The 144,179-nt window shown below is 37.4% G+C and overlaps 1 protein-coding gene, 1 long non-coding RNA gene, 1 other non-coding gene and 2 pseudogenes across 5 annotated transcripts; 4 read left to right on the plus strand and 1 right to left on the minus strand.

Annotated features, from left to right (window-relative positions):
* The first annotated feature begins 11,338 nt into the window (after window positions 1-11,338).
* LOC112205578 (uncharacterized) lies at window positions 11,339-92,687 on the plus strand. Its single transcript, XR_008538629.2, has 5 exons — window positions 11,339-11,513; window positions 51,445-51,540; window positions 61,406-61,522; window positions 76,440-76,735; window positions 92,564-92,687. It is a non-coding gene; the product is annotated as an uncharacterized LOC112205578 (long non-coding RNA).
* LOC112207475 (sorting nexin-19-like) lies at window positions 20,823-23,969 on the plus strand (annotated as a pseudogene).
* On the minus strand, window positions 39,537-40,580 carry LOC100615354 (olfactory receptor 4K15-like; annotated as a pseudogene).
* A 6,458-nt stretch (window positions 92,688-99,145) lies between the features above and the next one.
* On the plus strand, window positions 99,146-143,847 carry LOC112205576 (POTE ankyrin domain family member B3). Of its 3 annotated transcripts, none has more exons than XR_010150350.1 (12): window positions 99,146-104,388; window positions 108,766-108,880; window positions 109,040-109,213; window positions 112,031-112,137; window positions 113,472-113,609; window positions 116,117-116,187; window positions 121,646-121,716; window positions 123,125-123,169; window positions 124,212-124,378; window positions 132,813-132,936; window positions 134,571-136,593; window positions 138,145-143,845. XR_010150350.1 is itself a non-coding variant. In XM_063791908.1 (11 exons), exons 1-11 carry the CDS (start codon window positions 103,868-103,870, stop codon window positions 134,790-134,792), a joined length of 1,755 nt encoding a protein of 584 aa, XP_063647978.1. In that variant the 5' UTR covers window positions 99,146-103,867; the 3' UTR covers window positions 134,793-143,847. The 3 variants fall into 3 exon arrangements, 1 of the variants encoding a protein (XP_063647978.1); XR_010150351.1 differs by having other exon boundaries at window positions 134,571-135,824; window positions 138,114-143,845; XM_063791908.1 differs by having other exon boundaries at window positions 134,571-143,847.
* LOC112205824 (U6 spliceosomal RNA) lies at window positions 114,888-114,994 on the plus strand. The gene has a single exon (XR_002939907.1). It is a non-coding gene; the product is annotated as a U6 spliceosomal RNA (small nuclear RNA).
* Window positions 143,848-144,179: the final 332 nt, after the last annotated feature.

The following is a 144,179-nucleotide window of genomic DNA, read 5'->3' on the forward strand; positions in this document are numbered from 1 at the left end:
CCCTACTACCACACTTCCTTTCAAGTCCCCAAAGTCCATTATATCATTCTTAGGATTTTGTGTCCTCAAAGCTTAGCTCCCATTTATAAGAAAGAATATGCAATGTTTGATTTTCCACTCCTGAGTTACTTCACTTAGAATAATAATCTCCAAGTCCATTCAGGTTGCTGCAAATGTCATTATTTCACGTTCTTTTCTTTTCTTCTCTTTCTCTCTTCTCTTCTCTTCTCTTCTTTTCTTTTCTTGAGCCAAAGTTTCACTCTTGTTGCCCAGGCTGGAGCACAATAGCACGATCTTGGCTCACTGCAACCTCTGCCTCCCAGGTTCAAGCAATTCTCCTGCCTCAGCCTCCCAAGTAGCTGGTCTTACACGTGTCTGCCACCACACCCAGCTAATTTTTGTATATTCAGTAGAGATGGGGTTTCACCATGTTGACCGGGCTGGTCTTTAACTCCTGACCTTAGATGATCTGCCTGCTTCGGTCTCCCAAAGTGCTGGGATTACAGGCATAAGCTACCGTGCCCGGCCTATTATTTTATTTCTTTTTATGGCTGGGTAGTATTCCATGCCACATTTTATCTATTCATTGGTTGATGGGTATTTAGACTGGTTCCATATTTTTACAATTGCAAACTGTGCTGCTATAAACATGCATGTGCATGTCTTCTTCATATAATGAAATATTTTCCTCTAGGTAGATACCCAGTAGTGGGATTGCTGAATCAAATGGAGGTTCTACTTTTAGTTCTCTAAGCAATCTCCATACTGTTTTCCACAGTGGTTATAGTAGTTTACATTCCCACCATTAATGCAAGTGTTCCCTTTTCACCACATCCATGTCAGTATCTATTATATTTTGAAAGTATGGCCATTCTTGCAAGAATAAGGTGATATCTCAGTGTGTTTTTACTTTGCATTTCCCTGATAATTAGTGATGCTGAGCATTTTTTTCATATATTTGTTGGCCATTTGTATATCTTCTTTTAAGAATTTTCTATTCATGTCCTTAGCCCACTTTTTGATGGACTTTTTTTTTTTGTCTTGCTGATTTGTTTGAGTTCCTTGTGGATTCTGGATATGAGTTTTTGTCGGATGTATAGATTGCAAAGGTTTTCTCCTACTCTATGTGTTGTCTGTTTGCTGATTATTTCCTTTTGCTGTGCAGAAGCTTTTTAGTCTAATTATGTTCAATCTATTTATCTTTGTTTTTGTTGTGTTTGATTTTGGTTTCTTGGTCATGAAGAACCAAGCCGATGTTTTTAATGTTTTTTCCAATCTTATCTTGTAGAATTTTTATGGTTTATGATATTAAAGTCTTTGATCCATCTTGAGTTGATTTTTGTATAAGATGAGAGATGAGAATTCAGTTTCATTCTTCTTCATGTGGCTTTCCAAATATTCCATTCCCATTTGTTGAATAGGGTGTCTTTTCCAAACTTTATGTTTTCATTTGCTTTGATGAAGATCAGTTGGCTCTAAGTGTTTGGTTTCATTTCTGGGTTCTCTATTCTGTTTCATTGGTCTATGTACCTATTTTTATACCAGTACCATGTTGTTTCAGTAAGGATAGCCTTGTAATATAGTTTGAAGTTGGGTAATGTGATACATCCAAATTTATTATTTTTGTTTGGTCTTGCTTTGGCTAGGCAGGCTCTTGTTTTGGTTCTATATGAATTTTAGGATTGTTTTTTCTAGTTTTGTGAAGAATGATGATGGTATTTTGATGAGAATTGCACTGAATCTGTATATTGCTTTGGAGAGTATGGTCATTTTCACAATACTGATTCTACCCATCCATTAGCATGAGATGTGTTATCTATTTGTTTCTGTGGTCAATGATATCTTTCAGCAGTGTTTTGCCGTTTTCCTTGAAGAGATCTTTCACCTCCTTGGCTTTGGATGCTCCTAAGAGATACATATGTATATAATATGTATATATGTATAATACATATACTTACGTACGTATGTATAATACATATACATGTGTATATAATATGTATATTATAATACATATACATGTATATATGTATATTATAATACATATACGTATGTATATTATAATACATATACGTATGTATATTATAATACATATACGTATGTATATTATAATACATATACGTATGTATATTATAATACATATACGTATGTATATTATAATACATATACGTATGTATATTATAATACATATACGTATGTATATTATAATACATATACGTATGTATATTATAATACATATACGTATGTATATAATATGTATAATACATATACATATATGTATATCATATACATATACACATGTATATAATATGTATATCATATACATATACACATGTATATAATATGTATATCATATGCATATACACATGTATATAATATGTATATCATATGCATATACACATGTATATAATATGTATATCATATGCATATACACATGTATATAATATGTATATCATATGCATAGACACATGTATATAATATGTATATCATATGCATATACATATGTATATAATATGTATATCATATGCATATACATATGTATATAATATGTATATCATATGCATATACATATGTATATAATATGTATATCATATGCATATACATATATTTATGTGTGTGTTTATATACATATATATGTATATTGCAGTTGTTGTAAAAGGGATTAAGTTCTTGATTTGATTCTCAGCTTGATTGTTGTTGGTGTATAGCAGTGCTAATGATTTGTATATATTGATGTTTTGTGTCCTGAAACTTAAGTGAATTTATCAGATCTAGGAGCTCTTTAGATGAGTCTTTAGAGTTATCTAGATACACAATTATATCATTGGAAATCAGTGACAGTTTGACCTCCTCTTTACTGACTTGCATGCCCTTTCTTTCTTTCATCTGACTGCTCTGGCTAGGACTTCCAGAACTATGGTTAATAGATGTGGTGAGTGGGCATCATATTCTCAGGGGGAATGCTTTTCAACTTTTCCCTGTTCAGTCTGATGTTGTCTGTGGGTTTGTTATAGATGGCTTGTATCATATGCCCCTTCTATGCCAATTTTGCTGAAGATTTTAACCATAAAGGGATTCTGAATTTTGCCAAATGCTTTTTCTGTGTCTATTGAGATGATCATATAATTTTTGTTTTTAATTATGTTTACATGATGTATCACATTTATGACTTGTATATGTTAACCCTTCCCTGCATACCTGGTATAAACCCCACTTGAAATCTTTAGATTATGAATTTGGCTGTTCATTTTTAGCTATGTAAAATTTTACTTTATATAATTTGAAGTTATATTATTAAGAGCATATGCATTTCAAATTGTTTTGTCTTTTAAATGAATCAATTATTTTATCATTATAAAATGTTTCTCTTTCACTTTTGTACTGTTTTTCCTGTGAAGTCTACTTTGGCTGGTATTCACATTAGAATTCATATGTTTTTATAACACTGGAACTTATTCCGGACACATGGCATAATAAGAACTAGGTTTGTACTCTTGCCTTAAATAAACTAAGAAAATTTTGATAAAATATACATATCAATGGTCTTCAGACAGTGAACATCAGATACTATAGGACAGTGACCTTCAGACAGGGAAAATGAAGGTATGAACTAAATCATCCATCCATCTTATTGCCTTTATTGAAAACAGAATAATTTTTCTGAGATTGGATCAATAGAACTATAATCGCAAATACAAGCAAATGGATATAGCACATTAAAGAGGTATTAAATTTTTTATGCACAAGAAACAGTATCAAAATGAGTTAAATTTACATTCAAGTCTTTAATTCATCCTGAGTCAATTTTTTGTATATGATGTAAAGAAGGGGTCAGTTTCAATTTTCTATATGGCTAGCCTCTTATCCCAGCATCAATTACTTAATAGGGAGTCCTTTCCCCATTGCTTGATTTTGTCTGGTTTGTCAAAGATCAGACGTTTGTAGATGTATGGTCTTATTTCCGAGTTCTCTGTTCTGTTCCACTGGTTTATGTGTCTGTTCTTGTACAAATACCATGCTGTTTGGCTTACTGTAGTCCTGTAGTATAGTTTGAAGTTGGGCAGTGTGATACCTCCAGCTTTGCTCTTTTTGCTTAGGATTGCCTTGGCTATTTGGGCTCTTTTATGGTTCCATATGAATTTTAAAACAGATTTTTCTAGTTCTGCAAAGAATGTCAGTAGTAGTATAATGGGAATAGCATTTAGTCTATAAATTGTTTTGGGCAGTACAGCCATTTTAACAATATTGATTCTTCTTATCCATGAACAGGGAATGTTTTTCATACTTGTTTGTGTCATCTCTGATTTCCTTGGGCAGTGGTTTGTTGACTGTAAAAACATCGGAAGACCACCTAGGCTATACCATTCAGAACATAGGCACAGGCAAACATTTCATGGTGAAGACACCAAAAGCAATTGCGACAAAAGCAAAAATTGACAAATGGGATCTAATCAAATTAAAGAGCTTCTGCACAGCAAAAAGAAAAAAATAAACTAACATGAGAACTAACAGACACCTACAGAATGGGATAAAATTTTGGCAAAATATGCATCTGACAAAAGTCTAACATCCAGCATCTACAAGGAACTTAACCAAATTTACAAGAAAAAAACAAGGCCATTAAAAAACAGGCAAAGGACGTGAACAGACACTTCTCAAAAGATGACATACATGTGGTCAACAAGCATATTAAAAAAGTTCAACATCGCTGATCATTAGAGAAATGCAAATCAAAACCACAATAAGATACCAACTCATGCCAGTAAGAAGGACCATTACTAAAAAGTTAAAAAGCAGATGCTGGTGAGATTGTGGGGAAAAGGGAACATTTTACACGGTTGGTGGGAGTGTAAATTAGTTCAACCATTGTGGAAGACAATGTGGTAATTCCTCAGAGACCTAAGGACAGAATTACCATTCGACACAGCAATCCCATTAATGTGTATATGCCTAAAGGATTATAAATTGTTCCATTGCAAAAAGACATGCATGCATATGTTCCTTGCAGCACTATTCACAATAGCAAATACGTGGAATTAATCCAAATGCCCATCAATGATAGACTGGATAAAGAAAATGTGGCACATATACACCATGGAATACCATGCAGCCACAAAAAAAAAATGAGATAATGTCCTTTGCAGGGACATGGATGCAGTTGGAGGTCATTATTCTAAGCAAACTAAAGCAGGAACAGAAAACCAAATACTGCATGTTCTCACTTTTAAGTGGAAGCTAAATGATGAGAACACGGACACATAGAGAGGAACAACACGCACTGGGGCCTATCAGAGAGTGGAGGGTTGGGGGAGGGAGAGAAGCTGGAAACATAACTAACAGATACTAGGCTTAATACCTGCGTGATGCAATAATCTGTACAATCAGCCCCCATAATGCACGTTTACTTATGTAACAAACCTGCGTATCTTACACATGTACCCCAGTCAAAAAATAGAAGTTTAAAAAAGAACAAAATGAGTTAAATTATTGGAAAATTATTTCAAATCAAATTACATATAGCAACGTGTTAAGATCTGCTCACTGTAAAGAGCTCTTTTACTCATCTGACAAGCATTTAGTGTAAGTATTCTATTCGCTAGGCAATAGGAACTAGAGGCTGGAAAAACAATGGTGAAGAAAATGCCCATGCCATTAAGAAATCTGTGTGTGTGTATATATATATATATGTATGTATTTATTAGAACAAATTAAGACATCATTGAACAATGGTGCAAACAGCAATTAACAATAACAAAAGGCTAAAATACAAAATTATTAAAATAATAATAACCCAACAATTTTTAAATTGGGAGTCAATATAAAAAGATATTGAAGAGATCCAAATGTCAAAATGTGTGTGTGTGTTAGGGGGGATAGAGTTACAGGGTAATAAATGTTTATAGCTTTTTGTTTCTCTCCTTTTTGTTCTTTGCAATCAAACTTAAGTTTTCCTCAGTTTAAAACCACTGGTTACAATGATATTCTTTAGCCTCATGGTAACTAGAAAACAAAATTCAGTAACAGACACCGTAAAAATAATAGACACCTAAAAAGCAAAGAATTAAATCACACTCCCAGAGAAAATTACCTCACTATAAATACAGACAGGAAGAAAGGGAAGGAGGGAGGAAAGGAAAGGAATAAAGAAGGAAGGAGAGAGAGAAGAGAAAGAGGAAGAAATGAGGAGAGAAATAACAAAAGAAAAAAGAGAGTAGCAAAACGACCAGAAAACAAGTAAAAGTGGCAGTAGTATGTTTTTACTTGTTAGTAATAACCTTGAATATAAATGAATTAAATTCTCCAATTAAGACAGAGTGGCTGAATGGATTTAAAGACAAGATCCAACTATATACTGCCTACAAGAAACTCAGTTCATCTATAAAGACATACATAGACTGAAAATGAAGGGATGGTAAAAGATATCCCATACAAATGGAAACAAAAAAGCAAGAGTAGCTATACTTATATTAGATAAAATACAAAGATAATTATATAATGAGAAAGAAATCAATACAGCAGTATCACAATTATAAGTGCAAATGCAACCAACACTGAAGCACCTAAACACAGAAGCAAATATTAACAGACCTTAAAGGACAGATGGACTGCAATACAATAATAGAGTACCTCAACACTCAACTATAAGCAACACCCCACTATCATCAATGAACAGATCACCCAAACGACAAAAAATCATCAGTTAAACTGTAATCTCTACTGAATGGACCTAACATTTACACAGCTTTCCACTCTGCAACTGCACAATGCACATTCTACTGAGTAGCACATGGATTATTCTCCAGGACAGACTATGTGTTAGGCCAAATAACAAGTCACAGCCCATTTTTAAACACTGAATTCATATCAAGCATCTTTTCTGATCACAGTGGAATAGTATGAGAAATCAGTAACAGGAGGACCTTTAAAAACTGTACAAACATATGGAAATTAAAATACATGTTCATGAACAATGAATAAAGAAATAAAAAAATTAAAAATTTATTGAAATAAATAAAAATAGAAACACAACATAACAAAACCTGTGGGATGCAGCAAAAGCAGTTGTAAGAGGAAAAGTGCATAGCTATAAATGCCTACATCAGAAAAGTAAAAAGATCTCAAATAGCCAACCTAACAGTACACCTCAAGTAATGAGAAAAACAAAAATATCAAATGTTAAAATTAGTAGAAAGAATATCAGAAAGATTAGAACAGAAATTTTACAAATAGAAACAAAAAATATAAAATACAAAAAAATACAAAGAGCCAATGGAACAAAGAGCTGGGGGGGGGGTTGAAAAAAAAATCAAAATTGACAAGCTTTAACTAGACTAAGGGAAAGAGAAAGAAAGCCAAAATAAAATCATAGATAAGGCTAGGCATGGTGGCTCACACCTGGCATCCTAGCACTTTGGGAGGCCGAGGCTGTTTGGATCACTCGAGGTCAGGAGTTTGAAACGAGCCTGGCCAACATGGTGAACTCTCTCTACTAAAAACACAAAAAATTACCTGGCTGTAGTGGGAGGTACCTGTAATCCAGCTACTGAGGAGGCTGAGGGGAGAGAATAGCTTGAACCCGGGAGGTGGAGGTTGCAGTGAGTCAAGATCATGCCACTGCACTCCAACCCGGATGACAGAGGGAGACTCTCTATGACATGCTTGAACTTTATGACTTGTCCTATCTTTCCCTATTTCCTAAATAATTAGTCATTCTACTTTAGGACAAGAATTTGCCATACCAGCTCCTCTCTCATGTAACATTTCTTCATAACATTTCTAACCATAAACACATCTTCATATCCACAATTTTCTTTGTATCTCTCCTCCCTACTAATTTCTTATGCTCACCCAAATCAAACAAGATCAGGTAATGCAAGGCAAAACAATAGAGCCTTAGATTTTGAGAGGGACCTGTCTGCCTACAGTTCTTAGGATTCCATGAGGAAAAGAGAGGTTTCTCCTAAAAGGGGGTCTGTGGCACCTTCTGTTTTTCCCATGGATTCTCAGGCTGTCAGAAATTATCTCAGGTCCTCTCATGTGGGCGTCGAGAGTGGCAACAAGACAGACTAGGAAAGTAATTCAGACAACTAAGAAGAAAAAGAAAAACTTAGTACTACTTTCATTGTAAAGACAGATAAACTGAGGCACCATGAAGTTTAAAATTTTATGTTCACATAGTGTTAGACTCCACAGCTCTCTCTTTTAACCATCCTGTAATTCTGCTAACTCTATGTCCGTCACTAATTCACTTGTATGGTAGCTCGTGGGCCCCTTAGAGCTTGGAACCTGGGTTTCATTTCCTGCTCTACAGCTATATAATTTAACAATTTTCCTCTGGATTTGTTGGATTCTAATGCTATATATCCCAAATTTTATTAATATTACTGAATATTAACGGAGGCTGTGATATCTTTAGTCTGTAGAAATATTAAACAACCTACGAAGGACTATATGAGGTTAAATAGTATTAATATTTCTATATGCCTTAAAACATTGAGGCAATATATTGAGAAACACACCTAAGAAACAGCAACCAATCCATTCTGGACCAAAATTTAGACACTATCTCTTCAATATAAGCTATCTAGTGGCATTTTTACATATCCTTACACATATCAACAGTATTTTACATGCTCATAACCTTAAAAATAAAAAGTGTCAAAATTATAGACCTTACGCATTTCTGTGGGCTTGAAAAATGATGCAATATAGATTGTTTCTTTAAAGTAGTCAATAAAATGCATAAACTTCTAGAGTACTCACTAAAAAAAGATTTCATACCAAAGGTAATAATACCAGAAATAAAAAAGGGCTCAACACTGCAGGTTCTTGAAGGCAAAAGTTAATAAAGACTTTGTTTTGGTTGTGAATCTTGGCCTTAAAACATTATACACATGATCCTCCCTTCCTTTTCCTGTTGCAAAGATGTGATGAACCAGATTTGCTCATGCAGATGACAATACTCTTGAAAATGGTGGCAGAGAAATAAAATGAAAGGAATACAGTTCACTTAATGATCTCATAAATTGGAACTAATTACCCCCCTGACTCTTGCATAGCTCCAACTATGTGAGAGAGATGAAATGGCTGTTTGCTAGCAATATTTTATTTGATGCTTCATTTTTGATTCCTTGAATAACTACTTACAACACATTAACAGGATCATGAAAAGCATAGCTATTCAAGTAACCAAATAATTATGCAATCAATGTTTTTCCTCATCTCTAAAGCATAGTAATGGACTGATTATTTTAAGAATACAACTCGGTGACAAGTAGTTTATGTTTAACTCAGTTTTGGTTTGTTGTTTGTTAAGGCCATTGCTTAGGATAATGAAAACAAGAGGAGGAGAAACAAGAATATAAACAAGAAACAGAAGCAGCAGCATAAGAAAATGAAGAGGAACAAGAAGATGATGATTAGAAGAAGAAAAAACAGACTGAAAGAAAGGAAGAAGAACAGGTGTGGGAATTAGAAAGCCTATTATGATACCTTATTTCCCCTCCTGATTTATGAAATTTGAAAAAATTTCAAGACTTTTCACAACAAAACCAAGCTAAAAGATACACCAATAGTCACCCCCTAAATTTTGTTAAGAATAAGACAATGTTGCCACTCACACCTGGCCCAGGCACCAGCAGGAAGAGGGCACCTCCAGATTCTGCAAGAGAAGGAGGAGGACTCCTCCTTGCCCTGGGTGGGCCTCCACTACTGCCACCTCGGCCCATGGTACAGCACCCGCAGCTGCCTCCCCACTTCAGGCCAGGCTGGGCCCGGTGGGCTCCACAGCATTCCCACTCCCACTTCTCGGATCCCAGACTTGCTGCTGCTGCCACCACTAACACCAACACCAACATGACCACTGCTGCTGTTGCCCTCAATGCATGGGCCCACCCTACAAGCCTCCTACCACCTGGCCCCCGCAGACACTCTCCTACCACTCCACCACTCCGGTCAAGCTGCAGTCTCTGTCTCTGCCACCAACTGCAGCGAGGGGAGCCACAGAACCATGCCATCTGCAGGCTCCAGCCTCCAGCATGCAACAGATGACTCCTCCAGCTCCTGGCTCGAAGCATCTGGGTGGTAAAAGCCAGATGTGCCTAGAACAGGATGGAAGGAGAGGTAGTGTTAGAGGCTCACCTTGTCATGCTGGTCACTGGGTGGCAGGGGCTGGTTTTGGCAAAGGCACAACTGGGACCTGGGGTGGGTGTGACTGCCTTTGCTGAAACTGGCCTCTGGCTAGGTCCAGCTGGCCAGGAACTGCTGGGCCCACCCTGGCTGCACTCCTTGGTGAGCAGGAGAAGCAGAAACTCAGACCCAGCCAGCTCTCTCCAACCAAGTGCCAGTTCCTGTTTCTGATGCCTCCACCCACAGGGCCCTGTTCCCCCGTGATGCCCGCTACTCCGTGCCCAGGAGTCTCAGATTGTCTCTGCAACACAGTGAGAGGGTGCAGGCCCAGGAACCATGGCGGGTGTGGGGGCCTTACCGTGCTCGGGATTCCCAAGGAAACATTGTGCACCTGCCACGCTCCAGCACGAGCAAACAGAGGTTGCCCTCTAGAATCTAGAGTCTGGGAAGAGGAGGACGGCCCCTTCCTTGGAGGCCACAGCTATCGCTGCCACCTCCATAGCCCATTGCCAGAAGCAGCAGTGCAGTGCAAACCCCAATAGTGCCCCCCCACTGGCATGCCACAGGGCATGTAAACCTGATAGCGCCCCCAAACTGCCCCACTGCCTCCAGCAGTGCAGCCAGGGATAGTGCCCCCAACCAGCCCTTGCTGGGGGTAGTGACAGCCCAGATAGTGCCCCCAACCTGCCCCCCTGTCATGACAGTGCAGGAGCTGATAGCACCCCTAACCCTCCCCCCAGCTGGCGGTCAGCCCCCTGTAGCACACACAACCACCCTCACCACCAGGCAGTATAGCCCCCACCAACTCTGCCAACCCACGCCCCTGATACCCTTACCGGCAATGTGACCTTGATAGTGCTCCTATCCAGGGTAGTGCATCCCTGGATAGCTCACCTACCCTGCCACCTTTCTACCATGCTGGCCAAGCTGCAACCTCCATCACCTCCACCAACCACAGTGAGGCGAGCCTAGATGCCACAGGCTCAAGCCTCCAGCTCGGGGTATGTGGCTCCCACTTCCTGTTCTCTAAGCTGAGCTCCAAGCTTCGATTCTGATTGGATGAGAGCAAGTCTTAGACCAACCAATCACAGCATGAAAATAAAGTCCAATCAGAATAGGCCTAGAAGTTTTCTCTCATCCAATCAGAATATGTAGTCCAGGAACCTCATTTGCATAACCTCACATATAAAGGATGCAGAAGGGGAGTCAGGCCATTCCAGACTCGTGTGTGGCTGCTTGCGCAGCTGCTCCGTGCCAGGCTTGGAGGACCAGGAGAAGGGGTAGTCACTTGCCACAGCTGGAGGCTGGAGCATGTGGCACCACAGCTCTCCTCGCTGTGGCGGGTGCTGGCAACAGAGACGGCAGCTCGGCTGGACTGCTAGGAGGGGGTAAATAGTTTTTGGGTAGATGGAGGGATAAAGAGGGTGGTTAGCGGCAAAGGGAAAAGAGGATGGCAAACAGGAGAAGGCATTGCAAAAAGACGGTGGGGAAAAGATGGTTGAAAAAAAGTTTTTGGGTAGCTGGGGGGTAAAAAAGGGTGGCATGTAGAAGGAGGAAAGAGAGGGTGGTGGGGGGGGGAAACGGACAAATAGGAAGGAGAGAAGGTTTACAAAAAGACGGTGGGGAGAAACACGGTGAAGAGAACAGAAAGACATTGGGGAAAGAAAAGATGTGTAAAAAGAGGTGGTGAGTAGGAGGAAGGAGAAGGTTTTGCAAAAAGACGGTGGGAAGAAAAGACAGTGGGGAGAGAAAACTGTGGGAGAAGTTTTTGGGTAGATGGAGGAGAGAAAGGGTGGCAAGCGGGAGAGTGGAAGGACGATTGGGAAAATGACGATGGAAAAATAGTTTTGGGGTAAATGGAGGGCGACAGGAAGGTGGCATGTAAGAGGAGGGGCAGGAATGGGGAAAAGAGGGTGGTGAGCAGAAGGCTTTGCGAAGAGATGGTGAGGGGGGAAGACAGTGAGGAAGAAAGTTTTTGGGTAGATGGAGGGGGTAAAGAGGGTGGTGAGCAGGAGGGACAAAAGAGGGTGGCAAGTAGAGGGAGACAAGGTTTTGCCAAAAGACCGTAAGGAAAAGACAGTGGGGAGAGAAAAGTTTTTCGGTACGGGGAGGGGGAAAAGAGGGTGGCAAGCAGGAGAGGGGAAGAGAGGGTGGCAAGCGGGAGAACAAAAAAGAGGATGGCGAGTGGGAGGGAGACAAGGTTTTGTGAAAAAGATGGGTAGAAAAGACAGATGATGGGGAAAGAAAAGATAGACGGTGGGTAAAATGTGGGTAGATGCAGCGGGAAAAGAGGGTGGCAATTGGGAGGATAAAAGAGGGTGGCGAGAGGGAGGAGGGAAAGAGTTGGGAAAAAGACGGTGGGGAAAATAGTTTTGGGGTAGATGGAGGGCAAAAGGAGGATGGTAAGGATAGAGGAAAGAAGAGGGCGTTTTTGGGTAGATGGAGGTTGGAAAAGCGGGTGGCGAGCAGCAGGAATGGGGAGAAGGCTTTGGGAAAATATGAGGGAAAAGTTTTTGGGTAGATGGAGGAACAAAAGGGGAATGAGAGCAGAAGGGAGAAAAAGAGGGTATCCAGTGAGGGGGGAAAAGTTTTTGGGTAGATGGTTGGCGAAAAGGGTGGTGAGCAGGAGAGTAGAGAAGGCTTTGCGAAATGACAGTGGGGAAAAATAGTGGGAAAAATGTTTTGGGGTAGATGAAGAAAAAGGGTGTCGAGAGGGAGGGGGCCAAAGGTGGTTGAGAAAAGAAGGTTAGGGACAAAGTTTTTGGGTAGAACTTTTTCTGAGTTTTAAATCAAATTATTTGTATTTTTGCTTTGAGTAGTTTTAGTTTTTTATATATTTTTTGTTGTATTAACCCCTTGCCTGATGCATAGTTTGCAAATACTTTCTTCGGTTCTCTGGATTGTTTTTTCATTCTATTGATTGCTTTCGCTACTTTGCAGAAGCGTTTAAGTTTAATGCAACTGCATTTTGTCTATTTTTGCTTTTTATTGCTTGTGTTTTTGATGTGTATTTGAAAATCCCTTGTAACCAATTTCACGAGGCATTTTCCTATGTTTTCTTCTCTAGTAGTTTAATAGTTTCATGTCCTACATTTAAATCTTTATTTTCAGTAGATGATAAGATAACAGCCTACATGTATTGTGGGTGTTGGGTTTTCCTAGCACAGTTTATTGAAGAGATTGTCCTTCCCGAATGTGTGTTTTTGGTGCCTTTGTTAAAAGAGTTGACTGTAAAAGCTTGAATTTATTTTTGAGTTCTCTATTCTGTTTGATTTGTCTATGTCTGTCAGTCATTGGTCTGTGTATCTCTGTCTCTCTCTCGCTCTGTCTGTCCCCTACCTATTTTTTTTCTTTTGCCACTACCATGCTGTTTTGGTTACTAGGTTTGTGGTATATTTTGAAATCAGGTAGTGTGATGCCGCCAGCTTTTTTCTTTTTATTCAAGATTCTTTTGTCTCTCTGACGTATTTTGCATTTCCATGTGAATTTTAGGATTTTTTTTTTTTTTTTTTTGAGACAGAGTCTCGTTCTGTCGCCCAGGCTGGAGTGCATTGGCGTGATCTAGGCTCACTGAAGGCACTGCTTCCTGAGTTCAGGCAATTCTCCTGCCTCAGCCTCCTGAGTAGCTGGGATTACAGGCGTGCGCCACCACGCCCGGCTAATTTTTGTGTGTGTAGTAGAAACGGGGTTACACCATGTTGTTCAGGCTGGTCTCAAATTCCTGACCACGTGATCCAGGCACTTTGGCCTCCCAAAGTGCTGGGATTACAAGCGTGAGCCACCATGCCTGGCCGTTTTTTTTTTTTTTCCTATATCTATGAAGAATCTTTTTCCTAATTTAACATGGATTCCATTTATTCTGTAGATCACATAGGGTGATACAGATATTTTAACGATATTCTTCTAGTGCTTGGACATGGGATATCTTTACATTTACTTGTGTCTGCTTTAATATCTTTCGTCTATGTTTTATAATTTTAATTGTGGGATCTTTTGCCTTTTTGTTAAGCTTATCTCTAGGTATCTTTTTTGGGGGGCATTGGGTAACTACTGCAATAAAATAGCTTTCTTGATTTCTTTCTTAGGTGTTTCACTATTGGTACATGGGTGTGCTACTCATTTTTATATATTGATATTGTATCTTGCAACTTTATGAAATGTGTTTATTATTTCTAGTAGGTTTTTTTGTGGAATCTTTAGGGTTCTGCATATGTGTATGATTATGTCACCTGCAAACAGAGACAATTTGACTCCCTTTATTTCCATTTTGGATGCCTTTTATTGCATTCTCCTATCTAATTCCTCTAGCTAGGACTTCTAGTACTGTGATGAATGAAAGTGGTAAAAGCAGCCACACTTGTTCCAGATCTTAGAAGAAGAACTTTTAACTTTTCCCCATTGATTATGATGTTAGCTGTGGATTTCTCATATATGAACTTTATTGTGCTGAGATTAGTTCTACTGTTGAGGCCCTCTCATGCATTTTTCTGTTCATCAGTTGCATTTTTCAGCTTTGAGGTTTCTGTCATCTTCTTAAATTACTTCTATCTCTTTGTTAAATTTCTTTGATAAGTTTCTGAATTACTTCTCTATATTTGAATTTCATTGAGTATCCTCAAAACAGCCATTTTTACTCCCCTGTCTGGAGAGTCTCACATCTTTTTTTTTTTTTTTTTTAATTTTTTTATTTTATTATACTTTAAGTTTTAGGGTACATGTGCACATTGTGCAGGTTAGTTACATATGTATACATGTGCCATGCTGGTGCGCTGCACCCACTAACTCGTGAGATGGAGTCTTATTCCATCACCCAGCCTGGAGTACAGAGGCACAATCTTGGCTCACTGCAACCTCTGCCTCCCACGTTCAAGAAATTATCCTGTCTCAGCCTCCCAAATAACTGGGACTACAGGCACCTGCCACCACACCCAGCTAATTTTTGTATTTTTAGTAAAGACAGTGTTTCACCTTGTTGGTCAGGCTGGTTTCGAACTCCTGACCTCAGGTAATCCACCCACCTCAGCCTCCCAAAGTTCTGGGATTACAGGTGTGAGCCACCACACCCAGTCGAGTCTCACATCTTTAGCTCTGGTCACTGGTGACTTATTTATTGTTGTTATTTATTTCCTTGAATGTTCTTAACGCTTTTGAGCATATGTTCATGCCGGGGAGTTGAATAAGTGTGTATTTATTCCACTTTTTGCAGTCTGTTCTTGTGTGTGCTTGTCCTTCTTCAGTCTTCCAGAAGTTCCAAGAAATTCAAGACTGTTGAGTTCCCCAAGCCTGTGGTCTCTGCAGCTGTTACAGCAACAGAGGGCACCTTAAGCTCAGGTTCACCATGACTTGCAGACTGAGGTCCCTGGTGGCCGTGACACACTTGGAGAAGATAAGGGAGGGGTTCCCTGGGTTCCCAGAGAAAGTTCTTCTTTCACGTCCATCTTCTTCCCCTTGCAAGGAATCTGGGCACCAAGCTTTGTGAATCTGGGCACTCTCATGTGATTTGGGCACTCTCGTGGCCACTGCAGCTGGCGCAACACACCTGAAGCCCACAGCCTCCCAGACCAGAGCAGCACTGGGGTTTATCTGAGTCCTGTGGCCACTATATTGCCTGACTGCTGCTGACTTATTTAGGTTTCTAAGCCAGGTTAGTCTGCTGGTGATGAAGCTGGCCTGGGTTTGGGTCCATCCAGCCAGGGTGGCAGAATCCCTTCTCCCTGCAGGGGGGTCTGTAGGTGTCTGGGAGCTCCTGCCTGGGATCAGGGCCACAGTATTCTGCCTGACACTGTGTCCACTGTAGTAGGGCTGATACTGGGTTCTCCTCTTTCTCGCATAGGGAAGGAATTCTCTCTGCACTGCACTGCCTGGAGTTGGGATTGGGGTAACACAGGCAGCCCTCTGGCCGCTGCAGCTGATGTCACATAGGAAGCCCACAGCCTCCCAGACCAGCACATCGTTGGTTGTTGGAGCTCACCCAAGGACCAAAGTGACTCTGGCCTGCCTGCTACTTAAATTTATTTGGGGCCTGAGGCCACTTGAATCAGCTGGTGGTGAAGCAAGACAGGACTCAGGTTTGTCCCACCAGGGTAGTGGATTCCCTTTTAGACCAGGTCATGTCTAAATGCTCTATCTATGGGCACTGGCCTGGAACCAAAGGCCATGGGGTTCTGCCCAGTGCTGTCCTTTACTATAGCAGAGCTGGCACTGGGCTCCAAGGCAAAGTCCCACGGACCCTTCCTTGTCCCTCCTGCAAGAGGTGGACACATTCTCTGCACTGCACTGCCTGGGGTTGAGGGAAGGGCAGTGCAGTCACTGCAAGACGGTCTTTTCACCCTCTTTAATGTGTTTTCTCTTGTTTTTAAGCTAAAACCAGGTTCTGTGATCTGTCACCTGCTTTCTTTAGCTCTTGTGAAGGTATTATCTTGCTTGGATTGTTGGACGGTGGTTCAGTTTAATATTCCTGCAGAGACAGAGTCACTGAGATTCTATCCTCCATCTCGCTCCACCTCTTCTCATTTATTTAGTTCTTCTTCAGTTTATTTCAACAATGTTTTGGAGGTTTCGGAGTATTCGTTTTGAGCTGCTCTTGTTAATTTCTAAATTTATTACTTGTTTTGTTGCTATTATAAATGGGATTGTTTCTTTTATATCATTTTAAGGCAGTTCATTGACAGTATATAGAAATAAAATTAATTTTTAGTATTACATTTATATCTGGAAACCATGCCAAATTTATTATTTTGAATACTGTTTTACTGAATTTCTTAGAATTACATATATATGAGATCATGCCATCTGTAAATATAAATAATTTTATTTTTTTTTCAATCAGGATGTTTTCAATTTTCTATTCTTTACTAAATACACCTCGCTAGAATCCACAGTATAATGTTGAGTAGAATTTGCAAGAGTGGACATTCTTGGAACTAACCCTGCCAGAAAAGGATTCACCCTTTCATTGCAGAGTGTAATGATAGCTGTGGGTTTCATAGGTAACTACCACTAGTTTCAGGAAGTTATCTTACTGTCCATAACTGGAGTGTTTTCATGATGAAAATGTGTAATATTTTCTCAAATGCTTTCTGTCTATTGAGATGCTCATATATTTTGGTCTTTTATTCTGTTAATATGGTGTTTGCATTCACTGATTTTTCAAATATTAAATCAATGGGGCATTCCTGGGGTCAATCACATCTGCACACAGTGCATAATCTATTTTATAAGTTGGTGGGTTCAGCTTGGCGTATTTTGTTGAAGATTTTTGATTTTATAAAACAATTAAAGGTACTGGTCTATATTGTTTTGTGATTCAGTTTTGGTGTCAGAGTAATCCTGTTTGTAAAATGAATTGGGAAGTGTTCTCTGCCCTTTTATTTTCTGCAAGGGTTGGTGAACAATTGATATTAATTTCTCAGAGTGTTTGATTCACCTGGGAAGCTAGCTGAGATGAGATTTTTATTGTAAGGTTTTAAAATTGCAATCCAATGTTTTAACCTTCCATAGATCTGCTTATATTTTCAATTTCTCCTTTAGACTGTTTTAGTTTCTGTCATTCTAGGACTTCATTCTGTCTAGGCTATCTTACTTTTTCGGCATAAGATTTTTCATTGCATTCTCTTTTAATCATATTTATTTTGTAATACTGCCAGTGATGTGTTCTCTTTTATTGCTGATTTTAATAATTTGAGTTTCTTCTCTTTTTTTCTTGCTTAGCCTAAGTAAACATTTGGGAATTCTTTTATCTTTCCAAACATTTCATTTTGGTTTATTGATTTTTTCTGTTTCGTATTCCTTATCTTTCTGTTATCCTAACTCTATTTTCCCCCCATCTTTATTTTTTTATTTTTTTTTGAGATGGAGTCTGGCTCTGTCACCAGGCTGGAGTGCAGTGGCGTGATCTTGGCTCACTGCAACTTCCCACTCCCTGGTTCAAGTGATTCTCCTGCGTCAGTCTCCCTAGTAGCTGGTATTACAGGCACACACCACTAGGTCCAGATAATTTTTCTATTTTTAGTAGAGACAGGGTTTCTCTGTGTTGGCAAGGTTGGTCTCAAACTCCTGACCTCAAGCAGTCCGCCCGCCTCGACCTCCCAAAGTGGTGGGATTACAGGCATGAGCCACCTTGCCTGGCCGGCTTAACTCTAAGGAAATATTTATCTTTAGGAACATTGTATTTGGTTAATTAAAATTTTAGATTCTGGAGCATCAACTGTTCTCTTACATGAAAATAAAAGCATGAATTGGGAAATAATGGGTTCCCCAATTTTTTTGTGGGGGGAACAAAACAACTATCCATGTACATACAGTTTTTGGTTCCCCAGATCATTGAGCCAACTTGGCCAAAATAAGTAATCCCTCATTCCTTATCTCAAGAAGGTGGTCTTGCCTTGCTTGGAGATGTTAAAATGAATTCACTGGATGTAGTCACTTTTAAGACTATTAGTTTACTTCATGTCCCATTTTCAAGCAGTTACTGTACCTGGAATAATAGAATCAAATTGTGTCATGCACAGGTAAATAAGTAAATTCTGTCATTTAATATCTAAATTATGTATATATATTTACATACCTATATTTTACTTGTAATTCGATGAAGATAAGGCTTTGTATGTATGCTCTGTGTAAAATATGCTGTCTATATTCTCATGATTACAAAGAATAGTTTGAGTAATGGAATGTATTTGAATTTTACATATGTCTTTCATTTACTAGCAGAAATAAAATCTTAGCACTTGATTTAGTAAATTCCTCCATTTAAAATAAGATGTTACTTTAGCAGAAACAAAATTTATCTTAATGGGATAATAATTCACTAGTTTACCTCTGATGAGCATCAGCTAATATTTAATCCATTGTGAAATTACACAGCATCAAAATAAAATATAATACAGTTAGTTAAAATAGAAAAATTATCTTATTGATTAATTTAGACACCAGAAGTTAGATTATAAAATCAAGGTATTTTTTGTGTTTGTTTTGTTTTTAGTATATTAGCATATACTACCAAACGTGAACCATAGTAAAAGCTGTTCAGTAACACTTACCATTCCATTTTCAAATAACCCGAGTTTATGTGTCAGGTTGAAAAGCTTTTAGATGAGTGGTTTATGTTACTGTATGTATCCAAATATTTGTATATCATGTAGACAGCCCAAGAACATATGCACGTATGTTAGCTATTGCATAGAATGGTAAAGAATACATTCTTAAAAGAAAGAAGAGAGTAAGATACATTCACTTAATGTTCCAAATAGGTCTCTAGTATCTCAAGTGTACTATTCACCCATTACTTTCAAACATTATATCAGGGCCAGGCACCATGGCTCATGCCTGTAATCTCAGCCCTTTGGGAAATTGATGTGGGTGGATCACTTGAGGCCAAGAGTTCCAGGCCAGCCTGGCCAACATGGCAAACACCTGTCTTGACTAAAAAAAAAAAAAAAAAACTAGGCACGGTGGCACCCCCCTGTAATACCAGTTACTTGGGATGTTGAGGCACCGGAATCATTTGAACCTGGGAGGCAGGGGTTGCAGTGAGCTGAGATCATATTACTGACTCCAGCCTGGGCAACAGAGCAAGACTCTGTCTCAAAAAAACAAAACCAAAAACATTATATCATGGTATGTGATTAGTCTGAATTCAAAACATCTTAACATAAACTAAAGGAAAATTATACAAAATTTTGCTTGTTTTATTGCATTCTCCTAATTCCTCTAGCATCTATTTAATTCTATTTGTTTTGAATTTACCAACAATTCAAATCTTGCTGAGAATATTTGCACTGTAAATATTTTTGTGATTATTGATTATATTCAAATGCACTCTCATTTTCAAAGCAACGTGTATAAAATTATTATTAAAATTGTACATAGCTTGAAATAATGTAATTGTCATGGGATACATTTATATATCATAATTAAAAGCACATTACAACGCTCGTACCTGATCTTAATATTACTTAACCTTAGAAATATAGAATAAATGATAGGAATAATATGGGAGACAAAAGACTGTGTGAAAAGCCACATATTGTATATCTCTATTGTTTTTATTAAACTTTTTTTCCCACTGCACTTACAAGTAAATTTGTCATGGACCATGGTAATTTTTATTGTAATCTTACTGTAGGTACATTCTGTTAGCAGGTTAAATAAAATACATGATCAAAGTCCAAAATATATGCAAGGAAAATATAGAAAATTTAAGTTATAAAAAGCTACTGTTGGTCGCCGGTGGCCGGCAGGCTGGCAGCCCTAACACAGGCAGGGCTGCGAGTGCAGTCACCCAGGTCTGCAGGAGCAGCAGGCCGAGGCCAGCAGAGATGACCCCGATGAGCCCACTTCAGGTCGGGGCTGAGTGTGGGCACATGGTTCCCGGCAGCGTGTGACCCAGTCCTGGCCAGCCGCTGCCCTCTGCGGGCCCCAGGGCTGCAAAGAGGCCTTCTGCCTGGGGCAGTATCAAGGCTGCAGAGTTTTCCTCCAAAGCCACACCTCCACTGGAAGGGGCGAGTTCGAGGACTCTGTGGGTGGTAGCCATGGGCAAATGCAGAGCTGCTGCTGTCGCTTTGCAGTGCCTGTAGGACTTAGAGGGTCTGGAGCATCAGTTCCCTGAACAGCACCCAGATCACCCTGTATTGGGGACACAGTTCATTCCCCCCTTCCCTAACTCTGCAGTAAAATCTTGAGGCTGTCATCTGGGGAAGCCACCTTGTCCGTTCAGCCATGAAGACAGAAACAGTGCCATCGTTCCAGGAGACTCCAGCTGGATCCAGCTGTCACCTCAATAACCTGTTGAGTAGGCGGAAGGTGATGGCTGTGGGGGTCTTGCTTGCTGGCTCCTGGTCATACACCTTCTGGTCAGCATGTGGCTGCTGTGCCTTCTGTCTGCATTGCTAGTGGTGCTGGGAAGATGGCTGGGCTCCAGTGTCTCTGGAGTGGCTTCAAGTCCACTGCTCCTGGAAGGCTTCATCCCATTGGCCACCTGTCCTCTATGCCCTGAGGCAGAAAGACAGCTGGAACAGGAGATCAACTGCACCATCCAGATGTGATTATTTGAGATTTTATATTATTCTGAGAGCCAGGAGCCAGCCTTTGCAGAGGAAATGGAGGCAGCCATGAAAGAGTTGGTCCAGGAGCTTCAGAGGACTATGAGCATGATGGACCATCATGCTCTTGCTCAGAGTGTTCTGACTCTCTGTCGTTTTTCACCTGCAGAGCTACATTCAGGCAAAGGAGGCCACTACAGGGAAGAATGGTCCAGTTGAGCCTTCCCACCTCTGGGAGGCTTACTGCCGGGCTACTGCCCCACATCCTGCTGTGCACAGCCCCAATGCTGAAGCCACCTATACATGTGATATTGCGAATTTGTTGCTTCAAGGGCTGGTGCCCAAGTCCCACTTGGAGACTCATACTGGATGCCATGTAGTGGTTGAACTCATCATATGCAGTGTAGTCTTACCACTGATCAGCAGGCTGTCAGATCCTGACTGGATCCACCTTGTCCTCATGGGTATCTTTTCCAAGGCCAGAGATCCAACACCCTGCCCAGCCAGTGGCCCTGAACAGCCCTCAGTGCCCACGTCTCTGCCACTTATTGCTGAGGTACAGCAGCTTCCAGAAGGGAGAGCTCCTTCTCCAGTAGCAGCCCCAGGGTTCCTAAGTAAACAGTGAGCCAGAGATTCCTGCAGGCCCCTCCTCAGAGGTTGAAGGTGGCCAGGAAGCTGTAGAGGGAGATTTGGGTGGAATGTCTGAAAGAAGAAAAGTAGGAAACAACTCATCTCATTTCCTAAAATACTTGAGGCCCCCTGTTCTTATGTGAAGACTCAGAGCTGGAGTCTCCGCTGTCTGAAGTAGGCTAAGAAACCATCATGCTCATGACTCCAGGCCACTTTCTGACTGACAGGATTCAGGATGCCCTGTGTGCCCTAGAGGGTTCCCAGGCTCTGGAACCCAAAGGTGGTGAGGGATCTGAAGGAGCAGAGGCTGAGGAGGGTCCAGGGACAGAAACAGAGACAGTCCTGCCTGTCTCCACACTGAACTTCTGCCCAGAGATCCAGATTGACATAGCAGACAAGGAGCTAGAACAAGGAGAAGTTACCACCTCTGTTACAGCTTTGCTGGAGGGGCTGGAAAAGACCTGCTCCTCACGGCCCTCATGCTTAGAGAAGGATCTCACCAATGATATGACCTACCTTGATCCTAGTCTGCCACCAGTTCTGCTTTCCTCCTCTTCACCTGGTCCTCTCAGCTCAGCCACCTTCAGCTTTAAGCCCCTAAGCAGTCCAGATGGCCCAGTTGTCATCCAGAACCTTCATATCACTGGCACCATTACAGCCCAAGAGCACAGTGGCACCAGATTGCACCCATGCACACGCTATACTGTGAAGTGTGAGACATCCCTTGACGGTGAAAACAGCAGCCTGCAGCAGCTGGCCTACCACACTGTGAATCACCGCTATTGGGAGTTCTTGAATCTGCAGGCCATCAGGAGAAGAAACCAGATCTATGAAAGTTCATTAAAAATGTGAAGGGTTCTAAAAAGCTCTTTCCAGATCTTCCATTTGGAAAACATAGACAGTGACAGAGTAGAAGCCCGAAAGAGCCTCCTATAATAATTCCTGAAGCAACTGTGTGCCATTCCAGAGATTGCTAACAACAGTGAGGAGGTGCAGGAGTTTCTTGCTGTGAACACAGATGCTCGCATTTCCTTTGTCAAGAAACCATTTATGGTCTCTAGAATAGAGAAGATGGTGGTGAGTGCCATTGTGGACAACTTGAAGACAGCATTTCCTTGCTCCGAATCCCAGAGCCCCACAGAGGAGCTGAGTGAGGCCGAGACTGAAAGCAGGTCCCATACAGAAGGTAAGAAGGCTAGGAAGTCCAGGCTGAGGTTCTCATCCAGTAAAATTTCTCCAGCACTAAGTGTGACTGAAGCACAAGACAAGATTCTTTATTGTCTCCAGGAAGGCAATATGGAGTCCAAGACCCTATCCATGTCTGGGATGGAATCTTTTATTGAAAAACAGACAAAGTTACTGGAGATGGAGGCAACAGAAGCCCCAGAAAAAGATCCTGAACAACTTCCCAAAGGACATGTGGACAGTTGCTTGTCAGATGCAGCTGTGCCAGCCCAAGATCCCAGCAACAGCGATTCAGGAACAGAGACAGAGTTAGCTGACACAGCCCTGAATCTGCTTCTCTTGCTACTAACAGAACAGTGGAAATGGCTGTGTACTGAAAACATGCAGAAGTTTCTTCGTCTTATCTTTGCTACCCTAGTTCAAAGGTGGCTAGAGGTGCAGGTAGCTAATTTAACAAGTCCACAGTGCTGGGTGCAGTACCTCTGGCTTCCTCAGGAGTCTATCTGGCCTGGTGGAGTTTTGCCTAAGTTTCCACGGCCTGTAAGGACCCAGGAGCAGAAACTGGCTGCTGAGAAACAGGCTTTGCAGAGCCTAATGGGAGTCTTCCCAGATCTCATAGTAGAAATTCTTGGGGTGAACAAATGCCAGCTGAGTGTTTAGTCTTGGAGTCACTACAACAACCACTCATCAACAGGCATTTGATTTACTGCCTTGGGGACATTATCCTGGAATTCTTGGATCTCAGTGCCTCTGTTGAGGAGTCTGCTGCTACCACCTCTGCTTAAGATACCCCAGGCAGCCCTAAGAGGATGGGTGTCTCCTCATAGCTGGTTATTCCCGCATCCTTCCCAGGTCAGGGAAGTAGAGTTACTCAGCCACCCAGAGACCAGTGAGGAAGTCTGCATCCTCTGGAAGTAGGCTACAGCTCAGAAGGCCTAGGCTCCCAGTGGCTCAATTCTCTCCCACTTCTCCATTTGTAGCAGGTGACACAGGGTATGTGTCCCAGTTGCATGCACATTTATTTCCATGTCCCTTTTGTGGTGTTGGGATTGTTGTTGGTGAGTAGATTCTGTTTCCTTTGGGAAAAGAAGATGTGAGGTAGAGGAACAATCCCCTTTTGCTTCTCCTTTTGCTGTCCTCCCTGAGATTGTCTGCCAGAACCCGGCCCTGTGCACAGATGTACTTAATCCACCAGCACGCAAGCTCTGGATAGAACAGGAAAAAAGCTATGGCCAGATTTCCTTGGAGGAAAGAACAACCTTCTGAGCTCTCTCTTCCTACCCGGAAACTAAAAATTCATTGCGGGCCATTCTCAAAAACCAGACTCCTGGGTCTTACCTAGTTTCCCAACAGTTCCAGAAGAAGAAGGAGGGAAGAAAATTTTTCAAGGGACTTGTTGCTCATGTGTTGCTATTTCCCAACACATCAGCCTTATGGAAGATGTCATCAGGCTGCTTCCCTGGAAGGCTACACTTTTCCTTTCCAGAAGACTTCAAAGCTGATTGCAAAAGCTTCTGGTAAATCCACCGCACCCTTCACACCCTTTCCTGAAAGGCATTTATACCACACCTTTTATTTATTGGCTCTCCTCCCAACCCCCTGCCCTAGAGCAACTGGGTTTTTGAATTTGTGACCCTCTCATTATCTTCAGCAAATTTGCATGACAACTTGCATATTCAGCCTCAGCTTTTCCCAGGAGAAGGTAAAGCACTTGCCTCCTGTCTTAAGAATGCAAAAAGAGTAGGAATAGCAAGCTGGGGGAATGAAATCTCCCTTCATAAGTCTTTGATGGGGAACTTTTATTGCTCTGAACAGATAAGATTAGCAAACTTACAAGGAATAGCTTCTTATTTCCTGTTCCTTATGGTTATAATTAGCCTTTAAAGAACTCCAGCAAAAGGTGTTCTGTTAGGCCACATCTATTAGAAAGGCAAAGAAATTAGGAATTGCTGGAGGAGAAGGATAAATCAGGAGGAATTGCTGGTAGAAGAGGATGCAGACAGTCACAGGGAAGTGGTATATATTAAATACACACGAATAGCTGGCAAAAAGGTGTCAGAGATGTTACTCGGAGCCATTTGGCTTCACACTTGCCTGTTAGTGCCTTGCTTTCACTGAATTACCAGAGCCTACCACTTGGAGGAAGGTCTTGGAGTTAGACTGATGAGAAGGCAATGGGGTGCCAAAAACAGGTGTCAGAGTTCTCTTAGATTCTGAAGTAGGTGGTGAGCACACAACTAAAGTGGTTTGTGGAAGAAAAAAATGCTTCTCTTACTGAATCTCTTGATTATAGTTTATAACCAAAATTATTGTAAAACTTTTCTCCATTTGTAAGTAATTACACATATAAAGTATCTCCCTCATTAGGTAGATTTCATATTTCAGAAATGTATATCAAGTATAAAACGTTTTGAATTCTAAATTGCACTTAAAATTATTCATTGTTGGTTATATAATTATAACCAAGTACATTAATGACTACATACTGTAAACTTTCTTTGCCATGTGGCACAAATAGTTAATTTACCTTTTCTTTCTCTGTTTATCTATCTTCTATGTCCTAGTCTATTTCAGTTTTCTCACAAGTAGTGGTTTTCATTGAACTACCAAAAAGTTGCAAGGGCAACCACACTTGAAGAAAAACGTGTTAGTAACATATAGTTTAAAGCTTTTTTTATTTATAAAATTATATTCCAAATTGTTAAATTAATTTTATTATGCAGACTTGATGTCTTAAAACTTCTTAAAATAGAGAAGTTCACAATATTAGATACTGTGTCTTTCTTCATATAATGACAAGACTTCAGTTCTGAACTTTTAGGAAAAGTTTTGCTTTAAGATTAATTAAAACATAAGATTGCATAAGCAGAGAGCATGTAGGTACAGCTATTCTATGGAAAATTTATTTTGTTATTAGAACTGTTAGGAACATCTTTTGAGAATATTCAGGCTATATATGATGCTGCAAATTTATTTTCATAATTGCTATAACTGGCAGGGCAAGCAGATGATATGTTTGTAGCTATCTCGTTGTAAGCACATCTCCAGGAATAAAAAAGGGCCTTAAGAAGAGGGAGGCAGGTGGCACAGTAATCACATCATGAACACAGATGCGGTGGCCCCTGAGAAAGAGTCATGATGACAGCTGCATTCTTTGTTTCTATCTCATATGTAGTCTAATTTCAAGGAAGTATCAAAGTGTCGGGGTGGAGAGAGGATAAGAATCACTAGCATGAAATCTAAAGTGCAGTCATCCGGTTGCCTGATGTCTTCTGAGGTGGTTCACCCAGATTCACAATACAGATAATTAAATTCAGAGCTGCAGAGATAGGGAAAATAAGATGTGGAAATAGGCTTCTTCTGAAGTATTATTCAGGTCTCCTTTTCTTCCAAATGCCATCCCCATCAGTATACTCAAGGCATCTGATGGCATTGATGAGCAACTGAAAAATCATTTAATTAATCATCAGGTTCTTTATTCTTAGTTAAAAATGTAGAGGCACAAAAGTCATGTGTCAAAATATGCTCTTTTTTAGTAGAGTATGGTCCACTACCCACTGTGTGTCCTCTTAGCCTTTCCAGAGTAGGTGTCCTTACAGCATAAATTTAGCATAAAATTAGACACGTTCCAGTATAAAATAAAATGAAGACATAATAAGCCAATACTGAATTCTTTAGTGAATCTAGAAAATTCACTTTAATTTTTTTTCTAGAAAATGGATTTATTTTAGTGTATTTATTTGTTTTTGCATTTGCCTCATGGTTCTGCATGGCTAACTTGTTAAAGTCACAAGATATCGTATATTGGGTGGATTTGCAAGCGATGTTTAGTGTTTTCTTCCCTGATGAACCAACATAACCATCATTCTGCTATGAGTCTATGTTATGAAATATGTCTATGTCCTGCTATTCTCAGGCTTCATTTTTGCCTCTAAATCTTCCAGGTACTGTTGTTTTTGACAATGTAATGGATATTATTTCTTTCTGTGCCTTCAAAATTTCAGTAAGGAAATAAACTGGTTACCAAAAACACCTGTTTGTTAAAATTGGAGTCAAACTTTTTAAAGAAGAGATGTACTTTGTTTTCTTTCAAAAACACCTGTTTGTTAAAATTGGAGTCAAACTTTTTAAAGAAGAGATGTACTTTGTTTTCTTTCCTAAATATTTAAAAATTAATAGGATTTATCCATAGTATAACATGGTTTTAAAAAGTAATTTAACTTTAGTTTTATTGAATACCTATTTGTGTAGTATATTACATTTATTTTTGTTAATATTAAATTTTTTAAAATTTAGGTATAAATTGTGCATTTTATATGATATTTATACCATTATTTTACTTTGGGTTCTCTCATTTAAAGTTATAACCAAAGTTACACTGTTACTCATTTTTTGTTCTATGCATTTAATATTTTCATGGATTCCTTTTTTTTCTATTTTCAGCTAGTATATATTGCATTATATTTAAAACCACCACAACAGGTAGGAAATGGGGAGTTGTTACTTGATGGCTATAGAGTTACAGTTTTGTGAGATGGAAAATTTCTGCAGCTCTGTTGCACAGAAATGTGAATATAGTTAATACTTATGATATCTACACTTAACATGATTAAGATAGTCAATTTTATGTGTATATTTTTGCTGTAATTAAAAAATACCATCACAAGTTTGAATGATAAATAACTTATTTTGTATAATATTGAGTGTGTTCACATCAATAAGAAAAGCCTAATATACCAATAAGAAAGAGTTAATTGGACCAGGCATGGTGGCACACACCTGTAATCCCAGCACTTTGGGAGGCCGGGGCAGGTGGATCAACTGAGGTCAACAGTTCAAGACCAGCCTGGGCAACATGATGAAATCCCATCTCTACTAAAAATACAAAAATTAGCTGGGCACTGTGGCCTGTGCCTGTAATCCCAGCTACTCTGGAGGCTGGGGCAGGAGAATCGCTTGAGCCTGGGATGCAGAGTTTGCAGTGTACAGAGATTGTGCCATTGCACTCCAGCCTGGGCAACAGAACGAGACTCTGTCTCAAATGCATACATACATACATACATACATACATACATACATACATCTATCTGTCCTTTACAATATTTTAGAGATGTGAAAAAAAGTTGCATAACTGGTGACTTGAATATCTTATGTTTTTTGTAAGCTCTACTAATACATTGAGAGTAGTTATTCAAGGAATAAAACAATGAAGAGTTAATGCTAATTTTATGTTCACATAGAAAGTATTAGTAGCAGAAAGCAATTTCATCTCAGAGAAAAAGGAAATTCTTACATAACATAATGAATGATGCAACCAGGATACAAGAAATTATAACATTATTTTTGTATTTGTCCAAACGTTATTTGAAAATCCTCAGTGCACATACTTTAAGAATTAGGGTTAAGGCCGGGCTTAGTGGCTCACGCCTGTAATCCCAGCACTTTGAGAGACTGAGGTGGGTGGATCACTTTACTTTGAGCCTATTGGTGTCATTACATGTGTGATGGGTCTTTTGAAGGCAACAGAAGGTTGTATCTTGTTTTCTTTCCAATTTGCCACTCTATCTTTTAAATGGAGCAATTAAGCTGTTTACATTCAAGGTTAATATTTATATGTAAGAGTTTGTTCTGTTGTAGTGTCATTAGGTAGTTTCTTTGTAATCTTGATTGTGTAGTTGCTTTATAGGGTCTGTTAGCTTTATATTTATGTGTGCTTTTATGATAACAAGTATCATTCTTTCATTTCCATTTTTAGAACTCTTTTAAAAATTTTCGTAGGACTGATTTGGTGGTAACAAATTCCCTTAGCATTTGCTTGTCTAGAAAAGACATTAGTTCTTCTTTGTTTATAAAGCTTAGTTTGGTGGGATGTATAATTCTTTGTTGGCATTTATGTTTTCTTTCAAAATGCTAAAAATAGACCCCCAATCTCTTCTGGCTTATAAGGTTTCTGCTGAGATGTCCACCATTAGTCTGATGGTATTCCCTTTATGGGTAATTTGGCCCTTTTCTCTAGCTTCCTTTGAGATTTTTTTTATTTCACATTAATCATGAATAGTCTGATGACTATTTGCCTTGGGAATGGTCATATTGTTTAGTATCTCTCAGTAGTTTTCTTAATTTCATATATCTGGATGGCAATGTCTCTAACAAGATTGGGGAAATTTTATTTAATTATTTCCTGAAATATGTTTTCCAATTTGCTTACTCTTTCTTCTTCTTTCTCAGGAATGCCAGTAAGCCATAGGTTTTTATTGTTTAACATAATATCATATAATATTTCTTGAAGACTTTGTTCATTTTTTAAATTCTTTCCCTCTCTTTTTGTCTGACTGAGTTAATTTGAAACGTGGTCTTTGAGCTCTGGCATTCTCTATTCTGCTTGTCTAGTCTGCAGTTAAGTCTTCTGATTGTATTTTGAAATTCCTGTAGTAAATTTTTCAATTTCAGAAATTCTGTTTGGGTTTTCATTAATGTACCTATGTCATCTTTCATATCCTGAATCATTTTCCTGTTTTTTTTTTCTATTGGATTTCAACATCCTCTTGAATATTGAGTTTCCTTACAACCCATACTTAGAAATTTTTAATTTGTCATTTCAGACATTTCAATCTGGCTAGGTTTCAGTGCTAAAGAGCTAGTGCAATCCTTTGGAGATGTTGAAACACTGTGATTTTTTGTACTGCTGGAGTTCTTATGCTGATTTTTCTCATCTAAGGAAAGTGTTGTTTCTTATTTTTGAATTTGTATTGTTTGGATGGGGCTCTTTATTTTTTTTCCCTTGAGGGTGTAACTGTGGTGGATGTTATGTATTATCTTTTGGCTTAGTTTCTGAATGCTTTTGGTGGGCGACAAGGCTCTACATGTTGGTTGTGGATATGTGGATACGTTTTGTGTGGTGGCTTTATCAGATATTGTTTGGTATAGCCATGTATTTTTTATTTGATGGTGCATTTCAGGCTGTAGTCCAGTATATAGCACTTAGGAGTATGATATGGCAGGTAAGCTGCTGCCCTTTGGATGAATTTGCACTGATGAGCATGGTGGGAAGAGATCATGATGGAGTGCCCTGAAGCCTCCAGGAAAGAGATGGAGGGGTGCACCAGCTCTTCATCCTGAACTAGAAGAAATGCAGTCTACTTCCCTATCATATCCCTGTCACAGGTCTCATGACCTTGTTTGTAAAATCTTCATCCTTTAGTTCCCAGCACAGTGCCTTTGTGGGCCATGGATCTGCCTCTCTGATGGCTACCACTATAACGAGGGTCAGGGTAGAACCTCTTCCTCCAGTACAGGACAGACAACTTTGTAGTCTATTCTCTGTTGTCAGGGTGCTGCCACTCTGTGTTGGAAGGGGGAGTTGGACCCCACCCCTTGTGAAAGCCAGAGCAGGCACAGTCTCATTTTCAGCAGGGATGGATCCACCACCCCTGCTGAAAGCACAAAGAATCACTTTCTTTCAGTGCACACTCACCAGCTCTTGCAGGAAGAACTGCTACTGCATTCATAACAGTGTACGGTGGATGAAAGGTGGGAGAGATCCTCTTCTTCATAATTATTCCTGGATATTGATGCTGTCTCATTCCTCAGTTGGTGCCACATCTGTATTTCCTTTGTCCCAGGGAGTACTTTCGCAGGCTGTGCTCCCCAGCTCCTTAAAGGGTGGCTCCATGCTGAGAGTAAGATCTCCAGAGAACCTACAATACCCCAGGCACCCACTGGTCCCCTGTGCTTGCCAAAGTCAGAGCAGGTTGTGGAGTATATTTGCAGGTGGTCTGGTGGTGCAATGACTTAAGGGCAGAGGATCCTTGGGAAGGAAAGTGACACACTGGTGCACAACCAGTATGGTGCCCACCATCTCAGTTCAGGTCCAAGGGGAGAGTGGGTATGGCTGTGCGAGCTGGCCACTGGTTCTGTGTTCTCAGGAAATTCTCTAATCATCACTGATTGTGTTGCCCTGGCTAGCAAGCGCAAAGGGGCTCCCCAGCCGTTTAGCACTCGGCAGGTCGTCAGAGGGGTGTAGAAAGAAGCAACTTCTACCTACCATTTTGGCTGAGCTCTGAGTTGCTCAGAGGTTGATATCAGCCAGAGTCTTGCTGCATTCTTCTTCTGGGCTTCAACTTCTTCGCGTGGTTACTCCAACAGGTCCTCACTTCTCTATATTTTCCATTCAAAACTTGTTCATTCACTGGTAACTTTGATCTTTCTGAGAAGAGCTGGCATGTAATTTCCCCAGTCAGCTTGAAAAAAAAAAACTTTTTGTTTTCAGAATGTATACATTTATCACTATAAATTTTCTCCTTAGTACTGCTTTTGCTGTATCCCATTAGTTTTGGTATGCTGTGTTGTCATTTTCATTAGTCTGTAAATATTTTCTAATTTCTACTGTGGTTTCTTCTTTAATCAACTGATGGTGTAAGAGTGTGTTTAATTTCCACGATTTTGTCAGTTTTCCAGTTTTACTTCTGTTATTGATTTCTCACTTTAATTCATTGTGTTCAGAAAAGATATTTTGTGTGATAGCTATCTTTTAATTCTCCTGAGACCTAATTTGGGCCTAACATATTTTCTGTCTTGGAAAATATCCCATATACACTTGAGAAGGATGTGTATGCTGTTGTTGGGTAAATATTCTGTATATGTTAGAACAATTTGGTTTATTCTAAGTCCTCTATTTTCCTTACCTATCTTCTGTCTGGTTGTTTTATCCATATTGAAAGTAGGGTATTGAAGTCTTAAACTGTTATTGTAGAATTGCTTATTTCTCCCTTCCATTATGTCAGTTTTTGCTTCAAATATTTTGATGGTTTGTAAGCGTTTATGATTGTTATATCTTCTTACTATATTTAACCCTTCATCAGTATATAATGTCCTTTTATGTCTCTTGTAAACATTTTTATTTAAATCCGATTTTTTCTGATATTAGTATAGCCACCCCTGTTGTCTTTTGACACAACACCCTACTCTCTTGACTTACCTAGCCAGGTTTTAGTGAAAAATCCTGTTAAGTCAGTTTGGTAAGAATCCCTGCAACCTTGAAATCAAATTCGTTTTTTTACTGCCAACCTTTGATAGCTAAGTTCTTGGCCAGCCTTTAACAAGAATCCTTCTAAGCCAACCAGTGATCTCTGACTGCTGTTCAGAAGAAACGAGGGATGGATAATGTAAAAATCTGAATCAATATTTATAATTCTGGGCACATATTGGAATTGGCTAGTAATCTCATATTGGCTTGGTTCCAACAACTGCCCAGCTCACGGAAAGCCTTCTAATTTAGTTTACTTCAGATATTTTTACTTACTTTGCTCTACTCTTGTGGAATATATTGCTGTTGTACTCTCTGTGTAGGAACGTAGGATAAACTTATTCAATGTTTCCTTAAATTAAACACTTACTAATGTCCCAGATATCACCTTTTGTCAGAACTCAGAGTTAGGAATGGCCTTCACCATACTGATGCTTTCTGACTGAGCTCCTCTCTACCCCAAATACAGGGGACCCTAATAATTAGGCAGGAATATCATTACCCCTATTCAGCCTGAAGAAGTTTCAGAAGATGGATCTTCATCCCTTTGCAGCCCTTGGTATTAAGGATTCTCTTATAAAAGTGAGGGGGAAATGTCAGAGGTGTTTGAACCAGAGCAACTCCATCTTAAACAGGAGCTAGGTAAAATAAGGCTGAGATCTACTGGACTGCATTTCTAGAAGGTTAAGGCATTCTAAGTCACAGGATGAGATAGGAAGTCGGCACAAGATACAAGTCCCTGATGAAACAGGTTGCAGCAAAGAAGTCAGCCAAAACCCACCAAAATCAAGATGGTGACAAGAGTGACCTCTGGTTGTCCTCACTACTACACTTCTGCCAGCGCCATGACACTTTACAAATGCCATGGCAACATCAGGAGTTTACCTTATATGGTCTAAAAAGGGGAGGCATGAATAATCCACTCCTTGTTTAGCATATACTCAAGAAATAACCATAAAAAATGGGCAACCAGCATCCGTAGGGACGACTCTTGTCTATGGAGTAGCCATTCTTTTATTCCTCTACTTTATTAATAAACTTGCTTTCTCTTTACTCTGTGTACTCACTCTGAATTCTCTCTTGCTTGAGATCCAAGAACCCTCTCTTGGAGTCTGGATCCAGACACCTTTCCTGTAATGACCATGTATGAATTGAAAAAATGATTAGACAGAGTGAAAAACAGATTAAAAAATTAGTTCTTAGTGTATGATTTCAATTTTCTAAAACTCTACAAAATTCAAACTAATCTAAAGTGACAAAAAGTAGGCCAGTGGTTCTCTGGGGGGAGGAGAGTGGACAGGATCTCCATAGTATTACAAGGGATCCCTTGGGAGTGATTTATATGTTATAGGTAGTGATGTTTTCTTGTTAGTTTAGCACTTACTTATTGTTTGTTTGCTTGTTTACTTGCTTTCTGTGTCCCCTACTATAATTGATTATCTGTAGCCAGGGTTGGCAAATTATGGCTCCATGGGCCAAATCTCACTCATAGTCTGTTTATGTATGGCCCACAAGCTAAGAAGTGTTTTTATATTTTTGAAGGGATGTAAAAAAGAAAAAAATGCAACAGTAAGGAACAATATGCAACAGAGACTATGCACCTCATAAAGTCTAAATATTTAATATCTGGCCTGTTACAGAAGAAATTTGCCAATCTCTGCTCTATATGATCAATTATCTCCTATTCTATTCACATATACATGGTAGCCTGTATATTACAAAATAGCTAGAAGAGAGTGTTGGAAATAAATTTTTGGTGCCGCAAAAGAAATAGCACTCGAACATGAATTTTCTCAGCAAGGCAATTTTACTTCTATAGAAGCGTGTGTCTCATGGATGGAGCAACGGTGAGAGCACACCCGAACAAGGGAGGGGAAGGGGTTCTTATCCCTCACCACCCCTACTGCTGTGTCATTCCCCTATTGGCTAGGGTCAGACCGCACATCTAAGCTAATTCAGATTGGCTATTTTAAAGAGAACAGAGGTACGAGCCAGAGTGGCAGGATGAGTAGTTTGGTGGGAAGGACAGTTACAGAAAAGGTGACTCAGGATGACTAAGAACAGAGCAGGTGACCAAGGATGACTAAGAACAGAGCAGGTGACCAAGGATGACCAAGATCAGAGCAGGTGAACAAGGGTGACTAAGATCAGAGCAGGTGATAGAGGGTAGGAGGAGGTTGTTTACTGAAACTAGGGGCAAGGAGACATAAAGAACAAGGAAATTCAACTTTAAAATGAAGAGCAAAGAACAGGGAGCCAAACATACTGATACATTGGTTCTTTGGAGAGGATCTCAGAACTCATTGTATTTAACAATTTACAGGCTAAAACTTTTGAGGAGGAATTTATGATATCCTACAATTTTCTTCCTTTCAATTTTCATAGTATTTCCTCTTCAAACTTTTTTTAACACATCTTGGCTTTGCTGCTCAACTTAATCCTCTAAAAGAAAAAGCTGATCTGAATAAGGTGAAGGAGAGCTAAGGGAGGTTTTAGTAAATGCTGCATCTATAAGTCTTTGCACTAGCCCGTAGATGCATGGTATGACACAACACTGGACAAGAATGAGTACACCTACTACAGCTGCAAGAGAAGTAAGAATTGAGGCTATGATTCCTTTCCATTTAATGAGCCGTTTTTCTAGCCACCCTGTGAAGGGGTCATTCACTCTTGAGTTTTTGGCTAACTCATTGGACAGGGCAGTTAGACCTTGCAATGCCTTTGTTGTACTTCCATCAGGGGGCGGTGTTGTTTGGGATGAAGGTACAACATTGAGTTTTAATCATGATGCAGACTCCTCATCTTTCTGCTAATATTATGTCTAAGGCTATTCTATTTCCCCAAGCCATCTGGCTAGTAGGCCCTAATTGCTCAGCTATTCCTTTAACAGCATCTCTAGTGTAGTTAATAAACCGCTGTTGGTTGTAATAAATGTAATTTATCCAATCTATGTTTTTATTCATTGTCACCTACCAAAATATTGACTCAAATCCTGCAGCTATTTGATCTCTGGCTTTAAATTTATCTGGTACTCCTCATGGGACCCCAATTACGTCTAAATAAATGCGAGAGTCAGAAGACACATAAAGGGCTTCCCTTGTTTTATGATGTTGTATTTTTCCTTTCTCTGGTTGGTGAAATGCCAGGGTGAAAGGGATAGCCTACTGGGCTAGAGTACAAGTGCCACTCCAGTTACTTGGCAGAGAGTCCAGTAAAGGTCCACCACAATACCACCATACATCTGCTCAGGGATGAACAAGGGCTGACTGATTGGTAAGCTCTTGGAAAGTCTTAAGCTCATTGCATCCTTTCAGGTCTCCAAGAAACACCAAGTTTCCTCCCTGTCATGAGAGACAAGAAGTGAAATTAATGTGGGGAGATGGAAGCTGGATGGCCTTCAGGGGCTGACCTGCAGGGTGTTGAACTTCGAGATATAGCAGAGAGAGAACTTGACATGACTTGTTACCCCAGGCTGTGTAATCCTGGAAAAGAGCTACCATGCAGCCCATGCCTGGTCGACTGGAGGACCACCCTAGTGGAAAGGGGTCAATCTGGGCCTCTGGCCTGCCATGCACTCAAGCATAACAATTGCTTTTGTTTCACCTGCAGATGGAATATTTGATCCATTCCAACCAGGCATTTGCATCTTGATATCCTGTCTCTATTGCTAAAGTTTGTTTTAAATCATTTACTTCTACAGTGTCTACTTTGGTCCTATCATTAGATGGAGGAGTAACAACTGTTTCATTGTGAGAGGTTTTGGAAGAAGGCTTAGGGGAAGGTGTAGGTGGTGGGGGATCAATGAAACATATTTCAAAGTATCTGATAGGGTCTGTTCCTGAAACCTCATCCCCCATACCATAAAAACCAGCTTAAAGAAGGGAACCAGCTTAGAGGAGGGGAAGACCTTTGAGGGTTTGGGGTAATAACCTGTATTGGATTGCACTGGTTTAGCTGACAGCTAAGTGAAGCTGTTCCTTTAGTAAAATGAATGTATGGCTTTAGGAGATTACAACTACTGGTTGAGGCAGTCCATCCTTGCTCTTTAGTGGTCCACAGAACGTTGGACCAACTGCAGCATAAAAGCTCTATGGGGGACAAGACTCCCAGCTGATGCCGGGGTCCTCATTGAAATCTTCCCAGACTAAATGATCCCAATTCAATAATGTCCAGTCTGCGAAGAGCCAGGAAGGACAGAGGTACTTTTCTGAAGTGGAGAGCTGTCTTTGACTTAAAAAGTCTCCATAGGATCTAACAAGGCAAGCATCAAATTTAATAGTTTGAGGTGAAATTGACTTGGTTACATTAATAACTAGGTGGTCAGCAATAGAGTGAGGAAAGAAGAAGGAGTAACAGAATAGATGAAAGGAAGTTAAATTTTTCTTGGCTTTAGTTTGGTAGGGTTTTCCCCTGGGACTATGGCCCATGACTCTGGAGGGGGTGGCGCTTTCTTGACTCAGGTGTAACAGGTCCATCCTTTTTCTGCTATTCGGACTGCGGTTTCAGTAGTTAGGAGCATTAGGTAAGGTCCTTCCCAGGCCAGTTCCAGCTTTTCCTTCTCTCCAAATTTTGATGGGGACGTGGTCCCCAGGCTGATGTTGGTGTACTGGAAACTCTAGAGGTGGCACCTGTGCTAAAAGACCTTTAGTTCTGAGGGAAGATAAAATGGAAGATAAACCAAGTATATAATTTCTGAGAAACTGATCTTTTGTTTCAAATGTAGGAAGATCAGTAGTAGAATGTAGATAAGGTGATCCATAAAGCATCTCTTAAGGGGATAGGCCTGTGTCTTTTGGGGGAGCAGTTCAGACTCTTAACAGGGTAATAGGCCTTTCTACTTTCCCTAATGAAGATGAGTGCCAGGGAGTATGATAATCCCATGTTACATCCAGTACCTGGGATAATTTCTTAATGACATGTGCCGTGAAATGAGTCCTATTATCTGAATTAATGTTTTCTATTAATCTAAACCTGGGTATAATATTTTCAACTAATGCCTTGACTACATTATTAGCAGTTGTACTTGAAAAGGGAATAGCTTCTACCCAATGAGTAAGGTGATCTACTATTACTAATAAATATTTCAGATGACCAATTTGGAGGCATCTGTATGTAATCAATCTGGATACTTTGGAATGGCCTTAAGCCTGGACTCCTTCCCCCAAAGGGTAATCTTTTACTAAGCAACTGTCTGTAACCTGCTTGGCCAGAGTATAAATTCCTATGCACCCATAAACTCTGAGGACTGCATCACACATGGCTTGGGACCCACAATCGGTCCCTTGATGCAGTTGGAACAAGAACTCCCTTATAAGGGGCTTGGATAACATTTCTCTCTGGTCTAGCAATATCCATTTTCCTTCTAAATTCTCTTTAGCACCTATTTTTATTAGTTTTTAGACCAAAGAAAGCCAAACACCATTTTATATTTGACAATGCTTCCTGTGTGATTTTATACCAGATAAGCTAAATTTCACCTTTATATTAGTGTGCCATTAATGTTAAACTCAATTTTAATAAAACCTTGTAGGCATATTTATCCAATTTTAATGTCTGACCGTAAGGTAAGATTTTTATAGACTCTTTTTAAGCCTTTATAATTTTTGTTAAAGAACAGGTTAGTGCTTTAAGAAAAACCCGTCGTGCTTTTATTTTAATGTCCAGTTTACAGAAAAACTGTACCAGTCAGCCGGAGCTCTTGTTATTTGAGTAACTTTGCAAGGAACTTGGGTACCCTCTTTAGTGAAAAACATAATATTCGGAGACATTTTTGCATACTAGGAATAGGAAAAAGTGTGTGAGAGGATAACCAGAGAATCATATTTTCTGGACAAGGCACACTGTACTCCAACTATAATACACAGTAAATGTACTACTATAAGCAGTAATACATTTAAAAAGTGTGCCATCTGGGTCAAAGAAACCAAAAAAACAAAACACCACAAAACCTGCGTAGGAAATCCATTCTGCTATTTTCTAGCTTTATAATATTGCACCGTATTCTTAATGCTTCTTTATCTTATTTTTATCATATGTAAAATGAAAGGAATGAATATATCCTAGAGATATTTTAAAGCTTAAAAAGATGTAAAACTACTACTACATTTCTTGTTGTTCAATGTCAACTCAGTTGTAATTAGTACTAGTACCACAAGATATCATTTGTTTTATGCATAAAATTAGAATATGCAAAAATATTGTAAAATTTTGGAAGTGTTGTATTATTGTAAAAAGTTTTACTATGTTTTTATACTTACTTTTTTTACTTATACTTTTTTGTATTTAATTTTTTTCTTAAATGCTAATGCACATTTGTTTTCTTTTTATTTTGTTATTTCTTAAATAACTCGGAATGCTTTGGCTCAGAAACATGTTTTTCCCTTCACTAATAGGAATTATTGAATCCCTTTAGGAGACTCTAAAGACTGAGTCTGGAAAACAATTGGTTAACATTATACCAGACTGTGACTAGAACCCAGTAAAAAAATATAGAAATAGCCTTGAATGCTATAAAAGAGGAAAAGCCTAAAATAGCCTGTAGTGGTGAATCCCCAAAAGTCTTGGCCTTGTAAGTGATCAAGGAGGGGTAAATTTATGATGAAATCTAAGGTCTTGAAATAGGGTTTTGTCATTTTCAGAGCTTACTTGGGCAATTTAAAAATGAAACGTCAACTGAATTAAAAAGTCCACATAGAAAAAATTATAATATCTACCAAGTACTAATATAAAAATACTCTAAGAAGATCATAAAAATCTAGGGGGAAAATATTTTATACTAAGATTCAGACTCCTACTATCATGAAGATAGGCGGTAGAGAATTATAACTCATCTCTGGTTCCCCAGATTATTTTATCAGTATTAAACAGAAGTTAACATAGGCCAATACATAACACACCAGTAAATAATTTGTTCAGGTGGTTGTTTTTCATGAACAACATATATTAAGCAGCCACTGTGACGAAGGGTTTGTGAAAGTGTTGAATGTAAATGCCTTCTGCTGGTTAGTCATGCCCTTTTACATTTTACTGTATCTTTCACACCATTCATAGACGTGTCTTCATGTGCTGTCAGATATATAGTGCAGTATAAAATGCATTCGTATCTAGATCTATCACATGCCGTATATCACGTATCATATACTTATAAATAGATCTGTTATCTCTGTGGCTTGGAGATATGCACCTATCATTACTCCAAAGTTGGTGTGAGTAGTACTGTTTTCAAAGGGAGAGAGAATAGTATATTAACCATTTATTTATAAGGCAATGTCATTTTCTCAATGTCATCAAAGTCTATATCTTAAGTTTTAAAATAAAGAATACAAAGTAGGAAATTAAAAAAATATACAATGGGGAAAGAATACTTAAAATCACTAAAGTTTATTTCATGAGTTTTTATTATCATTACAGTTTGCTTCGAATCAATCAACTGACCTTTCCCACAGGCCAAGTTGATTTGCTTTAAGATTACAGTGAATCCACTTGTAAGTGTATGGAGACAGGGCTAAAGTGGTAACAGTCTCATAAGTTTACTTTGTTTCTAGGAAAAGAACATTTCTTATGACTACAGAAACCTGACCAGGCTTCTGATACCGACTCTTCAGTTTTGACATAGCTGCCTTCACTTCTTTGTTTCTTAGCATGTAGATTACAGGGTTTAAAATAGATGTGAAGATGGTGTAGAATACAGCAAGAACCAACTGGGTAACTGCTGAAGGGCCACACATAGATGAAAATGCACGGTCCAAAGAATAAAGTGACCACAGTGATGTGAGCAGTCAATGTGGAGCGGGTCTTCACCATGCTTGCAGAGGAGCGATTCCTAACTGTAACAAGTATTACAGTGTAGGAGACAACCAAGAGGAGAAAGGAACTCAGAGAAAGAAAGCCACTACCTGCAACTATTAGTAGGCTGACAACATAAGTGTCTATGCAGGCTAACTTGGTCACTAGAGGAAGGTCACAGAAAAAAACTATCTACCTTATTAGGACCACAAAATAGCAGATTAACAGTGAATGCCAACTGGCTGGTGGTATGGATGAAGCCCACAAACCAGGAAATGAGGACGAGCACAACACATACACAGCAGCTCATGATTGTCATGTAGTGGGGAGGTTTGCATATAGCAACATAACGGTCATAGGCCATGGAAACTAGGAGCACCATTTCACTGCCAGTGAAGAGATGAACAAAGAAAATCTGGGCCAGGCGGGCATCAAAAGAAATAGTCTTGTGCTCAACCAGAAAGTCTGCAATCATTTTAGGGGTAGCAGAAGAGGCAACACATACGTCTATAAATGACAGGTTTGCAAGCAGAAAGTACATGGGGGTGTGAAGGCGGGAATCTGAGGTCACAGTGAGGATGATGAGAAAGTTGCCCAACAGAATTGCTAGATAAAGTAGTGAAAATATAAGAAACAAGAAAGGTTGGAGCTCCCTTGAACTAGACAGTCCCAGCAACACAAATTCTGTCACCCAAGAATGATTTGTCTCATTCATTGAATTTTGGAAGGGACTTAATTTCAGCTACATGAATAGGAGAGAAACAGAGATCAGTTAATGAAGTGAGCATGGGTTTGGTTTTCCAATTACACTTAAACTTTTCAGAATTCCAATTCCTATTCCTATGTATGTGTCTGGGTTTTCATGAGTTATTACAAGTTATACAGCTAAGTGTGGAAGATTGGGTTAAAGGGGAGAGTTGTCAAGGAGATGTTCAACCAACTGGGATATCTAAATACATTAATTTAAGAAATAAAATCGACAATTTAAAAATGAATTTGAGCATCTGAAGTTTTTGTGACACTACAGAAATCCAGTCTAAAAGTCTACAGAGACAAAATCTAAACCAATTTTTCTAAAGTAAATGATAGTAAAAATTTTTTGAACATCTGCCACAGAGGAAGATAATTTCACAAACTTGATGACTAAAAAAGTTAGACACAAAAGAGTATACACCGTATTGGTCTATTTAAATGAAGTTCAAAAATGGCAAAACTAAGGTGTAGAAAAACCTCATAGCAGTTATCCTTAAGGGACAGGAAGTGGTCATGGGAGGGGTTTCTGAAGTGCTGGTAATATTCTTTCTTGATGTGGTTGATAGTTACATGGGAGTGTCTACTTTATGAAAACTTACTGAAATATGAACTTTTGCTTTTTTCTCTTTTCTATACATAAGTTGCATAATTATGAAAATTAGAGAGAAAGAGAGACAGCATTAGATTTGTGTAAGAGAGCTCACAGGAGAAATCATTGCCTTAAGTGATTATATCTTATTTCTTCTCTACAGTTAAACATTATGTAAACTAAAGTACAGAACCCTGGCAAAATTGAAAGGCCCCAATATTATTGGAACTCTTTTATGATTCAGCTTTTCATGGAGTTCTACTTTATCATGAAATCTAGCACACTGGTTCCTTTCAATTAATGCCTGAAGGTATGAAGCGTCTTTAAACTTAGCCATTGGTGTTACTAACCATAGACAGTTTATTGAGCTATGATTGATATTTCATTTGATGTGATGTGGCTTAAAAACTTATAAGTTATATTGCTTACTATAAATACTAATATAACTAATGAGTTATATTACTTATTACTAAGGAAATCAGAGCAGGAAAAAAAGATTTTTCTTTTCTACTCAGTTACTCTATATTCTATGTTATCAGAACTTTCTTCCTTTTATGTCATTTTTATTTGTAGAAGCTATTTAGAACTTAGAAAAGTTTTATGGTAAATAAGAAAAAATAAAATGTGAATTTTAAAGGAGCATTACATTATCTGATTTTGAAGAATCTTTCTCTACATCTTAATCAGCTCTTGGGAGAGGATGTCTTTTATTTTACTCATTTCTAACCACTTGCAATTTTTGATATTAATGTCTTCTTAGATCATAGCTGCAAATTGCTAAGTCTCTCTTTGGGTTAGACTGGAGGGTTTATTTATAAGAACAGAACGTGTGATAAATAATTTTAACTCCCAGAAACCAAATTTAGACTCACTTCTGTATTTCAAATCTCCAATTCTCCCAAAAAAATACAAATTTTCTCCCTTATTTGCAAATGATGTGTTCCAAGACCTCCAGTGGATGCTTGAAACCACTGATAGTACTGATTCCTATATAAGCTATATTTTTCCTATACATGCATACCTAAGATAAAGTTTAATTTATAAATCGGGCACAGTGAGAGATGAACAGTAATAACTAACAATAAAATAAGTATAACAAGATACTGAAATAGCATTTATGTGAATGTGTTTCTTTTTTTCCTCTGTCTCGCTCTCAAAATAGGTTAATATTTTTGGACCACAGTTGACCTGAGGTAACTGAAACTGCTGAAAACAAAATCATGGATAAGGGAGGACTCTTGTATTATCACAGATTATCACATATCAAAACTATGGCTCTAGGCTTTTTAGAAGAGTTTAACAAGTGGAGCTTGAAGGTAAAGCAGGCTACCGAAAAAAATTATACAAATCTCTCTTCTCACTTCCCAGAAGTCCTGACCCTTCAATCCTGTGACGTAAATACTGCATTGAATCCCTAAGGCATGAATAGAAGTAAAATCTAACAAAATCAGCGAATAGGAGTTCATAGGTACTCCATCAGAAAGAGCAAAGCCACAAGCACAAGGAATGAGTGTCCTATGGAGACCCTCCGGGTGCTGCAGCAGAGAGGGGCATCAGGAGGCATTTATGAGCACAGAAACTTCCTGGTGTCTTTAGGCTAAGACACACAATCCAACTGTGTGAAAGACAGTCATAAGAATCATCCTCCCGATAGCTTTTCTGACTCTTCTGCAGAGCTCTATTGTTCCATTTTCATTGGCTTCTTCAGGTGCTCAGAAAAAGAAAAGACCCTGTTTTTCATGGAGAAAACATTGGGCAAATTGATTCAATCAAGAACTTTCTTAGTATATAAGATGAAAGTGGTGGAACACATGAACTCTGAACCTGTTTCTTACCTAAATCCATTCTTTTTTGGTTCATTTACTTTATATAAATTTAAATGCCTGCTTTTCCCCAGGCACTGTGCTATGCACTGGTGATGAGGCAGTTGTTTATAACTTGTCTCCCTAAAAATTATTTGCTAATATTAATAACCCTTTCCTTATTTAGACAAGCTGATGAATTCACTTCCCTTTACCCCTAGTACATTCCCTATTAGATAAAATGGACTGTATTTTTGTTCCCAATAAAATCGCTGTACTGTAGTCAAAACAAAGCTATTATTTTAAAATGTTCTATGTTGTATCATTGGGTAACTGTGTGACGCTGAGCAGTTCCTTTAGCCATTCAGGGATTATTATCATCAAATATTAAATCTTGAGACTATTAACCTCAAAGAGACACTAAAAATATTTCTTAAAAGATATATAAATGAAAATTCTTTAACCAACTGCAGTGACTAAGTATATGTATGCATTCTTAATAATGTATTATTTTAGATCAGAAGAAGTATTTTCTCATAATTTTACATTATGTGGTCTGACTCACACAAGAATGAGTTTCCAATAAGTAGATGTTTTATGTAAAGACGTTTTTTAAAAAAAATTCTTGAAAATTTGAAGATGGATTAATGTATGTATACAGGGCTGTGCTCAGCAAATCTCAGTTCCCTCCTATTTTAAATTCTGTCAAATGAATCTTGCCTCAATATTTCTATCTCAGATATTATGACTGATAGATGAAGTGAAATAAATAGGTATCGTTTACAGGGGCCACCAAACTCTACAAGTTCAAATAGGTATCTTTCACAAACTTGCCAATATTGCTGTTCCCCTGACCCCCCTCCCACTCCAAATGCAGATCAGAGAAATAGCAGTCTCTCTATTATAGACTATATTGGAGACAGATGCTGGTGCATGGTCTTCGGAAGGATGCTGACAAAACACTTTTACTTACCTAAGATGAAATGGAAAGTGTGGAGCTATCCTATAATCTATAGTCATTAATGCTTGGGAAGAATTTCGTTGTTACTTCCACATCTCCTAAGAAAACAGAACAATCCCTCAGGAGATAAGTCATAAAGAATTTACTTCTAAACAAGACAGAAGTGGATTCAGGGTGTCTGTAGCTGAGTTGTTTTCAAGGAGGTGAGACAGGTCTGGATGCTGTATCTTAATCTAAGTCTTAGGCAACTAGAGGAGCATTTGGAGCAGTCGGGAATCTGAAAGGAGAAAAAGAGTAGACTGAAAAGAAGAAATGCTGAAAACAAAATCTTCTGCTTCACAATTTTGCAAAGGATTCAGCCTCACTGGATCTATAAAACTGGAGAATGTTTTAGGAAGTACCATCAATAATAGTGATTTTTATATGATTTGGGATCTGTAAAGACTCTGAAGTAGTAAGATATTGCATTATTTTATCAAAAATTTCATCAGGGAAGATTTAGGGTTTTCTTCCTTTCATCTGACTTTCCCTTGATTCAAAGTGTAGGTGACTTTTTACTTGCTTCTGACAGATATATATAATCATTATATAACTAAATCAAACATCTTGTGCAGTAGTGATATAATGAATTTACCATAATAGTAATATTTTAAAATATATTTTAAGGAATTATATATGGGATATGCTTTTGTTCACAAATAGAATATATATCCAGCAAGAAATGTTAAATTTCATTAGTGGTTTATATTACTACTTTCTAGTCATAGATTAACAAGGACCATTCTAAACTATAAGCTTTAAAAACCTGAAGTTCAAATCAATGGATGCTGGCCAAAGACATTATGGACTATCAAAAATGTATTAGCCATCTTGAGTACAATGTACACTACTTGTGTTTGTGGGTGATAGGTGAACTAAAAATCTTATACTTCACTACTATATAATTTAACAGTGTAACCAAAAACTGCTTGTATCCTAAAAGTTATTGAGATAAAAGAATATATTAATTTTTAAAAATTAAATACATGTATTAGCCTAGGATATAGAAAATATATTTTCCAATTCTATCTTTCACTCAATAACTTTATAGTTGTAAGCAAATTACATACCCTCCCAGGTGCTCTGTGTTTCCTCAAAAAAAGAGTAGAATTCCCTCTCCCAAATGCAGTCTCCGGTTTTTGAAAAACATGATCCAAAATGAGTAAGTCAATTCAAAGATAAGAATAATTATAAAATATTATATTGAAATTAAGGTATATCCAATCAAAAGCGTAAAACACCTGGTTTTAGTAAAGTGATGGCAGCAGTCACTCTTCAGAGTTAGGTATTGGGACAGTGGTAAATAGGTAAAATGGGCATAGAATATTCAAAGATTAATTTAAAACAATACGGAGGATAATTGACTGTCTCCGGTCTCTGTTCTGTTCTGACTCAGTCTCTGTCCCTGGCCTTAAAATATCAGCACCTACCCAGGAAAACAAAATTCACCAGGAGCCATTGGATGAGGGACAAAGATAGAGAACCCATGTCTTTCCAGACTTCAGTCTTCACCTTTTACACTCTGCAGTATCAGTATATTCAGCACACTGATATAAGAAAAGCCATCACGATTATTACAAGCTCATTAGGAATTTGACGTCACTGGACTGTAGTGACCAAGAGACCCAGAGGAGAGTTGTGATAGCAGAAATACCTTAATCAGGGATAATTACGTGAGACAATTTGTTTGCCCACAATAATTATGGTGCATCACCTTGAGGATTTCACAAATGGAAGAAGCAGCAGGCCTAATGGAAATGCTTTGTTCTGTAAGAGATGTAACACTTTTTTTAAAAAGCAATGAGTAATTTTGTTAGCTAATTCTTTATGCTTCCGAAGAGCTTTAGAAAAGCACTATTGGGAGTGTCAAAAATTGATGGGGAGTCATCATGTGACTGTGCATATTACACGGCAAACACCTTGGCATTTTGACAGCTTCACAAGAGCCATGTGCTTGGTTTCTAGGGCAAGGATTTTAGAGTAAAAAAGTGAAAGCTGCTTTATTAATACAATAGAGATACTGTATCCTACAGAGTAGATTCTAGTAAAGAGACTCCAAATAATTTTGCAAACATTTATACTTCTGAGTTCAAATAAAGAATTTGAGCATTAATGGGACTCTAGGTTCATAATACAAAACTCAAGACTCTAGTACCATACAGTCTAGATGTGTCATGATCAAAACTCCCCTGTGCACCCCTTTACAGATAACCACTTCCCCTCCTCAAACACCTGGAAACCATTCTTCTGTTTTCCATGCCCACAGATGTGCCTTTTCCAGAACATGACACAAATGAAATTGTACAAAGTGTAGCCTTTTCAACTGTCTTCTTTCATTTAGCAATATACATTCAAGATTCATTCTTGTTGTTGCATGGATTAATAGCTCTTTCTTTGTTATATGGAATAGTATCCCATTGTATTTCCACCACAGTTGGTGTATCCATTTGTATATTGAAGGACTTCTTGGTTGCTTTATCTCTGTTTTTGGTGATTATGAATAAAACTGCTATAAACATTTTTTGTAGGTTTTTATGTTTATGTTATTTTTCAAGTCAGGTGGAGGATTTGATTTGATAAGAAATATTTGATTCTATCTATTTTAAACTCTGAAATTAGGTGCAAACAGATTAGGATTGGTGTGTCTTCATGATTGATTAAGCCCCTTATCATATGACATGCTTCTCTTTACTTTTGATTATATTTTTTCTTCTGAAATCTACAGAGTCAGATATTGATGTGACTGCTTTAGCTCCTTTATAATTACTATTTGCATTGTATTGTATATCTTTGTTCATCTTTTTATGTTTTAAGTAGTCTGTGTCTTTATATTTAAAGTGGATTCAAGGTAGGCAGCAAATAGTTGGCTCTTGCTTGTATTGTTCATTCTAGCAATGTCTGCCTTTTAGTAGACTTCTTATACTATTTACATATAATGTAAATGATATGTTGGGTTTATATCTACTACCTTGCTACTTTTTTTTAATTTGGGACTTCCTTTACTTTCCGTTTTTGTGGTAGAATAATATCAACCATGATATGTCTTGCTTTTGTTTGACTTACAAAGTCTTCATTTCACTTTCATTTTGAAGGATATTTTTCATACTTAAATGATTGTGTTAACTCTGTTGTTTTCATTCAGTTTTTTTAACAATTCGAATCCTGTTTTATAATAAGTATTCAGTTATTCAAATCCTGGTTTTTCAGTATATGGTTGTTCTTTTATCCATGGCTACTGTAAGATATTTTCTGTATGACAAGTTTCCCATATGAATTGTGATATGTCTTCTTGTGATTTTCTTTTGATTTATCTCGCTTGAGGTTGGTAGAACTTCTTGACTTTTTTTATTATAACTTTCAATCAAATTCAGAACATTTTGGTCCCCATTTTATCCTTTCCTCTGGAACTCCAGTTACATATGTGTTAGGCCAGTTGGCATTCTCTTGCATATTGCTGTGACTCTGTTCAGTTTTTCCTTTCATATTTTTGTCTCTGTACTTTGGTTTAGAGATTTTCTATTGCTGTGTCTTCTAGTTTACTGATAATTTCCTTTGTGGTGTCTAACATTTTTCACCTCACAAAATCTTGATGTTGTTAATATATTCCATTCCTCTCTTCATTCTGTTTATATATTTGATTTATATACTTGAGCATATTTATGACAGCTCTCTTAAAGTTATTTTATTCTAATTTCCACATCTTGGTAATTTCTGAGCTTATTTGAATCAGTTTCCAATTCTACTCATTACGATGTATATTTTTATGCTTTATTACATTTATCAATGGTGGACACTAAAAATATTTCTGAGTGCTGGATTCTTTTTTTATTCAAAAGTAGTAGTCTTTGTTCAGTCGCAAATTTACTTGTGGTCTAGGCTAATTATGTCATTTTATTTTTAAATATTTTAGGATGGGTTTAGAGTAGGCTTCTCTAAGCTACTTTAACCTTAGTATTAAGGAAGTATCTGGTATTTAAGGAATTGCCCAGGGTCGACTAGGGTCTTGGGTATTTTTATTTTATTTTATTTTATATTTTATTTTATATTTTATTTTACTTTATATTTTATTTTATTTTATATGTTATGTTATGTTATGTTATGTTATGTTATGTTATGTTATGTTATGCTATGTTATGTTATTTTTTATTGAGATGGAGTTTTCACTCTTGTTGCCCAGGCTGGAGTGCAATGGCATGATCTCGGCTCACCGCAACCTCCACCTCCCAGGTTGAACCCATTCTCGGGCCTCAGCCTCCCAAGTAGCTGGGATTACAGGCATCCGCCACCAAGCCTGGCTAATTTTGTATTTTTAGTAGAGACGGGGTTTCTTTATGTTGGTCATGCTGGTCTCGAACTCCCGATCTCAGGTAATCCACCCGCCTCGGCCTCCCAAAGTGCTAGGATTATAGGCATGAGCCACCGCACCCATCCAGTCTTGGGTATTTTTAAAAGACTGTCTTCTCTGGCTGATCAGACATCATACGTCTCCTGAGTAAACTCACACAGTTCAGCTTATAGCTCTACAAAATTTTTCCTTGATTTTAGAAGATTTAGCCTTTGTGTATTCATCTTACTATTCAATAACAACTCGAGTGGGCCCCATAGAAACTTCTGGAGAGTTTTTCTGGTTTTTTTTTTTTTTTTGTTGTTGTTGTTGTTGTTGTCGTCCTGGATGTAGATTTTGGCCATCGCCAGCTCTCTGAACTCCATTTTCTGTTTCTAACTCATCAGGTCAACTGTACTCTGCTTTGAATTGCCTTTGCTGCCCTGAAATGTAGAAAGTACCTCCAAGGAGGAAACTAGGTTGATCATAATATTAATCTTATATTTTATTCCCTCAAGGATCTTAGTCTTGTGTTGCATGTAGACTAATGCTTAAACACAATGTAGTGGTATATTTTATCCAGTTTTCTTGTTGATTATGAAGGGAAATTAAATCCAGTAGTACCTCATGGCTGGAAGTGGAAGTTCATACTGTTTTCTTTTAAAGAAAAAAATCATGAATATTGTTTACTTCTCTTTTAAAATGATTTATAATTCATTTGCCATGAAATTTATCCTTTTAAAGTGTACAATTCAGTAAATTTTATCATGTTAACAAGGTTATGCAGCTATCACTACTGTCTAACTCTAAAACATTTTCCACAACCCCAAAAGAAACCCTGCAACCATTAGCATTTACTTCCCATTCTCCCTAAATGCAGCCTTTGGATACCATTAAACTATTTTCTGACTCTTTGGAATTGCCTATTCTGCACATTTCTAATAAGTGATATGACATAATAATAATGTGTCTGGCTTCCTTAACTTGGCATATTGTTTTTAAGTTTCATCCATGTTATGGCATGTATGAATACTGTATTCCCTCTTATAGCTATGTAATATTTCATTGTAAGGATATAGAAATTTTGTTTATTCATTCATCAGTTGATGGGAATTTAGGTTATTTTCAGTTTTGATTGTCGATAGTACTGCTGCTATGAATACTTGTGTACAAGTTTTTGGATAAACATCTTATTTCTCTGAAATGAAATAAAAACCTATGAACTCTGACTAGAATTGGAATTTCTGGGGCATATGTTTCACTTTTTGGGGAACTATCAAACAGATTTCCAGAGTGGCTATACCAATTTACATTCTTACAAGCAATAGATGAGGAATTTAATTTCTTGACAATTTTGACAGCATTTGTTATCTTCCATTTTTTAAATTACTTACAGCTATCCTAATGGTTGTGAATTGGTATATCATTGTAGTTTAAATTTGCATTTTATTAATGACTAATGGTGTTGAGCAATATTATGTGGTTAAGGTTATGTGCATGTCTTGTTTGGAGAAAAGTTTATTCAAATCCATTGCCCATTTTTAAGTAGGTTATTTGTCTTTAGTTATTATTTTTGAGAGTTCTTTATATATTCTGGATACAAGACCCATGTCAGATATAACTTCACAATTTTTTTTTTCATTTGGTGAGTTTTCTTTGAACTTTCTAGATTGTGTCATTTAAACCTCAACAGTTTTTAATTTTGATAAAATTAAATATCTATTTTTCTTTGGTTACTTGTGTTTCAGGTGTCAAATCAGAGAAATTATTGCCTAATCCAAAGTCACAAAGATTTACATATGTTTTGGTATGCTGTGTTTTCATTTTCATTTTAAAGCATTTTATAATTTGCCTTGTAATTCTTTCTTTGGTCCAATGGATATTAGGAATATGTTGTTGAACTTCCACTATTTGTTAATTTTTCAAGTTTTATTGTGTTATTGATCTCTAATTTGATTCCATTGTAATCAGAAAACATAGTTTGCATGATTCTAATCCTTTTAAATTTAGTGAGACTTGGTTTAGGGCCTAATACATGGTCTATCCTGGAGAATGTTCTATGTGCACTTGAGGAAATTGTATTCTACTGTTGTTTGGTGGAGTGTTTTATAAATACATTAAGTCTAGGTGACTTACAAAGTTTTTCAAGTCTTTTATTTCCTTGCTGATCTTCTATCTTAGTGTTCTACTTAAAAGTATTAAAATTTTTGTCTATTATTGTGAAACTGTCTATTTCTCCCTTGAATTACGTAAGTTTTTTCTTTATGTATTTTAGGACTCTGTTGCCATTTAATGAAATAAATAAACACATACACACATGTGTACAAAATTGTTTAATCTTCTTGATGGGTTTATGCTTGTATCATTACACAATGTCCTTCTCTCCCTATTAAACTATCACAAGGACGAAAAACCAAATACCGCATGTTCTCACTCATAGGTGGGAATTGAACAATGAGAACACATGGACACAGGAAGGGGAACATCACACACTGGGGCCTGTTGTGGGGTGGGGGGAGGGGGGAGGGATAGCATTAGGAGATATACCTAATGTTAAATGATGAGTTAATGGGTGCCAACATGGCACATGTATACATATTTAACCTGCACGTTGTGCACATGTACCCTAAAACTGAAAGTATTATATATATATATGTATATATATATATATATATGTAAAGATGTTTTGTTATAAAGTCCATTTTATCTGATGTTGATATATCCACTCCAACTCTCTTTTGCTTATGGCTGTTGGCATACTGTATATTTTTTTCATGAATCTTCTGTCAACTTATTTGTATGTTTGAATCAAAAGTGAGTTTTTTATAGGCGTCATATAGATAAGTCATGTTTTCAATCCATTCTGCTTATATCTGCCTTTTAATTGAAGTATTTAATCTAGTTACATTTAGTCATTAATAATAAGGTAGGGCATCCGCTACTCTGTTATTTGTTTCTATATGTCTTGTATCTTTTCTGTTTTTCTTTCTTATTATAGTCTTCTTTCATGTTAAACATATGTTTGCTAGTATATCGTTTTAATTATCTTGTATTAGTGGTTTCCCTGGGGCTTAGAATTATCACCTTAACTTATAACAATCAAGTTTGGATTAATATCTATTTAATTTCAATAATATTTTTAAAACTTTGCTTCCATATAGCTCTGTTTTTACCCTTTCTCCAGGCTGTTATTGTCATACAAATTACATCTTTATACATGTTGCGCTGAACAACAAGTGGATTTGTAGGTGTTTCTTTGTGAAGTTATCTTCTAAATCAGGTAGGAGAAAAAAGTATTACAAATAAAATACATATTTATGTATTTTACATTTACATATGCATTTACCTTTATTAGTCCTCTTTATTTCTTCATATGTATTCAAGTTACTGTCTAGGACTTTTACTTCAACCTAACGGGCTCTTTTTAGTATTTACTGTTAAGAACCAAACTACTTTTCTTTAATAAATGTTCCCTGGGTTGCTGTAAGCCTTTCCTTAATCTCCGGGATATGGAAACAGTGGCTCTGTAAATTTTTGTCAATTTTTCATTTCTTTATGGAAGAGGGATTTTAGATTAGCTCCTTACTTTATCATTTTTGGTGGCATAACACTCTATTTTGTAGGGTGTTTTTTCTTTTACCATTTTTACTGGATATATATTCAGTAGAAAATAAATCATTCTACCAAAAACACACATGGACTTGTATGCTCATTACTGCACTATTCACAATAGCAAAGACATGGAATCAACCCAGATGTCCATCAGTGGTATAATAGTTTGGATTTATAAAAATGGTAAATATACACCATGGAATACTATGCAGCTATAAAAAAGAATAAAATAATGTTGTTTGCAGCAACATGGGTAGAGCTGAAGGCCATAATCCTAAGCAAATTAACTCAGGAACAGAAAACCAAGTACTGCATGTTCTTACTTATAACTAGGAGTTAAACATTGAGCTCATACAAATATGAATATGGTAACAATAGACACTGTGGACTACTAGAGGGTGAAAAGGGAGCTTGGTTTAAAAACCACCTATCAGGTACTATGCTCACTACCTGTGAGATCCATACTCAGTATGTGAGGTTTAGAGTATGGATCCCATCGCATGTGTGAGCATCACACAAGATTCCCCTGTAACAAATCTACACATTTATCCCCTGTATCTAAAATAAAAGTTGAAAAGGAAAAAAAATTTCTAGGGATTTTGATGATCAGATGAATCTGATAACCACTCAACTAGTTGGCCTCTAAAGTCCTTTTGAATTAGATGTGCTGTAAACCTCACCTCCTCACCTCATGTGCTGTGAACCTCACCTCCTTCTACTTTATGTTTACATTTTTGGCTTTTTTGTTAAAATTATTTTTACCTTCAGTGTTGATATTTCAAATAAGTGGAGTAGATAACAGTGTCATTCCTAGATAGCATTGTGTGCTTATGGCTGATATTAAACTTTTCAGCCATATATACTTTTTATATTCTTTATGAAAGTTTTCTTAACAACAATAATTATTATTTTTAAACAGTTTTTGCACCTATTGAAGTAACTATATATATATTATATATACAGTTTTTCTTTTATTCTGTTAATACAGTGAATTGTATTAAATTATTATCAAATGTTCATTCAGTTCATCATCAACATTGCATTGCTGTGTGATCTCAAATGGATACTATTTTATTATTCTATTTTCCTGAATTTGTATTGCTCTGTGTTTAAAGGAATTTTGTATTTTTGTTTTTGAGCGAGATTGGCCTATAATTTTTCCTTCTTATATGACCCTATTCAAATTTTGAAATCAGAATCATTCTAGCTCATTATGTGAGTGGAGCAACGTTTTCTCAGAACGAGGAAACAATGTCAGTCTGTTTCAGATGACACTTTATTAATTTTTTAATTTTAATTTTCAGTTTTTGTGGGTATAGTAGGTGTTCAGATGACACTCTTGCACTGAGAAAATCAAGTTTATTTTCTCCTTATGACTTGCTTTACCCATTTCTTCATGAGGCTATATTTTCTACAGTTCATTTATAATGTACATATATATATATATGCATTTAATTTTATGTTACAGAATTAGGGAAGAAATTGTTCAAGATAGACTCCTAGAAATACAATTATCAGCTCATGAATATGGACATAATTTGATAAATACAGCAAATTGCTTTCTAAAAGTTGTTCAGAAATTTTTGACCAAATAGAGCTTCCATGTTTTCAAATTTTCTGTCTTATTTAGTAATATCCTTTTGTTTTACTCTTTATTAATCTAATAGGGGTCCATTTTTATTATCTATTAGATCAATTTTTTTGCTACGTTTGTTTTCTATTTGTATATCTTTAGAAAATATTCTCATTATATTTGACTCACAAAACTTTATAGGTAATAAAATAAGTCTGACAGAGAGGGTTAAGTTCTAAAAACATGTATAATGGATAAGAGAACATATGCGAATGCATGATGAGATTGATTTAGTTATCTTGCAGTGATATGTAACCAGTAATTACCTTATTATCCTTACAATACTATAAAGTAGATATTATTATAATCCTAACTTTGTGTTAGAAGCAGCTAAAATTTAGTGCTAAAGTTAGCGTCACAAGGCACACTGGTAGTCTGAAGGTTTGAATGCACAAAGAACATACGTTTAACTGCTATATATTGCTTAAATAAGGATCTGATTGCAGAAAACCTCTATCTAAGGATGTCTACCTGGTCTTTAAAATAAATTTTTATTAGTATTATTACTATTTTAAGAGACAGGGTCTTGCTCTATCACTCAGGCTGTAGTGCAACTATGTGATCATGGCCCACGGCAGCCTTGACCTCCTGGCCTCAAGTGATCCTCCTACCTCTAAAATAACAAAGTTGTGCCCAATTATATTCTCTGCTCTTTCTGAACTATACATCAGCATGCTCACTTTTATCTTGCTACTTCAATCCCATGCTTGTGTTAGCAGTAACAATAATCAGCAATAATTCACTATTTTGTTTTATATTAGGCTCTCACACCCAAACCCCAAGTCCTCATGCTCAAAAACCCAGGTTGCCTTGATTTGGTAATAACTTTAGCCCAGAATCCCTTTATCTCTCTGAATGGCAACATGTATAGTAGCTTTTAAGCTTGATGCGATTAAATTCCACATACCAATTTTGAGATAAATCTCAGGAAAGTAACAAAAGGGTGAAGAGGAGAAGCTTCCAAAACTTTTTAAAAAATAATTTAAAAAAGGGAATCACAGGAGCCTATAAAGGAACTATTTAAATATCATGATACTCCCCAAAGTCTCAGATAGCCAATCTCATGAATTGCAAAAGCCAATTAAAAAACAAACTTCGTTAAGTGAATTCATCTTGCTATGGTAGTTATTAACACTATTTTGGTTGCTTCTCCCCCATATCAAGATGGTAAGAACTTTTAAATTGTTTGCCCATAATTGCAAATGAGAACATGTCATGAGACAGAAATGTAGTGACCTCAAAGTTTGCAGCAACTACATTTACCCTCATTTAATGTTCTGCCTCTATGCTTTCTTTGTCCTTATCTAAAGTGACTGTGCCAGTAAGCACTAGCACACATGCACAGGGCCTGAAGAAAACTAGATCCAAAGAAATATAAATCCAGCAATGGGTCTAAGAATTTTGTTTTCTCTAATCTTGCACTTCTTCCTTTTCTTGAAAATTTTTATGTCAAGGTTTTCGAATTCCATACAACACAATATTTTGCCAAAATTATCCAATATTTTAATTATCACTACACAGTACTTGACCATACAACAGACATAAGTGGGTAAAACTGCCCAGATATAAAAATAGCTTGCTTTGGGATGGTATGGAAACATATCCCATTAGAGCTGTAGAAAGACTTAGGAAATCTACAGAGAAGAGCAGGCGACAAAGACAAAAGTAAATGTTGTGGCACAGAGTGAGTGCCCAGGAAATTTGATGAGCTTAATTGAGGAAAGGATCCCAATCGTTAGCCCAGACTGATAGACCACGTTTCTTCTTCACATCTTCTGTTTAATTTTCACAGGCATTTTGGTTCTTCTGTTTCCAAATCTAGTCCTCCTTTAGTCTCCCTTAACCCAGGTAACGGCATTTGTATTCCCGCAGTGGCTTCAGCCAGAAACTTCGCTCCTTCCATTTTCTCACTCCCACTTCCATCAAAGCTTTCTATTACAATTTCCCTTGTCTAAACCTTCCCTTTCTTTCTCCTTAAATGTTTCGAAGGGCTTCTAGTAATCTCCAACTCTCTGCACTGATTTTTTTTCCAGTCAATTTCTCCTGAATGCTCAGAGCAGTCTTTAAAAATAAGATAAATCTTTAAAAATAAGATAAATAAGTCAAACAACTTTAAAATGATAAACATGCAGTCATTCCTCTGTATACATGGGTTCTGTGTCTATGGATTCAATCAATCACAGATCAAAAGAATTTAGAAAAAAACAATTCCACAAATCTTCAAAATCAAAACTGAAATTTGCAACACACCAAGTACTACATTGAATTCACTTAAATGAAGTGATATGTAGACATTGTATTAGATATTATAAGTAATTTAGAGATGATTTAAAAGTATACGGGAGAATGTGCATAGGTTATATGCAAATGCTACACCACTTTATACCAGGGACTGAAGCATCCATGGGTTTTGGTATCTGCGGGGATCTTGGAACCAATTCCCCATAGACACCAAGGGACCGTCATAGTCCCCATTGCTCTAGAAATATAATCCAGTCTCCATAATGAGCCCTTGATATCCTGTATTTTACATATTAACCTTCAGCTTCATCTCTTCTCACTCATTGGTCATTCACTAAATTCCTGCTTTCATTTTCTGAAACACATAATCCATTTCCACTTCAGGGAGTTTCCATTTCTCTCTTGCCTGCCTGAATATTGTTTCCTTCGGCTCTTCTATTGTGTATCCTTCTCACTGGAATTAAATAAAAGATTATTCATTACACAGAGCAGACAGAGGCTTTTTCTGAGCACCATTCCCCCCTCTTCACTCCTTTGTTTTTTCTCATCTCACATTATTTACTACCTTCGTAACACTCATTAAACTTTTAATTTGCTCATTTGATTTTCTTACATGTTTTTGTTTCTCTCTCCTTCCTGCATCTCCACTCCAAGACTGTGGGACTCATGTGGGGAAAAACTGAGTGTCTTAGGATCACTATCATCACCCCAACACCTGGCCCAGAACCTAGCAAATAGTAGATGCCCACAGAATATTATTGATTCACTGAATAAATGAGTGTACAAGCGGCTGCGAGGTGGTTACTTTTTACCTTTCAAAAATACCATAAAACTCTTTTTTTAAAAAATGAGAATGTTATAATGGGGTCATACATATGTTTTTACTGACACTGGCTTCTTTTACTCAACATAATGCCTTTGAGATTCACCCCAGTTACTCTGTGAATCAATAGTTGGTTCTTTTAAATTGATGAGTGGTATTCTGCACTGACTCTGGACTTGGCCATGTGTCTTGTTCTGCCGAAAGGAATAATAGCACAAGAGAGTTTTGCATTGGGACTGCCCTCTATTGTTACTATTGGAATACTGAGGCCACCGTGGAATTGAGCCTAAGCCAGTCTTTTGGAAGACAAGAAGCAATGATGTCCTGGTAAATGTTTAGGAGCTGTTTCTTGGGGTAAAGGGGACAGAGAAGGCTCTGATATGTAGTATTTTCCAATGTCTGTGGTACAAATACTCCCACTATGGCAGATTTCAAGCCACCAAGTGTATAATAACTACCTCACAAAACCCCTGATAATGTAAAACAAGCTCTCATTCAGGTATAAGTCAGCTCCAGCTGACGGCAGATGAGAGACCATGTGAAGAGAATTTGGGGCCTGGCTGACAGTAAACCAGCTCATGTTGCTAACCTGGAGGCTACCAGACATATGAGGGTGGTCAGTATAGATTGTCCAGCTCACCCCGACTTACCAGATATCCTAGTAGAGATCAAACATCTTGGCCCAGACCAGAAAAGGTACTCATCTGGTTTGTGAACAAATATAAAATGGTTCCTAGTTTAATTCAATAAATTTTGAGGTGGCTTAATATGGAGCAAAATCTAATGAATACAATTGGCTATCATTTCATTCCATATCACCTATGGGTATCTTGAATATTATAAATAAACATGATAAGTAATTTCTGAAAAAAATGAATCTGCAAGGCACCACCAAAAGTAGTAAAATTTTTGTTTTATTGAGATAAGTGGCTACGTTGTTGTCATATTGTTAGTGTACTGCTAGGTTCATGTGGAACTTGAATTATTTTTTTTAAACAGTGAAAATATAGGTTGTAATACCAGGAGTAAAAATAAACTGTCGACGCTAGCATCCCATCCTAATTGATGTTACATTTTTTTCTTTTCATTATATGTTGTTGTGACTATTGTTATAGAAATAAACTGTATGTTAATACTAGTGGTCAGTGTTGAGAACCAGACCCAAAACTGAAACCAAATATTTGAAATGCAAAGATTTAGAGATGTTCTGCTCCTTTTCTTTTAAGAAAAAACAGAATTTAAATCATCCTGGTGGCACAATAGGAGCTGAGCTAATTTTTTAAATTGAATTTTAATGCCGGATAATTTGCATAGAAATGAACCGAAATAGACCACTCAGAATTAGGTCTCTTCTTGTACAGTTGGACAGTAAGGAGATTTAGCCATTATGGACCTATGTAATGATAAGGGGAAGGAAGCACAGAAAACAGTCTTGATGATCATTCTCACACCCTAGAACAAGATATTTGGATTTTCTTCTTTACATGGGCTCTTAGGATATGTATATATGTACTGTATAAATTCATTTCTTACTTTGTAAAACCAAACCCATTCCCATTAGTATGAATTCCTTCAACTTTCTCTCTTAAGTATCTAACTTTCTTAACACATCGTCTCCCAACTATAAATTCATCTCTTCCCATTTATACCCTAAATTCTTGAAATCAACTATTACATCATGTCAGTTGTCCCCAGGTCATCATTTCCCATTGATTTCTCTTGAAGTTTTCTTTAGTTGTTTGTTTCATTCTCCACCCTTTTCTATTCTAGGCCCCTGTTGGCTCATTATCATGGCTACATTATCTGGGCTTTTTTGCCTCTAGCCTTTATTGAGATTGGAGAATGAAAGGAGCTGGCAGGAGATTAGAGGGAAAAAGGAGAGAAAGGTCTGGGTTTTACTCAGTTTCTCCTCCCTGCCACTTCACTAGAATTCTTCTAGTAATCTATCCTTGAGTATTTATACCTTGTAGGTCCCTTTATGGCTCTAGCTCTCAACAATTTCTAACCCTCTACTTGTCTCTCCAGGCCAAGAGTAATAAAGCTTCCTGCTGGTTCTGGTGGTAGGATGACTCATTTAATCCTGCCAAGATTTTTATAGATAGTTGATTCTCATATTATATTGAAAACCTTTGCCAAATAGGTTTTATGTTTTCTTCTGTGGCCTTGACTAGTACATTTCTTGACCCATTGTAATCGGTCTGCTTTTTGCTCAACACTTACAAAAATGTGACCCACCAAGCTATTTCACTAAATAAATGGCTTCTGGTTTTAGGGGGAGTTTTGTCATTTTCCTGTGAGAAGGTGTTAAAGGTACTTTTTTTTTTAATAGCATGCTTTTTTTTTCTGTATATTTTTCTATATATTCAATTACCTACTGAGCATCTCCACTTGTTTTCATATGCACACTTCAAATTCATTATGGACAATATTCAACTTATCTTTCCCTTATGTAACAATTCATAAAGACATTTTTTAAATGAATGAACTCCTGGAGTTGTGTATTGTCTTGCTAGCTCCTCAAGCAAGAAAATTTTGCACCAGTTTTGTTTCTCCCTTACCGTCAAATGTAGTCAAGTAATAGGCATTATCTATATAAACTTTACTTCTGAGTCTGTTCAATTCTATTTTACTATGATCCTCAACTAGTCCAAATTCATTACACACTGGATTGATGCAATAGGTGTCAACTTATCTCATTATCTTTATGATTTTTTATTTGTAATACATTTTCTGTAATCAATCAAATTGCTTAGTCTAAATATATAACATTAAACCTCCTAAAATACCTCAATCTTTCCATTGTCCTTTTAGCAAAGTTGAGATTTCTTAGTAAGACTTAACAACATCATTCTAAAATTGATTATTCTACCCAGGCTTATATCTCACTCTCTTTGTTATTAGTGTGAGTAATTCTAGCTAATGTAACAAAATATCATAAAATTTTAGGTACTTAGCCACATGAAATGATATATCTGCTCATGTACCTATGCTCAGTAGTGTTATGGTTGGTGACTGGTCACCCGTCAGAGATTGAGCAACCCAGGTTTCTTCCATCTTTATTTTTGAAAAGTTTTATTTTGCTTTTAATTGTCACATAATAATTGCACATATTTATGGGGCACAGTGTGATGTTTCAATACATGCATATATTCAGTAATGATAGAATCAGGTTATTCAGCATATTCATTATCTAAAACATTGATCATTAGTTTGTGGTAAGGACTTTTAAAATCCTTTCCTCTAATTATTTTGAAATATGCAATATTAACTATAGTCACCCTGCAGCCAATAGAACAAATAAGTACTTGGGTGATGAAATTATTTTGTGCAACAAACTCCCATGACCCAAGTTTACCTATGTAACAAACCCGCACATGTACCTCTGAACTTAAAATAAAAGTTATTTAAAAAAAGAAATGCTACTGATATTTTTGGTTGATGCTGTATCCTGCAACTTTACTGAATTTATTTATCACTTCTTAGAGCTTTTTGGTTGAACCTTTATATAAAATCTATGTATAAAATCATGAAATAAACAATTTGACTTCCTTCTTTCCAAATAGATCCTTTTTATTTATTTTTCTTGCCTAATTTCTCTGGCTAGAACTTTAGTACTATGTTGAATAAAAGTGGTGAAAATTGGCATCTGTGTCTTGTTTCAGATCTTAGAGGAAAAGCTTTCAACTTTTCTCCAGTTAGCTGTAGTTTATCATTTTTGGCCTTTATTGTGTTGAGGTACATTTTGTTTTAATCAAACAGTATTGTTGAATATTGTCAAATACTTTTTCTGTTTATCAAAGTGATAGATTAGCTTGTGTCCTTGATCCTGCTAATGTGCTATATCACATTTATTGTATTATGTAGGTTGTATTATCTAGAATGAATCCCATTTGATCATGGTGAATGATCTTTTTAATGTGCTGTTGAATTTGGTTTGCTAGTATTTTCTTAAAGATTTTTGCATCTATTTTTATCAGAGATATTGTCCTGTCGTTTCATATTTTGTTGTGTCCTTGACTGTTTTTTTTATCAGTTATGCCAGCATTGTAGAATGAGTTTGGACGAATTCTCTTATCTTCAATTATTTTGAAATAGTTTGAAAAGTATTGATAACATCTTTTAAATGTTTGGTAGATTTCAGTAGTGAAGCCATCATATCTGGAGCTTTTCTTTGATGGGAGACTTTTTATTATAGATTCTATGTTGTTGCTCACTATTGATCTCTTCAGATTTTCTACTTTTTCATAATTCAATTTTGGTAGGTTGTATATGTATATGTTGGCATGTAGTTGTTCATAATAGTCTCTTATAATCCTTTGTATTGCTGTTACATCAGTTGTAATGTATACTTTTTTTATTTCTGATTTTATTTGAACCTTCCATCTACTTTTCTAAGTTAATCTAACCAAAGGTTTGTTTCTGTTCAAGGATTTCTGTATTGTTTTAGTCACTATTCCACTTATATCCACTCTCATTTATTTCTTTTTTCTACTAATTTTGTGTTTGTTCTTGTTGTTCTAGTTCCTTGAGGTATGAGGTTAGACTGTTTATTTGAGACTTTTTGTCTTTTATGGTGTAGGAGTTTATTGCTGTAAACTTCCCTCTTGGAACTGCTTTTGCTGTATTCCATAAGTTTTCATATACTGTGTTTCCAATTTCATTTGTCTCATGAAGTGTTTGAATTTTCTTTTTAACTTATCCATTAATCCATTTGTTATAGAGGAGTATGTTGTTAAATTTACATGTATTTAAATGGTTTCTAAAGTTTTTACTGTTAGTGATTTCTAGTTTTATTCCATCGTGGTCAAAAGAGATACTTGATTTTGATTTTTACAGATTTGCTGAGATTTGTTTTGTGGCCTAACATCTGATCTACCCTGAAGACACTTCCATGTGCTGATGAGGAGAATGCATACTCTTCAGCTGTTGAGTGGGATGTTCTGTGAATATCTGGTAGGTCCACATGTTCTAGAGTGCGCTTTATATTTGTTGTTTTTTTTTTTTGCTGAATTTTTGTCTAGATGATCTGTGCTTTGCCAAAAGTGAGATATCGAAGTCCTCTATTATTATTGCGTTAGAGTCTATCTCTCCCTTTACAAATAATATTTGCTTTATATGCCTGGGTGTTTTGGTTTGAGATTCATATATATTTGTAGTTGTTATATCCCCTTACTGAATTGACCTGTTCATCATATCATGACCATCTTTGTCTCTTTTTACAGTTTTTGACTTAAAGTCTATTTTATCTGATCTAAGTATAGCTACTTTTGCTCTCTTTTGATTTCCATTTGCATGGCATATAGTTTTCTCTTCTTTATTTTTAGTCAATATGTGTCCTTACAGGTGAAGTAAGTCTCCTGTAAGCAGTATATAGTTGTATGTTTTTAAAATGCATTCAGCCATATTTTAATTACAGAATTTAATACACTTATATTGAAGGTTATTATTGATAGTTATGGATTTACTGTTGCCATTTTGTTCATTGTTTTCTGGTTATTTTGTAGGTCTTTGTTTCTTTCTTCCTCTCTTGTGTTTGCTTTTGTGGTTTCATGGTTTTATTCCATTCTCTTTTTCATTTGCATATATGCTGTAACTTTTTTCTTTTTTGTTACTCTGGGGCTTACATAACAAATCTTATAGTTCTAAAGGTTTATTTTAAGCTAATAACAATTTAACTTTGATTGCCTGCAAATATTCTAGACTTTTACCCTCCAACCCAATTTATAATTTTCTTGTCTTAATTCACATCTTTTATATGGTTTATTTCTTAAAAACTTACTGTAGCTATGGTTATTGTTGACCATTTTGACTTTTAACCTTCATACTGTATACCACCACTACAATAATGTAGCACTCTGAATTTAATTATGAGTTTACTTCTACCAGTGAGTTTAAATACTTTCATGGTAGTAATTAACATCCTTTCACCTCATGGTGGCAATTAACATCCTTTGAAGCCGTCTTTTAAGCATTTCTTGTACAGCTGTTCTAGTGGTGATGAATTTCATCAGCTTTTGCTAGTCTGGGAAAGACTTTACTTCTCCTTCATATTTAAAGAATAACTTTGATGAGTATACTGTTCTTGACTAGAAGTTTTATTTTTTTCTCTCAGCACTTTGAATATATTATCCCATTCTTTCCTGGCCTGCAAGTTTGAGAAATATTCTGAGAAATATGCTGATAGTCCGAGCAGCAAGATACAGCCATGAAGTCCCATATAGGGGGATTTCCTCATAAGAAAATGTCTTAGGCTGCAGGAGTTTGTGAGGCTGCTCTGCTAGCTTGGGTACAGCCTCATCACTGGGCATGAGTGCCTGTTCCTTGGGGAACAGGGTGCCACATGGGCTCAGGTGTTAAGGTTACAGCTGTTGTGCTGGTCCTAGGCTCTGAGTAGACGGAGCCAAGATACCGCAGTCACTGGGTTGGAAAGATGGAGTGCCTTCTTGGCAGTTTGTTTCCATGGGGTTAGAAGTTGTAGCTGCTCAGCTGCAGAATGGTGCGCTACCATGAGTAGGTGTGGTGTAGTGGCAGTGAAGCCTAGGATATGGGAAGATAGAGTGGCTACTGGCCCCCAAATGAGAAGGCACCCTAGCAGTGGCTTCAGTCTCAAGATGTCATTACACTGCAGCAGCTTCGATAATAGGGCAGGATGAGACACAATGTGAGCTCCTTGTTTGGAGTAACATAGACATGTGAACTCCAGGCAACTCCTCAGGCTGGGCCTAGGACCTGTAAGGACTACAGTGATCACCAGGAGCAAAGATTGTGGGTGTCCACATTTTAATTTGTGTTGCTGAGGGCCTCCTGCATGCCTTTTCTCTGTAAGGAGAGTCTGCCCTGGCTCTGACCTCATCCCACTAGGAGAGAAAAGATGGTAAAGGCAGAGTGTTCCATTCCCTTTTTTATATGGCCATCCTGAGTCTCCGTGATCCACATGGTCTCTGCCATTTCCTTGTTGTACTCCAGGGCTCTCTTTTATATATTTTAGTTGAAATGTGGTTATTTATTTGTTTCTTTGGTCCTTTTGTGTGGTGGCCGGGGAAGAGGTTGAGTGTTAGGAACTTCTAGTCAGCTATCTTATTGGTGTCACTTCCTCTTGCATCTTCTTGATTTAAGATTTATTTAGGATCCCAGAGTCTTCTGCATCCTGTTGGCAGACAAAGGACTAAAGAGTTAAGGCAGACTTCATTATTACTATGTTAGTCAAATTATTTCTTTTTGTTGATAAGAATATGATATTTTGTTGGTAAGAATAGGACATATGGCCTTGCTTAGAAGAAAGGTGACTAAGAATTGTAGTTCTGGAAGGGGAGCTATTTTCCAGTAACAGCTCTACACTCTAGAAGAAGATATAAGAAAATTGATGAATACTTAGTTCCCCGTAATTTACTCTGTCTCCTATAATCTGAGCTTTTAATTTCTCCAGTGCAGTGGTTATCTGATTATCCTTTGTAGGTAATTTCCTTTGTAAGTAGATTTCTGTACTAGGGAGAACTTCACTTTTCTTCTTTGTCTACTAACATACTTCAGGCCTCAGATTTTTCTTACCTGCTCTTAAGTCTGTATCAGAGCAATTTAGACTCTATAGCTATTTGTTTAACCTGCCTTTTCCACTAGGACTGGGATATTTTTCATTTTTCTCATCATTAAATTCCCAGTAGTTAGCAGAAATTCTGGATAGAATAAGAACTTTATTAATATTTGTTGAAGAAGTTCATACATCACTTAAGCCTGTTCTTTACGCATTTAATTTTTAGTAAACTCTTTACTGAGGTGTAACAGAAACATAAAAAATCACAAATCATAAGTGTATGTATAGTTTGATGAATGATGAATCACCATTGTATTAGTTTCCTATAGTAACAAATTACTACACACTGGGTGGCTCATAAGAACAGAAACATATTTTCTCTTAGTTATGGAGGACAGAAATTCAAAATCAGTATCACTGGATCAAACTCAAGATGTTAACAGGGCCACACTTCTTTCAGAAACTCTGGAGAAAAATCTGTTTCTTGCCGTTTCCAGCTTCTGGTGTCCGTGAGGATTCCTTGGCTATTGGCCACATCACTCTCACATCTTCAAATCTCTTTGCTCCAACTTTATATCAATCTACCACTTTATGTATAAGGTCTCTCTTAGCCTTCCTCTTACACAGATACATGTGATTGAATTTTAGGCCCAGCTAGATAATCCAGGATGATCTCCAGATTTCAAGATTCATAAATGAAGCACAACAACAAATACCCCTTTTTTCAAATATAAGGTAAAATTTATAAATTTCAGGAATGAAGACATGAATACCTTTTGGGAGACTACCATACCTTCACAGGAACTCAGCCACATGACTATTTAATAGATTGATCTAAAGAACATTACCAGCCCCTAAGTTATTCTTCCTTTTAAACTTTCTATCAGTTTTTGACTTTGTTAACTGAAGAGTAATTAGTCCCCTGACTTCTAACAAAATGGGTTACATTTGCCATTTTAGAATTTATATAAAGTAATACAGTTTGTTTTAACTATTGTCTGACTTTTTGCTCAGCATACATCTATGTTTTGGTGTACAATTATAGTTCTTTTATTCTCGTTGTTATATGGTCATCTATTTTATTAATATACCAGTATTTAGTCTATTGTTGATGGGCATATGGCTTGTATTACAGTTCTGCTACTAATAGAACTGCTATGAATATTTCATACATGCCTTTTAGTATATATTGTATGTTGGACATACAACTAGGAGAAAATTAGTAGAATTAGTGTGTGGTGGAGTAGTATATGTGTGTTCACTTTTGGTATATTCTTCCAGCTTTCCAAAACGATTGTATAAATGCATGTTTCAGTAATAGTCTGTGAGAGTTTCTGTTGCTCCACATCCTAATTAACATCTAGGAGAGTATTACTTTTTCAGTTTAGCCATTCTGATGTATATAAATAAATATTGCATTAAAATTTCAATATGTATATGAATAATTATTAATACAGTTAAGTAAACTTTCATATGCTTATTGAGCATTTGAATATCTCCTTTTGTAAAGGGCTTATCAAGTTTTTGCCCATTTATCCATTAGTCTGCTTTTTTCTTACTGATTTATGAGCAGACTTTTAGTATTTTCAATATAAAGTTTAAAAGGAGGAATATCTTGGGGGCTGCTTATATGCTTAGTGAATTTCTTTTTCCAAATTATGAGCTGCATTTTCACTCTCATAATGTCTTTAATGATGATTGATAATGTATTTTAATGAAGTCTAGTTTGTTATTTTTTCTTTTAAGTTTAAAATAATTTGTCATATTTAAGAAATCCTTGCATATACAAAAGTCATGAGAACATTCTCCTATATCTCCTATATCATCTTCTAAAAGCTTTATTTTTATTTATATAGAGATATATATTATTCTGAATTATTTTTGTGAATTTTGTGAATTTAGAGCCAAGCTTTTTTGTAGTTGTTTGCTCAAGGTAGGAGTATAATTGCCAAGCATCATATTTTTGTTTCTTCTCTTCATTATCCTATTTCTCATAGATCAGGTGACTATATACTTTCTTTTTGTTCCCAGAATCTCTAATGTGTTTCACTAGCATGTTTCTTTTTTCTTTACCAATACAAGATTTCAATATATAGTCTTTTGTTTAACTTTTATTTTTATTTCAGGGGTATATGTGCAAGTTTGTTTTATAGGTAAATTATATGTCACAGATGTTTGTTATACAGATTACTCTGTTACCCAGGTAATAAGCATAGTACTCAATAGGTGGTTTTTGGATTTTCCCCCTTCTGCCACCCTTCTCTCTGTAGTAGGCCCCAGTGTCTATTGTCTTCTTTTTCATGTCCATTCCTACTCAATGTTTAGCTCCCACTTATGAGTGACTACATGTGGTATTTGGTTTTTTGTTTCTGTTTCTGTGTGTCTTTGCTTAGGATAATGGCCTTTAGCTTCATCTGTGTTGCTGCAAAGGACATGATATCATTCTTTTTTATGGCTGCATTGTATTCCATGGTGTATATGTATCTTGTTTTCTTCATCCAGTCTACTATTTATGGGCATCTAGGTTAATTCCATGTTTTTGGAAATGCAAAGAGGCAAGAATAGTCAAGAAAGTTTCAAAGGATGACATAGTCTACCATATATGAAGACTTCTTGTGTCTTCTTTCAAAATTTGAAGAAAGTCTTGATATATGTAGTATATGCCTTCCTTCAGAATTTCTTTGGATATTCTTACCTCTTTGTATTTGCATATAAATTTTAGAATCAGCTTGTCAGTTTGCTCAAGTATATTATTAGAAATTTGATTGAGATTGCATTAAATCTATGGATCAATTTGGGAAAAATTAACCATTATCAAACAACATTGCTAAATGCACTAGTTAACTTTAATAGCTTAAAATATTTTCTACATATATACAGATATACAGAAATGTGTGTATATATATATATATATACAGAAAAAATGTTTTTCTAAAATTATATTCAACTCTTTCAGTTATTTTTAAATAGACAATGAATTATAGTTAACTATAGTCACCCTATTGTGTTACCGAATACTAGACTTTATTCCTTCTGTCTAACTGTATTTTTGTACCCATTAACCATATCCTCTTTATATCTCCCTCCCCACTACCCTTCCTAATCTCCAGTAGCCATCATTCTACTTTCTCTCTCTATGAGTTCAATTTTTTTAGCTGAGATATGAGTGAGAAATATGAGTGAGAACATGTGATAGTTGTCTTTTCATGCCTGATTTACTTCACTTAACATGATGTCCTCCAGTTCCATCCATGCTTTGCAAATAACAGGATTTTATCATTTGTATAGCTGAAAAATATTTCACTGTGTATGTGCACCACAGTTTAATTATCTGTTCGTCCATTGATAGACACTTTGGTTGATTCCATATTTGGCTATTGTGAATAGTGCTGAAATAAACATGAGAGAGCAGATATCTCTTCAATATACTGATTTCCTTTCTTTTGGATATAGACCCAGGAATGAGATTACTAGATTATATAGTAGTACTATTTTTAGTTTTTTAAGGAACTTCCATAATGTTCTCCATAGTGGCTGTACCAGTTTACATTCCCACCAAGAGCATACGAAGGTTCCCTTTTATCCACATCCTCACCAACATTAGTTAGGAAAAAAAAAGAAAAAAATACAATGTACGTTTCTTTAGTCAAGCTGTTCAGAAGCTGTCTATTAAGCTGACTTACACAAATATCACATGTTCTCACTCATATTTGGGAGCTAAAAAAATTGAACTCATGGAGAGAATAGAATGGTGGCTGGGAAGGGTAGTGGGGAGGGAGAGATAAAGACGATATGGCTAATGGGTACAAAAATACAGTTAGAAGGAATAAGGTCTAGTATTCGGTAGCACAATAGGGTGACTATAATTAACAATAATTTACTGTATATTTAAAAATAACTGAAAGAGTTGAACTGGAATGCTCCTAACACAAAGAAATGATAAATGCTTGAGGTTATAGATGCCTCAGTTAACCAGATTTGATCATTACACATTGTATGCCTGTATCAAAACATCACATGTACCCCATAATATGTACAAAAAATTTCAACTTTTACGTTATATTGAGAGGGTACATGTACAGGTTTGTTTCATGGGTATATTGCATGATGCTGAAGTTTGAGGTATAAATGATCTCATCACCCAGGAAGTGAGCATAACTGACTGCTAAAATATCACTTACATTTTCTTAGTTTACCTGACAATACTTAAGGTGTTCCTATTGCCCTGTGTAGCTGAGATTATGTCATGAATGTTGTAGATCTATGGTAAAATACTTAAACATACACCTAGTTATGTGCTGCATGTCTTCCTGACTAAATTGGAAGATTCTCCAGACCACTAGATTTTGCCTTCCTTTGCATCCTCCACTACTATTGGCACAAAGTTGGTACATTATTTTTGCTGAAATTGTCATGTTCATAATTAAAAATGTAACTGTTTAAATAAAAAAGATATTGATAAGAAATTCTATAAAGAAAGGTGTATATCAACTTTGATAAGATAAAACTGATGCATGACATAATACTAAAATAAAAATAAGGTAATATAATAAAAAAGGGAATATCAGAATAGTATCAAAATATATAAAATTGAAAGTGTGCTTTCCATCCCTGCTCTTATCTCTCCAGTTTCCCTTGCATGTATGCATACACATGCACAAACATACACGCATCTGAATCTACTTTATTAATTTTATTTAATTTTTATTACCATATCTGTGGTTTCTTTAACCAAATACAAGCAGATTCAAATATAGATTAATACTTTTTGCTTCTTATCATTTAAAATGAGTATTCATTTTACATATCTCAACTTATTTTTTTGTTTACTTAATAGTATGGAAGCTTTGAGTATCAGTACAGAGAGTTCTAATTATTTTTACCATTTCATATTATTTCACTCTATGGATAATTTATTTAATTTGTATCTTATTGATAGTTAATGAAGTTTTCTCCTATTTATTTTATTATAGTGCCACAATAAGTAATAGTGAACATATACCATTTCTTATGTATCAGACGTATTCATAGAATAAATCTTCAGTAATAAGATTTTATTTCAAAAGGTATGCACATTTGTAAATAGAAAATTGCCTTTATAAGTAGTTTAAGGTCTATCTAAATGCCTAAATCTTTAGCTTCATATCTTATCAGTCTCCTAACCAGCATCTTTTTCTTCTAAACTGATGGATGAGTTCCATTCTCAGAACACATCATGTTGTTTTACCCTCCACATTTTGCATATGCTCTTCCTTTTGCCTAGAATGCTCTCCCCTCAACCCTGCTGTCCTAAGATCCTATTTTAAGATTCTACTAGACTATCACCGCATTCTGTTACATCAATTAACCTTCCTTTATACCTGTCATAATTGGCCAATCCCTCCTCTATATTCCAAAACTAACCTGCAGATACTTCTATCATTGCAGCTCATTTAATATTTCAACAAGTGCACGAGTATCTGTGTATGCCAGGCCTTCTGCTACTTGTTGGCAATAGAGAGTAAATATATATTTTGCTCTACCCTCAAGGAATTCCAGTCTAGAGGGGGGATATAAAGGTATTCAATAAAGAATAGCAAAATCATTTCTAATTATAATTATGCTGAGCACTATTAGGAACATGTATAGAATAGCGAAAGAACATATAATGCCGGAACCTTCCCCGGTTGCTGTGGTCATTGGAAGACTTCTTGGAGAAATTCCATCAAGGTTTAGTCCTGAGGGTACATGTACAGGACATGAGCAGGTTGAGCAAATGGATATCATTATGTAGATATATGGCATTTGGAAAAGGCCCCAACAGCAATGGAGCCTGGCACACTAGAAGACAAGGGAAGTTAGTGTTCAAGGAGGAGAAAAATGCAAAATAAGGCTGTGGAGGTAGGCAGAATCCTACACTGTAGTAATTTGTTGCTTTCTATTTCCCAGCCTCACTGCTATTTTTTCTGTAATCCATAAAATAATGCCCATCACATTATAAACTTTCAGTAATAAATATTTGAGAATAAATAAATATATGATATTCATCAATAGTGGATGAAAATTGTCAAAATTAGTATCAAGTCAGAATACTTCACACCTGGAAAAACAAGTGCTGAGGAGTGCCTCCCTCATGAGGGATATCTAGATCTCTTCGGCAATCCTTCCTGCTCCCCTCCAGGTGTTCTATCATCTTAAGGTCTAGGCTTCCACCAACTGCCACATCAGTGAAAATGCAAGAATTGCAATGTAGAGGAACAGATTTCCATAAACCAATAAGGTCATTTCAGAGTATGGGAGGTAGAGAGACTCTGAGAAGTTGCTTCAAGACATAAGGCGTTGAGGAAAGAAGGTAATAAGAGGGAAAAGAGAGATTTCGGTCTGGAAATTACTTAGGCTAATAGTCCACATAACTCCACATAAGCCAAGTCTCAGTATGTTGGTCAAAACAAGAAAATTCAAAGTTATACAGGAGGGGTGGAAAGAGACAAAAAGAACAAGGATAACTTTTTTTCTGTAGCTCCAATATAGTCTTCAAGTGCAGACTGTATGTTTAGCATCCTTTTATCCACTACAGGGAAAAATAAGATAAAACATCCTAAGCAAATCACCCGAGAAGTCTGTAAAAAGTTCTCACAGGAGAAACTGGATAAAAGTTAAGCAGCTGCTGATAGTCTGCCCCCACTTAATCAATGCTTCCCCATTACCTCTACAATATGCCTAATGTCTTTATTATAGTAGCATCCAAGGCTCTGACCACCTCCTATCAGCACAGATTCTCTTTCCGCTACTACTAACTTAATATCGTGTGCTCCAGAAATAGTAAACCAAATGTAGGTCCTGAATTCATTGGGCATTTTATGCTCCTCTGCCTTTGTCCATGCTGTTCCCTTCCTGGCTTATTTTACTCCAACCTGTCATCCAGATCTCAAATTCAGCACTACCTCTGATCTCCAAGCTTACTCTGACTTTGCCAGGGACATTTAGACTTGCCTTTTCCTAGGTTCCCATATCACTACATGCAAATTTACACCATGGCAATTATCTTTCCTCTTGTTAGAATATAATCTCTTCAAGGATAGGAAAGTTATGTTATCATTTCTGTTTCCTCAGTACATCTCACAGATTATGATATGTAAAAAGGGCCAAAAAACATTTCTTGGATTATCTTTACTAAGAGTAGCCTAAAAGGCAGAAAATTCAACTTACGACAGTCATCTCCTCCCTACTAATTCTGAGATACTTCACCTAGAGAAAAATCCTATCCTCTCATAATTAGACATATCCTTGGAAGAGCTAGCATAGCTCTTCAGTGTATAATGAAATGCCAATGACTGAAAACAGATTTCTGCTAGAGTACAAACAGAAAACGAATCAGGACACAAGGAAGAGAGGTATAAAACAAGAAGAGGATAAAAGTATAACAGATTCTATGATCCTGCTTGACCTAAAGTCTCATATAGGAATAATTTGTAAAAACATTATATTCCTGGTGATTCAACAAATGCTAATGTTTGTTGAGAGTAAGGCATGAAAGGCTAGGAACAAGGGTGGATTACAGTAAAGTGAGAGTTAGAAATGCAAAAAAGGTTGTAGGCATGGTGGTAGAAAGGGCATGTTCTGTTTTGCACGAGGCTGCTGTATTCATGTAGGCAGAACTGCTGGTGTAATATACATGAATGGAGTGGCCTGGTGCAAAACAAAACAGAGAGATGAGGTCTCTGGTTATAATTCGATCTAAAAGCTGAGCTCCAACTTGGAATTCTGGCCAAATATTGCCGGGCTTATATTTGTTTGTTTCATTTTTCATGAAAATAAATAAATCTGTATTTATTTGTGAAATTTTCCACTATCTAATTTTGGTAATTAACTTGATTTCTTTATAAATCTTTGAGGGAACATGAAACACGTTGGGAATAGAGGACAGTTATGGCTTGCAGCCTGGTAACTTACAAATTCTGCTTACAAGATGATGAGAAAATTAGAATGGAGAAGCTAATTAACATTCCCCAAGCCACAAACCTGGAAAATGGTGAAAAGCTAGATTCAAATCAGGCAATCCAGTTTCAATTACGGTGCTCTTGATCCCCACTCCAGGGATTCTTAGCTCTTTGTGTGTGTTTGTGTGTGTGTGTGTGTGTGTGTGTGTGCGCGTGTATACAAATACATCATATATCCCTTTGGAAGTTTGGTGAAGTCTGGACCCTTCTCAGAATAATATCTTGTACACATAAGGTAAAATATACAGGGAATTACAAATGGCCAATAAATATGTGGAAAAAATGCTCAACATCACTTATCATCAGGAAAGTGCAAATCAAAACCACAGTGATAGGCTGTCTCACCCCAGTTAGGATGGCTATTATCAAAAAGACAAAATAATAAATTCTGGTGAGGATGTGGAGAAAAGAGAACTCTTTTTTTTTTTTTTTTTTTGAGATGGCATCTTGCTCTGTCGCCTAGGCTGGAGTACAGTGGCACCATCTCGGCTCACTGCAAGCTCTGCCTCCGGGGTTCACGCCACTCTCCTGCCTCAGCCTCCCGAGCAGCTGGGACTGCAAGCACCCGCCACCACGCCCGGCTAAGTTTTTGTATTTTTAGTAGAGACAGGGTTTCACCATGTTAGCCAGGATGGTCTCAATCTCCTGACCTCATGATCCACCTGTCTCGGCCTCCCAAAGTGCTGGGATTACAGGCGTGAGCCAGAAAAAGATCTCTTATACACTATTGGTGGGAAAATAAACTAGCACAGCCACTATGAAGAACAATACAGAGTTTCCTTTAAAAACCAAACCAAAAGAAAACAAAAAAACTACAAATAGAACTACATATGATCCATTTATCCCACTACTGGGCATTTATCCAAAGGAAAGAAAATCAGTATATCAAAGAGACATTTGTAGCCTCATATTTATTGCAGCACTATTCACAATAACCAAGACATGGAATCAACCCGTGTCTGACAGCAGATGAAGAGATTTTTTTAATGCAGTACAAATATACAATGGAATATTACTCAGCTATAAAAATAACAATCATGTTATTTGCAACAACATGTATGAGACTGGGGTACATTATGTTAAGTGAAATAAAGCAGGAACAAAAAGCTGTTCATCACATGTTCTCATTCTTATGTGGAAATTTTAAAAAGTTAATCTTGGCCAGGCGCGGTGGCTCACGTCTGTAATCCCAGCACTTTGGGAGGCCGAAGCAGGCGGATCGCCTGTCAGGAGTTTGAGACCAGCCTGGCCGACATGGCGAGTTTCTGTCTCTACTAAAAATACAAAAATTAGCCGGGCATGGTTGCGGGTGCCTGCGTTCCCAGCTATTCCGGGAGGCTGAGGCAGGAGAATCGCTTGAACCCCAGAGGCAGAGGTTGCAGTGAGCAGAGATCGTGCTATTGCACTCCAGCCTACGCAACAGGGCGAGATTCCGTCTCAAAAAAAACAAAAAAAAAACCCAAAAAAAAAACCTTGATCTTACAGAAGGAAAAAGCAGAATAGAGATTACTAGAGGCTGAAAAATGTAGAGAAAAAAGAAGAAAAGAGACATTTGTTAAAGGACACAAAATCACAGCTAGATTAGAGACATAAGTTCTTATGTTTTATAGCACTGTAGGATGACTATAGCCAAAAATAATATTTTTTATATTTTCAAATAGCTAGAAGAAAAGATATCAACTATTCCCAACAAAAAATGATAAATATTTGAAATGATGGGTATGCTAACTACCCTGATCTGATCTCTACATATTATATGTATCACATCACTATGTACCACATAAATATGTAGAATTATTGTCAATTAAAAATAAATTAAACTTAAGAATATAAGAACACAAAGAAAATCAATTATACTAAACTGTAGTAGTCAAATATTTTTTCAATGGTGATATAGTAATACAAGTGCTTTCTGAACACACTGAATAAGATCTAGTGAGAATCTAATAGCTAAACCAATTTTAAAATAGTAATGTTCCATAAACAAAACTAAAAACAAAAACCACATGATTATCTCAATAGATGCAGAAAAGGCTTTCAATAAAAGTCAGCATTCCTTCATGATAAAAACACTCCACAGACTAGACTTTGAAGGAACATACCTCAAAATATTGAGCCATATATGACAAACCCACAGCCAACATTATACTGAGTTGGTAAAAGCTGGAAGCATTCCACTTGAAAACTGGCACAAGACAAGGATGCCCTCTCTCACCACTCCTATTCAACATAATATTGGAAGTTCTGGCCAGGGCAATTAGGCAAGAGAAAGAAATACAGGGCATTCAGATAGGAAGAGAGGAAGTCAAACTATCCCTATTTGCAGGTGACATGATCCCGTATCTGGAAAACCTCATAATCTCAGCCCAAAAGATTCTTAAGCTGATAAACGACTTTAGCAAAGTCTTGGGATACAAAATCAATGTTCAGAAATCACTAGTATTCCTATACATGAACAACAGTCAGGCTGAGAGCCAAATCAGGAATGAAATTCCATTCGCAATTGTTACAAAAAGAATAAAATACCTAGGAATAAAGCTAACTAGGGAGGTGAAATATTTTTACAAGGAGAACTACAAAACACTGCTCAAAGAAACCAGAGATGACACAAACAAATGGAAAAATACTCCATGCTCATGGATAGGAAGAATCAATATCGTTAAAAGGGCCATACTGCCCAACGCAATTTATTGATACAGTGCTATTTCCATCAAACTACCATTGACATTCTTCACAGAACTAGAGAAAACTATTTTAAAATTCGTATAGAACCATAAAAGAGACTGAATAATCAAGGCAATCCTAAGCAAAACTAACAAAGATGAAGGCATCATGCTCCCTGAATTCAAACTATGTTACAGGGCTACAGAAACCAAAACAGTTTGGTACTGGCACAAAAATAGACACATAGACTAAGAAACAGAATAGAGAACCCAGAAATAAGACCACACACCTACAACTATCTGATATTTGACAAACCTGACAAAAACAAGCAATGGAAAATGAATTCTCCATTCAATAAATGGTGTTGGGATAACTGGCTAGCCATTGTCTTAGTAGCCTAGACAACTGCCTTGTCTAGGGAGATGGCAGCAGAGATGAAGAGACATAAATTAAGTCAATATATATTTTTAAAATAGGAGGACTATTTAGTGGATTGTATGGAGTAGTGGATGAGAAAAAAGGGGAATCAAAATTGTGAATGTATTAATAGTTAACTATTTATTCGACTGCATCCATTTTTCCTCTCATTCTACCTCCAATTTCTTCTCTTTGTACCTCTGATTCATCTTCCTTCTTTGATGGCAAGGCCTCTAAAGTGAGTCACCTAAACTGCAGTCTGAGGAGGAGTCAAGGGTACTGCAAATGTGAGAGCCATATTCAGATACTGGCATGTGGAACAAGTTGAAGAATGGCTAATCTGACGTGCTGTATTTATCCAGAAATTTTAACTAGGCTCCTTGAGTAAGGCTTTGAGGGCACAGTTCAGGACTTAGCTGATTCCCCCCAGATGAGCTCTTCTACCAGAAATTCCCCAGTAGAGGTTATTTATTCTCCAGCTTTAGGGCTTTTATTAGATGAAATGTCTTACTTCATGCTTTAATTTTATGGTTCTATTTTTAACAATTTCCTGAACAGTACATTCTACTATGTCTCAAAATAAACAATTTGTTATATTTTTATAAATCTGGACAAAGTCTGCCTTGTTTATTAACGTGTTTTTTAAAAATTCAGTAGATAACTATTAAGTCATTTACTTCTCAGTTAATTTATAGAAGACAGCATTTCCATTACTATCTTTTGAATAGGTAAGAGATGAAGGACAAAATACTTCAGACTTTTAAACTATGTTTATTTTATTTAAAATCATTGCTGTGAAAAAAAAACAAAAAACAAAAAATAAGACATTGACCTATTGAACATAGTGTATTTATTATTTTTCCCTTTATGCAATCTTGGCATATTCTTCAATTCAAAATAAGAAACCCCAAAAGTATATAATACTTCTTTGGAAAAATATGCAAAGGCCAACACATACAAAGGACAATGCTAGCTACAGAAATGCATCAAAGACTAATAATAATTGACAAAAATCCAGTATTTTAACAATAATTAATACTAGGTAAATTGATACATCCTATTACAGTATGAAATTCTGCCATTTAATTTCAAGTAAGAACCCTTATTTCCATTCTAGTACCTGCTGTCTTATGCATGTTTAACACAACAGCAACAATAATATAAGTAGTTAGTATATATTAAAGCATTAATGAACACCAAGCATTGTTAAATATATTACATGTATTTTTGCTTAATTTTCACAACATTACTAATGGTTAAATATTATTACATTTTGTAGGTAAAAAAACTGAGGCTTAGAAACATTGAAAAAAACTTGCTCAACGTTGCAAAACAAGAAATTTGTGACACTGGAATTGACATCTACAAGGGACTGATGTAACTAATTGCTGGATACATGTCCCTCAAAGACACAGAAACAGATCTTGTATTCTAGTGGATCTCCGGCACCCAGTGAGGGCCTGAAACAGAGTACATGTCCAACAAATAATTATTGAAGTAAAGATTGACATTTCAGGAGCAGAGATTAATATTCAAAAACAAAGATGAGAATTTTGGCAGAAAAGTCAAAATGAGGTAAAAGTACATTTCCACCTTAACCTTTTTTTTATTTGCTTAGCTGACATAAGGAAGAGTTTATAATTTGTTTTTTTTTTAATTTTATTATTATTATACTTTAAGTTTTAGGGTACATGTGCACAATGTGCAGGTTTGTTACATATGTATACATGTGCCATGCTGGTGTGCTGCACCCATTAACTCCTCATTTAGCATTAGGTATATCTCCTAATGCTATCCCTCCCCCCTCCCCCACCCCACAACAGTCCCCAGAGTGTGATGTTCCCCTTCCTGTGTCCATGTGTTCTCATTGTTCAGTTCCCACCTATGAGTGAGAATATGCAGTGTTTGGTTTTTTGTCCTTGCGATAGTTTACTGAGAATGATGATTTCCAATTTCATCCATGTCCATACAAAGGACATGAACTCATCATTTTTTATGGCTGCGTAGTATTCCATGGTGTATATGTGCCACATTTTCTTAATCCAGTCTATCATTGTTGGACATTTGGGTTGGTTCCAAGTCTTTGCTATTGTGAATAGTGCCGCAATAAACATGTGTGTGCATGTGTCTTTATAGCAGCATGATTTATAGTCCTTTGGGTATATACCCAGTAATGGGATGGCTGGGTCAAATGCTATTTCTAGTTCTATATCCCTGAGGAATCACCACACTGACTTCCACAATGGTTGAACTAGTTTACAGTCCCACCAACAGTGTAAAAGTGTTCCTATTTCTCCACATCCTCTCCAGCATCTGTTGTTTCCTGACTTTTTAATGATTGCCATTCTAACTGGTGTGACCTGGTATCTCATTGTGGTTTTGATTTGCATTTCTCTGATGGCCAGTGATGGTGAGCATTTTTTCATGTGTTTTTTGGCTGCATAAATGTCTTCTTTTGAGAAGTGTCTGTTCATGTCCTTCGCCCACTTTTTGATGGGGTTGTTTGTTTTTTTCTTGTAAATTTGTTTGAGTTCATTGTAGATTCTGGATATTAGTCCTTTGTCAGATGAGTAGGTTGCAAAAATTTTCTCCATTTTGTAGGTTGCCTGTTCACTCTGATGGTAGTTTCTTTTGCTGTGCAGAAGCTCTTTAGTTTAATTAGATCCCAGAAACCAATGAGAGCAGAGACACAACATACCAGAATCTCTGGGACACATTCAAAGCAGTGTGTAGAGGGAAATTTATAGTACTAAATGCCCACAAGAGAAAGCAGGAAAGATCCAAAATTGACACCCTAACATCATAATTAAAAGAATTAGAAAAGCAAGAGCAAATACATTCAAAAGCTAGCAGAAGGCAAGAAATAACTAAAATCAGAGCAGAACTGAAGGAAATAGAGACACAAAAAGCCCTTCAAAAAATTAATGAAACCAGGAGCTGGTTTTTTGAAGGATCAACAAAATTGATAGACCACTAGCAAGACTAATAAGAAAAGAGAGAAGAATCAAATAGACGCAATACAAAATGATGAAGGGGATATCACCACTGATCCCACAGAAATACAAACTACCATCAGAGACTGCTACAAACACCTCTACGCAAATAAACTAGACAATCTAGAATAAATGGATAAATTCCTCAACACAAACACCCCCCCAAGACTAAACCAGGAAGATGTTGAATCTCTGAATAGACCAATAACAGGCTCTGAAATTGTGGCATTAATCAATAGCTTACCAACCAAAAAGAGTCCAGGACCAGATGGATTCACAGCTGAATTCTACCAGAGGTACAAGGAGGAACTGGTACCATTCCTTCTCAAACTATTCCAATCAATAGAAAAAGAGGGAATCTTCCCTAACTCATTTTATGAGGCCAGCATCATCCTGATACCAAAGTCTGGCAGAGACACATCCAAAAAAGGGAATTTTAGATCAATATCCTTGATGAACATTGATGCAAAAATCCTCAATAAAATACTGGCAAAACGAATCCAGCAGCACATCAAACAGCTTATCCACCATGATCAAGTGGGCTTCATCCCTGGAATGCAAGGCTGGTTCAATATACACAAATCAATAAATGTAATCCAGCATATAAACAGAACCAAAGACAAAAACCACATGATTATGTCAATAGATGCAGAAAAGGCCTTCGACAAAATTCAACAATGCTTCATGCTAAAAACTCTCAATAAATTAGGTATTGATGGGACGTATCTCAAAATAATAAGAGCTATCTATGACAAACCCACAGCCAATATCATACTGAATGGGCAAAAACTGGAAGCATTCCCTTTGAAAACTGGCACAAGACAGGGATGCCCTCTCTTACCACTCCTATTCAGCATAGTGTTGGAAGTTCTGGCCAGGGCAATTAGGCAGGAGAAGGAAATAAAGGGTATTCAATTAGGAAAAGAGGAAGTCAAGTTGTCCCTGTTTGCAGATGACATGATTGTATATCTAGAAAACCCCATTGTCTCAGAACAAAATCTTCTTAAGCTGATAAGCAACTTCAGTAAAGTCTCAGGATACAAAATCAATGTACAAAATTCACAAGCATTCTTATACACCAATAACACACAGAGAGCCAAATCATGAGTGAACTCCCATTCACAATTGCTTCAAAGAGAATAAAATATCTGGGAATCCAACTTACAAGGGACGTGAAGGACCTCTTCAAGGAGAACTACAAACCACTGCTCAAGGAAATAAAAGAGGATACAAACAAATGGAAGAACATTCCATGCTCATGGGTAGGAAGAATCAATATCGTGAAAATGGCCATACTGCCCAAGGTAATTTATAGATTCAATGCCATCCCCATCAAGCTACCAATGACTTTCTTCACAGAATTGGAAAAAACTACTTTAAAGTTCATATGGAACCAAAAAAGAGCCCGCATCACCCAGTCAATCCTAAGCCAAAAGAACAAAGCTGGAGGCATCATGCTACCTGACTTCAAACAATACTACAAGGCTACAGTCACCAAAACAGCATGGTAGTGGTACCAAAACAGAGATATAGATCAATGGAACAGAACACAGCCCTCAGAAATAACGCCGCATATCTACAACTATCTGATCTTTGACAAACCTGAGAAAAATAAGCAATGAGGAAAGGATTCCCTATTTAATAAATGGTGCTGGGAAAACTGGCTAGCCATATGTAGAAAGCTGAAACTGGATCCCTTCCTTACACCTTATACAAAAATCAATTCAAGATGGATTAAAGACTTAAACGTTCGACCTGAAACCATAAAAACCCTAGAAGAAAACCTAGGCATCACCATTCAGGACATAGGCATGGGCAAGGACTTTATGTCTATAATTTGTTAAAATGAACTAGTGTTTCAAATTTAAAATGTGGTTTTCTATCTAGCTCCAACACTACATTTCTTCATAACCTTCTGCACATTATTTAATGTTAAATATTTGGATTGGAGGTTGTGTTGAAGCATGTTTTACAATTATCTTGGACTTTTAATTGGCAAAACTATTAATGCCATTTCTTTCTTTGCAAGGCAAAGTCATGTTTTTCTTATGCTACTCGCTGTTCAAATCTATGATGACTGATTGCTTCCGGAACTCTTTTTATATACGTCAGTCATTTTAAGTAGACACATTTTTATCAGTATATCAAAATACCATGCAGTCTAACCTAGTTTTGTCACCCCAACCATATTAGTAATGAAAAACTGGAAAACGTTCTATTCGTTTTTCTGTCATATGTCTTAACAAGCTGCAGTCTTAGAGACATGCTAAAACTAGAATATCGAATTTAACCTGCTAGTGACTTTTTTTGAAAGAAGTTATTCTTCAAAGGCATACTACTTTAATATAAGATGTATTTTGGGAAGAAGTTTTAGGGAAATAGAAAGGACATTTTTAGAACCCATTCTGTATTACTTTCCATAAAGCAGTCATGACAAATATTTAATTTACCTTTTACAATATTTTTAGAGATGAAAAAGGGAGAGAGGTAAAGTGAATCCCCAGGGATAATACAACTAGGAAATGACAGAATCAAGATTTAATTCCAGGGTCCATGTTTGTCTACAGAAATGTCTTTGCCCCTTACAGTGATTCAGCCTTAAATCTGTCCTGTGAATTCTCTGGCCCTTCAATACTTCAGCTGTTAGGAAATTGGACTGGCTGGCTGATTTCCAAAGACTCTCTTGTAATAAAAAATCTATTTAACATGATCAATAATATACCAAATTAGGGAGAATCATGCTATGTATTTCTTAAATTCTTTTTTCCTTTCTTTCCATAGGTTATATTATGTTGAAAATTAGACACAAAGCTTCTTCTAAGACTAATAATATGCTGCAATATTTATTTTGGAAATGAAAAACTTATGATTAATTTAATAGCTAATATTTTTCCCAAATATTGAGTCTTGGTAGTAAATAAATTCATCATACTTATAATTTTCAGCCCGATTTTGAAAGCCAGTCAGATTTGAGTAGTTTACTGTCTATGATTTAAACTTTACAAATTATTATTTGATTATTTACTATATTAATTATGAAGTGTGATAGTGGTATAAACACCTATTAAGAAACTGTATTGTTAAATTTCTGAATCTTTGCACTGTTCTCTTATTTTCAGAGTTGACACAGAACTCAAACAACTGAACCCCTTAAATCAAGATTGTTGAACATTAACTAAAAGAATCTCTTCACAGTATAAATTTTCCCATAAAACTATTTCCAGTGTTATACTTGTTTTGTCCTACACTGCTAATTATACTTCTAAATTAATCTAAACACCATCAGAGTACCACAAGGCTGTACAGAATGGGAGTATTCTGGATTAGAAAACAGGAGATTCATATTTTATCTCAGGTTTCTTTAATTAGTCTTAATCCAAGGTATGTTTGTAGGATCCAGAGGTCTATGAAGTCCTGAATTTATGTTCACAATTTTGATGATATGTTCATTTTTCTATGAAAATCACCTTTACATTTCACCAGATTATCAAATAGACCCATAACTCAAAAGGTTTGTAAACACTGCGCTAACTTTTCGTCAAGATGTCGCACATTTCTTACCCCTGACTTCTTTTCATAAATTTAAACTAAATTATTTGAAAGGTAAATTCTAAGTTTAATTTTTTGATTGCTCTAAGAACATAACTGTTGATATTATATCTCACAAAGGAGATCGCTATTGATTGCATGAAGTATCACGGAGCAGTTTTCCCAAGACTGAAATACTGAATATTCAGTTTCTTCTTCATTGCTGTCTTCACTTCCTGGTTTCTCAAAGTATAGATAAGTGGATTCAGAAAGGGAGTGAAGATGGTATAGAAAACAGAGAGAATTTTGTCTACCAGGAAGTTTGTGGAAGGCCACACATAAATGAAAATACAGGGCCCAAAGAACATTAACACAACAATAAAATGTGCTGTACAGGTAGAAAGAGCCTTGGAGGATCCTGTGGAGTAGTCCCTGACAATATTAAGAACAATGATGTAGGAGGTGAGCAAAAGCAGAAAACTTATAAGAGCAATCACACCACTGGTTGAAATCATGGAGGTCCCAAGAACATAAATATCTATACAAGCTAACTGGATGACCAAAGGAAGATCACAGAAAAAACTGTCTACAACATTGGGAACACAGAAGGGCAAATAGAGGGAAAAACTAATTGGCTCATTGTATGTAGAAAGCCCACTGTCCAACAAGAAACTGCCACAAGCTCAACACACACTCTTTGGCTCATAATTGTTGAATAGTGGAGAGGTTTACATATGGCAATATACCTGTTAAAAGACATGGAGATCAGCAGCACAATCTCAGTCCCATTGAAGAGGTGTAAAAAAAAGAGAAATGCAGCCTTCAAAAGAGATGGTCTTACGCAGAGCAAAAAAGTCCATAATCATCTTTGGTGTGGCAAAGGAGGACAGGCACATGTCAGTGAGACAGGTTGCTGAGCAGGAAGTACATGCGAGAGTGAAGGTGTGAGGTGGATAGGACAGTGAGCAAAATCAGGTAGTTGCCCAACATGGTCATTAAATAGAAGACAGAAAACACCACAAAAAAGAATATCTGGAGTTCAGGAGAATCAGTAAGTCCAAGTAACAGGAATTCAGATACTCTGGAATAGTTGAACCCCTCCATTCATCTGCAGACTCGGCTTTATAATTGTAAAAGGAACAAAATTACAGAGTTTGAAAATGTGATATTTCTACAACCACATATTAACTTATCATTCGCTTAAAGATTGATTACTAGAATCCAACTAAAAATTCTCAGGGTAAACATTTTTTGGGGGAATCACTTAACAGTTGCTACCAGATATAATCTGAAAAGTTTAACCTCTTGGTTTTGACTAGCATTAGTACACATTGAGCTGTAGTCATCACATGCCCATACAATTATACACCTATCTGAATACTACTTAACGAGTTATGTAATACACATTTATTGAGGCAGATTACATTACATTTGTGTGCTCTACTGAATAAGGCATGTAAATAAAACTAAAAATAAAATAAGTGTTGAACTCTCAAAGGTTTCTCTTACACACAAAAATGTGAATATTTTGAGTCAACTATTGTTAAACACTAGACTTAACTAAGACTTTAATGATTTCAGAAGATCCATTTAATATCTTATGAGGGTGATAAATTATTTAATTTTTAATTTCTTAATTCCATAAGACAACTGATAACCAAAAGGCATTCTTGTAACCTACAAGAGTTATTCTCCACTTTTGGTAATTTATTATTTCATAGAAACATGTTTTAAAAAGAGAATCTCCCTCATTTAATTCTCTTCATTCTACCCAAAGCTATATTTTAAACTAGAAAAAACAAACAAAAAAGATACATTAAGAACTCAGAATTATTTTTCAAAATTAATTTTTTCATTTACAGTGCTTCCCAAGTTCTAGAAATTTTATTTCCTATGGAATATCAATGTCTTTACCAAACAGTCAAAAGTGTGGTACAAAACAAGTGAAACTTAGTCCTAGTAAATGAAAGCTAATTTTGTGACCAGGTAGGGTTTACTTTGCCAGCCACCTAATGAAATTTAAGCCTTTGACTACAGAAATTTTAGCTGCGTAACTGGAAATTTGTCCAGGTTACTGGAAAATTTGATGAGACCAAAATTAATTAAGTAAAAAAATATAGTGTTAGATCAGGCATTTATAAATCTATATGCATCTAAATCTTTTTTTTAGTTAAATTGCTTTTTCCACATGTAAAACTACATGAATTCCCTTGTTATATTACACATTTGAATATTTCACTTTATATATTTGAATATTTATCTAGTTTTGATAATAATTTAATTATAATAGATAATGCAATTTTATCTAATCCTGTATTCTAACTTATCCGTCTTTGAAAATGCAATATTTCATTCCTTCATCAATAAAAGTTTACAAGGTACACTAAAAAAGATTTCATTATGTCAGTGAAACACGGTGGACGAATGTCAAAAATTTTAAAATATCAGTATACTAATATTTAAGTTATAGTCAATATTAATATGCTTAGAAAAGAATAAAATCATTGTTACAAACTCAAAGAATGAACAAATGGAAAAAGAGTCAAAAATGGGCCAGGCACAGTGGCTCATGCCTGTAATCTAACATTGTGGGAGGCTGAGGCAGGCGGATGGTTTGAGCGCAGGAGTTCAAGACCAGCCTGGTCAACAATGGTGAAACCCTTTCTCTACTAAAAATACAAAAATTAGCCATGTGTGGTGGTGGACACCTGTAATCCCGGCACCTGTAATCCCAGCTACCTGGGAGGCTGAGGCAGGAGAATTGCTTGAACCCAGGAGACGGAGATTGCAGTGAGCAGAGATCACACCACTCACTCCAACCTGGGAGACAGAGCAAGACTCCATCTCAAAAATAAAAATACAAATAAATGTTACCCTCAGCAATATTTTTCCTTTAGATGACCTCATGTTTTCCCATGTGGAGGAAAATCTGGTTACATCTCCATTTATTTGCACATATTTAAATTGTTTTGTCAATATTGAAAAATTATTTTGGCCGGGTGCAGTGGCTCACACCTATAATCCCAGCACTTTGAGAGGCCGAGGTGGGTGGATCATGAGGTCAGGAGTTCAAGACCATCCTGGCCAACATAGTGAAATCCCATCTCTACTGAAAATAAAAAAATTTGCTGGGAGTGGTGGCGCATGCCTATATTCCCAGCTACTTGGGAGGCTGAGGCAGGAGAGTTGTTTGAACCTGGGAGGCAGAAGTTGCAGTGAGCTGAGATGGTGCCATTGCACTCCAGCCTGGATGACAGAGCTAGACTCCATCTCAAAAAAAAAAAAAAATTATTTTTAAATTTTGTCATGGAATGATATTTGAGAATTCTTAAAAGGAGTCTATTGCCCGGTAGTTAAGAGTAGTTACGGTATTCTTGACTTCACTTATGTCTCAGTAGCCTAAGATTTGACCTCTACTTGTGAGAATTATATTAGATGGTCTATGTAAAGCTTGAAGCATATTTTCTGGGCAAAATTTAAGGAATTTTCTAGGTTTCAAAATCCAAATTTAACAATGCTGTTCAGAAATAATCAGTGTGTTTTATTATTAATAACATATGCAATAAAAATTCTAATCTATTTAACTTCAGGGATTTAGAAAAAGACCATGTACTACCAAAATAATTTCATCTGTTTGAAATTGCATTTTTCATATGAAAATGGCACAAGTTCCTTTTATATTAAATGCATTGAAAACCCTCAGCTTCACACATTTGAATATTTCTATTTTACTGACAATTTATTTACTATTGGGAACTACTCATATTGATTTAAACATATACATAAGTTTATATTTACATTTTTTTCTCCTTTTCATCACTAGAATGTTTTAATTCCTATTTAATGGAACCATTCATTTTTATGTCTTTAAGTTATATATAATTTTTTCTTTACTATTCCTCCATTGTTTCTGTTTTATGTAATTATTAAATAAATGTCAATTGTTTTGCTATCTGAAGAATGCAAACCACAACTGCTTCTGAAGACCCTATCATATCTAGCTTTTAACCTACGAGTTATGCACCTAGCATCAAAAACACCATTTCCTCCGAGATTCACAAGCCTACTGAAATCACCATAGTTCTTTAGTAAGCATCAGAAGCCTGTAGTATGGATGTATATTTTTCTCCTGTCTTTATTATAAAACCCCTTAGAAAGCAGTGACATTTACTAGATCAAGGATTAAACACTATAATCTACTTGCAGTGGGAGTCATTAAAATGTTGACCCAACTTTTCACAGAGTTGCAACAAGAAATGTGAAGTGTGTCTTTGCTATTTAAAGTGGGAATGCACACCTGTGATGTAGCAATGTTCATTGGAGAAAAGCACAACTGGGACTGGCCTAGGAGAAGAAAACATTGAAGCAGTCAATTACAGAGCATATGGGGAACAAAAATTACTTCTTTAGTTATGGAAATATTCCCATATTTATGACCCAGTTTTCAAAATACAACAATTGGAAAATTATTCTTTTAGGCTAAGGCAATTTGTCTCCAGCAAATACTTGCTTACTGGAAGTTGCGTATTAAAGGAGGTATCATGCATTAAAGTTTCTGACAATACATTAAAAATTAGCACAAACTAATACTGATAGCTGTTTCGAGGGATAGGTGAATCATAGAAAGGAGGGGGACGTTGGAAAGTCCAACATAGCCAGGAGGAGAGAAGAGAGGTAGTATGGAGTACCTTAGACGAATAGTGTAAAAATTAAATTATAGAAATAAACTTTAAACATTCAGTTCAATGCTTACTACAAGGAAAGTACTTAATAAAATATAGTAGAAATAATAGCAGGGATGTTTGTAATAATTATCATTATTTTTGAAGTGTTCATAATGGATTATCCAGGAAGACACAGATGTGGATACACAACCCAAAACCATAAGCCAAGGGTCTTGCCATATTTACCTGCAGGTCAATCATTTATCTGTGGCTTGCTCTCTAAGCACGACTTGTTTCCCAAATACCTCAAAGACTGAACTCTTCACAACTGTCATATCCATCCTACATTCCCCACAGGTCTGGCAATAGACCCCAAGAAAATCTTCCCTAGCTGACCACATTTCTAGCACTCTTTGAAATAAGGAAACAAGTTTAGTTTTAAGATGTTTTTTCTTCTACGAAGAAAAAGGAAACGACTTTTTAAAAACTTAACAAAACTGGTATAAAGATTTAATAGTTTTCTAGTTGTCCCTTGGTATCCATAGAAGATTGGTTCCAGGACCCCCGCTGATACCAAAAACCATGGATGCTCAAATCCCTGAGTTAAAATGGCATGATATTTGTATACAATCTAAACACATCCTCCCATATACTTTAAATCATCTTAGATTACTTATGATGCCTAATGCAATATAAATGCTATGTAACTAGTTGTTATACTGTATCACTTTCTGAATTTGTATTATTTGTATTGTTTTTTATTAATATTTTGGATCCGCTATTGGTTGAATCCAAGAATATGGAACCCACAGAAAAAGAGGGCTAGCTGTAAATCTAAAATATGTATCCAATTGTAAGACAAAAAATAAGGATATATAGTAATTATTAGAGTAATCCTGGAAAACTGTATAAATCCTGGAAAACAGGTATAATTATTATTAGAGTAATACTGGAAAAGGCAAGAGAATAAACAGAAAAAGAATAGAAATAAAAATAATTCAGAAAGAGAGAGCATGAAGGAGTTTTTTGGTATTAGTAACCTGTTCTATATCTTGGTTGTGGTGCTGATTACATAATCTATATATATGCTAAAATTAATGGATTGTTTACCAGAACAAAGAAAAGGTCCATTTTACTTTAAGATAATTTTATAAAGTAGAATTTTAAAAAGTAAACCCAGATAATTCAGTACAAGGGAAAATTTCAAAATGAGAAAATAAATTCAATAACCTTCTTATAAATTATTCAACAATTAAATATATTGAACTTAAATATATTGAACTTAAATATATTTAATTGTTAAATAAATATATTTAACATTATATTAAATATGTAATATATTAAAATGTAATATGTTAAAATGTAGCCAAAAAGAACCTATTCAGATGAACAATAGGCTATATAAAGTAAATAGGAATAATCTTAAACAGAAATGTGTTGTTTATAAATGACAAAAACTATACTATTCTAAAAAAAGAAAAAAGTTGACAAATAAATTTAAATACTTATTATGGTATTGGAGAAAAATGCAACATCGTTCAACACATACATTTTCCCTCCTATAAAATGAAATTCAATAAACCATGAGATATTTTTGAGTTCACAAAATAATTTTCAAAATTTGTCTGAAGGAAAATCAGATTAAAGTAGTCAAGAATTAGAAATATTATTTCATTTTGTTTGTTTGCTTTATGTTTTGGTTTTAGCTTTTTTTATCGTACAAATTTATGGGATACGTGTGGAATTTTGTTACGTGTATGTAATGCATAGTGATTAAGTCAGGATATTTAGGGTGTTCGTCACTCCAGTACAATACTTTTTAAAGTATAGTTATCCTACTCTGCTATCAAACATTCCATTTATTCCTCCTATCTTATCCTTTAGTGCACTTCTCTTTATTCTTTCCCCTGCCCTTTCCACTCACTCTTCCCAGTCTCTGTGATCTATTTTTCCACTTTCTACCTCCATGTGATGAAATTTTTTTAGCTCCTGCATATAAGTGAGAACATGGGATAGTTACCATTTTGTGCCTGGTTTATTTCACACCGGTTTTATCCATGTTGCTGCAAATGACATTATTTCATTCTTTTTTATGGCTGAATAATATTCCATTGTGTATATACACCACATTTTTTGTTGGTTTGTTTTGTTTGCTGTTTTATTTTTTCATGATTTTTATTGGAGGATATCTTCATGAAATATTCTGTATTTTGTATGTTACTGGCTTGATAATAGATCATGCTCGGAAATTATTTCAGAGCTTCATCACCTCTTCCAAGCACCACTTGGGACCTGAGTACCCCAAACATTGCTGGGTACACCTGCACATCATGCTACTGCCCCTGCACACCAGCACATCCCTGGCTGCTGAGCCGTCCACCTTGCCATCTTCACTGGTCAACAGTTCTGCATGCAGTTTGAAGAGCTTTGCAAAATCCCTCACCAACTTCACAAACCCTGAGTCTTTTTACTATCACCTTCATAAGCCCAAACCCCCACTTAGGTTGGTCTCATATCTTTGCATTGTGAAAAGTACTGCAATAAACACGCGAGTGCAGGTATCCCCTTGGTATATTGATTTTTTTCCCCTTTGAGTAAATACCCAGTAGTAAAATTGCTGTTTCCAATGGTAATTCTATTTTTACTTTTGTGAGGAATTGCCATAATGTTGTCCACAGTTGCTATACTGGTTTACATTCCCACCAACAGTGTAGAAGAGTTCCTTTTTCAATCTGTTATATTTTGTTTTGCTTTGTTTTTGTTTTTAGTAATAGTCATTATGACTAGGGGAAAATAATATTTCATTGTGGTTTTGATTTGCATTTATATAATGATTAGTGATGTTGAGCATTTTTTCATATATCTTTTGGCCTTTTGTATGTCTTGAGAAATGTCTATTTATATCCTTTGGCCACTTTCCAGTGGAATTTTTTTTTCCTGTTGAGTTGTTTGGGTTTTTGGTAAATTCTAGGTATTAGTCCACTATTAGATGAACAGTTTGCAAATATTTTCTTCCATTCAGGAGGTTGTCTCTTCACTCTGCTGATTATTTCTTCTGCTGCTCAGAAGCTTTCTAAGTTAATTAAGTCCCATTTGTCTATTTTTATTTGTGTTGCTTGTGGCTTTTGAGGTGTTAGTCATAAATTCTTTGCCTAGACAAAAGTCCAGGAAATTTTTCCCTAGGTTTTCTTCAAGTATTTTTATAGTTTCAGGTCTTCTGTTTAAGTTTTTAATCTACTTTGAGTTGATTCTTGTACATAGTGAGACAGTGGTCCAGTTTCATTCTTCTGGATGTGGCTATCCAATTTTCCCAGCACCATTTATTGAAGAGTGTGTCCTTTCCCCAGTGTCAGCTTTGTTGAAGATCAAATCTGCAAACAAATTATAAAACTGTAATATCTAAGTAATATTGGAGAAGCACAGAAAACAACTGACAATATAAGGGACTTGAGAACAATGAATTATATATAGACCAAGTATATATAAGACCTTACAACATTATAATGTGAATATGTTAACCTGAATTGCCAAAAGGGACTTTGTAGATGGATTTAAGGTTGCTAATCAGCTTGCCTTCCAAATGCTACCGGAGGTACAAAGAGGAGCTGGTACCATTCCTTCAGAAACTATTACAAACAATAGAAAAAGAGGGACTCCTCCCTAACTCATTTTATGAGGCCAGCATCATCCTGATACCAAAACCTGGCAGAGACACACATAAAAAAGAAAATTTCAAGCCAATATCCCTGATGAACATCAATGCAAAAATCCTCAATAAAATACTGGCAAACCGATTCCAGCAGCACATCAAAAAGCTTATCCACCATGATCAAGTTGGCTTCATCCCTGGGATGCAAGGCTGGTTCAACATACCCAATCAGTAAACATAATCCATCACATAAACAGAACCAATGACAAACATCACATGATTATCTCAATAGATGCAGAAAAGGCCTTCGATAAAATTCACCCCTTCATGCTAAAAACTCTAAATAAACTAGGTATTGATGGAACGTATCTGAAAATAATAAGAGCTATTTATGACACACCCACAGCCAATATCATACCGAATGGGCAAAAGCTGCAAGCATTCTGTTTGAAAACCAGCACAAGACAAGGATGCCCTTTCTCACCATTCTTATTCAACACAGCATTGGAAGTTCTGGCCAGGGCAATCAGGGAAGAGAAAGAAATAAAGCGTATTCAAATAGGAAGAGAGGGAGGTAAATTGTCAAAGTTTGCAGATGACATGATTGTATATTTAGAAAACCCCATCATCTTAGCCCAAAATCTCCTTAAGCTGATAAGCAACCTCAGCAAAGTCTCGGGATACAAAATCAATGTGCAAAAATTACAAACATTCCTATACACCATTAATAGATAAACAGCCAAATCATGAGTGAACTCCCATTCACAACTGCTACAAAGAGAATAAAATACCTAGGAATACAACTAACAAGGGATATGAAGGACCTCTTCAAGGAGAATTACAAACCACTGCTCAAGGAAAAAGAGAGGACACAAACAAATGGAAAAATGCTCTGTGCTCATGGATAGGAAGAATCAATATCATGAAAATGGCCATACTGCCCAAAGTAATTTACAGATTCAATGCTATCCCCATCAAGCTACCATTGACTTTCTTCACCGAATTAGAAAAAACAACTTTAAATTTCATATGGAACCAAAAAAGAGCCTGTATAGCTAAGACAATCCTAAGCAAAAAGAACAAATCTGGAGGCATCACACTACCTGACTTCAAACTATACTACAAGGCCGCAGTAACCAAAACAGCATGGTACTGGTACCAAAACAGATATATAGACCAATGGAACAGAAAAGAGGCCTTAGAAATAATGCCACACATCTACAACCATCTGATCTTTAACAAGCCTGACAAAAGCAAGCAATGGGAAAAGGATTCCCTATTTAATAAATGATGTTGTGAAAACTGGCTAGACATATGCAGAAAACTGAAACTGAACCCCTTCCTTACACCTTATACAAAATTAACTCAAGATGGATTAGAGGCTTAAACGGAAAACCTAAAACCATAAAAACCCTAGAAGAAAACCTAGGCAATACCACTCAGGACATAGGCATGGGCAAAGACTTCATGACTAAAACACCAAAACCAATGGCAACAAAAGCCAAAATTGACAAATGGGATCTAATTAAACCAAAGAGCTTCTGCACAGAAAAAAAAAAAACAACTCTCATCAGAGTGGACAGTCAACCTACAGAATGAGAGGAAAATTTTACAATCTATCCATCTGACAAAGGGCTAATATCTAGAATCTACAGGGAACTTAAACAAATTTACAGGAAAAAAACAACCCCATCAAAAAGTGAACAAAGGATATGAACAGACACTTCTCAAAAGAAGACATTTATGCAGCCGACAAACATATGAAAAAAAAGCTCATCATCACTGGTCATTAGAGAAATGCAAATCAAAACCACAATGAGATACCATCTCATGCCAGTTAGAATGGTGATCATTAAAAGGTCAGGAAACAACAGATGCTGGAGAGGATGTGGAGAAATAGGAACCCTTTTACACTGTTGGTGGGAGGGTAAATTAGTTCAACCATTGTGGAAGACAGTGTAGCGATTCCTCAAGGATGTAGAACCAGAAATACCATTTGACCCAGCAATCCCATTACTGGGTATATACCCAAAGAATTATATATCATTCTACTATAAAGACACATGCACATGTATGTTTACTGCAGCACTGTTCACAATAGCAAAGACTTTGAACCAACCCAAATGCCCATCAATCATAGACTGGATAAAGAAAATGGGTCACATATACATTATGGAATACTATGCAGTCATAAAAAAGGATGAGTTCATGTCATTTGCAGGGACATGGATGAAGCTGGAAACCATCATTCTCAGCAAACTAACAGAGGAACAGAAAACCAAACACCACATGTTCTCACTCTTAAGTGGGAGTTGAACAATGACAACACAGGGACACAGGGAGGGGAACATCCCACACGGGGGCCTGTCACAGGGTCGGGGGGCTAGGGGAAGGATAGCATTAGGAGAAATACCTAATGTAGGTGACAGGTTGATGGGTGCAGCAAACCACCATGGCACATATTTACCTATGTAACAAACCTGCATATTCTACACATGTATCCCAGAACTTAAAGTATAATTTTTAAAAAAGACTTCACCAATATTATTTATTTTTCCTGTTGCCTCAGGTTCCAACGTGGCTCAACATGGCAGTTCCTGATCCTGACTTTGCTTAAAATTTGGTACTTTATCACAAATTTTAAAATTAATTTTGATTTCTCAAAATATTGATTAAAATGTTTGTCTCTACTATTGAGTTTTTGGGCACGCCTTTAAATTTTGCATGCAAGATAAGCACCTTACTCAGTTGTAGGATGTTGACGGTGATAAGGGTATTAGCAAAGGAAATATTGAAAAGCTCATGAATACTGTTGCATAATTCTTCTTAGAGAAAATAGTTTCTTGGTATAGGATAGAACAATTGCTAGAGGGAAGGTGACCTCCTACATAGCATGAAAAGATGTGTCATGATCTTGGTATTTGTAATTTGTTCCCTTTCACTCTGCTCAACTAAAACAAGGATGACAAACATTTTTCCATTAAAGATTATTAATTTTAAAACTTAATTGAGTCAGAAAAAATAAATGCAAATTAATTTTATTTTATTTTATAATTATTTTAATCTTTTGCTTTAAAGAAAACACTGAGTTTATGGGTCACTTTACAAGTGAAATAAGAACACAGATTTGGGGGTAATAAACATAATTTAGCACCAAATATATTTGTTCTAATTTATTTCACAGTTCAAAAACAAAGTGTAAGAGTAGAAAAAGGAAAGAAAGAAGAAAGGAGAGAGAGAGAAGTACAGAAAAAGTTACAATAATCAAAATAAAAATCAAGAGAAAAGGGAAAAGAAAGACTAGCAGAGGCATAAATGGAAAGATAGTCGTATGACTTAAAAAAAAAAAAGGTGAAGAGACAGAGAGATACTAGTCCACGAGGAGAGCAAGACCATCCAGAGGCAGAACTCCTTATCCAAGGAATTCAGAAGTTATTAGACATCCCTATTATGTAAAGCTGGCATCTGGTATGAGATTTCTTTTCCAAAAATTTGTGAGTAACCAGAATTTCTATGCATCTCTGGAATGCATGTATTCTAAACTCATTGTGCAACCCTTGCTGACATCAAGGCACCAAAATGTCTATAAATGTAATTGTTTACCATGACCTATGTGGCTAATATGGTAAAAATTACCCTTAAGCTCCCACTTTAAGGTCCATAAATACCCTAAGGAAAAATCTACTGCAGTGGCGTACTCAGTCCTCTCTTGCTGAGGAGCCCTGCTGCACTCCTCTGCAGCGTTCTTTCCATCTAATACAGCTTTCCTTTCCAAATCTATACAATTGTTGGTAAATTCTTCTTACTACCCACAAGCCAACCACACTCCACTGCCTGGGCTGTGACAGCTCGCATGGCAGTCCATATAAATGCACAGTCTACAAATCCATATAACCACAAAAAGAAAACAGTGATAAAGAAAGCTGCACAAAGGAAAATAGAGAAAGGAAGCAAAATGAATGAGGTTAGATACATTCTTAGGTGGAATAATAACCCCATCTTGGAGTAGGTTAGTCTTGCCACCAAAACTTTTAAAAACATGATTTTTTTCATAATTGTGCATATAATCCGGGATCTTATTCACCTCTTAATGTTCACTCTAATACATAAGATAAAATTAATCTGAAGATCTAAAATAGTTCTCAAAATGGAGACTTTTTAATCCTTCTAGGAAAGTTTTATCACCTTGGATAGATTTTTTTCCTCTAGATAATCTTGAATTAATTTTACAATGAAAAGTATTACTGGTATTTTATTAAATTGTATTCAATTTATGCATTGGCATGTATATATTCAATAATATTACTTTTAACCAACAAAAGAGTTTGTCTCTGAATTTATTCATTTTTTTCTCAAAAAATATTACCACTTTTTATATGAACAGATACTTCCCAAAAGAAAACATGTATACGGCCAATAAGCATATGAAAAAAAAATGCTCAGCTTGACTATTCATTAGAGAAATGCAAATCAAAACCACAATGAGATACCATCTCACACCAGTCAGAAGGACTGTTATTAAAAAGTCAAAAAATGGCTGGGCACGGTGGCTCACACCTTAAATCCCAGCACTTTGGGAGGCCAAGGTGGGCAGATCACGAGGTCAGGAGATTGAGACCATTCTGGCTAACACGGTGAAACCCCGTCTCTAATAAAAAATACAAAAAAAAAAAAATACAAAAAAAAAAAAATTAGCTGGGCGTGGTGGCGGGCGCCTGTAGTCCCAGCTACTTAGGAGGCTGAGGCAGGAGAATGTCCTGAACCTGGGAGGTGGAGCTTGCAGTGAGCCGAGATCGCACCACTGCACTCAGCCTGGGCGACAGAGCGAGACTCCGTCTCAAAAAAAAAAAAAAAAAAAAAAAAAAAAAAAAGAAAAGTCAAAAAATAAAAATTCAAAGAGAATTTTTTTTCTTTTTTTACTTTTATGGCATGACTTCTAATATTTTATATCCTTAACACTTTATACAAAAAAATCAAAGGAAGAAGAAGAACATTTAAGTTTACTTTGTTTCATTTTTCAGAGTTAATAGTTGTTTCACATTCTCACCAAGATTTGATTTTTAAATGTTGATCTTGTATCCTGCAACCCTTGATAAATTTCCTTGTAAATTATAGTTATTTAAAGACACCATAGTATGCTTTACACATATATTTCTTCTATGAATAGATTTTTATTTTTTTCTTCCTAATATTAATACCTTTAAAAAAAACTTTATTTCAGTGGTTAGCACATGTTGAATAGAAGTGGTGAGAGCATGAATACTTGCATTCTTCCTAATCTTAAAGGGGCATGCATTCAAGATTTTATCATATGTTATAATGGTTGCTGTAGGTTTTTCATAATTGCCCTTTATTGGACTGGAGAGGTTCCCTTTCATTTCCAATGTACTTAGAATTTTTTACAGACATGAATGGATGTTAAAACAAATGATTTTCTGCCTCTATTGGCGTTCACCACCACATCCAGCTAATTTATTTTATTTTATTTTATTTTAATTTTTAGTAGAGTTGGGTTTCGCCGTGTTAGCCAGGATGGGCTCGATCTCCTGACCTCCTGATCCGCCTGCCTCAGCCTCCCAAATTGCTGGGATTACAGGAACTAGCCACTGCGCCCAGCTGAAGACATGTCTTTAAAAAGGTAGCATAACTCCTATTTCTAGCCGCTCTTGCAACTAAAGGTGGCTGTGTACAGAATAACTCTATTCCTCTATATCCTGTTTGGACAAACCATCTTTCCATTGATTTAAGCACACTTTCAGAATAAAACGTAATTTCTTATCTCAGGAATTCCAAAGTCTAATGGAAGAGGCAAGCTTATATTGAATAATAATTGCAAAGCAGATAGATTATGCTTGGCAATAATGAAGTAATTCAATATATAAAACATAAGAAAAGAAGGAAATATCTGTTTCATAGTTGTAATTAATTAGAACTTTACTATGCAGAACAGGTAGAGAGGCATTCCTCAAAAGATTAAGAGAGGTATAAAGTAAATGTAAATGTCAGCTATAGGGGTTTTCTTAGGCAGAGAATCATGCTTTAGAGTAAATGAAGGTGACGCTGGTATTCAGGTTCCTTTGGAGAAGGCAACAATAAAAGTAGAGTTATCATTTATGAGATCCAAGAAGCCCAAGAAAAGATAATAAGAGCCCAAGCCACAGCAGGCTCAGACTTTTTTTCCTAAATAAAAAGGAACGAATAGCTAAATATGACAAAAGTCAAGGTATCTTTTAAGAAAGTTACACTTCCTCTGAAGCACAACAGAAATCAAAGATAGTTACCCTACAGCACTCCTTGCCTCTCTTCCAAGGATATAGCTATGTATTGTTTTTTAAAAAAGGTAAAGGGAATATATCACTTGACCATGTCTCTATCCAAGGTGAATTTCTCCAAAAGCACAACTTTGGGGCACTTGTATGAGATATAGTTTAAACCCCACTGAATTTGATTTCCCACCCTCCCAGACACTTACCTTTATTATTTTCTCATATTTGTTTGCTTTTGTTTCCTTAATATAGTCCAGGAAATGTATTTGTGGGCCGTCCTACAGGAGAAGTTATAATGAATGGAAAAATGTGAAGAACCTTCTATTCTCCCAAGAGTATATGGCAAAGAGGGTGCAATTGCACCCAAAATATCAGTGTGGAAGGGTCACATAACTGATACTATAAAGTAACACATTGTCTTACAGAATTCTCATTCTTAGGCTGAAATATTACCTTCTTCATCAAACTTACCTGACTGCATGTTTGATGTTGTTTGAGTAAAATATAATACTCTTTTATTTCCCAAATGCACACACACACACACACACACACACACATATTATGTTTTGGGAAATATATGTGCTATAGTATCTATATTTATTCACTTCTTAAATTTGTAAATTTTAATTAAAATTTACAATTTTAATTGTAATGACAAAATTAAATTTAATTAAATTTAATTAATTTTATTAATTAAATTTAATTAAATTTAATTAAAATGACAAAATGAATTTGCTGAAAGGAGTTGGTAAAATGATCAGCTGTATTCAGTCACATAACTATTGTTTAGTCTTAGTAATGAAAATAGAAAAAAAAAAAACCAGTCAGGTGCAGTGGCTCACGCCTGTAATCCCAGCACTCTGGGAGGCCAAGTTGGGTGGATCACCTGAGGTCGGGAGTTCAAGACCAGCCTGGCCAACATGGTGAAACCTCATCTCTACCAAAAATACAAAAATTAGCTGGGCGTGGTGGCACGCACCTGTAACCTCAGCTACTTGAGAAGCTGAGGTAAGAGAATCGCTTGAACCTGGGAGGCGGTGCTTGCAGTAAGCCGAGATTGCGCTACTGCACTCCAGCCTGGGTGACAGAGTGAGACTCCACCTCAGTCAAAAAAAAAAAAAAAAGAAAATAGAAAAAACCGACCGACACTAAAAGCTAAGAAAATAGTGTGTTCATTTTGGAATCTAATTCAAAATTCATTATAATGAATTTTAACGGGCCACCAAAGGCATGTGTTGAAGTTCACTGAATATTATTCAATGTTTGAGAATTACAGACAGCACACATATTTCATTTGTAGCAATGTCTGATTTGTTTTGCATCTATATATTTGCATTTATTTAAAACAAAAAAAGTCAAAATATATTTCATCTGTTACTTGGAAAAAACATTGAGTAATTGTCCAAATATAGCTCTCTATTTTCTAATTTTTAATTAACAATGCTTCTTATTTAAAAATATAACTTATTTCAAAATAACTGACATTTAATGTTTTTACATTTTTTAAAGTGTTCATGCACATCTATTTAATTTCTAGATATCATGAGGGAATCGTCACTGTATCTGGAAGCCAGATGCCAAAGATGTTCAGTTATTATCAATGTATCTATGCATAAACGATTGAAACTGATTCTTCATGCCATAATTTATCTAAATATTCATTCCTTTGGAACACTGTTTTCCACCAATAGTAACAAGACTTGGAACAAAATAAAATAGCAATATCATGTGCATTTTCTATTTCTGCACTTTTCCACTTCTGGAAATAGTCATAGAATCATTTTGTGACAGATTAATATCATCCATGATCCTAAGCCACTAAGAATAAGTGTTAGATTCTTTGGGTTAAATTGCCATAAGGACTAAATTTATTTTTTTAACCAATTCCCTAAAGAATCAACTGATTTTTAGTTTTACAGCATATGTATGACCTCTCCATCCATTTTGCCTTAATTCTAGTTCTTTTTATCCTTCAGTGGTGAGAATGAGAAAACCTGGATGCATATGGGTATGGTTGATTTGAAAAGTACTTTTTAAACATTTGGAAGTTTTTCAAAACCAAAAGCATATTTGCCAAGTGATCTTTTCCCCCTACATTTTAAATCCATGTGCAACCTAAGAGAAATTTAGACCATATGCTAGTTCAGATTGACTTACATTAAAATCATGAAAATTTTATTTAATAGCTCTTTGACACACAGGGAGTGTTTAAATTAAGCTTCTCTAAATTTTACATTTTTCAAAATACACTCTGTTTTCTATCTACCCTCAACTACTCCTCACTACTCTCCAGGAAAATATCAGATTTAATTCAGGAGATGTAAGTTGGATGTTTTCAGTCCATCAACAATGATTAAGTAATTTAAAAAGCATTCTTTTTTTTCACTTCTTCTCTAGTTTTTGTTTGTTTAAATATCTCTGTGCAAGTTCAGAACAGTTTTATTTATATTAGGATCAATAATCTGAGGAATGAAATAAATTGTTGCATTTCTTGCAATAAATGAGTTTATGCTTTCTTTACAGAACATTAAGGACATGAACTTTTAAGAACATTTTAATGTTTCACTATAAATGATACTTGAGCCTTGCATTAGAATACATAAGGTAAACTTATATAAAGAAAAAATAAAAACCTTCTCCTTCTCATCTGCATTTGCAATCCCACATGCACTGAAGTAATCAATGTTAATGGTTTTCTGTCCATTCGGCCACACCTCTAATGGATGGAATTTATGTAGTGTAATTCTTTGTCAGGTACAACTACACATGAGTAAAACTATGTGTGATTTAGAACTCAAGATTAGGATTTTTAACTAGTAGTGAAATGGGAAGGGAAAAGCAAAAGTAAAATAGACATCAACTAATGGCAGAATGGTGTATAGAAGGGAGTCATCTGTATATATGACATCTGATGGCCCCGCCACTCAGCTAACCCATCCACACATGAAATAATAAGTAGACAAGTGCATTGAAAATTGTAAGTGTGACAGAAAGGTCACCACGTGATTGCTACTATTATATCGTTTTACTATTTTGTTCTCCCAACAATGTATAGCTCAAATTTATACTATAGGCTGTTCATATCCCGTAACAAAATATCCATTAATTTATGAATTTGATAAAATTCTAACTTACTGCAGTGCCCTACAAATAATAGTTTGGCCCATCTGTGGTGATGACTGTTCTGGAAGATCTTTCTGATGTTGAATAACTAATATTGTGTTTCAATGTTACTATTAGGTTGGTGCAAAAATAATTGCGATTTTTGCCATTAATCACAACTACATTTGTGCGAACCTAATAGTAATGTAACATTCTGTATCTAACATTTGTGGACACTGATCGAATATGCAGTATTCGGGGGAGAAGTTGGTGGAAGAGATGTGTGTTGTTTTGTGAAAGATAGTATTCTGAGGGAAGGCAGAAAAGGGATATACGTATAAGAAAATAGTGGATCTTGATCAGATGCACACTTGTTCCTATTTACAAGAAGTCTACTCTGTGTTACTGAACAAATCAACTTACATGAAGTCAACTAATTCCAAAGAATTTACCATCTAGAGAAATTCACATTTGTAATAATAAATAGTTTTCTTAATGACAGAAATTTTATAATATGTCTTTTTTACTTTATAGCTATAACCGTAGAGTTATAAAATCTAAATACAGACAAGCCTACCCAGTGTTTGATTATATTCAATGATGTTTAAAAGTAATGGCCTCTCTTTTGTTCTTACTGGGAAAATTATCATTAGCACAGTGCTTCATGCAGGCTCTTATTACTTCTATCTCCCATTGTTATGATTGGCAAAGCACAAAGCCATGCTCAAATTAGAATGCTTGGGCACATTGCAGTATTTATCACAGGGTGGACTGGATACTGAGTTTCTTAATTTTTAAATATTTCTTTCCAATGCAAAATTCATGAAGGCTTAATGTTGGGAAATGTCTGAATGGCTATAAATTCCCTTCCTAATTCCCTCCCCTCAATGCATACCCATTTTTTTTGGCTCATTCTTAGAACTGTAGCTGTTCTTGAATCTTTGATGGGTTGAAGCTAATCCACATTCAGATTTTACAATCTCATATAATTGCCAAAATTCTACCCCTCAAAACACTTGTTTCTTTCTTTTTTTTCTCTTACATTTCCTCAAAGAAAATTAGTGAAAAAACAATTTTTTATTTGGTCTGAAACTTTATGGTGGAAATCTGAGGACAGGAAGAAATTTAGGGACTTGTTCATGCACTTTTGATTTGGCGAATGCCTGGAATATATTTTTTTCTCTCTGCACAATGCAAAGTAGTTGCACTCACAAAGTATCAATTAGAAAAAGAAATTCTTTCCACATTTCATCAGAGTTTTAAGTGGTTACACTACAATAATCCTCAGCTATTTGGGAAATGGTAAAAAAAAAAAAAACTTTGAAGATCAAGCCATCATTATTATTTTCACTAAAACCTAAAAATTCAGCCACAATATGTCAAACCAGTTGGGACAGGACTTCCTTCCACTAATTTAGTTTTTACTGCTGGATACCTGATGGGCTACTTACTATATCAGGTGTCTGATAGGGCAAATTGTACCTGGAGATAAAAAAAAGAAGAAAAAAACAGGCTCCACCCCCTAGCAGCAGAATACAGCAGAACATTTAGGTACCCACAGAACATAAACCAAAATGGACTGTATCCTGGATTTTAACAAACATTAAGAATTTTTTAAAAACTGAAATCCTGTAGAATGTATCCTCCAGCCAAAATGGCATCAAATTAAAAATAAAAAAGTAAAATAACAGCAGAATCTTAAATACTTGAAAAATAAACAGCATACTTTTTTAGTTCTTTTTTTTTACATTTTTATTTATTTTAAGTTCTGGGGTAGGTGTGAAAGATGTGCAGGTTTGTTACATAGGTAAATTTGTGCCATGGTGGTTTTCCCTACCTATCAACCCATCACCTCGGTTTAAGCCCAGCATGCATTAGAGATTTTTCCCGATGCTCTCCTCTCCCTCCCCCATCCACAGGCCCCAGTGTGTGTTGCTTACTTCCCTGTGTCCATGTGTTCTCATTGTTCAGCTCCTACTTATAAGTGAGAACATTAGATGTTTGGCTTTCTGTTTCTGCATTAGTTTCCTGAGGATAATGGCTTCCTGTTCCATCCATGTCCCTGCAATGGACATGATCTCCTTCATTTTTATGGCTGCATAGTATTCCATGTTGTATGGGTACTGCATTTTCTTCAGCCAGTCTATTACCGATGGGCATTTAGGTTGATTCCATGTCTTTGCTATTGTGAATAGTGCTAAACAGCAAGCACACTTCTAAGGAGAACGTCTCAAGGGAAACAATTAAATATATTAAACTGAATAAAAATAAAAATACAACATATCAAACTTGATTTAACACAGTTGACGTCAGTGCTGAGAGGAAAATGTATTTCACTAAATATGTATAATAGAAAAGTAGAAATCTCTCAAAAATTCAAGCTATCACATCAAGAAAGTAGAAAATAGTAGCAAAATAAAATCAAAACAAATATAAGAAAGAATATAATAAGGATAAGAGCAGAAATAAATGAAACAGCCAAAAGAAAACAACAAAGAAAAGCAAAGAAATAAAGCTGGTTCTTTGAAAATATCTATAAAATTGACAAACCTAACTAATAATGATAAAGAAAAAAGGGATGTCATAAATTACCAATTTCATGAATGAAATGGGCTAACATTAGCAGTAGAACTCAGCAATGTACACAAAGAATTACACAGCATGTCCCAGTGATGTTTACTCCAGTGACTGCACACCTAGACATTCATCCCACTGAAATAAAAACTTTTTTTTTGCACTTGTAATTGGCTTCCCCTCTGCTTTTGTTGGCAAGAGCAGGTCGGTGTCCCAGGCTTAGAATCCATTTTTCTCTCTCTCCGTCTGTCTCTCTGTCTCCGTCTCTGTCTTTGTCTCTGTCTCTCTCTGTCTCTTTCATTTTTTGACAGAGTCTTGCTTTGTCGCCCAGGTTGCAGTGATGCGATCTCGGCTCACTGCAAGCTCCGCCTCCCGGGTTCACGCCATTCTCCTGCCTCCCGAGTAGCTGGGACTACAGGCGCCCACCACCATGCCCGCTAGTATTTTGTATTTTTAGTAGAGATGAGGTTTCACCGTGTTAGCCAGGATGGTCTTTATCTCCTGACCTTATGATCCGCCCGCCTCAGCCTCCCAAAGTGCTGGGATTACAGGCGTGAGCCACAGTGCCTGGCCAGAATGCATTTTTCCTCCCACACCAAAGCACCTGCAGTATGGGTGAAGCAGCCTGGAGCCTGGCTGCATAAGCCTGCACAGCAGGAGGGTCCCAGCAGGAGGGTCGAGGTGCCACTGCCTGGGTCCAGCTCACAGGCTGCCAGGGAGGCTCTGATCTGGCTCCCTGGTGCTGGCAGTGTCCTGTTCCCAGGATCTGCACGTGGGGGTGCCTTCCTGCATCTCCCCATCAGTGGTAGGTGCTCCTCCCAGCCCCCTCTTGCAGGCCTGGAGACAGCGGCCTGCACCTCAACCCTACTGCATGCCAGTGAAGCGAAGCACCCCGGGCCAGAAGCCCCACAGCTGTTGGCCCTGGTTTGGACACCAGGCAGGGGGCACCACAGCAGGAGCTAGCAGCCCAGCCCCGATTCTGTGGCCCCGAGTGCCCCGTTGCTGATGGCCCTGTGTTCTGGGTGCGGACCAAGGAGGAGCAGGTGTGGAAGGCGCCTCAGGCAGGCCCTGGGCTCCGTGGGCGTCTTGTGGTGGGAGATTTTGAGGCCATTTGCATCCAGCTCCGCCAACCAGAGCTCTAAGCTGCAGCAGCGGCCACCCGCAACAGCGCCACCACTAGTGTCTTGGGGGCTTTCTTCAGAGGAGGCTGTCAGCATCCTCGAGTTCCAGGCGCTCTAGCCCCAGTCCTGCTTCAAGAGGCTTTTTCCCACCACAGGCTTCTCCTCAGTGGCCAGAAAGCTGGGCCAACTCCCATGAACTTTGCCAGTAACGCAAGGCTGTCACTGACATTTGTGGCGCCAAGACTTGCGCACGCGGATTGCACACATCGGCCACTTCCTGCACCACGTGCAATGACACGCGCACGCTTCACGCGCACGCCGCATAACGTCTGAGGCGCGCGCGCCCCGCACGCGCATAACGGCTTGGCTTACCTGTAACGGGTACGCTTCGCTTCGCGTTCCTCGCTTGGCCTTGCGTTCCTAGCTTGGCTTGGCTGTTAGTCGCTTTGCCTGGTGTTTCTTGCTTGGATTGGCGTTTCCTCCCTCGCATTCCTTTGCTGGGCTTGACCTTTTCTCTGCTGGGTTTGGCATTCCCTTGACTGGGCTGGGTGTTTCCTTGGGAGGGGGGGCTTGGCCTTTCCTGGGGTGGGCGTGGGGTCCCCCTGGTGGGCGTGGGCTTTCCCCGGGTGGGTGTGGGTTTTCCCTGGGTGGGGTGGGCTGGGCTCCCTTGCTGGGGTTGGCAAGTTTTGGCTGGGATTGACCTTTCTCTTCAAACAGATTGGAAACCCAGGGTTTCCTGCTAGTTGGTGAAACTGGTTGGTAGACGCGATCTGTTCGCTACTACCGGCCTCCCCTGGCTGTTAAAAGCAGATGGTGGCTGAGGTTTGTTCAATGCCCGCTGCCTCTGCTGTGAAGAAGCCTTTTGAGCTCAGGAGCAAGATGGGCAAGTGGTGCCACCACCGCTTCCCCTGCTGCAGGGGGAGCGGCAAGAGCAACATGGGCACTTCTGGAGACCATGACGACTCCTTTATGAAGACGCTCAGGAGCAAGATGGGCAAGTGTTGCCACCACTGCTTCCCCTGCTGCAGGGGGAGCGGCACGAGCAATGTGGGCACTTCTGGAGACCATGACAACAACTTTATGAAGACACTCAGGAGCAAGATGGGCAAGTGGTGCTGTCACTGCTTCCCCTGCTGCAGGGGGAGCGGCAAGAGCAACGTGGGCACTTGGGGAGACTATGACGACAGCGCCTTCATGGAGCCGAGGTACCACGTCCGTCGAGAAGATCTGGACAAGCTCCACAGAGCTGCCTGGTGGGGTAAAGTCCCCAGAAAGGATCTCATCGTCATGCTCAGGGACACTGACATGAACAAGAGGGACAAGCAAAAGAGGTAACCGGGCCTGGGATGGGAGGAGGCGGGACATGGGGGGATGATGGGGACATACCCTCCTGGCACAGGGAGGGAGGAGCCAGGCTTTCTCTTCCTCCGCAGGCCCCACACCACCCTGGGTGTGGAAACCTCAGAGAGGTCAGGGCCCAGGTCCCTTTATAAACAGCAACACAAAAACAAAACTTTAGCTGATTTCCAATCCAATTATAATTTCCCTTATAGAACACTAATAGACGGTTTTAAAGTGATTTAACTCGCAAAATTAAGTCGATGCAGCAGATTATTTTTAATGTACACATTTTAAAACAATGTTCTATACACTATAGAAAGGTGTATATTGAGAACTAAGTCCCATAATATATCAACTTCTGGGCTAAATATTTTTCAAATAAAATCCAATATGGATTTTATATCGATGTGTACCCTATGTAAATACGTTCTTTACTGAGTAACCTTAAAAGGAAACTGAAATGGGAAGTATGGTTCATATCTTTGAATAGGAGGGTTCGTTTTTCTTAAGATGTGAGCTTTTTCTGTGTTTATCACTTTTACATAAGCCAAATAAAAATAGCAAAGTCTTAGTGTCTTTAAATTGCACATGATGTATTTTATCATTGTGATAAATTGATTTTTTGTAACAGAATGGAAAAAGACTTGCTTTTCCAGATATCAAAATGTGCGTGTGTTATTTCCACAAATTGTTTACTAACAGCTGAAAAGACATAAATGAACAGAACAGAATAGGAAATCCAGAAATACCCAAATATATGTAAGAATTTAGCACTTGATAATGGTGATGTTTCATATTGGTAAAACAAGGTGAATTATTCATAAATTAAATGCATGCTGTTTGGAGAAAACTACCTAGATTTTTATGTCACAAAAATAAGTTCCTGGAGTATAGATTAAAAATTTTAAAGATACAAAAGGAGAAAAGTACCAGAAGAAAACACAAATGCCTATTTATATGTGCAAATATTTATTTATTTTTCTGAGACAGACTCTCACTCCATAGCCCAGGCTGGAGTGCAGTGGTGCAGTATCAGCTCACTACAACCTCTGGTTCCTGGTTCAAGTAATTCTCTGCCTCAGCCTACCAAGTAGCTGGGATTACAGGCACCCACCACCATGCCTGGCTAATTTTTTGTGTTCTTAATCAAGACGGGATTTCACCATCTTTGCCAGGCTGGTCTTGAACTCCTGTCCTTGTGATCCACCCACCTCAGCCTCCCAAAGTGCTGAGATTACAGTCATGAGCCACTGAAACCAGCATATATATGCAGATATAATAAAATAAGCTCAATTTAAAATTGGGCAAGGTACTTTTTTGCATGTCTACCAGTGACCTGTGCACACAGGAAAACATAGCATTCCTGCTAAGAGAAGGAATTTAAGTTAGAAGAGGAATGAAAGACTATTTTCTGTTCAAGTTAGAAGAGGAATGAAAGGCCAGCCATGGTGGCTCATGCCTGTAATCCCAGCACTTTGGGAGGCCAAGGCAGGTGGATCACGAGGTCAGGAGTTTGATACTAGCCTGGCCAGCATGGTGAAACCTGTTTCTACTAAAAATACAAAGAATTAGCTGGGCATGGTGGCATGCACCTGTAATCCTAGCTACTCAGGAGGCTGAGGCAGGAGAATTGCTTGAACCAGGGAGATGGAGGTTGCAGTGAGCTGAGATTGCACCACTACACTCCAGCCTGGGTGATGGAGTGAGACTCCATCTCAAAAAAATAAATAAATAAAAATAAATAAATAAATATAAAGGAATGAAATACTGTTTTGTGTCCACAAAGTTTGTGAGGGTGAAGAACAGTGGTACTTATATACTTGCTGAAAGTTTAAGTTGCTGCGACTTTTCAAATAGACACTTTGATGGTAAGAACCACATTTTTAAAATGTGTATGCCTTTTACCCATCTATTCCATTATACTGAAATATCTATATGAAACAGACACAGCTGTTTTTCTTAGTATTGCTTAAAATAGCCATGTATTGAGAAGAACTCATATAAAGATTTTATGAACAAATTTCAGTGCATCCATAGGATGGAATAATATGTAACCATTGAGGGTGTCAGTAGATACAGAGATATGTCGGCATGCAGAGATGTACTTTGCTATATCAAGTGAGAAAAAATCAGTTTGTTATACATATACACAAACAGAATCTGCTCTTGTGTTAGCTGGAAATATGTGGAAAATATAATCAAACTTATTTCTGGGGATTTGTAAGTGAAGTTTTTCCCTTTCTCTTATCTGTGATTTCTGCAATGAACATCTGAAAAGTTTTCGTTAAGTTTCATTAGTAATGAAATAATTCTTGGGAAGAGAAGGAATATGCTACTTGCATACAAATAATATCTCACATTCTATTATTTATTTTTATACCTGTGGATGGCTATCTTCTGTGAACTTTTACCCTCTTCAGAAGTAGAGGGCTTCTGTTTACCTCTTCTGGTAGATTTTATTGTATATATATTTTATTATATATAGATTAACATGTAAATAGTATGGATTAATTATTTTAGTTTAGTTATATATTTATGAAAACTAAAATAGCAAATATAAATGATCATTACTATCGCAAATGTATTGCTCTACTCAACAGGAGTTTTCCTTTATAAATATTGAACTTCCAACCTATGTTTATCCATTCTTTCAATCCGTTTAGTCATCAAACATAAGCCAGACACCTATTATATGGCAGGCATATTCTGCTATCTCTCAGGATCCTTCCACCTTTGAAAACTTCATGTTTACCTGCTGCGCCTGAGCAAGCTGAGAGAATCAAAATTGGGGCATTAGGACTTAATCTCAATTGAAGCTTTTCCTCCCTCCTTTCAAACAAAAGCACTTCTGAAGGTGGAAAATAGTAAAAGATAACCCTTAACTGCCGTTTTGAAAATTTATAACACTTGGGTAAAGGCTGTTTTAGCTGTTTTAAGAACTTAAATGTGGTACATAAACAGCATGGAATACTATGTAGCCATAAAAGAAAGAACAAGAGCCTGTCCTTTGCAGGGACATAGATGGTGTTGAAGGCCATTATCCTTAGCAAACTAACATAGGAAGAGAAAACCAAATACTGCATGGTCTCACTTATAGGTGGGAGCTAAATGAGGAGAACACACAGACACCTAGAGGGAAGCAACACACACTGGGGCCTATCAGAGGGTGGAGGGTGGGAGGAAGGAAAGAAGCAGGAAATAGAACTAACGGGTACTAGGCTTAACACCTGGGTAATGAAATAATCTGTACAACCAACCCCCTTGGAACACGTTTACCTATGTTAACCAACCTGCACATCCTGCACCTGTATCCCCGAATGTAAAAGTTGAAAAAAGCTCCACAAATAGTTTCCTAAATCCATTTTAAAAAGAGAAAATTTATGACAGTCTTAAATCCTAATATGAATGATTGGAAATATCTGATGTACATACATTGTATAAATCTAAGTATTGAAAAAAATGAGCCCATGCTATTCATTTGAATTTCAAGTTTTCTTTGGCTTAAAGTTTTTGAAAACCAAAGTAAGAAATAGATTATTTTAGAAAATTGTTTTTGTTTTCACTTCAGCCCTCTTATTCCATAGTTCTTTTAAGAACTAAAATTTATCTAAATGCTAGTCATCTGACTGGAACTGCCCCAGACCTGTTATATTATAACATATTCTACTTAATGTAAGGCACCAGGGATTGTATGATGCCCCATTATTTTATGTCTCACTAAGAAAATTATTTAAATGCTGCCAATTATAATTATAGTAAATCATGAATTATAAGTGGTATTTCAGTGTAAGAAATGTTAAAACATGGAGACAATGATCATCTTAGACTCAATAAAATACAGTACAATGCTACCTGTAATCTTTAAAATGTACCTGAAAGTGTAGGTATAATTGTATCGTTTCACTTAATTCAAATGTTGTCTTTAGTGGTATTAGTAAAAATTATAATATCTTACAATTTTTGAGCTGTTATTTGTGTTAGGAACTATTCTATATTTTGTGTAGAGTCTTATTTAAGCATTACAGTGGTTTCCTCTGAGAAACTGACTATTTTCATTCCCACTTTATTGATGAGGAAATTGAGACACAAAAAGGCTAAGCAACAGCTAGGAAGCGACAGAGCTTCAAGTAGGATTCCAGCCCAAGTTGAATGTCATCCAAGAGCTATGCTCTTTCTATTCAAATAGGCTGCTCTTTCATTAATACAGTGACTAATGAGAGGTAATAAGTAGTGTGCTTTCTTCAAAGGAAAATTGAGTTTGTTTTGAAGGCAGAGTAATAGGCTATTCAGTGTTTGCAACTACATGAATCATTAATGTGGCATTAGCTAGTGCACTACAATTTCCTGAAGTCTTCTCACTCTCATAGGACTGCTCTACATTTGGCCTCTGCCAATGGAAATTCAGAAGTAGTACAACTCCTGCTGGACAGACGATGTCAACTTAATGTCCTTGACAACAAAAAAAGGACAGCTCTGATAAAGGTATGCAGTAGTCAACTATATCAGCGTGAGATGGGTTTGATTTCAATAGATAGCATAAAAATGAGTTTTCTCATTTAAATATAACTAGTTGGTGAAAGCTGTGGAATGTTATTTTGAATTCCTAGGACTTATAATTTGTTTTTGGTCTAATACTGACAGGCCGTACAATGCCAGGAAGATGAATGTGTGTTAATGTTGCTGGAACATGGCGCTGATCAAAATATTCAAGATGAGTATGGAAATACCGCTCTACACTATGCTGTCTACAATGAAGATAAATTAATGGCCAAAGCACTGCTCTTATATGGTGCTGATATTGAATCAAAAAACAAGGTATAGATCTACCAATTTTATCTTCAAAATACTGAAATGCATTCGTGTTAACATTGACCTGTGTAAGGGCCAGTTTTCCGTATTTGGAAGCTCAAGCATAACCTGAATGAAAATATTTTGAAATGACTTAATTATCTAAGACTTTATTTTAAATATTGTTACTTTTAAAGAAGCATTAGAGGGTACAGTTTTTTCAGTGCACTTGTGGTTAATGCTTTTTTTAAAAAAAAAAAAAAACACTGAATTTGTAAAAGGTAATACTTTTTTTTTTTTTCAATTTTTCCCTGCCAAGTTTTTTTTCCCTAACAAATGTAAAATGACAAAATTTGCCCTGGAAATAGGTTTTACATTAAAACTCCAAGAAAACTTAAACATGTTTCAGTGAATAGTAATCCTGCTACTTTGGCAAATTCCTAAAAAAACACTAATAGATATGAGGTGATGTATCTCTCAGTGGCAAGGCTTAAGATATTTCTGATTGCTCATGAGGCAGAAGTGGAAAGGGAAAAATGCAGCAATCAGAAATATCAAGGCCAACTTGGAAATTAGGTAATGGGGGAAAAGACCATGAAGAGGTTTTGTGTGTGTGTGTGTGTGTGTGTGTGTGTGTGTGTGTGTGTGTGTGTGTTGTTATTGTTGTTCATTCATTTGTTTCCTTTATATGGTGAGACAGGGTTCTTTTCCATTTTAGAGAATGACAGTTTTCAGTTTGGGAGAGGGAGTTAGTGGGTTGTAAACTGCCTAGAGATCAATTTTAGGAGGCCTCTGAGGAACCAGATTGGCAGTGAATATGTGGTAATGTAGTGGGAAACCCTTGAGTAGAAGGAATAACAAGTAATTAACCAACTTAGTATCCTATTCTGGTAGAAATGGCCAATTAGAATCTCAACTCTGCTTTCAATTCTAGAATGTCTTGATGGGAAGGTGGGAGATAAGGGGCTTATAAGTAAAAAGATCAGGTTGGATTTTGAGTTTACTAGACCTTGTTCTACTCTTACCGGGGAAAATTTTGTGGTGTTTTCAGCAAATGAGTCTCTCTCCTCCTCTTTCCTCTTTTTGGCCAAATCCTCAAATGATAAAGGGAATTGTTTATGTGGATGAGAGATGAGACTGAAATAATTGTCTATTGCACTAGCTTCCAGCTAGAGTTGTGCATTCCAGTTACCTCAGGAAAATTTTTAAATAATCTTCAAGTCTAGGTTTTCCCCTGAAGATTTTGATAGAGTAAGTCTAATAAAGCCTGGATATGTACGTTTAAAAAGGTTTCCTTGAAGCCAGGCATGGTGGTGCATGGCTGTAGTCCCAGCTGCTAGGGAGGCTGAGGTGGGAGGATTGCTTGAGCTTAGGAGTTCTAGTCTAGCCTGGTCAACATAATGAGACCCTGTCTCTAATAACAACAACAACAACAACAACAAATTTCTCAAAATCCGGATACACTCCTGCTTAACCACTGAATACATAAGTGTAATATGTAAATTCTTATATCTCAGAAACTTCAGATATTTCTGGAAGAGTTGGAGTTGGATATGTGCTAATTCCTTTAAATCTTTCCTTTCCAATAACATTAATCTAAATTTTTGTTTGTTTGTTTTTGAGATGGGGTCTCACTCTGTTCCCCAGGCTGGAGTGCAGTGGTGCGGTCACAGATCACCACAGCCTTGACGTCCCTAAGCTCTGGTGGTCCTCCAATCTGTTTTTGTATTTTTTTTTTAGTAGAGATGAGGTTTTTGCCATGTTTCTCAGGCTGATCTTGAACTCCTGGGCTCAAGTGAATCACCCACCTCAGGCTCCCAAAATGCTAAGATTACAGGTGTGAGCCACCATTCCTGGCCTAGTCTGACTTATCTCTGTCATTGGGACATTAAAATGAATATTATTGGCACTATCTATCAGCTTACAGAATAATACCTTTTCCTTTCTACCATCAGTTATTCACTGCCATTCAGAAGGTCTTTAGAAATTTGCAGTGAGTAGTCTTCCAATAAGTAGAGGATGGCTCTCTCAGGACTTTGTGTCCCTTTGTTCAATCATTCAAGTGCTTAGGTCAGTAAGTCATTTTTAAGAGCAGAGTTTTCTCAGAATTGTAGCAAATTCTAAACCTTTTTTGTCAATTGAAGCTGTATTATGGGCTATCCAGTATGTCTCTTAAGTTTGTAGAGCTTTGGCTTAATCAGGATGGCAGGTTTAAACACTAAAAACCATGGAGTTATTAAGAATACAGATAGGAAATCTCTTAGTTTCAGTAATCCTATGAACTGATTATCTATCTAGTTAACAATCTGGAAAAATTAAATACAAATAGATTTTAAATGAATAAATGTTGGAAAAATTCTTGAAATGGGCAGTGTGAGTATTAATAGCAATATTTATTGCACGTTGGAGCTTGAACTTTGGTAAAACATGTGAAACTAAAGAAATATTTTACATTCAAATTCTTGCTTTATACACAACAATTTTGTCTTAGGGTTGGATAATATAGAGATAAAAGATACAGCCCCTGCCCTCAAGAAGCTTTTTGTTTAAATGAAAAAAAAATCATCCAAAAGTGCCTTGCCAAATGCTCATTTAGAAACAAAGAGTCTTGGAAACAGTAAATGTTTAAAGTGAGTTTTTGAGATGATCAGATTTAATGTGGTGAGGCAGAGAAGGGATGTTTCCAAGGGAAGGAGTGGCATGTGGGAAAGTACAGAACAGTGAGAAGGAAGCGACCAAATTTTATTTACTTTCTGTGAGTGTAAGTCCATAAGCTTCCAGTTCAGTTGAGAAATACATAATTTTTTGAATTAAATATTGTTTTTGTTTTATATTGTTTTACAGTGTGGCCTCACACCACTTTTGCTTGGCGTACATGAACAAAAACAGCAAGTGGTGAAATTTTTAATCAAGAAAAAAGCTAATTTAAATGCACTTGATAGATATGGAAGGTATGGTTATTTCTTTTAATCTGTGTGTTGTTCTAGATTGATAGTCACTCAAGTCATAAATAATAAATTAATAAGATTAAATTATACTTATTGGGACATAGTGATCAGTATCAACACAAATCAGTTAAGTAGAAAAGCAATTATTTGGACTGGGCAACATAAAGAATTGTTTTAGTAGGATTCATCTTCTCTTATTATATTGACTGATGTTATTTGTTGTATGATGTTTTTGGTTACATGATCTTATGTTAGCTAAAGGGATTTCATATTAATTTTATGAAGTTTGAACTTTAACTTTCAGTTTACTTTATGACTCAGTATTGAACTTCTTAACCCTTTCTAGTAGGTTTTAACCTCTATATCTTATATGCTTTTCCACTAAATATGCTGTATTAAACATAAATAGGAGTTGAAAATCCTTTTATCTTTTCAATGACTCTTCTTTAAGTTGCTTTCTTTGAAGAATGTTAATGTTAGCTTATCCCTACATGACAATTAATTGCTATTCCCACATACTGTGGGTTCAACAGCTTTTTTCCTTTTTTATTTCCAGTGTATTTTGATGTTTTTATTTTTAGTTGGTATGGAGAGAGGGAGTGAAGATAGTTTTAAGTGGATACACTTTTCCTTTAATGAAGGCAAGCTGTAGGTGGGTGATAAAGAGAAAAGAGCTAGGCTTTGGATTCACACAAGACTGGGTTTAATTCCTAACTTTCTTATTTGCTACGTGTGTGACATTGGGAACGTTATTTACCACCCAATATGTTGTCATATGTGAAAAGTAGGAGAATATATCCTTCAAAGTTGGCTGTGCATAAGCAAGAAAGATATATGTGGCATTTAATTCAGTGCATAGCACATGCTTATTGGCATCATTAACTGAAACTCCTGTGACTACTATTCTTACCATTATTATTAATATTACTGCTTTCAGCATGCAGAGAGCTCTTATTTATCTTAGCCCCTAGCTAATTTTCTATTACAGCATATCAGTCTAGGGAAGCTGTGACAAAATCTTCACTTAAATCTTTGTCCACTTCAGATAAGTGGCCCTAACATTGTTTCTTGCCCATCAAAGGACTTTAAATTAGTAGATTCTGCTATGCAATACCCCACTGAGATAAGAGGTTTCCTTTTTGTCCCTTCCTTTTAACCTTGGTGGTATTTTACAAAGATGAACTCTTGAGCACCCAAGATGCTTATGTCTTTTAGCGCATGTAAATGTTTGATTCTGCATGGACAGGCAAGATGTTAAATTGGTAAAGTATATCAAATTAGCTTTTAAAATAACTTTATTACAGTTCCTAAAGGAGAAATTATCTCTGTAATTTTAGAACTGCCCTCATACTTGCTGTATGTTGTGGATCAGCAAGTATAGTCAATCTTCTACTTGAGCAAAATGTTGATGTATCTTCTCAAGATCTATCTGGACAGACGGCCAGAGAGTATGCTGTTTCTAGTCATCATCATGTGTAAGTGTTTACATGAAAAGGCTAGTTAATGCTAAATTGAGGTTTAAAATAATTATAACAATTGCATCTTACATATCAGGTGAGATGTCATAGTTTGGTTCAGGTAGTTTTAGAGTGGCAGTGAGTTAGTCCCCTGCATCAGCCAGAAATCAGACAAAAAGCAAGACAAGTTAGAAGTACCAATGGGTGCAGGATTCTTTACCTCAGGACTTTTAAGACCTTTATCCTTAGAGATCCCAATATTGTTCATTTCATCCAAGTATAACACCTATGCATGGGATAAAAAAGAGTATCACATCTTTGATTTTTCTGATTAGTTATTTGGGTCTTGAAATGTCCAGTTTAGCAGAAAGCCTTGTACTGTCTTCTGGGGACTATCTCCTACATACTCCTTGAATTTTTCAAGAACCAAAGGGGTTCACTAAATCCAAGGAAGACAGTCCCTTTTATCAAGTCAGAAGGAGGAGAAAAAAAAGGACATTCCAATCATTCTGTTGTTTCCATTGTTTCTGTTGCTGCATTGTTGCCACTCAAACTGGTTCTGCTGCCTGGTAATTGTTGACCTTTGACACCAAGATGCCCTTACTGATTCAGATCCCTCAAGTCTTCATGGGGATTCATACAGTGACTTTGAAGTTACAACATTTTTTAGTTCCCTTACCTATGCTTATATGCTCAGCCATTGTTCCCAAAGCACCAGCACCCTGCTCTGGCCGCTGGGCATCCTGACTTTATCCGCACACAAAGTGAGCAAATTGACCCTTCCTCCTGTATTCAGAACCTATTGTGGAACCCACATCTTAGCCAAGAATTAGCTGAGACCTTCATGGTAAGAGATCCTTTCAGGCCGTTGTTGGTCTTTTCTCTAGCAGATATTAGGTGGGCTTGTTATAAAGGGTCAGAGTGGTTCAAATAATGTGACAGAAAGAGATCAGTGTTTGTTTCTTCTTCTTTGCTACCAGATCTACACTGTGAGGCACCTTTATATCCTGTGTAGAACCTTAGGCAGTAGAAAGTCCCATATGAGCCTTCCCCAAGCAGTGGCTCCCAGCTGTGGTTGGCCCCTTGAGTGATCTGATTTACATGATAATGAAAATCGTCCAAGCTACTTCCATCTCTAGCTCAAGATTTTAAAATATTTTCAAATTGTACCTCACAGGAAGCCATTGAAGAGAATTCTCAGAATCTCAAGTAGGTTAAGTAAGTAGTGATGAGTCATGGACAAGAGCCAAGCCTTGTCCATGACTCATCACAAATCATGTGTAAAGGTAGGGCTTTGTGCCTGCTTTGGCGGCACATATCCTAAAATTGGAACAATACAGAGAAAGTTAGCATGGCTTCTGCATAAGGAGGCAGCACAACTCTTTGAAGCATTCCATATTTTGTGCAGTCACTGGAAGATCGTTTCACCATTTGCTGACTAGCTCTAAGGAAACAGTGTGAATCAAAGCAAAATGGGTGCCACCAAAATATCAAAATGTGATTTGTGCTGCAAAAATAGTCATGGAAGATGGTCTGTGAGATGATTTAGAGCTGAATAATGTGTTCGGTGCAAAATATGTTATAAGTATGTACGTCAAAAATTAGAGAATGTCAATTTGCAGCTTCTTCATGAAAACGGAAAAAAAATAAAAGTAGAGTTTTGGTCTCCCATGTCAGCTGGAATTGAACATCAATATAAAACATTATCCTAACAAACATCTGCTGGCTCAGAGTTTGAGTCTGTAGAGAAGGATCATTGCTCCAAGCCAGGTCTTAACATCCATTGGTTTTTCTGCCCTTAGCACAACAAATTGGTCAACTCCATAATAGTGGACAATCACATTATCTACTTTAATGAGAGATTTATGAAAAAATTTAGTTACAAACTATGACACAGTTGAGATGCCCTGAATTATGAGCCATAAGGAGTAGGACAACTAAGAAGCAAAATTAGGACTTAATAACATTTTCTGAAAACTACAGCATTTGCATATTAGAACCTATGAACAAAATACACATGGGGTTTTATCTGGGATTCCAAGATAATTTTAGTCATAAAGTTTAGGAACAGATTATTCCATTGCTTTACTATTTCTCTGAGCATTTAAAAAATGTTACCTTGTTAAATCTTTATAACAACCTAGTGAAATAAGGCAGCAAAGTCCTCACTTTGTAGAAGAAGATATTGAGCCTAAGAGAAGAAAGTTGTCCAAGAACAAATAGCTGTTCATTATGGAGCTAGGACTTATGCAGAGTTGGGACACTTTCTATTATGTCATGCTAATGCATGCTGATTTACTGGGTCACAGTGCCCTTGATTTATGAGCATTTCACCTAATTTTTTTCTTCTTTAATTAGAAGCTTAAAGAAAAGTTTGTAGAATGTACTCATAACTGTATGGGATAATACTGTTAAATTCTGATATTATGATATTGTTTGAAATACTCTAAGAATTTTACATTTGGTAAGTATTTTTTATATCAGTATTAAAATAGTAATTTGGTTTCTTACATTTTTATACATAGAATTTGTGAATTACTTTCTGACTATAAAGAAAAACAGATGCTAAAAATCTCTTCTGAAAACAACAATCCAGGTAAGACTTGTGATAATGAATTACTTTAGGTCAGTTGTCCACAATGTTTTTGGCAGCAGGGACCGGTTTTGTGGAAGACAGTCTTTCCATGGGCTGGTGGAAGGTGGGGATGGTTTCAGGATTATTCAGCCATGTTTCATTTATTGTGCTACTTTATATTATTATTACATTGTAATATATAATGAAATAATCATACAACTTACCATAATGTAGAATCCGTGGAAACTCTGAGCTTATTTTTCTGCAACTAGATGGTCTCCTCTGGGGGCAAAGTGAGACAGTGACAGATCATCAGGCATTAGATTCTCATATGAAGCACACAACCTAGATCCCTCAGATGAGCAGTTCACAATAGGGTTCATGCTCCAATGAGTATCTAGTGCTATCACTGATCTGACTGGAGGCAGAGTTCAGGCGGTAATATGAGCCATGGGGTGTGGCTGTAAGTACAGTTGAAGCTTCCCTGGTTTGCCTGCTGCTCACCTCCTCCTGTGTGGTGTGGTTCATAATAGTCCATGGACTGGTACCAGTCTGTGACCTGGGAGTTGTGGACCCCTGCTCTGGGTGGTCCTACCGTAGATAAAAAAATAAAAGTAAGGAATTTTTGATCACAAAAGAACGCCAAAGCACAAGTCATGTTGCATATCCTTGTCCCAACAAGGTCTCACTCTTACTGACTTCATTCCTCCTCATTTGAAGTTGGAAAGAGATACATTTACTTTGTTGGAACAAGATGTGTTCTCTACCTGCTGGTCAATTGTCTTGATAACAGTAATTTTGTTAGAACAAGATGCTCTGCTACCATTTACCAAAAGATTGTCATAATAAATATACAAATTGCCCAACTCTAGGCTCAGCAGATTATAATAAAAGTAGAAAAATGTGAAGACATTAACAAAAATACTAGTATGCCACCTGGTTGTGGACACCTAATACATTGTATAATCCAAACTGGATGAGGACACCTTTAATTTAGCCATCTATTTATCAAAAAGCTTCTGTAAGTTAGGTTTTATAAGTTGCAGAAGACAAAGATGGAATAGATGTAGTTTTGATCTTTAAGGTGCTCATAATAGAGGTGTCTCTATTTCATTTCTGTGCTTTTTCAACAGAATTTACAAAGAAAACATTTCTATGTTTTCACTTGTCCACTTAACAAATAACTATCAAATGTCTTTTAGATACTAATCATTTTTCTAATGCTACAGAACACACACAATTAAAAATACAGACAGGAGCTTGTTATTATCATTGTCATTTTTATTATTTTACTACTTTATTCAGTGCTTACTGTGTGCTAGATGCCAACTGGAAGCTTATAATTATGATTTATTATGTATTATGTGCCAGACATACGTGATGAGGAATGAAAGTTTTGAAAAAAAGTAGGTATGATTCAAAGTAAGCGTGCAGAGTGAGAAGAATTTTTCTAGGTAAAGAAGCAGAAGAATAATTTTTGGCAGAAGGAACATGCAACAAGTTTGTGTGTTTGCCAGAAGAACATCTAATGAGATTGCCTGTTTGGCAGCAAGAGCAACAAGTGCAAAAGACAAGATGCCGAGTGAACTTTGCAGGGTTTCTGAGCAGTTCACTTTTGCTAGTACCAAAAGTGTGAGACACCAGAGGTTGGGAATGAGGTGAATACTTAGCTAAGGCAAGTTTATGATAGACTTTTTTAATACTATAGAAATGAGTAGGTCTTACCCTGTGGGCCATGGGAAATTTACCAGGTAGAATGCTTTGGACTGTAAATACTAGATGAGCAGTGGCTAAAACAGTAGGAACCAGAGTTGTTTTGGTTGTTCAGTGATATCCTAGGATCCCATTTGTCCCTCTTTCAGCTGTGCTATTGGCAGTGTTTTCTTCATGTCTCCTTTCATGGTTGGCTAATCCGCAGCAGCTCCAAACATCTTGTTCTCACAACACAACATTTCAAGGACTGCTTTTCTTCACATGTGTCTTTTAAACAGGGAGAAAACTTAGAAGCATGCAAGGGGCTTCCTGTAACATTTCATTGGCTGGGTCACACCACATGCTCATTCCCAAACCAGGCAATGGGATGGCAAATACATGATTAGCTTAGAATAAACATTTCTCTTTCTGAGGCTGAGGAGGGGGATTGGGATAATAAATATCCCAATAGACTTGTGTTTCTTCTGCAAGAAAGAATAAGGAATGGCTATTGATAGGAGCCAACAATGTGTGCTGCAGGGGCTCATTGGAGAAATTTGAGCAGGGGAGTTACAAGATTAAATTTGAATATTAAGGCATATTCTGCTTATGGTGTAAAATGGGTTAGCAAGCTTTTTCTGTAAAGGACCAGGTGGGAAATATTTTAGACTATGTGGTCTCTGTCATATCTACTTAACCAGGCTGTTGTCTGTTGTTGTAGTGTGAAAGCCACCATGATTATATGTAAGCAAACAGGCATGACTGAGCTCCTATAAAACTTTATTTACAAAGCCAAAAGGCAGATTGGATTTGGCCTGTGGCCTATAGTTTGCTGGGATTGATGGAAGATAACCATGTAAAGAAACCAGGAGACAAAGGAAGCTTTTGCAGTAGTCAGCTATAGTTTCCATGTCACACATCCTTGGATTAGTATCAATGTATTCTAAGGTTTTCACTTGCCCGTGGCGAAATAAAGTTTGGAATCTCAGTTACTCATTTTAATGTGTTGGCCTTTTTTTGGTGTTATGCTTTTTTCATTTGTTTTGCTTAATTTTTTTCATGTAAGAAATAACATTAATAGTTGGAAGGGTTGTTTGTAATAAAAGCCATTTTGTAAATGTTTATGTTCTCAGTGGCAGTGGTAATATAAAGCAGAGGAAGAAGAGAGGTATAGTCAATATGATTTAGTGATAATTGAATGAGAAAGTTTTGGGGGACAGAGAGAAATGTCAGATAATTTACAGGTTTCCACGTTGTACACTAGTATTTAACCTGGACGTGAGGAAGGAGTAGGAAATTTTCTCCATGACCTGTGTGAGTCACAGCTTCCAGAAAAGAAAGAGAGCAAGGAGCATATTAAGGAAGCACAGCAAAGTCAGTCCTAGAGTGCCCTGCTTGACTTCATGTCATAGTTCTGACTTCTAAAAAATCATTTTCTGCAAAATGTGCTTTGTGTTTTTCCCCTCTTGCAGCCTGCAGCCAAACAGAATCCCTTTAGCAGGGTATTTTTGTGTTCTTCCTTTAAATAAAGCAACATATAACTAACAAAAAAGAAGTAAGAGAAAGAGTGTTTTTTGTATAGGCTAGCATTTAACTTAAACTTGAGAGCGAGTACTAGGATTATACTTAGAATTTATGGACTGGGTAGGAAGACTAGATAGAAATCTAAAGATTGCTGACTCAAACACAGTGTGATTTTTTTGCTTTATTGTCACAGCTCTGAATTCACAACTATTAGTTATATTCATATACACTATAACTTTATAAAGCACCTTCCCAAATATTAAGTATTATAATTTCTATGACTTATTATAGAATTGACTTTCCAAGCGTTCATTAGAATTATTGAGAATTTGCTACATAGTATCATCTCAGCTGTGTCCACATGAGCTAGCTGTCACCTTGTCTTAATGAATAATGGCTCACTAGGAATATTGGTTTTGGCATTAAAATGATCTACATCTAAATACAGATAGGACCAGGGACCACTCTTGAACGTTAATGTCTAAGCATCTTAAAAGTACGCATAAGGCTTTCATAATCTGACTTCTGCCCTACTCTACATCTTTAGCCCTTTTCCCTGTGTGCCCTTTCTCTGGCATTACTGAGTGGCTCTTAATGCCCTACTCACTCCTCCTTCTATTGCAGGCAAATACTTTCACTCTTTCAGGCCTCACTCCTGCTCTTGCTGCTGTGTGGCATGCTGTCACCCTTTCTTGCCCTCTACCACTTTTAATCTAGCTAGCCTCAATATTTAAGTCTCTGCTTGGGCAGGTGTTCTAGAAAAGCCATCCCTGACAGGCTTTATTTTCATTCTTTTTAAACCCTAACACCTAGCATGTATGTAGCAGGACTCAATAAGAAATTTCTGAGTAAAATAAAGACTGTTTTTACAAAGATGATGTGCAAGACTGTCCTCTGCAGTCTTGGAGTAGAGAGGACAGACCTGTGGAGGAATAATGTACAGTTCAGGTGGTAAAGGTGCAGTAGAAAAATCAGTGAGGTCCTAAGGCTACCTCAAGGAAGGAGTTACCTGTTTATCTGGGGAAAGATCTGCAGAATCAAGGAAGACTTCCCATAGCATTGTTTTAAAAGATGAAAATAAGGCTGGGTGTGGTGGCTCACGCCTGTAATTGCAGCATTTTGGGAGGCTGGAGCAGGTGGATCACAAGGTCAAAAGATCAGGACCATCCTGGCCAATGGTGAAACCCCATCTCTACTAAAAATACAAAAATTAGCTGGGCATGATGGTGTGTGCCTGTAATCCCAGCTTCTCAGGAGAATGAGACAGGAGAATCATTTGAACCAGGGAGTCAGAGGTTGCAGTGAGCTGAGATTGTGCCACCGCACTCCAGCCTGGTGACAGAGCAAGACCCTGGCTCAAACAAAAAAACAAAAAAAAAGAAAAATGAATATAAATTTGTCATAATAGTGGATGGAAACATTTTAGATGTTAAGAAGACATTGTACACTAACAAAGGTGTCAGTAGTAATTTTGGAAATCATTTGTAAGTTACTATTTTTGCAGAAAACAGGAGGCAGGAGAGACCCAGTGGGTCAAACAAGAGGATTTTATTTAGGTGCACACCAGCTCAGCGGATTTGCATCAAAAACCTGAGCCCTGAACAAAGACAGGGCTTGGCTTATATAGGCAAACTTACAGAAGCAGAACAAAGGCAGTTAATTGTATAGTGACAGTTTTGCAACCACTGCATAGCTTGTGACCTTGCAGCTGCATTGAAGGAAAACAAGAATTTGCAAAATATATGCATTTGTAAAAATAGCTATGAATAAATGCTGAGGGGGAGGGGAGATGGGATGTCTGGAGCCCATACCTGTGGGCTCTGGCTTCTCAGACAGGGTCACCACAACCTTTCCTGGGCCCTGCCTGATACTGTCCTTAGAGTCAGAGTAGCTAAGTGCAGGAAAACTAGTTTCTCTTTAAAACTAAATTTTCTTTTCTTTACATTTACTGCTTCACTATTAGGAAGTGAACAACATACTGAGTTACCTTATATGTTTCTACTGTATTTTAAAGTTGTGTTTCTGGTGGTTTTGTTCATTTATGTGGGGTGGATGAATTTGTGAGTGAATCACATCAGGTGTCTCCCCAAGTGGTTTGTTGAAGTTTTGGAGAATTATTTCCTAAGTAACTATTTCATGAAAGACTAAACACTCAATTTATGAAATAAAATAAAATGTTGTCTTCAATCTATTTTTATAAAGGCAATAGTTTTTAACTGTTCTAAGTGGTTCATCTTAACTGAATATATGGATTTCTCAACAGAACAAGACTTAAAGCTGACATCAGAGGAAGAGTCACAAAGGCTTAAAGTCAGTGAAAATAGCCAGCCAGAGGCATGGAAATTTTTAAATTTAAATTTTTGATTTAATGTTGTTTTCTTTGCTTTAATAATATTAGATAGTCCAAGTGAAATTACCTTTCAGACTAGGTTTTAAGAATCAATAGATTCTTTTTTTAAGAATTTTTTAATATATTCTTAAAATTTATTTTAATAAATTCAGCAATCTCATTAACAGAAGAATCAATAAATTCTAATTTAACATTTGATATTTAGCTTAAAAACATAACCACTACAAAATTTAAAATACTCTTATTTTACAGTATTCTTATTTAAAATATTCTTATCTGCCTTTTTGATTAGCTTATAGCTAATCTTTCCTTTTGGAATAGAGGCAAAAACATATTCCAGACCTTTGTTTGTTCTTTTATTTTTACAACACCCTAACATGATAAAGAAAGTAACATCAATTATTGGATTATATTATTAAGCAATAGAACTGTGAACAATGTAACACTGAAGGTCCCTGAGCTGGATTCATGGTTAAAGAATAATCACGGCCAGTGATTGAAAATCTGCAGTTTTATATTGTCAGTCACTGAAACCAAGGTTAAAGACATATTCTGCCTTGTGGTCTCTCACTGACCTCAGCATTTCTGTTCAGGGAGGGAACCAGGTCATAAAAGCAACCCAACTGCCTATTACAAGAATCATATCTTGCAGAATGGGACATTTGGTGTTAGTGCACAAACACAATAACCTTCTACCTTATTTTAGTTGCAGAAAATCAGTACAGATTATTAAAAAATTTTTATCCACTGTAATTAGTACACCTTAGAATATATTAGAACTGGACTTAAGCAGATCATCTAGATACATAACACTATCATATTACAGCATATAATTTCAATTAAAATTTAAGAATTTGCATTTCTTCCTGTTTGGTGTTGATTTCAGCTCCTAATAATTTAAAGCGTGCCTACAATTCAATTAGGAATCTTTTAAAAAAGCACTTCAGTGCACTATAGGGGCTCACTAGTTAGGGTTTCATGAGATATACTCTTTTCAAGTGAGGAAGCCCTTGGAACACTACAAATCATCTGCTAATTCATTTTTGGTAGATTTAACACATAACAAATTAAGTTTAGTCCAAACAAATGGTAACAAAGTTAAGTTTGCTGGTTCATGTTTTTATTCTCCCTTTGTCTAAGGTGAATTATTTTTCACATGTTAGTCAGAAGCCAATGATGTGGCAGTAGCTAAACATAGATTAAAAAGTTAATTCTTAATTTTAATTATTTATTTATTTAATTATTTTAACAGTTAAATTTTATTTTATTTTCTAATTTTTCATGTCCATACTTGATTACTTAAGAATAAAATTATTTTAACATGCATTCCAAAAGAGGAGACATACACGGAAATACAACAAGCAAATTAACCTTCTATTTTTGCATCTGCAGAAAATGTCTCAAGAACCAGAAATAAATAAGGACTGTGATAGAGAGGTATACCTTTATGTTCAAATGTTTCTGTGGAATTAGATTTTTATGTTATGCTGTTTAACAAAGTGTAGTAAGTGTAGGCATACATGATCCTATGATGTAAGTAGCATAAATCACCAGTGAAAAATTTAATATTTAACTCAGAAAGAATTCTGTACATTGAGTTTTCAAGAGATACAAACCCTAGAGAGATTCTTTCATTATTATGGAACAATCCTGAATGGTGCCATAAAATGCTAGATAATGCCACTTCAGGAGATTTGGACCAATCATTTTATCTTTCTTGGTTTTAGTCTGATTATCACTAGATAATGTGGCTAAAGAAGATAATTACTTATTCTTTCTAATTTCCAGCTGGAAAATTGTATAGTTATTGAATGTGAAATTTGGGGAGCATCTAATTTTCTGGAATTCCACGCTTGCACCTCAGCAGTTTCACTCTGCTCCTTGTGTTGTGGCAAACTTTGGTTTTCATGTTTCAGTGAGCACCATCATGTTTTTGATATCCAGGAACCAAATGAAAAAAGAACGATCAAAGGCAGCGGGGGAGGAGAATATCTTAGTGCAGAAAAGGGCCATCTTCCTTTCTATTCCTGAAGCCCCCCAGTGTCTCATCCTCTACATCTGAGTGTTTAATGTAAAATCTAGGTGGTAAAGACAGAAGACACATTTTGTGTCTATGTCGTTTTATTTTTGTGTTCCCATGAGTCAAATGGGGTAAATTCATATATAAGATTCTGAAGAGTTTTTGGGAATAAAAGCACAAAATGAAGGAGGGCCCTTTTTGAATTTTGGAAAATTCTGTTTTATTCAGTCAAACAGCAATCAAGCAAACTTTACAAAAATTTCAATGATATACTAATGACATGATAATTACATCTTAAAATTATACGGTAATAGTTCTGTATATATGATCAAATTTAAGTGTGAGATATTTTTAATGACTAAAATATTGGCAAACTGAGTCAATTGATAAAATCAATTAGAAAGGTTATTTTTATTCAATAAAGTGATAACCATCCTTAATATCAAACTTCCACTCAAGGTTGAAGAAGAAATAAAGAAGCATGGAAGTAATCCTGTGGGATTCCCAGAAAACCTGACTAATGGTGTCGCTGCTGGCAATGGTGATGATGGATTACTTCCACAAAGGAAGAGCAGAAAACCTGAAAATCAGCAATTTCCTGACACTGAGAATGAAGAGTATCACAGGTAAGCCTATGGCAACATTTAATAGGAGATAACTATATGCTGTCAAACTAATCCTAATTTGGGCTTTCATAATGAACAAATTTTATACTTTTACTAGAATATTCAGCCTTGCCCGTTAATCAGAAAAATGAAAATCAGTAAACAATGAGTTACCGTTTTTTCCAGTCATTAATTTATTTGAAAAATAACCAGTATTGGCAAATGTGAGGGAAAAGGCATTTTCTTTGCTTTTTAATGAACTTTTATTTTAGCTTCAGAAGTTCATGTGCAGGTTTATTATATAGGTAAACTGTGTGATGGAGGTTTGGACTACAGATTATTTCATCAGCCACATAATAAGCAAAATACTCGAGAGGTAGTTTTTTGGTCATCTCCCTCCTGCCACACTCCACCCTCAAGTAGACCCTGGTGTCTGTTATTCTCCTCTTTGTGTCCATAAGTTTTCATTGTTTAGTTCCCACAAATGAGTAAGAATATGTGGCATTTGATTTTCTGTTCCTGCATTAGTTTGCTTAGGATAATGGCCTCCAGCTCCATGTGTGTTGCTGCAAAGGAAATGGTCTCATTGAAAAAGACATTTCATACACTGTTGGTAAATATATTTTGAACATTAATTTAGTAGCATATTTGCACACACACATATATAACATAGTAAGCATATATAGGTATGTTAAGGATATTTGTATAGATTTGTCACATATGTACTTATGTATAAGGACATTTCTTACAGCATTATTATATCAAAAAGATGGATCCTTATCAATAGGAATTTATCATTATCAAAAGTAAATCCTTACCGATAGGAAATAGCTCAATTTTCATACCCAGAAAATAATACAGTATGCAAACATTTTTTACAAATGAGGTTAGATCTAGAGTATACTGATTATTTCACAATTAAAATGTATTTAAAGCATTTAGCTTGGTAACATATCTTAAGATAATTTTGTTAGAATTCTTGTAATATCTGCTGTGTTGCAAATGGAAGCTACATGCTACATTGACACTGTACCTTGTTAGCAACGAGATTGCTAGTTATTAAATTTTTGTTGTCAGTGCCTGAGTGCCAAAATATTGGACCTTCAATCTGAATATTGCCAAGGGATTGTACATGGGGATCTATATTTAATATAAACATTTGAGTATATTGAGTAAAACTTTTATTAAAATATATCAAAGTATCTTTCATCTGCTAAACCAGGAGCTGGCCAGCTTTTTCTGCAAAGAGCCAGTTAGTAAATATTTTAGGCTTTGTGGACTATATATATATATTTTTTTTTGAGACAGGGTCTCTGTTGCCCAGGCTGGAGTGCAATTTTGTGATCACAGCTCACTGCAGCCTTGACTTTCTGGGCTCTAGTGATCCTCCCATCTCAGCCTCTCTATTAGCTGGGACCCCAAGTGTGCAACATCACACCCAGCTAATTGACTCTATGGACTGTAAAGTGAATAAGCATGGCTGTGTTCCAAGATTCTTTACTTACAAAAACAGGCAGTGGGCTGGATTTGGCCCACAGGTGCTAATTTGCTGACCCGTGTGCTAAAAGGAAGGTGCTGCTAATGCAGTAACACTTATTTGTAAAAGTGCCCTGCATGTGTGACATTATCTTTCCTTTGAGAAAAGGATATATTTCAGTATTCACCTCACCATATTTTTCCACAGTGACTTCATATAATTTTAAAAATTTCATTTGTAAAATAAGATTATTTTCTGCCTTTCTGCCACTTTATTCCTGTTAATAGAACTCAGTATTTTACGGTGATCAATTACTTTGTATATTCGATGAGTATCAACTGTCCTAGAATTGGCTGATTTTTATCAAGCAAGAAATACTCTCCTTGAAGCTTTTAGTTTTTCTTGGTCTTTATGTATAAGCATGAACAAAATGATAATTAGCTTATGTAATCTAGAAATGGTCAAGGCAACTTTTAGTTCTATAGTTTTAAGAATTTAACACCTTGGTCTGGCATTTTTAATGCCACATGTGTATAATTTTTATAAGCTTTAAAATATATAATTGTTATATAAAATTTGAAAACTACACCTGTTATGTAAAATTTGAAACTATTTGTCTATTACTTTTCCATGACTGTGGAAGAAAATTACAACATTCTCAGCCATGACTCCTAAGTATGATGTCCTTAAAAGAACTGTCTACACTCACAAACTCAAATTTTCTTTTCATTCACTCTTGATCTCATGCCAGTAAGTCTTCAATTTCAGCAGTCCTCCAACATTGTTTTTCCTCAAGATTATCACTAATTTTTTTCTGTAATAAATCTAGGCACTTTTCTTCCACCTCATTTTATTTAATCTGTCAGCAATATTTGAGCCAATGGAGGGCATCTCCTCCCTAATGGCATCTTCACTTGGCTTTCAGGACCTCACTCCCTCAGGCTTTTCCTCCTGCCTTTCTAGTCCATTCATCATGGTCTGTTTTGCTTGCTCCTCCTCATCTTTCTCCTTTTGGACGTTGTTGTTTCCCAGGGCTCACTCCTCAGTCTTCTTTCTCGTGACTTTTTCTTTTTCCTTTTTGGAGACAGAGTTTCACTCTGTCTCCCAGGCTGGAGTTCAGTGGTGTGATCTCGGCTCACTACAACCTCTGCCTCCTGGGTTCAAGCGATTCTCCTGCTTCGGCCTCCTGAGTAGCTGGCATTACAGGTGCATGCCACCATGCCCAGCTGATTTTTGTATTTTTAGTAGACACAGCATTTCCCCATGTTGGCCACCCTGGTCTCAAACTCCTGACCTCAGGGGATCTGTCTGCCTTGATCTCACAAACTGTTGGGATTACAGGTGTAAGCCACTGCACCCGGCCCCTCATGACTTTTTCTACTGTGTATATGCTAGTGATTTCTGAATGTATGTCTCCAGCTCAGATCTTTCTCCTTAATTCCAGATTTCTATATCAGCCTGCCTACTTGACGTCTCTATTTGGTTAGTTATTGGGTATCACACACTTGTCAGATCCAAAATTGGGCTACTGATGTCCTTCCTGAAATCTGCACCTCATGTAGTCTTTCCTATTTTTGGTTAAGGGCAACTCTTCCAGTTGCTCTGCCAAATATCTCGGTGTCATTGTTGACTCATCTCTCTCTCTCTCTGACACCTCACATCTAATCTCTCAGTAAATCTTGTCAGGTCTACCTGAAGAATATGTCCAGAAGCCAGTCATAACATGTACATCTGAGCCACCCTCATCTGCAGTCTAGATGAGTGTCATAGACTGGGAATTGATAGTCCTGTTTTTTAAAAACTTCCCTTTTCATCAATTCTTAACTCAGTGGATGTATTTAAAACATAAGTCAAATTGTGTCATTCCTCTGCCCCAGCCCTTCTGATTATCTCCCATTTCACTCAGAGTATGTGTCAAAGTTCCTCCTCATTATCTCCGTTGCTCTGCTTCAGCCAAACTGAATTCTTGCCGTCCCTTATCTACCCCTAGTTCTTAAAGACACCAGGCACACCTCTGTGATTCGCAGTTCCCTGTGTCTGGAATGCTTTTTCCCCAGTTATCCTCCTAGCTTTCTCTTTCCATTCCTTCAGTTCTTTATTTAAAACCCCCTTTCTAAGAAGAAGAGGAAAAAGGGTAAAAAGAAAGACATTAAGGAACAACCACTTTCTGAGGAAGAACAGCGTGCTACCTAGACGCGTCATGCTTGAGGTTCAATTGGGTGCCTACCAGGGATGCTCTCTAACGTAATGAAGGGAAGGTTCAGTGAAACCAAGTGATTTAACATCTCTAACTTCAAACCCATTTGTATCTTGACATCAACGCTGTTAACCTTATGTCATCATTTCTTAGAGTCTTTGATATACAAATAAAAGGTTTTTTGTATTAGAAAAAAAAATCCCCTTTCTCAGCAGGGACTTTTCTGACCACCCCAACTTTCCCACCACCCTCCCCATCAAACACATAAACATTTCATTTTCCTACTTTAGTTTTTCTCCTCTAACATACTGTATATTTTGCCTTATCTGTCTGTTGTTATTGTGTGTTTTTCTCACTCTCATGAATAGGGTTTTTATTTTTTCACTACCATATCCTCACTGCCTAGAAAAAGGCCTAGCATATTGGATGAAGCTACCTAATAAATACTTATTAAATGTGTGAATGGAGTTTATCCTGGATATATTGTTTGATTAATTCTCACTTTTAAAATGTTTGACATGGTTCATTCTAACAGTTTTGCCCGGTAATTACATGCATTTTAAAAATGGTTTTGGCTCTTTATAATAAGCTACATTCTTTATATTATTTTTTTATTTAGAGAGAAAAGCCCAATATTGTGGTTATTCACTATTTATTCTTTTACTAGTAATCATAATTGTAATTATGGTAAACTGAGTCAGAGGAATTGCAAACTTTACTGGTATTTTATTTTATTTTGAGATGGAGTCTCGCTGTATCCCCCAGGCTGAAGTTCAGTGGTATGATCTCAGTTCACTGCAGCCTTCGCTTTCTGGTTCATGCATTTCTCCTCCCTCAGCCTCCCAAGGAGCTGGGATTACGGGGGCATGCCACCACGCCTGGCTAATATTTGTATTTTTAATAGAGATGGGGTTTCACCCTGTTGGTCAGGCTGGTCTCAAACTCTGTACCTCAGGTGATCCACCCACTTCGGCCTTTCAAAGTGCTGGGATTACAGGCATGAGCCACTGCACCTGGCCACTAGTATTTTATTTAAAAAAAAATTAGGGTGGCACATTTAATGGACTTACAAATTCTTTTCAAGGGATTATGAACCTTTGGTATTTGAAATAAAGATACAGAGTTGGAATTTTTTGCTTCCTATAGTAAGAGGAATACTGGTCAGGCACTGTCTATTCTGATGGAGCAGGTGCTGCTGCGTGGCTGTATTTCAGAAGCAAGCTGCTCACATTGATATTGGTTGGTGAGCAAGAGCAGTGGTCATTGATTGATTGACTACATTTCAAACTGGCTTTTGGGTGGCTTGTTGTTACCATTGGTACAAGTCATTTCTTTCCTAAGTTAGAGTCAACTTTAACCAAAAATTTTCTGTATAAAAGTTGCCTTCAATTAACTATGTTCAAAATGAAAGTATTTTATATTCCAGAATTGTAGACTTCATTTGAAAATTTTGGTCAAGATGAATTGGTTAATAATAGCTCTCAGGAAGATCTGTTTTCTTTTTTTTTAAAATACATATTTCTCTGTATAATTTATTCCTTAAAATTAATTATTTTCTTTCTGTTTTTGGTATTTTTAGAAGCTTTTGCTCAAGTCCTACCATAATCTCCAGTAGGAGATTTTAGTCTCTTTGTCAGTTCATGTATGTATATGGTAGTGATACTCTCTTTTTAAATTCCTTTTCTCATTCACTTTCTTCTCAGTACAATAACAGTGATATTCTTATACATCTTTACCTCATTTAAAAGTAATTACAGTTTTCTGCTGGCAAATTCAGCTTTTTATATTTTGACTAAATACTAGGCTAAAATTGAAGAAAATTTACAAGGTCATTTTATTTTCAAACAAAATCATTACTAATAAAAATTGCTACTTTTGAAATATAAATAATGACATTTTGATATTTTAAAAGTAAGGATACACACCCCCCCCAATAGTTTGGCTTTGTGTTTCCACCCAAATCTCATGTCAAATTGTAATTCCCAGGTGTTGAGAGAAAGACCAGCTGGGAGGTATTGGATCATGGGGTTGGTGTCCTCCATGCTGTTCTCTTGATAGTGAGTTCTCACAAGAGCAGATAATTCTATAATGGGCTCTTTCCCTTTCACTTCTCTCTCTCCTGCCACCTTTTGAAGAAGTTGCCTGCTTCCCCTTTACCTTTTGCCATGATTGTAAGTTTCCTGAGGCCTTCCCAGCCATGTGTAACTGTGAATCAATTAAGCCTGTTTCCTTTATGAATTACCCAGTCTCAGGTGTGTGTATATATATATATATATATATAATTTTCTTTATTCCACTCATCAGTTGATGGACACTGGCTGATAACATATCTTTGCATATGTGAATTGTGCTGCAGTAAACATACGTATATAGGTGTCTTTTTGAGAGTATGATTTCTTTTATTTTGGGTAGGTATCCAGAAATGAGAATGCTGGATAGAATGGTAAGATCTACTTTAACAGAACTCTCCATAATGTTTTCCATAGATTTGTACTAATTTGTATCCCCACCAGCAGTGTATAACTCTTCTTTTTTCACCACATCCACACCAACATCTGCTGTTTTTTTTATTTTAGTAGTGACCATTCTGGCTGAAGTGAGGTGATATCTCACTGTTGTTTTATTGTACATTTCCCTGATGATTAGTAATATTTAGCATGTTTTTATATTCTTGTTCACCATTTGTACATCTTCTTTTGAGAAATGTCTATTCATGTCATGTGCCCACTTTTTAATGGAATTATTTGTATTTTTCCTGCTGATTTGTTTGAGTTTCTGGTAGGTTATGGACATTAATCCTTTGTTAGATTCATAATTTGCCCATATTTTCCCCATTGTGTAGGTTGTTGGCTCACTTTGATGATTATTTCTTTTGCTGTGCTGAAGCTTTTTAGTTTAATTAGGTCTTTATTTATTTATTTATTTATTTATTTTTATTTTTGTTGCTTTTGCTTTCAGGGTCCTCATCATAAATTATTTGCCTAGGCTAATGTCTTCAGGTCTTAGGTTTAGGCCATTATCTTGAATTAATTTTTTTACATGGTGAGAGATAGAGATCCAATTTCATTCTTCTATATGTGACTATCTTTTTTTCCCAGCACCATTTGTTGAATAACGTGTACTTTCTCCAGTGTATGTTTTTGTATCCTTTCTCAGAGATCATTTGGTTGTAAGTGGCCTTTCTTCTGAGTTGTCTATTCTGTTCCATTGATCTGTGTATCTACTTTTATACCAGTACCATGATGTTTGTTACTGTGGCCTTAGAGTATCATTTGAAGTCAGGTAATGTGATGCCAGCATGTTTGTTCCTTTTGCTTGGTATGTCTGTTGCTATTCAGGCTCTTTTGTGGTTCTACATGAATGACAGCTTTTTAAAATAACTCTGTGAAGAATGACATTGGTACTTTGGTAGAAACTGTATTGACTCTGTAGACTACTTTGGGCACTATGGCATTTTCACAATATCAATGCTTTCAGTCCAGGAACATAGAATGTATGTTCATTTATTTGTATCATCTGTGATTTTCTTCAGTGGCGTTTTCCAGTTATCCTTTGATAGATCACTCACCTCCTTCATTAAGTATATTCCTAGGTATTTTACTATTTTGCAGCCATTGTAAAAAGGATTGGATTCTTGATATGACTCTCAGCTTGGTTGTAGTTGGTGTATAGTGGTACTGTTCATTGGTATTTGTATATTTTGTAACCTCTGAGACTTTACTAAATTCATTTATCAAATCTAGGAGTGTTTTGTAGGAGTCTGTAGGGTTTTCTAGGCATAAGATCATATCATTGGTGAAGAGAGAGTTTGACTTTCTCTTTTCCAATTTGGATGCCCTTTATTTCTCTTGCCCAATTGCTCTGCCTAGGGCTTCCCAGTTTTCTTCTTAATATGCATGAAATAAAAGTAAAATTGAAAGCGATTAATGATCAGTTTATTTCACATCTCTCTCTCATACACAGATAAAATTAATTCAAAGTTCTATGTTAAAAACACAATATTAGACCCTGTCTTGTTCCAAAGGGAATTTCTAAGTTGTCTATAAATTACAGAGGAATCAAGAATATAAGTGGAAACTGTTTCCAAAAAAATAAACATAAAAGGTTTGGGCTAACACAGGGGTTTCCAATCCCCAGGCCACAGACCAGTACCAGTCCCTGGCCTTTTAGGACCTGGGCCACACAGCAAGAGGTTAGTGGTAGGTGAGCAAGTGAAGCTTCATCTGTTTACAGCCACTCTCTGTCACATTACCACCTGAGCTCCTCCGCATGTCAGATCAGCGGTGACATTAGATTGTCATAAGAGCATGACTTGAACCCTATTGCAAGCTGCTCATGCATGGGATCTAGGTTGTTCACTCCTTATGAGAATCTAATGCTTTATGATCTGTCACCATCTCCTGTCACCCCTAGATGAGACCATCTAGTTGCAGGAAAATGAGCCGAGGGCTCCCACTGATTCTACATGATGGTGAGTTATATAATTATTTCATTATATATTAGTAATAATAGAAATGAAGTGCACAATGTATGTAATGTGCTTGAATCATCCTGGAACCATCCCCCACCTCAGGTCCATGGAAAAATTATCTTCCACAAAACTAGTCCCTGGTGCCAACATGACTGGGAGAGCAGGGTTAACAGATGTGAGACCCCTTTGCCTTGTCTTGGATTAATGTGCAGATATACATTGTGTGAATGACATCTGATGGTGCCATCTTGCCCTGTAGATCATTTTAGGGACACCTCCAGTATTTCATGAAAATTAAAATTTCTTCTAGTGACGAACAAAATGGTACCCAGAAACAACTTTCTGAAGAACAGAACACTGGAATATCACAAGATGAGATTCTGACTAATAAACAAAAGCAGATGGAAGTGGCTGAAAAGGAAATGAATTCTGAGGTATTTTCTTTAGTCATTATCAAATGTTTTCATATGTGTGTATATTTTTAAAAAGCTTTATTTTGGAAGGTATAAAGGATTTTTAAATCATACATATACACACACACACCCTGTATATCCTTGGTCATATATCTATATATGTACACATAGGATAAAGCCATGTTCTTAATTCAACTGCATTTGCCTGCAACAGTCGAGTAGTGACCTTCACAATGGCCTCAATCCAAAGGAAAAGCATTTGATATTTTTCATAAGAATTGATTATCTTTCCAATATCAAAAATAAGTTTTGCTACTAACAACAGATTTGCTAGTTTTGGGACATTAGTTCTTTTTAAAATATTAATAGAGAAGTCAGTTTGTTATTTTCACTAATAGGAAAGTAGGAAATGTACAGCTGGGTCAGAGGCCACATTGTGGATGTCATTATCCTTGCTTTTGAGGAGAGGAACAGTTTGCTCCGAGTAGTTTCTCATTTCAATGCAAAGAGCTTTGAAAACAATGACATGCCATGATACACATTTAGTGATAATTTATTGATAAGTATTTTCTTCCCAGATGAATAGTTCAGTATGTTTCCCGTATTTCACACTTACTACTATAATGTTTCAAACATTATGAAGAGGAAAGAAAAGTTATTGCAATGGCAAATAATCTCATGATTTCTAAGAAAAGCCTTGTAAGTTATATCTTATTTACCATTTGTATTTTGAAATAAAAGGCTTCTTTTGTATTTATATATTTACACCACAGAAGCAACTGATTTTGTGGAGGATCACTAGCAGTAGCATCAGAAGACCTGGCAAAAATCTTGCACGTTGCATATATACGTGTGTGTGTGTGTGTGTGTGTGTATTCTAGATGGAGTCTTGCACTGTCACCCACGCTGGAGTGCAATGGCACAAACTCAGTTCACTGCAACCTCTGCCTCCCAGGTTCACACGATTCTCCTGCCTCAGCCTCCTGAAGTGCTGGGATTACAGGTGTGAGCCACTGGTCCTGGCTGCATATATTTTTTGACCTCTCCTTTTAAGAATCGTGATCTTAAATGAGTTGAGTGTTGTATATAGAAGTGCAATGCTTAGATGCCGGTGTGTACATTGTAGAAGGGTACAATGCTTAGATTTAACAGTTATGAATAAATGTAATTCTTATAACTGACTGTAAAAATATTAGAAAAGCAGTATATTGATAAAACATTCCTCAGAAAAAGGAACTTAAAGAACTTTGAGGAATTGCTTCTGTCCTAATATATGCATAGCTAAGGCTCTTATGATGGTGTGGTTTGTAGGTTAGATATCAGAGTGTAAACCCAATTTTAAAAATGTAGCCAAATGTATTAATCTTCTATTTTATGCCTCTGGGTTTTTTGTAATTCAGAGAAAGGCTTTTCCAATTCTGAAATTCTTAAAAATCCTCTAGTGATTTATTTTTCATGGTCTTTAGATAAATATTTCAACTTTTTGGAATTTACACTCTTTTAGATTTGAAGTTTTGTCCAACTTTTTTCCAGTTAAATATCCACTGTGGGAATTATTTCATTATACAAATATAAATGTCATTCTTTAATTTGAGAAGAAATCATGATATGTCATTCTATTGAGTGCTAAGTAAAAGTTCCCTTTGTTTACTTAGCTTTCTCTTAGTCATAAGAAAGAAGAAGGTCTCTTGCGTGAAAACAGCATGTTGCGGGAAGAAATTGCCATGCTAAGACTGGAACTAGATGAAACAAAACATCAGAACCAGCTAAGGGAAAATAAAATTTTGGAGGAAATTGAAAGTGTAAAAGAAAAGAGTGATAAACTTCTAAAGGCTATACAATTGAATGAAGAAGCATTAACGAAAACCAGTATTTAAGTACAGTGGACAGCTTAGGATTTTGACAACTGAGAATGCTCAGTTCTGAACTGGAGAATGTAAGACACAGCTAGGAAACACTGGAAATGGAAATTCAATCATGTCATTGTAGACTGACGACTGCTCTACATGATTGTGATCAAAGTCAGATAGCTGAAAGGGACTTCTTTCCAGAGAACAAACATCAACAGGTTTATTTACAGGAGAAAATGAATTCTCATATATCTCACCTAAAAGATAACAGTGAGATTCTGAACAACTCTAATGCTGACAGTAAAATTAACAACCCAAAAATTAAGCTCCATCACACAGGATAAATTCTGAGAGAAAAGATGAGGCAGGCCACCATCTTTCCTGTTTGGGCAACTTAGTCATTCCAGCGTGCGGGCTTTGGAGAGTACAAACTCACCAGGGGCAGAAGAGATCCTGTGGCATAGCACAGCTGCTTTACCAAATCATGGCCAGAATGCTTCTGTAAGCAGGCCCCTGATCCTGTTCCTCGTCACTGGACAGGATCTCCCACCTGAGGCCTCCAGCTACACCCACCAGTGTTCCCTGGCCAATGGAGATTTGAAACCTACCTGGGACAGAGTTCCCAGAGAGAGGGGTGGGCCATGACCTTTGTTGTTTGGGCAACTAACCCTTCTGGCCTGTGGGCTTTGGAGAGCCCAAGCTGACCAGGGGTGGAAGTGGTACCTCAGCACAGAACAGCCACCCTGTGAAAACGTGGCCAGACTCTTGTTTAAGCCAGTCCCGAACCACATTTCTAATCACTGGGTGGAGCCTTTCAACCAGGGTCTCCAGCCACCTTCACTGCTGTTCTCTGGCTGACAGAGGTTTCAGGCCTCCCTGAGTCAGCGCTCCCAGGGGGAGGACCAGACTGTCATCTTTGCTGTTTGGATGACTCAGCCAGTTCAGTCTTAGAGTTTCAGAGTGTCTGAGGAGACCAGGGGCTGAAGTGAACCCCCAGCACAGCATAGCCACTCTACAAAAACGTGGCCAGACTTCTTTTTTAAACAAGTCTCTATTCCTGTTCCTCCTGACTAGGCAAGACTTCTCAACTTGCTTCCAGTCACATCCTACAGGTGTGTTCAGATTGGCAACAGGTTCATACCTCAGAGGTACAGAGCTCCCAGAGGAAAGGGCAGGCTATCGTCTTTGCTTTTTCGCAGGCTTCACTGCTGATACCTTCAGCCACTGGAAAATACGAGGCAATTGGCGACTGGAGTGGACCCCCAGCATACCACGGCAGCCCCACAGAAAAGTGGCCAGACTGTTATGTGGGTGCCCATTTCCATATCTCCTTGATGGGCAGGTCTTCCTGGCCTGGGTCTCCAGCCAGCCCCCCACTTGAGCTTTCAAGCCAGTAGCAACTCAGCAACTCCCTGGACAGAGCTTCCAGGAGCAACAGAAATCCTCTCTGCCACTGCCTCTGCAGTGGAACTGCCCTTGCTACCCTCAGAATATCAAGGGAGCAAAGACCCTAAGTGCCATATTGACACCTCCAACAAGCTGCAGTTGACACAAGGAACAAGTCAGTCCATCTTCCATGGGTACAACACACCCCTTACTGCTCATCACCAGACAAGGAACCCTGGCTTGGGCCCACAGCACAGACCCTCCATCCTGGGGTGATTACATTAAGTAACTGCTAACTTACACCTCTCTAGGGTGGAGCCCCCAGGAGACAAGGAAAGTGGTGGAGCCGCAAGTCAGCTGATGTGGAGCCCGGAGGGCAGGGACATCTATGTCTCTAGGCTCCACTTGCTCTTATGAGACACTTTATCCCAGCACTTAAGGAGTGCTGAGGTCAGACCAGCCCCATCTCACGTGCAAGATTGCCCAGCACAGATCGGGTCTAAGAGTTCTCTTCCTAAAAAAGGGGACTTGCTTAAAAAAGAAGTCTGGCCGCGTTTGTGTAGAGCAGTTGTGCTGTGCTGAGGATTCACTTTTGAGAGAGTTCTCCTCTGAGACCTGATCTCTGCTGGGCAGTCTTGCACATGAGATGGGGCTGGTCTGACCTCAGCACCCCTTAGTCTGCTTGCCTCTCCCAGGACCCCAGCCAGGCCACACCTGCTTAGAGGGCACTTTCGGGTGCCCACACCATAGCTTCTGTACAAGCGGACCGTGGCTGATCAGTGGAGAGCTGCAGCAAGGTGACCTCTACAGCCACGTACCAGCCTGCACATTACCTCTCCATACTGCAGCCCTTTATATGGAAACTTCCTACATCACTTTGCTGTGTGTGTTTACACAGGTGGGTTTTGTTGTACTTGCCCTAACAGCATATGGGAATGCAGCACACACCCCAACCCACACCAACTGCCACTGAAGATGAAGCCATGGTGGGCACAGAACCAAAAACCCCACCCCTGCTAGCATCTCACTCTTGAGGTAATGCTGTGCAGAGGAAAAGGGACCTTCTTATACCCTGAGTGACCACTGTTGCTTGGGGGGGATCAGAGAAGGCACCTTCACTGGCCAGCCACCCACCCCAAACCAGCACTACCTCCAGTGCAACAGCACACACAGTCAGCAGGGGCCCCCTGGCCCACACCCCAGCTATTTTTCCTCTACCACTAGGTGAATGCCCACAGGGAGGCAGGGACTTTTGCATCTGCTAGCATTCTGCCACAGCTGCCGCACTTTGGTCCCCTCAGTGCAGTGGACTCCAAACCTCGAGGAGCCAGAGAACAAAGTTGTGGCCCAATACAAGTTCCCCAGAGTTAAAGCACACAGTCCAAGAATTGGGAGCTGCATGTTGGCCCCTTAAAATCCTCCAAAAACAAAACCTGTTGGCTGAATCCACCTTACACCACAATCAAATCCTCAGGGTCATCAGATATAATAAAGGAAAAATACCCTGTCCAAAGGTCAGCAACCTCAAAGATTGAAGGTGGATAAGCCCATAAAGATGAGAAAAAGACTCTGTGCAAGAACACTGAAAACTCAAAAATTCAGCATGCTTTCTTTTCTCCAAATGACTGCATCAACTCTCCAGCAAGTGTTCAGAACTGGGCTGAGGCTGAGATGTCTGAAATGATACAAGCAGAGTTCAGGATATGGGTAGGAACAAAGTTCCCTGAGTGAAAGAAGTATGTTGTAATCCAATACAAGGAAGCTAAAAATCATTGTAAAACATTGCAGGAACTAACAGACAAAATAGCGAGTATAAAGAAAATAACTGACCTGACAGAGCTGTAAATCACACTAGAAGAATTTTCATAATGCAGTCACATGGTGATTGTGTGTGATTGCATTATGAAAATTATTGTAGTATGTGTGGGCACCTGAGAGTGCCCTGTAAGCAGGTGTGGCCAGGCTGGGGTCCTGGGAGAGGCAAGCAGACTAGGGAGGGCTGAGGTCAGACCAGCTCCATCTCATGTGCAAGACCATCCAACAGAATAGACCAAGAAGAGGAAAGAATCCCAGAGCTTGAAAACTGGCTTTCTGAAATAAAACAGGCAAACAAGAATGGGGGAAAAAAGAATGAAAGGGAATGAACAAAACATCCGAGAAATATGGGATTATATAAACGACCAAATCTATGACTGATTAATGTACCTGAAAGAGATGAGGAGAATGGAACCAACTTGGAAAACACATTTCAGAATATCATTCATGATAATGTCCCCAACCTAGCCAGACAGGCCAACATTCAACTTCAGGAAATCCAGAGAACCTCAGTAAGATATGCCATGAGAAGATCATCCCCAAGACACATAATCATCAGATTCTCTGAGGTCAAAATAAAAGAAAAAGTGTTAAAGGCAGCTAGGGAGAAAGGCAACATCACCTGCAAAGGGAATTCCATCAGACTTAGCAGACCTCTCAACTGAAACTGTACAAGCCAGAAAAGATATTCAACATCTTAAAGAAAAGAAATTTCAACCCAGAATTTCATGTCCAGCAAAATTAAGCATCATAAGTGAAGGAGAAACAAGATCCTTTTCAGACAAGCAAATGCTGAGGGAATTCATTATCACCAGACCTACCTTACAAGAGCTCCTGAAGGAGGCACTAAATATTGAAAGAAAAGACCACCACCAGCCACTACAAAAACACACTGAAGTACACAGATAAGTGATGCTAAAAACCAACCACATACATAAGTCTGCAAAAAAGCCAGCTGACAGCATGACGACAGGATCAAATCCACACATACCATTACTAACCTTAAATGGAAATGGGCTAAATGCTCCAATTGAAAGACACAGGGGGCAAGCTGGATAAAGAACCAAGACCCATTGGAGTATGCCATCTTCAAGAAACCCATCTCACATGCAGTGCCCTACATAGGCTCAAAATAAAGGAATGGAGAAAAATACTTCAAGGAAATGGAAAATAGAAAAAAGCAGGTGTTGCACTCCTAGTTTCTGACAAAACAGACTATACCAATAAAGATTAAAAAAAAAAAAAGACAGAGGGCTGGGCGCGGTGGTTCACGCCTGTAATCCCAGCACTTTCGGAGGCTGAGACGGATGGATCACAAGGTCAGGAGATCGAGACCATCCTGGCTAACACGGTGAAACCCCGTCTCTACGAAGAATACAAAAAATTAGCTGGGCATGGTGGCGGGTGCCTGTAATCCCAGCTACTTGGGAGGCTGAGGCAGGAGAATGGTGTGAACCTGGGAAGTGGAGCTTGCAGTGAGCCAAGATCGTGCCACTGCACTGCAGCCCAGGCGAGACAGTGAGACTCCGTCTCAAAAAAAAAAAAAGAGAGAGAAGGAGATTACAAAGGTGGTCCTGACCTTTGATAAATCTCATTATTGCTTGATACCAACCTGGGCTATCTTTATTGCCCAAACCAATAGGATAATGTGCTGAGGTTAGGGAGCTTCTCCCCTGCAGAGAATCCCTGATCTCCCAAAATTTGGTTGATATCTAAGGTTGATTGCCATACAACTCCTTTTCTGAAGTTTTTCTTATTTCCAACAAGGCAAGTTTTCCTGCTTCCATGATGATGGAGAGCAGGCACCTCCTTTCTTGAGTTTCAGCTTGCTTCTGACAGGGAAGGTGAGTGTAAGTTTTTTCCAGCTTCTAAGATGGCAGAGAACAAGCACCAGCCTGAGACTTATTTCCAGGTAAGTAGCTGAATTAGAGTTTTGTCTTAAAATTTTTCCTTAATGACTAAAATTTAAGATTACTCACCAGCTGCTTTTAATTTCTCGTTACCATTAGAACACTCAGTAATCATATGAATTGTGCATTTGTTTGTTTGCTTAACTCTTTTTGTTTGTTTATGTTTGGGGTTTTGTTGTTATTGTTTCACTTTTCTCCCATCTCTTCCTGACTTGGTCAAATCCAAAGAATGCTCCAAATTGTGGGGAACAAGGCTTCTGAATTAGCTAAAAGTCATGTGGCTGAAAAATTCCAGTTAGCAGAAATGATTTTTTTTAACTTTTTTATTTTTATTTTTTACATAAGTGGTTGCATCTTTTGCTAGCCAAGGCCAAACTGAGGGAGTAGTGGTGGTGACCCAAAGTTAAGATTCTGCCCTGTTCACTACAGAAACCTGAGTTTGGTTCCTAAGTCTAGTTCTTTCTGTTTGATATTTGTGTTACTTTTAAAATATCAGCAGTTTGTCCCAGCTATGATGTGGTAGTAAAAGATTCAGAAGTATTTTCTTTACAAGTTCTATGTTGAAAAGCTTAATTAAAAGCAAATTTCTTTTTTTTAAATTATACTTTAAGTTCTGGGGTACATGTGCAGAACATGCAGGTTTGTTACATACGTATACACATGCTATGGTGGCTTGCTGCATGCACCAACCCATGATCTAATGCCATCCCTTTTCTAGCCCCCCACCCTGACAGGCCCTTGTGTGTGATGTTTCCCTTCCTGTGTCCATGTGTTCTCATTGTTCAGGTCCTACTTATGAGTGAGATCATGTGGTGTTTGGTTTTCTGTTCTTCTGTTAGTTTGCTGAGAATGACAGTTTCCAGCTTCATCCATGTCCCTGCAAAGGATATGAACTCATCCTTTTTTATGACTGCATAGTATTCCATTGTGTATATATGCCACATTTTCTTTATCCAGTCTATCATTGGTGGGCATTTGGATTGGTTCCAAGTCTTTCCTGTTGTGAACACTGCCGCAATAAGCATACGTGTGCATGTGTCTTTATATTGGAATGATTTATATTTTTTTGAGTATATACACTGTAATGGGATTGCTGGGTCTAATGGTATTTCTAGTTGTAGATCCTTGAGGAATCATCACACTGTCGTCCACGATGGTTGAACTGATTTATACTCCCACCAACAGTGTAAAAGCATTCCTATTTCTCCACACCCTCTCCAGCTTCTGTTGTTTCCTGATTTTTTAATGATGGCCATTCCAAGTGGCGTAAGATTGTATCTCATTATGGTTTTGAATTCCATTTCTCTAATGACCAGTGCTTTGCTTCACATGTTCATTGGCTGCATAAATGTCTCCTTTGGGAAGTGTCTGTTCATATCCTTTGCCCGCTTTTTGATGGGGTTGTTTTTTTCTTGTAAATTTGTTTAAGTTTTTATAGATTCTGCATATTAGCCCTTTGTCAGATGGATAGATTGCAACAATTTTCTCCCATTCTGAGGGTTGCCTGTTCACTCTGATGATAGTTTCTTTTGCTGTGCAGACACTCTTTAGTTTAATTAGATCCCATTTGTCAATTTTGGCTTTTGTTGCCGTCGCTTTTGGTGTTCTAGTGATGAAGTCTTCGCCTATGCCTATGTCCTGAATGGTATTGCCTAACACAAGGACATTTCTGTGCCTGAATGCCATATCTCCCAAAGTAATTTATAGAATCAGTGCTATCTCCATCAAGCTACCATTGACTTTCTTCCCACAATTAGAAACACTACTTTAAATTTCATATGGAGCCAAAAAAGAGCTCGCGTAGCCAAGACAATCTAAGCAAAAAGAACAAAGCTGGAGGCATCACAGTACCTGACTTCAAACTATTCTACAAGGCTACAGTAACCAAAACAGCATGGTACTGGTACCAAACCAGATATATAGACAAATGGAACAGAACAGAGGCCTCAGAAATGACACCACACATCTAAAACCATCTGATCTTTGACAAACCTGACAAAAACAAGCAATGGGGAAAGGATTCCTTATTCAATAAATGGTGTTAGGAAAACTGGCTAGCCATATGCAGAAAACTGAAACTGGGCCGCTTCCTTACACTTTATACAAAAATTAACTTAAGATGGATTGAAGAGTTAAACTTAAGACCTAAAACCATAAAAAACCTAGAAGAAAACCTAGGCCACCAAACTCAGGAGAAATGTACTTGTAGTGAAATGCATGGTACAAACACACATTCCCTGCTTCCTTAAGTGGGTGAGGTTGGTGGCTGGTCCACCTGCTCCAGGTGGATCCTTGCAGAGGTGGCTGGTTGCTCTTTGAGCCAGCTTGGCCTTGCCTGGCATTCACAAGCCTCAGTGCAACAACTGTGCTACAAATGGAGCCACGCAGAAAATGACCAGCAGGCTCAGGAGCAGGGTGTACACTGCCTTTGGGGCTCCAGTCCATGCCTCAGGGCTCATATGGCACTGTGGGCTTCATGGTTGCCAAGAGGCAGATCACAGGCCATCTTGTGGAGGACTTTATGTTCAAGTGCAGAAAGCAGCCAGGATTACAACCTAGGAGACTCAGCCTTTTGTGACCCTGGCCAGACTTAGAATTTGGCCCCAGGCATGACACACTCACACAGAGCAGCGTGTCAGTACCTGGGGCCTGTGCATGCCAGGCAAAGCCAAGCTGGCTCAAAGAGCAACCAGCCACCTCTGCAAGGGTGCGCCTAGAGCAGTTGGACCAGCCGTCAATCTCACCCCCTCAACGAAGCCGGGATGGCCAGGTTCCCACAGCCTGAGTGGCTGCCACCTGATGGCTGATGGAGCAGAGGCCTGAGGAAAAGCAGATGGCACTGGGGCCCTACCTTTAGGGTAGAAGAACTGAGGTACCATGTCCGGCAGCAAGTGAAGTTGGTGGCTGGTCCACCTGCTCCTGGCACACCCTTGAAGAGGTGGCTGGTTGCTCTTTGAGCCAGCTTGGCCTTTCCCAGCATGCACAAGTCTCAGTGCAACAACTGTTCTACAAATGGAACCACACAGAGGACATTAGAGGCAGGCTTAGGAGCAGGGTGTATGCTGCCTTTGGTGCTCCAGTCTATGGCTCAGGGCTCATATGTCACTGCGGGCTTCTTGGTTGCCAAGAGGCAGACCACAGGCTGTCTTGAGGAGGACTTTATGTTCGAGTACAGAAAGCAGCAGGATTACCACCCAGGGGACTTGGCGTTCTGTGGCCCTGACCAGACTTAGAATTTGGGCCAAGGCAGGACAAGCTCACTCACAGCAGCATGTCAGTAGCTGGAGACTATGCATGCCAGGCAAGGCCAAGCTGACTCAAATAGGAACCAGTCACCTCTGCAAGGGTGCACCTGGGACATGTGGAGCAGCCACCAACCTCAGCTACTCAAGGAAGTAGGGATGGCCAAGTTCCCACAGCCTGAGTGGCTGCCTCCTGATGGCTGATGGAGCAAAGGCCTGAGGAAAAGTGGATGGCACTGGGGCCCTACCTCTAGGGTAGAAGAACTGATGTGCTCTGACCTGCAACAAGTGAGTTTGGTGGCTGCTCCACCGGCTCCTGGCACACGCTTGCAGAGGTGGCTGGTTGCTCTTTGAGCCAGCTTGACCTTGCCTGGCATACACAAGCCTCAGTGCAACATCTGTGCTAGGTAAGGAGTCACAGAGAGGAAATGAGCAGCAGGCTCAGGAGCAGGGTGTGCGCTGCCTTTGGGGCTCCAGTCCATGCCTCAGGGCTCGTGTGGCACTGCGGGCTTCTTCGTTGCAAAGAGGCAGACCACAGGCCATCCTGAGGAGGACTTGATATTCAAGTGCAGAAAGCAGGCAGGATTACCACCCAGGGGAATCTGCCCTGGACAGAGATAAAATATGGGCCAAAACAGAACAATCTCACTCAGAGCAGGATGTCGGTAGCTGTGGCCTGTGTATGCCAGGCAAGGCCAAGGTGGCTCAAAGAGCAACCAGCCACCTCTGCAAGGGTGCACCTGGAGCAGGTGGAGCAGCCACCAACCTCACCTACTCAAGGAAGTAGGGATGGCCAGGTTCCCACAGCCTGCATGGCTGCATCCTGATGGCTGATGGAGCAGAGGCCTGAGGAAAAGCAGATGGCACTGGGGTTCTACCTGTTGGATAGAAGAAGTGATGTACACCGACTGGCTGTGAGTGAGGTTGGTGGCTGGTCCACCTGCTCCTGGCACACCCTTGCAGAGGTGGCTGGTTGCTCTTTGAGCCAGCTTGGCCTTGCCCAGCATGCACAAGCCTCAGTGCAACAGCTGTGCTACAAATGGAACCACACAGAGAAAACA

This window comes from Pan troglodytes, chromosome 14 (assembly GCF_028858775.2).
Source record: "Pan troglodytes isolate AG18354 chromosome 14, NHGRI_mPanTro3-v2.0_pri, whole genome shotgun sequence".
Classification (NCBI taxonomy): domain Eukaryota; kingdom Metazoa; phylum Chordata; class Mammalia; order Primates; family Hominidae; genus Pan; species Pan troglodytes.

What these genes read in the sequence shown, in the direction of transcription:
- LOC112205576 (XM_063791908.1), top strand. Translation starts at nt 103,868, where the DNA reads ATGGTGGCTGAGGTTTGTTCAATGCCCGCTGCCTCTGCTGTGAAGAAG. An exon ending in AAGAGGGACAAGCAAAAGAG is followed by an intron (nt 104,389 to 108,765) that starts GTAACCGGGCCT and finishes TCACTCTCATAG; the next exon opens with GACTGCTCTACATTTGGCCT. An exon ending in ATAAGGACTGTGATAGAGAG is followed by an intron (nt 123,170 to 124,211) that starts GTATACCTTTAT and finishes CTTCCACTCAAG; the next exon opens with GTTGAAGAAGAAATAAAGAA.